We start from the raw sequence: 103,419 nt of genomic DNA, 5'->3' as shown, positions 1-103,419 counted from the left end.
TTGTTTTAACCATGGAGGCAAAACAAAAATAATTTTTTTGTGAACCGCCCAGAGAGCTTCGGTTATTGGGCGGTATAAAAATGTAATAAATAAATCAATAAATCAATAAATAAAAGATAAAGATGTGCGTAGGTAGAGAAACCTCTCTCATGTTTCTTTCTGTCTCCGGTCTTTCTTTTCCTTATCTGTTTTTTAGAGGGGACGTCCAAAGGAAGGCCAAGACGGAGCCTGGGAACACGGCTGCTCTTGCATCTTTTCCACATTCCCCCGGCTTACCCACGGTGGGTGAGTCAGTCACCCCTTCCCGCCCCCCAGCACGCTTGGGCCCTTGCCCAGGGAGACAGTGAGTCTTTTGTGCCCTGTTGGAAATCTCTCTTGTCTCTTCTCCTCTTCTGGCTCCCTTTGGCGAGGAGGAGGAGGAGGAGGAGGAGGAGGAGGAGGAGGAGGAGGAAGAGAGAGAGAGAGAGAGAGAGAGAGAGAGAGAGAGAGAGAGAGAGAGAGAGAGAGAGAGCAGCGCTGGCCCCTCTCGCCTGCGCCCCCGTCGGAGCGATTTGCATCCCAGGCGCGCGCCCCACTCCACCCCAGACGCCTCCTTCTCCTTCTCCTTCTCCTCGACGCGATGCCCTGAGCGCAGCCGGGCCATGAGGTTGACGGGGCCGCCGCCCCCTTCCCAGGGCAGGTGAGTCCGGACCCCGGCGGAGCGTTCCGTGCGCCCTGGGCGCAAGGCTCTCCCAGCGCCCTCGAGCCTAGACGGCGGACCGGGCGAGCTGAGGGCGCCGGGTGCGGGCAGCGGGCGGTGGGGCTTCGGAGCCGCTCTCCGCGCCCCAGGGAGCCCAGGTCGGCCGAGGGTAGAGGCGAGACCTGCTCCCTTGTCCGGCCCCACCGACGGCCGGGAAGCACGTCCGCGGAGCCCTTGGCGAGGTTCGCGCAGCGCCTGGCACCCGGGCGTCGAAGCAGCCCTCGATCGGGGAGGTGGGAAGCGTATCTCTCCCCCCCACCCCACCACCACCCCGCCACCGTGGGGAAAGTGCAGCACCCACGGGTTGGCCCAAAGCAACAGGGAGATGGACGAGACCTTCTTCAACCCATGGGTCCTTCCAGCAGTGGAGGCGGGTGGCTCCGATGCCAGCAGGGCAGTGAATCCGCTCCGGGTTTCAGCCAGAACCACTCAGCGCTCTAAAGGAGGGACTGAAGCACCTTGGAGAGCTCCATTAGAGCTCTGCCTGGTTCTGGCTGAAACCCGGAGCGGATTCACTTCCCCTCTGACTTCGCAGCCACCAGCCTCCCCTGCCTTCCAGCACTGAGTCAACCCAGTCTCTCCCTCAGAGGCGCCAGCCTCTGTGGTGGGTAGGAAGAGCCGAATAAACTAGCCCAGGTGGCTCAGGCAAGTGAGCCAAGCCACACTGGCAGAGGAACCTTCTGGACCTTGGAGGGTTGATTGAGGGGCATGGGTGTGTGTGTGTGTGTGTGACTTACTGCTAAATGGGTGGACAAAGGCAAGGCGGCAGCAGAACTCCCAAGAGGGCAGCTGGCGCCTTGAAAGATTGGCTAATTTGGGTGGGTGGGTTATTATTTAGGAGGAATTCCAGAGCAGCCCTTATCTCTGAGACTGGATTTTCTTGCCCCTCGCTGGCATTGGCTTCATTCCTCCATTAGCGACAATGACAGCTGGGGAGGGGCCGTAGCTCAGTGGTAAGAGTCCCTGCTTAGCGTGCAGAAAGCCCCAGGTTCGAATCCCAGCTCCTCTAGGTAGATCTGGAGAAACCTGGGCATCTATCAGCAGCCAAATACCCACCATCACCACCGCTACCTGCTGCAGCCTCACAAGAACTCCAGTTTGGCTCCACGTTCATTGGACGACCCCGTTTCTCTCGTTCACACAGAGAATGAAAGCTTGTGAGCTGATGATGGGCACGGTGTGCAGGTGCTGGATGAGCTGCGGCTTGCTCCTGGGCGCCCTGGTAAGTTTGCGGGATTTGGGTGGCGTTGAGTAGGCAGGACGGTCCAACAGGATCGGGCCGCTTTCAGGGTATTGGACCGTTCTGCCATTTAAAGCGGCTGTGGGGTTCGTGTTTGGGGGAAGGTGAACGGCAAAAAGGACTCCTCTTCTAGCACCTAAAAAATTCTAGTCCAGGATGGGCAGGATAGTCCAGGATGGCTCTGGGTCCTCTCTCAGTTTCGAGGTGACTTGCAGTGGGCTGGCAAGGATCTCAGATGCCCGATCATTTAACAGCAGCTGCTGCATAATGATACCCGCTTGCCCTGAATTGGATGTTGAAATGAAGGGGCGCTTGGGGTATCCGTGAGGGCGGAAGGATTGTGAGATGCATTCGGTCCTTATCCTTGAAACACATTTCTGGGCTCAGAAGTCTTGGATTCTGAGTTCCGAAAGGAAATAGCCCAAAATCCCTATATTACTATGTACTTTAATTAGAACTACACAAAGGTCACAAGACATCATGCAAGCTTTTGAGTTCTCCAGAATCCTTCATCTGCTAAGAAGTTAAATGAATCACAACAATGAAAAAAGTGGAAGGGGGGGGGGAATCCACATTTGATTACCGTCTTTAGATGAAAAGTGGGAGGAGACAGTCAAATCAGGTTCCGCCAGGTACCAAAATGGTTTCAGGTTGTACCTGCCAGAGGTTACTGGAAGAAGAAACAAATGGGCATTAAAATGGCCAATGGAGTTTAATGTAAGCAAGGGTAAAGTGATGCAAAAAACAGCAACCCCACAGCTTCATGTATACATTGATGGGATCTGAGCTAGTGGTGACTGACCAGAAAAGGATATTCTACAGCTGGAAAAAATGCAGAAAAGGGCAACTGAAATTATCAAAGGACTGGAGCATCTCCCCTATGAGGGAAGGGTACAACAGCTGGGAGTGTTTAGCTTGGGGAAAGGAGGTTGAGGGGAGACATGACAGAGGTGTACAAAATGATGCATTGGGGTGGAGAACAGGGAGATATTTTTCTCCCACTCCCATAATACTAGAATTCAATAGGATCATCCCATGAAGCTGATTAGTGGGAGATGCAGGACAAATATAAGGAAGGACTTCTTCAGGATGATCAGGGGTCTGGAAGCAAAGCCCTATGAAGAGAGACTGAAAGAACTGGGCATGTTTAGCCTGGAGAAGAGAAGATGGAGGGGAGACATGATAGCACTCTTCAAATACTTGAAAAGTTGTCACACAGAGGAGGGCCAGGATCTCTTCTCGATCCTCCCAGAGTGCAGGACATGGAATAACGGGCTCAAGTTACAGGAAGCCAGATTCCAGCTGGACATCAGGAAAGACTTCCTGACTGTTAGAGCAGTACGACAATGGAATCAGTTACCTAGGGAGGTTGTGGGCTCTCCCACACTAGAAGCATTCAAGAGGCAGCCGGACAACCATCTGTCAGGGATGCTTTAGGGTGGATTCCTGCAATGAGCAGGGGGTTGGACTCGATGGCCTTGTAGGCCCCTTCCAGCTCTACTATTCTATGATTCTACATCCCAGGTGTGTGGGAGTTTGGCTATGTGGGCATGGTGAGGGAATGAAAAGGCTCTTTGAATATGCTCAGAGGCACTTCATCCCTGTTATTGAGCATGCCCGGGTGCTAATCTCCTAATTGCCCAATTAGTTTTAAAATACATTTCAGTGTAATGTAGGGTGACCATATGGAAAGGAGGACAGGGCTCCTGTATCTTTAACAGTTGTATTGAAAGTGGAATTTCAGCAGGTGTCATTTGTATGTATGGAGAACCTGGTGAAATTCCCTCTTCATCACAACAGGTAAAGCCACAGGTGCCCTGCCCTCTTTTAAATCTGGTCACTCTAGTATAGCTCCTGCAGCTTTAACTGTTGTGATGAAGAGGGAATTTCACCAGGTTCTCCATATGTACAAATGACACCTGCTGAAATTCCTTTTTCTATGCAACTGTTAAAGATACAGGAGCCCTGTCCTCCTTTTCATATGGTCACCCTAGTGTAATGCAGTGATCAGGCCAACCAGAAGATCACAAATAATAATAATAATAATAATAATAATAATAATAATAATAATAATAATAATAATATGAGGAAGCTTTCGAGATCCACAGAACTCCTCGTCAGACAAGATGTTACAAAAACCAGATTTGGGAGGCATGAATGGGGATTGGAAAAAATGGACAATGACTAAACTCTGGCTTCACCATTAAATCAGGGTTTCTCCCCCCCCCCCATTCCATCCACCCCGTAACCTGCTTTTTGTAATACCCTGCCTCTTGAATAGATCTAGAGATTGCATTTTTTTGGGTGATCTTTCGGTTGGCCTAGTAAAGATATTACACTAATATGGATTATTTGGGGGGTGGGATTTTTCTTTCAATCAACATGGCCACCTTTGAAAGTTTTCTTTGCCCAATCAGGTTTCTAGGTAATATTTCTAGCAATTACTAAGATTGCTAGTTAATGGTTGAGAAAATCCAGGGTGTCCCTGTGAATATATAGCACAGCTTGGAGGGGAGGAGGTTGTGTTTGCATAACTGGCGGAACTGGTGATCTCTCTTGGGAGAGCTATTCTGGAAGGAGGAGGAGGAGGAGGAGAAATAATAATAATAATAATACAGCAATTGATTTTTCTCTGCAGGTTGGTGTTCCCTTGAGAAACTCTTTGGGCTTCACGATACCTGCTGGAAATCATACCACAGCAGGTGAGGGTCTCAGTGTGTGCTTTGCGGTGTTTAAATGTCAGTGTCACTCACCACTGGTTTTTCTGAGATTACAGGCAGCGGAGGCTGGTCGCTGCAATGTCAGTGGGCACTGAATCTGCTCCGGGTTCTAGCCAGAACCAGTCAGCGCCCTAAAGGGGCTATCCTAGCTAGTGATGACGCTTCTTCCTTGGTCCCCATCCATGGTGGCGCACAGGTGGCTCCCAGCTTGGGCTCAACAGTTTGGCTGGAATGGAGGTGGTCAAAGGGGGCAAACGGAATGTCTGGCCTTTGGGCCCATCGTGTGAGAGTCAGACGATGCCTCTTTCTGGCACAAGCATTGAGGCAGGGCAGGGCTGGAACGGGGAAGCCTCCTCAATGAGTAGGGCTAGCTCCAAGTTTGGGGAGGGCGGTTTGGTGGCCCCTCCGGTGGGCAGGCACTGGAATCCGTGTTGGACGGCTGGGCGGCACCTGCCATTTTGATGTCCCACAATGCCCCTCTTTAGCATTGCTCTGGAGCATTGCGGGAAGCGTGTAGGGTGGGTTGCTCCCAGACTCAGCTACTTGGTGCAAGGAGGTGGATGGGGGAGGCATCAGTGGTGGGCCCCCACTGGGACATTGGGCCCCTGGCAGCTGCCTAATCATGCCAGGTGCTGAGTAAGCAGGGTAGGACATTACGAAGCTGGAGTGAAAAAGTGGAAGCTTCTCTTGCCTCCCCTAAGGAGTGCTTAAGAACATCAGAAGAGCCCAGAGGCTGGGTCAGACCCAGGGTCCGTCTAGTCCAATGCTCTGTTCACACAGTGGCCAACCAGTTGTCGACCAGGGACCAACAAAGCAGGACATGGTACAACAGCACCCTCCCATCCATGTTCCCCAGCAACTGCTGCACACAGGTTTCCTGCCTCGGATACTGGAGGGAGCATATAACCATCTCCCAGTCCTCCTCCTCCTCCTCCTCCTCCTCCTCCCCCATGCTCTCTTATAGGATGGGGAATCTGTGGGCCTCCAGATGTTGATGGACTACAAATCCCATTGGCTATGCTGGCTTGGGCTGATGGGAGTTGCTGCAGCCACACCTTGCTTGAAAGATCCAAACACGGAACTTCTTATTTATTTACTTACAACATTTATCTACCGCTCCACACCTAAACAGATTCTGGAATGGTGAACAAGAAAAAAGATAAAAAGAGACAAGGACAAAAGAATAAAACTCCATATTAAAAACTATTATTTAAAAAAAAACCACCCCAGAATACCGATAAAACCTGGGACTGGTTTGTCAAAGAAGGCTTGCTGAAATAAAGCTGTTTCAGGAGGTCTTGGAGTGTTGGCTCCTGCCTGACCCCCAGAGTCAGGGAGCTCTATGGAAAGGGGGCCACCACCCTGAAGGCTCTTCTCCAGGTGGACTCCAATCGGACCATCAGTTCCTGCGGAACCACCTCTTGGCTGAGTAGTGGAACTTGCTGCAACAACGGACCCTTCAGCTCCCCTTCTCTGCTTTTCCCCTCCAGGTTTTGGCTCCATCCCTCTGGTCCTCGAGACGTCGGGAGAGATGTACGAGTACGTGTCCTCGCCTCTGGATTGGTGGCACGCGGATGCATACTGCCGGCAGCGCTTCGCTCAGCTGCCCTCTGAGGCCTGGGACAACGAGCTGGCTGCTCTCAGCAAAAAGCTGCACTCCCACCAAGTCCAGGGTGCCCTATGGGTCAACGGTGAGGAGGTGTTCCTGCAGAAGCCCAAGCCAAGACGTGAGTAGGGGAGCCATGTTACGGGGATGGCTTGGGGCTTGGCAGCAGGATGGGCGTTATTAATTCCGCCATCCTTTGCATTAGAGGATCCTTTGCATCCTTCCAGTGTGTCATATCAGCCTTTTAGCTGTCAAAAAGGGCAAGGAGAATCCATTTACCCTGACCTTTTGTTAATTTCCATGAAGCAGGTACATAATATAAAAGAGCACATATGTCAGGGGATTTTAAAGACTGTTCCAGTACAAAATTTAACAGGGTAATAACCGCCTCCCCAAAAGAAACAACTACTGGGCATTGCCAAAACATAGATTTAAAAGGAGCTTTAGCTGTAGCCAAATTAGACAATCCCTTACTAAAGAGATGTTGCTGTGCCTAATAGACATGAAACCCTTTTATTTATTTTTTGGCTGAATAAGATATTGCCTAAGGTCCACAGACGTGACAGGTAGATGCCAAAGCATCGATCCACTGATTAGGCGATTTGTTGCAATGTTCACAGCAGTTCCTCAAATTCAAAAATGTGCCCATGAGTCCAGAAAGGCCAGGCAGCCCTGGAATAAAGAATTATTTCTTTTAAAGCCTGATTAATATTAGAGTCCATCAGAACTGGATGAGGTTGACCTACAGTTCCTCAAAGGTGCCATCATCATCATCATCATCATCATCATCATCATCACAACCACTACTCCCACCACCATCTCAAGTGGCTCCTCAAGTGAGGAGAGCCCTGCTGGATCAGACCAAGGGTCCATCTAGTCCAGCTTTCTGTTCACACAGTGGCCAGGCAGCTTCCCAGAGAAACCCACAAGAAGAATATGGGTGCATCAGCATCATCCCACCATTGATACCCTTCTCCCCCAGGAATTTGTCCAATCCCTTTTAAAACTGTCAGAGTTGGTGGCTGTTGCCACATCTTGTGATAGCAAATTCCATAGTTTTACTCTGCGCTGTGTGAAGAAGTCCTTCCTTTGATCTGCCCTGAAGCTCCCACCAATCAGCTTGATGGAGTTATAGTATGATGGAAGAGGAAGAAAAATGTCCTTCTCCACCTTCTCCACATGAGGTATGACTTTGTACAGCTCTGTTACTCCCCATTTCTCCAAATGGAACAATCCCAGCTTATCTCCTAGGAGAGGTGTTCCAGCCCCTTGATCTTACTTATGCTTATTATAGAAATGTCCACACCTCTGTGGGCTTCTCTTTCTTCTTCTGTATGTAGTTCTTCTGGTCTTGGACTTAGAATAATAGAATAATAGAGTTGGAAGGGGCCTAAAGGCCATCGAGTCCAACCCCCCGGTCAATGCAGGAATCCACCCTAAAGCATCCCTGACAGATGCTTGTCCAGCTGCCTCTTGAAGGACTCTAGTGTGGGAGACCCCACCACCTCCCTACGTAACTGGTCTCATTGCCATACTGCTCTAACAGTCAGGAAGTTTTTCCTGATGTCCAGCAGGAATCTGACTCCCTGTAACTTGAGCCCGTTATTCTGTGTCCTGCACTCTGGGAGGATCGAGAAGAGATCCTGGCCCTCCTCTGTGTGACAACCTTTCAAGTATTTCAAGAGTGCTCTCATGTCTCCCCTCAATCTTCTCTTCTCTAGGCTAAACATGCCCAGTTCTTTCAGTCTCTCTTCATAGGGCTTTGTTTCCAGACCCCTGATCATCCTGGTTGCCCTCCTCTGAACACGCTCCACCTTGTCTGCGTCCTTCTTGAATTGTGGAGCCCAGAACTGGATGCAATACTCTAGATGAGGCCTAACCAGGGCCGAATAGAGAGGAGCCAGTACCTCACGTGATTTGGAAGCTATACTTCTATTAATGCAGCCCAAAATACCATTTGCCTTTCTTGCAGCCACATCACACTGTTGGCTCCTATTCAGCTTGTGATTTACATCAATTCCAAGATCCTTCTTGTTTGTAGTATTGCTGAGCCACTCTCCACTCTCTCCATCTCCCCTGTACTAGGTCCTCACACAACACTGGTCCTGGTGTTCAAGGACAAAACGGACACCAAGTTTGTGAAGGTGCTGTCCAATTTCCCGGCGATGTCAGCGGTGAGCGCTTGTGCCCATGTCCAGTGGGACCCTGGGGCTTTGGAGATCTCCACTGTCTTCTCCTACGCTGTCCCGGCGTTCATCAACGAGTTCCAGCTACGGGGCTTTGTCGACCAGGACGGCTTCGTTCGCTTTGCCGTCATCCTGCATGGACATCACTCCCCGTACTTGCCGGTGTTCCGGGCTGATGGACGGTGGCACCACTTCTGCGTCACTTGGCAGCAGCACGAAGGGACGTGGGCTATGTACGCCGATGGGAAGGAGAAGGCCTCAGCTGTGGGTCTCTCGGCCTCCCAGGCCGTTGGTGGTCATGGCACCTTCATCATTGGGCAGGACCAAGACTCCTTGGGTGGCGCCTTCAAGGAGAAAGAGTCCTTCAGTGGAAACCTCACTGGACTCCACGTTTGGCAGAGAGTCCTCAGCAGGGAACAGGTGGAGAAAGTGCGTTCCTGCATGCCCATTGCGGAAGGGGTGGTGTTCGCCTGGAACGGCGACATCCTAGAAGTAGAGCCAAGCGTCCAGCAGGCCACAGTGCAGCTCACCTGTCCAGGTAAGGCTCTCTTGGGCTGTGCCTGTGCTAGCTGTCTAGTCTGGTCCATTGTGAGCTTACAGATCTGCCTGCCCCTGTTTTCCGCTGGTGTGGTCTTGATTGCTGGTGTTGGTCCATGGTAGGAATGGTGGAGAAATCCATCCAGAGGGTGAAACTCATTGAGCTTCCGTCAGCCCCTGGGCTTCAGTCTGTTTCCTTGAGAAATGGCCGGACTTCATCCGTATTGAGTACGGCCAGCTCGCAGATCATTCCAGAGTTTTCCTCCCTTGTAAATAGAAATTTGTACAAGTTGCAGTTTGCACACATTAAGCAAACATGGGCAAAATTGGCAGAAATTAGGCAAACTATGGCTGCTGCAATTTACAGAAATTAAGCAAATTACAGCCACAATTTGTGCAAATTTCTATTTACAAAAACAAAAAAACCCACCAAAAATGTTCCTGGATTTTGGGGGGAAACTGCGGTTCACTCACAATGGCAAGCCTAGCCAGGTGGTCAGCTACAATCCATCAGATTAAAAAATAAATAAAAGTTGACCAGATTTGCAAATGACAGACATCCCTAGTCCATGTAGGGGTGAGGAGGGTCCTTCCATCTTGTGCTGGAAGAACTTTGATCTCTCTTTTTCCCCCCCCATAAAATTGTATTGTATTTCGAAATAAAGTTAAGAAAATAAAGGCAAAAAGGAGGCGGACATACAGAATAATAAGACAAGATCACTAAAGAAACAAAGGGATTCGGTATCTATAATTAGTAGTCTATAACCAATATGCTTATAAAACATCTACAGTAAAACAGCCTAAGTAGTAGTATAGCTTACTACCTCAAGAAACTTTGATCTTTTCTTTTGAGTTTGTGATTCTCTGATAGCAGTCCTCAGCTGCCATCTGGTACTGCCTGGGTTCAGGGCCAATGTTCATGGCTGTAAAACAGACCTATTTTTAATACTGGGCCATCTTTCTCCACGGATATTTTTTAAAAGTACGCGGCAAATAGGATGGCATGAACCAGCTGCCCATAGCCACAAAAATGCTGGTGCTCGTGGAGTCACCTGAAGGAGAAGATCTATGGATCTGGTCATGTGCCCGTCAGGAACACCTATGCACACGGCAATTAAGCACAGGGGGGAAACACCAGTGTGGTGTAGTAGCTAAAGGGTTGAACTGGAAGTCAGGAGATCCGGGTTCTAGTCCCCACTCAGCCATGGAAACCCACTGGGTGACTTTGAGCCAGTCAAAGACTCTCACCTCAGCCTACTTCACAGGGTTGTTGTTGTGAGGATAAAATGAAGAGGACGAGGATTATGTATGCCACCTTGGGTTCCTGGAGGAAAAAAGGTGGGATAATAATAATAATAATAATAATAATAATAATAATAATAATAATAATAATGCCTTTTTCCATTGGTTTAGGAGGATCTCAAATTAACTGAAGGATTTATTTTATTTGAGATTATTTGGGTGAGAAATTAATTGGTCGGCCTTGCCTCCCGTGAAATTTAGCTATGTGGCAGACGAATTCCCATGTGGCTTCTGGCTTTCTCTTGTAAGTATCTCCAGAGGATGTACGTTGGTCTCTGTGCTCCCACAGGGCCTGTGGAAGAATGCCGTGTGTTTAAGGCGAACTCTGGAAGCCTCGCTGATGCTGCCTGCCTGCAGGAACTCACCTTTGTGTGCCGCTACAAGAAAGGTACAGCGGTTCAGGCTACATCAATTTCACCTGCGTAAACCATTCCCATCTCCAGATTCAAGCCCTGAAATCCGCCTTCTCCAACCAGACACCCTCCAGATGTGTGGATCCATCTGGTTATTCTGTCTTTGGAAGTCTGGCTTTGATCCCTTTCAAATCTTCTCCCATATCTCTCCGGGCGGTTCTTTAGCTATTGTGGTGATAGCACTATTATTACTGGAAAGGCAAGATACGAACCTAAATCGAGAGGCAGTGGGGTCATAGGCATGAGCAGCACATTTCATTAGGGTGTGCACCCAGGGATTTTTTTTAAGAACATAATAAGTGCCTTGATGCTGGATCAGACCAAGGGTCCATCTAGTCCAGCACTCTGTTCACACAGTGGCCAAGCAGCTGTCAACCAGGGATGAACAAGCAGGACATGGTGCAACAGCACTCTCCCACCCATGTTCCAAAGCAACTGGTGCACACAGGCTTGTTGCCTCGAATAGCATACAACCATCAGGGCCAGTAGCCGTTGATAGCCTTCTCCTCCAGGAATTTATTCAACCCCCTTTTAAAGCCATCCAGATTGGTGGCCATCACTATATGTTGTGGTAGTGAGTTCCATAATTTAACTATGCGCTGTGTGAAGGAGTCCTTCCTTTTATTTGTCCTGGATCTCGCACCAATCAGCTTCATGGGAAGACCCCTGGTTCTGGTATTTTGAGAGAGGAAGAAAAATGTCTCCCTGTCCACATTCTCCATACCATGCATAATTTTGTACACCTCTGTCCTGTCTCCCCTCAGCCTCTTTTTCTCCAAATTAAAAGTCTATTGATGTAACCTTTCCTCATAGGGGAGATGCTCCAGGCCCTTAATCATTTTAGTTGCCCTTTTCTGCACACTAAAGGTGAACACTTATTGAATACTCAATCATAAAGGACATTCATGTATTTATTTATTTATTTAACAGTGTAGACACTGATGCCCTACTCTGCGTTCGGCTTGCCTGACTGTGGGAGGGCCATTGCAGGTGAGGGGAGGACTGAGGAGACATTAGGGTGTGCCTGGGCACACCAGGTACACCCCTTGCACACCCCTTGGGGTGTTGTGGTTGAAGTGTTGGACTAGGATAGGGCAGACCATCCCAGTCACTGATTCTCATCCTAACCTACATCACAGGGTTGTTGTGCAGATCAAATGGAGAGGAGGAGGAGGATCATTTAAGTCATCTTGGACTCATTGGAGGAAAAGGGTGAGATATAAATGTAGGAAATAATCAATCAATCAATCATGGACGGACGGACACTCTCTTCATTCACTGGAGTAGTGTGGTCATGGTCAGAGTGTTGAACTAGAACACTCTGGAAGACCCAAATTTGAATCCCTAGAGGAAATAGACCCCATTGAACTCAGTGGGACTTATTTCTGAGTAGACATAGAATCATAGAATAGCAGCGTTGGAAGGGGCCTACAAGGCCATCGAGTCCAACCCCCTGCTCAATGCAGGAATCCACCCTAAAGCATCCCTGACAGATGCTTGTCCAGCTGCCTCTTGAATGACTCTAGTGTGGGAGAGCCCACCACCTCCCTAGGCAACTAGTTGCATTGTCGTACTGCTCTAACAGTCAGGAAGTTTTTCCTGATGTCCAGCTGGAATCTGGCTTCCTTTAACTTGAGCCCGTTATTCTGTGTCCTGCACTCTGGGAGGATTGAGAAGAGATCCTAGCCCTCCTCTGGGTGACAACCTTTGAAGTATTTGAAGAGTGCTATCATGTCTCCCCTCCATCTCCTCTTCTCCAGGCTAAACATGCCCAGTTCTTTCAGTCTCTCTTCATAGGGCTTTGTTTCCAGACCCCTGATCATCCTGGTTGCCCTCCTCTGAACACGCTCCAGCTTGTCTGCGTCCTTCTTGAATTGTGGAGCCCAGAACTGGACGCAATACTCTAGATGCAGCCTAACCAGGGCCGAATAGAGAGGAACCAGTACCTCACGTGATTTGGAAGCTATACTTCTATTAATGCAGCCCAAAATACCATTTGCCTTTCTTGCAGCCACATCATACCGTTGGCTCCTATTCAGCTTGTGATTTACAACAATTCCCAGATCCTTCTCGTTTGTAGTATTGCTGGGCCAAGTATCCCCCATCTTGTAGCTGTGCATTTGGTTTCTATTTCCTAAATGAGAACTTGGCATTTATCCCTATTAAATTTCATTCTGTGGGAGAGAGTTGTCTGGGAGAGAGGCAGTGTGGTGTAGCAGTTAGAGTGTTCAACTGGGTCTCAGGAGACCCGAGTTCTAATCCCCATTCGCCATGCAATTCACTGGGTGACTTCTCTCTGCCTACCCTACCTCGCAAGGTTGTTGTGAGAATAAAATGAAGAGAGGTGAGGACCATGAACACCAGCCTGAGTTCCTAGGAAGAAAGGCAGGATATAAATGCAATAACAGAAACGTTCATAAATCTGAAAGCTCGGCTTCACTCCCTGCTGTGCGAAAAAGTTTGGGCTCCTGGGATCTTCCTTGCTAAGCGCCAGGGGGCCTAGCAAGCGGCGTACCAATTCTGAGAAAATTCATATTTCTGTGTTCGTTGTTTCCTTCCCAGATCTTTACTTCTGGCTGAAGAAAATGCAGTCAGGATCCGTCCCGCCGCTCATCACTCAGGTTAACGCGCGGGCGAATGCCACGGTGGTGAGTCTAAGGCAAAGGGTGTCGGATCACTTTCGGCCCCAGGGCGGGATTCAGTTTTGGAGGTGCTCAGGGGCGGGAAGGGCACACTCTGATCCCAAACAGTCCTGAACTCCCAGAACATTGTAGCTTTCAATGCTCTTACTGACAGCAATGAAGTCTTAGGAAAGGCTAGGGTGACCACATGGAAAGGAGGACCGGGCTCCTGAATCTTTAACAGTTGTGTAGAAAAGGGAATTCCAGCAAGTGTTATATATATGCAGAACCTGGTGAAACTCCCTCTTCATCACAACAGTTAAAGCTGCAGGAGCCCTGCCCTTTTGACCAGATACATTCCTTGTTAATTCACTACCTTTTGTTTGGCTCTCTGGTGGAGAACAGAGGAAGAGGCACACGCACGCACGCACGCGCGCGCGCACACACACACACACACACACAAATTAGTTCCACCTCTCGAACCTGGGACTCCTTTTTCCTGCTGCAGATCCCTGCAAGCGTCTTCCAGGCAGAGGGCCAAGCCGTGAATGTTTCAGCAGCCGCTGATTTCCTGGGGGTCGTGGAGACGGTCCTCTCGGATGCTGAGATGCCTCCTCTGAATGCGGCCGCCCTCCTGGGTGTCTTCCAGCTGCTGAAAGAGGTCTCGGTCATGGAAGTCGACGAACCAGAGCAACTGGTGGCGCTAGAACAGCTGGGACGGCGCTATGTGGAAGTTGCTGGGATCCTCTTGAAGGAAGAGAACACCCAGGAATGGTCTGAGATCAAACCGGTAAATTGTAGAGTTGGAGGGGTCATCAAGGTCATATAGTCCAACCCCACATTGCCCAGTTCAAAATAGGAACTGGAACATTGCAAAGAGATGGCTGTCTGTAGAGATGGCTACCTAGACCAGTATTGCTGACACTGACTGGCAGCGGCAGCTCTCCAGGTTTTCAGGCAGGAATTTTTCTAGCCCAACCTGGAAATGGTAGAAATCGAACCTGGGACCTTCTGCCTGCAAAGCAGGGGCTCTATTACTGAGCTGTGGCCTTTTCCAGGCCTTCTGCACAATGTGATAAAGCCACCCTCCTCCACATCAGTTTCCCTTGTCGAATTGCTCTTACCATCAAGCAGTTTCTCCTAATGTTCAACCAAAATCTACCCTCTCGTACAATGTACACCCTTAGATCTAGTACTACCCTCTGGATCAGCAGGAGAGAACAGATATTTCCCCTCATCTCTGTGACAGCACTATGGAGATTCGAAGAGGGCTCTGATGTCCCCGGTCCGTCTTGATTTGCCCACGAGAGAGGCAGTGCGGCGTGGGTGCAAAAAGGCAGGCAGGTGAGGTTTTTCCTGGCTGCTGCTGATTCCTCTTCCATCTGTTCATGTGCCCCCCACCCCCCAGATCATCGGTGGACCCATGGCAGTTGTGGAAAATGTGGACAAGATGGCATCCAGCCTCCATCAGCTCCTGAGCACAGATCGGCCAAAAGTCACCATCCAGAGTAAGAATATCGGTGAGTTGAGATGAATCCGGTCCGAATATTCCACCACTTTTTCCGAATCACATAGACTTGCGGACCATTTTTTCTTTTCTTTTTTACTTTTGGGGGGAGATTTGCACAATTTTGGTCATTCGCAAATGCATCTGCAAACAAGCGAAAATTCTCTTACCAAACCCCCCCCCCCCCCCGTTTCCGTCAACGAGCGAACAACAGGACGGAAAAATGCCCACAAAACACGTAAGGAGCAGATTTAACAAAATCTGTACATCCTTACTGCTGATGCAACCCAAAATTTTGACCCAAATTTGAGTGGTTGTGTGTGGGGGGGGAGGCTGGGAAGTGTAGTCCTTGAGACTGGAAGAAATGGGCATGTTTAGCCTGGAGAAGAGAAGATTGAGGGGAGAAATGATAGCACTCTTCAAATACTTGAAAGGTTGTCACACAGAGGAGGGCCAGGATCTCTTCTCGATCCTCCCAGAGTGCAGGACACGGAATAACGGGCTGAAGTTACAGGAAGCCAGATTCCGGCTGGACATCAGGAAAAACTTCCTGACTGTTAGAGCAGTACAACAATGGAACCAGTGACCTAGGGAGGTTGTGGGCTCTCCCACCCTAGAGGCCTTCAAGAGGCAGCTGGACAAGCATCTGTCAGGGATGCTTTAGGGTGGATTCCTGCATTGAGCAGGGGGTTGGACTCGATGGCCTTGTAGGCCCCTTCCAACTCTGCTTTTCTATGATTCTATGATTCCACCGCTAGCCAGCCTTATGCCTCGGGGTCGGGACGGGTGGCCACGTGTCCTTATTGCTTTGATCCGACAAGGTGAGACGTGATTGTCAGGATCTGGGATCGCAGCGTGGCGCAGCGCAGCAGTTGAGTTTGCCTGGTAAGAGCTGGGTGAATCAGAACGGCGCTGCTGTGCTGCAAATATCCTAGCAGAGGCCAGGCAGGGTGACATTTCACACAGCTACCACAAGAGGGCACCATGGGAACGCAGTTCCCAGTGTGAGCCGGCAACTCTGCCATGTTGGTTTTAAAAATTTTCTTTTCTTTTCTTTTTATTTATTTTATTTATTACATTTTTATACCGCCCAATAGCTGAAGCGCTCTGGGCGGTTCACAAAAATTAAAACCATGAGGAACATAATAATAAAACAACCAACTATCTAAAAACCCAAATGCAAAATACAATATAAAAAGCACAACCAGGATAAAACCACACAGCAGAAATTGATAAAGGATTAAAATACAGAATTAAAACAGCAAAATTTAAATTTAAGTTAATTCTTTGTGTCTATTGAAATAACACTGATTGAAGAAATACACAGATTATGCCCAGAGGCACAGGAGAAAGGCAGCACATTGTAGCTGTCAGAGTGTTGGACTGGAATTCGGGAGATCTGGGTCTAGGCCCCGCTCGGCCATGAAGCCTCAACTGGGTGAGTTTGGGCCAGTTGCTGGCTCTCAGCACTACCCTACCTCGCAGGGTTGTTGTGAGGATAAATTGGAGAGGAGGAGTGTCCAAGCCACCTCAGGTTCCTTGCAAGAGGAAAAAAAGTAGATATAGATATAATTAAATAAATAAACATAATATGTGTAGGGCTTGAAAACATTCATTTAAAGCCAAGCTACCCCAAAACATTTATCTATCTATCTATCGTAATCTGAGATCACACTGCTCCTGCTTCTTTGATCCTCAGGCGTCGAAGTGCGGCGTGTGGAACTCGGCACGCTGGCAGCTGGCAGCGCTGCGTACGTGATGGTGAACCAGCAGCGAGACCAACCTGACCAGATTGAGGTTCCAGCAGAGGAAGTGGAGAGGCTGAGAGTGAGAGGTGGGGTGAGGGCAGGGTGCAATGCTGAGCGATGCTGAGCGATGCTGGTGACTGCACGGAGTCTTTCTCCTTCTGCCTGAATCGCATTGCTAAGAAATACCATGATCTCTCGCACAGCCAGGTTTCTCTCGACTCCTTTGGTGAGGTCTGGACAGGGCCGGCCCTTCCATGAGGCAGAGAGAGGCAGCTGCTTCAGGCGGAAGATGTCACGCTGAGCGGCTGGGAGGGGGCAGAGCTGTGTGCGTCCTGCCACCCATCGGCCAGCCTGCTGTGATATTGCAACCATTGAAGTTAAATCCAACGACTAGATTTTGTTAATGCAATAGAGGGAGGCTCAGGCGGCAATGTGTCATGGGGCGGCGCAGGGTCTGGATTGGAAGATGAACCCGAGTCACACTCCTATGTTGCAAGGACAGGGTGTTTGGTGTTGAAACTCTTTTAGCTGGAGGGCCAAATTTGCCATGGGAGGAGCTCTTGGAGGCCACATGGCAGGGGTGGGCGTGGCCAGAGACAAAAGGGTGGAGCCAAAAATACTAAAAATGACAGCATAACATAAGTTTAAAGCTCTTGTTAGCAGCAAGTCATCCTTTGGAGAGGCATTTTAACTTCTTCGGCGGAAGGCGATGTCCATCTGGGGAACTCCGGAGGGCCAGATGGACACCCCAGGTGGGCCACTTTTGGTGCACAGACCTTCGGTTCTGCAGCCCAGTACTAGGGGTTCAGCAGAAGGAACAGCTTGCTGCAGTGGAGGCTGATGGCTCTGATGCCAGTGGGGCAGCGGATCCGCTCCGGGTTTCAGTCAGAACCAGTCAGAGCTCTAAAGGAGGGATTGAAGCACCTTGGAGTGTTCCTTTAGAATTCTGACTGATTTGGACTGGAGCTCCTCTGGTTTGTGGAGGAGGGAGGTGGGGAGGGGCAAAGCATTTGGCCTCCTGCCTCAGCCACAAAGCTTCCACACTGAACTGGCGCCCACGAGGAAACCCCCCCCCCCTGTCTTTTGTCTTTGCCCAGGCCTCCGCCAAATCACCGTCACAAACACCTGGTACAGCCATGGTTCCCTACAGCGCCTTCTTGCGGGCGGCAGTGCCGTGTTCGAGGATGCGGCTGTGTCGGACGGAGGCAGGAGGTGGGTCACTGGGAGCATTGCGGATGACCCAGCAGGGCCTTCTAACATGGCCTTTCCCACCTACCCAGGCTGTTTTTCAGGGGTTGGAGGGGTCTGAGTAAGGTGGGGCTTACAGGAGGCAGCTGTGATCCCACGCAAAGAGCCGGCCATCGAGGTGAGAAAGAATTTGATTGATTGACTGACGGATGGCATTTCTGTTCTGCTTTTCTAGACCAATCCAGGTGATTTACAACAGGTCCAAAACATCTAAACCGCAATCAGATTAAAAATAATAATAGAAAAACAAGAAAAGCAGTATTAAAAACAACAACAGAAGAACAATTCAAAAATCCAAATTAAAAAGATGCATCTTGACCCCCTTCCTGAAGGCAGAGGGAGGAGTAACTAGTTCAACCCCGCAAGGAGAGCGTTCCAGGGTTTGGGGGAGACGCAGAAGAAAGGGGCTTCCCCGTGTGCCCAGCAAGCTGGCCTGGTATTTTCAAAAGGGCCTGTATTCATGACCTTAGTCACTGGGCAGATTCATATTGAGATAGGGGGTCCCTCAAAGAGCCAGGCCCTGGGGCGTTTGGAGCTTTAAAGTTTAAAACCAATGCCTATAATTGAGCCCAGAAAACAATTAGTAACCAGTGCAGGTCTCCAGTCTTAGGGTAATATGATCCCAATGCCATGCTCCGGTTAGCAACCTAGCTGCCACATTTTCCACCAATTCTGGACAGTTCTTTCAGTCTTTCCTATGAGGGGAGACTGAAACAACTGGGCATGTTTAGCCTGGAGAAGAGGAGATTGAGGGGAGACATGATAGCACTCTTCAAATACTTCAAAGGTTGTCACACAGAGGAGGGCCAGGATCTCTTCTCGATCCTCCCAGAGGGCAGGACACGGAATAACGGGCTCAAGTTAAAGGAAGCCAGATTCCGGCTGGCCGTCAGGAAAAACTTCCTGACTGTTAGAGAGGTACGACAATGGAATCAATGAGCCAGGGAGGTTGTGGGCTCTCCCACACTAGAGGCCTTCAAGAGGCAGCTGGACAAGCATCTGTCAGGGATGCTTTAACGTGGATTCCTGCATTGATCAGGGGGTTGGACTCGATGGCCTTAGAGGCCCCTTCCAACTCTGCTATTCTATGATTCTTCAAGGGCAGCCCCACGTAGAGCGCATTGTAGCAGTCTAGCCATGATATAACCAAGGCATGGATAATCGCTGTTAGGTCTTCACGGTGTTTGCTTTGCCCGAGTGGTAGGATTTTGAGCAGGGTCCTTTGGACAGAGCCTAACGGACTTTCTGGAATGGCAGGAGTAAGTTGCTGAGGTGCATGAAATTAGTTTTGTCGTTCGGACACAAGGCGGCGCTGGGACCTTTTACATCGCCGGCGTGTCCAAGAAGCCTAGCCATTTGAGCTGTTCACCCTCTTAATATTTGTACTGCACAGAAGTGTTTCCGTGGCGCCTGGCACCAAAACAGATTGGAAAGGCTAATAAGTCCTAGGAAGGGTGAAGCTGTAGGGCTTTCTTCTGTCTAAACATGGGATTGTGCCCTTGAGTCTTTCTTGAAAGAGCTTGAGCCTTTCTTGAAAAAATGCCACAAGCGAGAAAATAATAATAATAATAATAATAATAATAATAATAATAATAATAATAATAATAATAAGTGAATAACTTTTTTTACCTGGCTGGCTGGCGAATGCTGGGAGCTATAGGACTTTCTTCTGAACATGCATAGGATTGTAGGACTTTCTTCTGGACATGCATAGGATTGTAGGACTTTCTTCTGTATAGGTTTGCAGCTTTAGGCTAGTAGTACAAATTAAAGATAAGGCCGATAAAGGAAAGATTCCTTTTGATCAGGGGGCTTTTGGGACGCCCCCTCTGTCCATTTTGTCAGGTCACGATATTCCCCCCTCCGCTAACACCACCACCTAGGCACCCACTGGTTAAACTCTCCGCTACTGCACGCAGCAGGGAGGCCAAATGCTTGTTCCTTTCTGCCCAGGTACCTGAGCACCCAGGTGGGTTCCTCTATCATCTCCTCCACTCTGGTCAGCGACTATGAGGAAATCAGCACAGCCGTGCGTTACCGTCTCCGGCACCAGGCCCAGGTGAGGCTGAGGCAGCGAGGGGTGGGACAGCCAGCAGTCTGGGGGTCTTTGGGGGTGAACGCAGGGCAGAAAGTGAGAGAGGAACAACAGCCCAGGAAAGATCAGTGTAGCAGAATGTGGAACAGGGGCATGGAACGTTTTTCCTGTAGAGAGTATGTCCACAGTAGGCAAGGCTGAGACCAGGGGTGGGTAAGGCCTGAGCCCAAAATGGGTGGGCCATCTCTCTCTCGCTCTCTCGCTCTCCCCCCTCCCTCCCTCCCTCCCCTTCTGTGGACACACACACACACACACACACACACACCTTTTCTCTCTCCTCTCCCATCCCCCCTCCCTCTCTGCTACCCCTTTTTTCTCTTTCTCCCTCTGTCCATCTTCTCTCTCTCTCTTTGTGCCACCCCCTTTTCCTTTCTCTCTCTTTGTGTCACCCCTTTTCCTTTCTCACCTTTCTCTCTCTCTTCTACCCGCTTTTCTCTTTCTCTCTCTGTGCCACCCCCTTTTCTTTCTCTCTCTCATCTGTCACTCCTTTTATTTCTCTCTCTTTCTGCCATCCTCTTTTTCTTTGTCTCTTTCTGTTATCCTCTCTGCGTGTGTCACCATTTTTCTTTCTTCCTCTCTTTCTGTCACCCCTTTTTGTCTCTCCCTCTCTCTCCCCCCTCTCTCTGTCACCCCTTTTCTCTCTTTCCATATCCACCCCCTCTCTCTGCTACCCCTTCCCTCTGCTCAGAGGGCAGCTAGAGGAGGGACGAAACGCGCTGAGCTGGGAAGAAACAGAGGTCTGAACAAATTGCTCGCAGGACCTATTGAAATTAGCCCAGGGGCCGAATGCAGCTCTGGGGCCGAACGTTGCACAGCCCTGCTACTCTGCTGAGTTTGGTTACGGTGCCCTCTTTTAACGGAGGAAGCCCTTTGATGGATGACAGGGAGTGTTGAGCTGCCTGAGCAGTGTTAGCCAGACACACGCCAGGAACAAGGAGAGGAGACTTCTCCTCGAAGCAGCCCAGCGTGCCCATGGCTGCTTTGGGGCAAAAGTCTTCTGTTTTTACTGAGGTCCATCCTGCTGGGATGTTGGGATCCGTGGCGTTGGGATCCGTGGTGATCGGCACGGGGATTGCCGCAGGTGTCAGATGCCGCACCACCGCAACAGTGGCCGGAGCACTGGAGCAGGCATCTAGGGCGCTCCAAATGTCTTTGGGCCCGGGGAGAATGGGACCATTTCCCAGAATTGTTCTTTGGGAGCAGAACGTTTTGTGCAGGGGGTGTTCAGGTTCCCTTTGGAGGCTCCAGCGCTCTCCCTCACCTCACCCCCCCCCCTTGCAGGCGCTGTCAGACCAGCTCGTGGAACCCGTCTGTGCCTTCTGGAACTTCAGCAGGAGGTAGGCGGTTTCAGGGAGGGGTCCACGCCTCTGCCACGTTTCGAACGGGGTGGGGGGCGACAGGCGAACCTGTTGGGCCTGGGCCCCCAGGCTACGTGTGGGATTGCCCCGGCGGCGTGTGTGTGTGGAGGAGTGATGCTCCATCTTTCCCTCTGGTATATACCTCACTTGTGTCGGACTACAGCTCCCATGATCCCCAGCTAGCATGGCTGAATCAGAGGGCTGAGATCAGAATAGCAGGAGAGTGTGGCCTTTCCCAACCAGACGGCCATTAGATGCATTGTACTACAACCCGCATCATCCTCAGGCAGGGGGGTCATGGGAGCTGTAGTCCTAACACATGCGGACGGCACCCGGTTGGGGCAGCCGGCAAGCCACTCCCTTGCCAGAGACGGAGGGGCCGTGGTGTGTTTGTTCTTACGCCCCGACTTGCAAGGAGGAGGAGGAGGTGACCCCCACTGGGGAGTTTCGTTTCGCAAATGAGTGAACTTCACTGGAGACCCCCACCCCCACTGAATGATGTCTCCTTGCTGGGACAGGGAAGAGCCACTCGGAGAATTACGACCACTGTGGAATGCAGGGTGCTCAGACTGCTGTAAATATCGTCTTGACATGTCTCCTTGAGACGCCTCTCCGGGCACCGGCCAAGCTGTTTTCTAAGCCTGGATCCTTCTGGATCTGGGTGCGAATTCTGCCCTTGTAACAGTTCTTTGGGTCTTTTCACCAAAGAACCGTCTGGAGTGGGCAGCAAAGCTGCCATCAAGGGTAGGCCATGATTGGGCACCTCCAAGGCCCGACACCCTGGCAAGGACCTGATGATAAAATCCCCTCAGAGTCGCACATCCTCTTCCTCCTTGCAACCTGCTTGTTCACCTACCTCTGGTCCAGGCCAGGCATCGGTGGTGGCAAGAAGGAGGACCAGGAGACGCCACAGCCTCCTTGCTCCCTGCCTCTCTGCCTGCCAAGCAAGCAAGAGGGAGCCATGATGAGAAAGAGGCAGAGGAACAAGAACAGCTGGGGACCATGGCAGCGAGAAGGGAGACTCCCTGAGGAAGGGGGTCCGTTGTGGGTGTCTTGTCCTCACAAAACCTGGAACTGGCACTGGCAGGGCGGCAAGGATTCACAACAGCAAACCTGGTTCCAGGGGGATCCAGAGATCTGAGAAGCCGAAACGTTTGTGGCTGCCCCCGGAACCAGACTCGCAAAGCAGCAGAGGCGGGGAGGGGGCCCTTGGTCTTCCTTCTGCTTGTGTGAAACTTTGGCATGGGCCCACCATGCCATCATCCAGCGCTGCAGCTGCCCACTCTTTCAATTTCCCCCAGAAATGCCTCTGGGCCCCTATAGGGCAAAGGCAGGTGAATGGAGGTGCTTCTCTTCGCAGCCCCACAGTTCAGCCACAGGAGGTCCAGGTCCCGGGACTCTGCCCCCCAAAATCCATGCCTCCTGGCACCTCCGACTTCTGTGCTGTGCCCTCCGTCCCCTCCTCTCTTCATCTCCAGCTTCATCCCAACTGGCACAAGCCGAACAGAGGAAAACACGGGGCTCTCAGGCCCCCAGATGTCGCTTTCATTCAGTGTAGCCCCTTGGTTCAGGCAAGGAGAATTTCTTGGTTTGGGAAATGCACGGCCCCGGTGGGACTTCTGGGTGATAATCCTGCGTGGGGTTTTGGACCGTGATCCCATGTTTTCCTCGATTGCAAAACAAGCCTCAGAAATGCTCCCGGCTTCACTCAGCCTCCCTCTGCCTGCGTGCTTCTTATTTTTGCCTTGGCAAAGATGTCTGGACGTATCCGCGAAACCCAGGAACCCAGGAGGCATTGTGACATACCCAGCGGGCGAGGATTTCTTGGTGAGGGCAAGAAATCCCATCCACCCTGGATCTTGATGATCCAAAGAAGCCAGATTCCGGCTGGACATCAGGAAAAACTTCCTGACTGTTAGAGCAGTACGACAATGGAATCAGTGACCTAGGGAGGTCGTGGGCTCTCCCACACTAGAGGCAGCTGGACAACCCTCTGTCAGGGATGCTCTAAGGTGGGTTCCTGCATTGATCAGGGGGTTGGACTTGATGGCCTTAAAAGGCCCCTTCCAACTCTACTATTCTATGATTCTATGATTCTAAGACTTCCTCAAACTGGCACTCTCCTGGTGTGCTGGATTGCAACTCCTATCATCCCCAGCCATGATGGGATTATGGGAGTTGCAGTCCAATACATCCGGAGGGCTTGGGGAAGGCTGGAATTCCAAAGGGTTGGATACACTCGTGTGTGGCAGAGGTTATACATAGTGGAATTCTGGCCCTGTGGTTCTTGTGGTGGCTGCGGAGACAGAGATGGCGCTGGTGGGATCTGATTTGTTGCTGTTTATAAGCAAGTCTTGTGGGCGACTGACATTCCGTAGTCTATCTTGATTTTGATGGCTGTGGAGGCCTTCTCCTGTTCTACTCTGCCCCCCACCCCCAACCTGCTTGATCCAGCTTGCTGGACCCACACCGCAGAACCCCTGGGAGGCCCACAGGGTTTCTCTGACTGTCTCCCAATGCCCTGCTTAGCCCCGAAGGAGGCGGAGCCTGGTCCACGGCAGGCTGCTCGGTCATCGCCTCCCACGTGGACTTGACCGCCTGCTCCTGCAACCACACCACCAACTTCGCAGTGCTGCTACAAGTCTACGAGGTGCAGGTAGGAAATGTGGCCCTGTGGTGGGGGAGGTGGGGTGGGGGACAGGCAGGGACAGGGTTCAGGGGGCTGCAGAGAAGGGTGGGGCAATACTTTTTTCTGTCGGGGGCCGCATACCTCTGGTGGGTCGGGCTGAAGTGAGTAGAGCCAGAGCAAAAGTGGATGTGACCGCCCTTTCTCTCCCTCCCTCCTCCTTCTCTCTGCCACCCTTTCTCTTTCTCCCTTTTTGCAACCCCTTCTCTCTCTCTCTCTGCCACCCCCTTATCTTTCTCCCACTTTCTCTCTCTCTTGCCACCTTGATCTCTCTCTCTGCCACCCCTTCTCTTTCTCTCTCTTTTTGCAACCCCTTCTCTCTCTTTCTGCCACCCCCTTCTCTTTCTCCCTCTTTTTCTCTCTCTCTTGCCACCTTGATCTCTCTTTCTGCCACCCCTTCTCTTTCTCTCTTTTTGTAACCCCTTCTCTCTCTCTCTCTGCCACCCCTTCTCTTTCTCCCTCTTTCTCTCTCTCTTGCCACCTTGAGCTCTCTTTCTGCCACCCTTTCTCTTTCTCCCTTTTTGCAACCCCTTCTCTCTCTCTCTCTCTCTCTCTGCCACCCCCTTATCTTTCTCCCTCTTTCTCTCTCTCTTGCCACCTTGATCTCTCTTTCTGCCACCCCTTCTCTTTCTCTCATTTTGTAACCCCTTCTCTCTCTCTCTCTCTGCCACCCCTTCTCTTTCTCCCTCTTTCTCTCTCTCTTGCCACCTTGATCTCTCTTTCTGCCACCCCTTCTCTTTCTCTCTTTTTGTAACCCCTTCTCTCTCTCTCTCTCTGCCACCCCTTCTCTTTCTCCCTCTTTTTCTCTCTCTCTTGCCACCTTGATCTCTCTTTCTGCCACCCCTTCTCTTTCTCTCTTTTTGTAACCCCTTCTCTCTCTCTCTCTCTGCCACCCCGTTATCTTTCTCCCTCTTTCTCTCTCTCTTTGCCACCCTGTTCTCTCTCTCTCTCTCACACACACACACACCTTCTCTTCCTCTCTCTCTCTTTTCTCTTCCCACCCACCCCCGTCCCCCTCTGCCTCTCTGCCCAGTGAGCTGCTGGGAAAAGGTCTGGTCCCTCTGGCTAGAGGTCTGGACTGATCTCTTCCAGGGTTGTTGTTGTTTTAAATTAGGCTGAGGGTCGCTTGCAGCCCCTATGCCTGTAGGCTTCCCAATCCTGTCTGAGCAGGTTGTTCCTGTATTTGGAGCAGAGGAGCGCAGAGGAGGAGTCGACCTTGAAGACCCTGACCTTCGTGGGCTGCGGTGTTTCGTTCTGTGCCCTGATCGTCACCTTCGTCCTCTTCCTGGCAGTCGGGTAAGGCTGGGATAGGGCAGCGGCATAGAATCAGAGTTGGAAAGGGAGCTCAAAGGCCCTCCGGAGCCAGAGGCGGCGCCAAGGATAGGTGTGGTTGGGCACCTGCCAGGGGTCCCGTGGAGTTGCTCCTCCTCTTCCCGCTTGCACCCTGCTTGACCGCCGGCCCCTCGCTCTGGCCAAGCAAGGCCTGCTTGCTCCCTGGCTCTCTGCCCGCCTGCCAAGCAAGTGGGGGCCATGATGAGAAGAGGAGGAGCAAGAGCAGCTGGTGACCATGGGGGCAAGAAGACAGACTCACTCAAGGAGGGGCCCCCACAGAGGGTGTCCTGCCCAAAGGCCGTGCAAAACCTGGAGCCACCACTGAGCCGAAAGGTTCCTGGCGAGCCAAGGGCTCCGGTTGACTCAAGCCCAGTGGGGGAAGGGAAGCCAGATGCTCGCAGGGCTTGCCAAGCAGTAGACCTGTAGCATAGCCCACGCCCCCAGCCCACGCGTGGATGGACTCCTGTGTTGCTACTGCAGTGACTGCAGCGCCCGGAAATCCCTCCTCTGGGTAATAGCTGGGTGAGAAGGTTACAGTTGAACCTGGAGCTCTTCCTTTTCCCAGGGGGGAGGGTTGATTTTTCTGTGAGCCCCCCCTGAGCCACAGCAGCCTCCCTGCCCCCACTCGGGTCCCTCCTTGGGCCTAAGCAAATGCAGGCACCGTTTGCGCCGGGGCGAGCGCAGAATCGGGGTTTGCAACTCTGACTCTCTTGGCCATCTCTCCCTTTCCAACCCGGCAGCGTCCCCAAGAGCGAGCGGACCACGGTGCACAAGAACCTGATCTTTGCCTTGGCAGCAGCAGAAGCACTGCTCATGTTCAGCGAATTGGCCAAAACCAACCAGGTAGGAAGAGTGTGCGTGTGTGCGCGACAGCGGAATTGTGGGTGGCACAGCAGCGCAGCTACGACTTAACAGTATTATACCAGGGTGGGGAACCTCAAGGCTGGGGCCCCAAATCCGGCCCTTTGAGGTTCTTCTGATGGCCACGTCGCCTTTCCTTAGCCCCACCCCACTGATTGGTGATTTTCCAGCTTTTGTGAAGTTCCCCACCCCAGCCCCCGTTCTTAAGGGGCGAAAGGCATCATTACTGGCAATAAGAGCGTTAAACTACAATTTGTAGTCTCTTGGTGGCCTGACCCATTTTGCCCTTGGCCCCGCCCCTTTTGCCTTGGCCCCGCCCACCACTGGAATGTGGCCTCCCCGAGAGCTTCCCCCATGTTGAATTCAGCCCTCAGACTGACAAAGGCCTCCCACCCCTGTTTTATGGGACCCCCACCAGCACCTTAAGAGGGCCGTGCGTATCTCTTCAAGTGCACAATTCACATGCCTGCCCCCGCAACACCGCCGTTCTCTGCTTTGCAGCTGCTTCTATGCGCCTTATTTGTTAGGACAACGACAATAAAACTGTTTGCCCAATCCTAATATATAAATATAATTACTCTGAGCATGTGTGTTTTCACATTTTAAACGCACTTATTTTGGAGCACCACACGACTACAGGAATGAAATGGAATGTGCTTTTGTGACCTTGATGCTAAACACGTTTAAGAACATAAGAACATCAGAAGAGCCCTGAGGCTGGATCAGACCAAGGTCCACCTAGACCAGCTTCTGTTTGCACAATGGCCAAGCAGCTGTCGACCAGGAACCCACAAGCAGGACATGGGTGCAACAGCACTCTACAGGCCATGTTCCCCAGCAACTGGTGTACATAGGCCTACTGCCTCTGATACTGGAGGTAGCACATAGCCATCAGGACTAGTAGCCATTGAATAATAATAATAATAATAATAATAATAATAATAATAATAATAATAATAATAATTTTTTATTTGTTACCCGCCTCTCCCTCTGGATCGAGGCTGGGTACAACACATATAAAAACACTATAAAATACATACAACTAATTTAAACGTTTAAAACCAGCTCATCATTAAAAACAGCACACCATTAAAAAAGGCATCTTAAAATTCAATTGGGTAGGCCTGCCGGATGGCCTTCTCCTCCACGAATTTGTCCAATCCCTTCTCAAGTCATCCAAAAATGGTGACTATCACTACGTCTTGTGGAAGTGAGTTCCATAGCGTAATCTAGTTTAATTTGTCCAATCCCCCCTTTAAAGCCATCCAAAGCCATCCATTTACTTGGGAATAAGCACCCTGTTTTGTTGAAGAAAAAGGGGGAAATATTTTTAAAGTAAAAAATAATCACCCGCGCAGATGCAACAATGGATGTGCTCAGCTGTCCGACTCCTGGCTATAAAATGTTTGTTTGTTTGAAAAAGAAGAAGAGAGAAATGATTCTGCAATCAGTAGCATCAGCCGTGGTGGACTCATGCACCCCCATGGCCAACCCAAGTGGTGGCGCTGAGCCTGCTTGCTCCTCCCCCTATGGGTGGTAGGGTGCTGTTGCACCACGTCCTGCACCGTGTGGCTTCCTGGCCAATGTGTGAACAGAGTGCTGGACTAGATGGACCCTTGGTCTGATCCAGCAGAGCTTTTCTGATGTTCTTACATTCTTATTTGAGGGCCAACCCCCCTCAAAAAAAAGTTTTCTAAAAACTATGTAATAAGAACATTTTTATACAAAGACTAGAGAGGCAAAATGTCTTGAAATGATGAAGCCATGGGGGAGAAGCTTTTATTTTTTAATCCTCTAAGATTCTCAGCATACTTCTTTCTTCCATTCCTTATTAAAATTATTTTCTAATGTATCTTTTACTGGTAGACATTTAGGGATGCTATAAGGAAGTGAGGCAGGTGGCTACTAGGAGCAGGGGCTTCTCCGCTGTGGCACCCCGGCTGTGGAATGAGCTCCGCCTGGCACCTACACTGTACTCTTTTCATCGCCAGCTGAAGACCTTTTTATTCTCTCAGTATTTTAACACTTAATTTTAACTTAAATTTAAATTTTACTGTTCTAACTCTGCATTTTAATCTTACATCAATTTTGCTGCGTGGTTTTATCTTGGTTGTGCTTTTTATACTGTATTTTGTAATTGTGTTTTTAACCTGTTGGTTGTTTTATTATGGTTTTAATTTTTGTGAACCGCTCAGAGAGCTTCGGCTATTGGGCGGTATAAAAATGTAATAAATAAATAAATTAAATAAATCATGTTCAGTTTCCCAACATATGAGTAGAGCCTCATCATAATATGGAAGAAAATGTGTGTTCTTGACAGTTTAGATTTTATTCTATAGACTTCTGTGTTTCTGGGCTTGTTCTGGGTAGAGGCTGTAGCAGTCAATTAATGTAGTTCTAATCTAAACACACATGTGGAAAAAAAAACAAGCATTTTGTGGTTAAGCAGCATGGTTTAGCGTGTTGTCTGAATGGGGCCTGTAGGTTATCCCAGCACTGTCTCCAGGTGCAATGGAACAACAAATGCATTATTCCAGCCATGTTTCTCTTCTTCTTTTTAATTAACTTTGAGGCTCGGGGCTATAAATTTCACCAGCACGTTTTAATAAATTTCTCAATTAGACCTCACCACTAGGCAACTCAGCTCCAAAACCTTTGTACCTGCTGCCCCTAGAATAAGCCCTCTCTAGCTAAAAGAAACTCAGTAGTTTGGTTCGTATAGTATAGGCGTTGGTTTAACACTATTGCTAAGAGACAACCTTTGAAAATGAACAAAAAGAGAAGATGTTCGTTAAAGGAAATTATTTACAAAAGCGAATAAAATACCACCCTTCAAAAAATAGGTTGAGATTGCTGAAAGGTTCTTCATTCCTAAACTGAGTCTTTCCAGCTAAATAGCTTTTCCTTCAGGCCAGATTTCCCTAAATTCCACCCCACAGACAGGAACAGGTTTAGGAATTTCCTTAAATTTCCTTACAAATAGATTCACTCATCTTCCTCTGCCTCCAGTCCTTCCTGCTTCCTCTGGCTTCAGATATTAAATTGGAACCTAAAATACGTTACGTATTTCTTGATTTGCTCATAAAATTATCATGTTTGGTATATTAAGTTTTAAAGTATCGTTTATTCAGATTCAGATAATTACACATTTGGTAACTGTGAGTTTACGTTGAGAAGTTTTAAAATATAATGCAAATTTTATGCGCAAACCAAGTTATACACAATAATAACTTTAGGAACACAAAAAGTACTAACCTATATTGGTCCTCCTTTGAGCAGAGCCGTTGAAATGAATGGGACATTAGCTAGCCATGACCTGATGTCCTCCAGATGTTTTGGACTACAATGCCCATCATCCCTGATCATTGGCCATGCTGTCCGTGGTTGATGGGAGCTGAAGTCCAAAATACCTGGAGTGCATGAGGTCGAGGAATGCAACAAAGAAACGAAGTGACTTTAGCTCTTTAAAGAGCATGAGTAAAATGTAGTGTCTATTTTTCCATTATTCCCGAAATTCAGTGTCCTGTCCACCCCATGGCTTCAAAATTTCTGGAAATTTTGCATCTCTGTTCCTGCTGGAGGGCCTCTGGCACTGATCCTTCCTTCTCATCTCTCATCCCTTCCCCCCTTCCAGGGAGTGTGTTTTGCCGTCACGGCTTTCCTGCATCTGTTCTTCATGGCTGCCTTTGCCTGGATGCTCGTGGAAGGGCTCCTCTTGTGGAGCAAAGTGGTAGCCGTCAACATGAGTGAGGATCGCCGGATGCGGTTTTACTACGTGACCGGATGGGGTCTGTGTCCCAGGAGCCGGAAAGCGCCTGGCTGGCTTTGTGTTTCGTTTTCTGTTATTTCTATTTTATCTGTGTCCTCACCCTTTTAACAAATCCTGTACAAGCCCTAACACCTATATGGTGAAATGGACCTATGGCTAAGTCCATTTGGGAATTAAGCATCTGTATGTGTGTATGGGAGGATTAGCTAAAGATGGACAGATTCCTCCCCAAGCTGTTAAGGGTCCTTTTGTGCCTTTAATGCTGCAATGCGCTCTACATAGGGCTACCTTTGTGCCTAGTCCAGAAACTTCAGCTAGTTCAAACTATAGCAGCCAGGCTGGTCACCGATACACCTAGGGGGGATCACATTACACCAGTCTTAAAATCTCTTCACTGGCTTCCAATTAGTTTCCAGGCAAAGTATAAAGTGTTGGTTATCATCTTTAAAGCGCTACATGGTTTGGGTCCAGGCTACCTGCAGGATCACCTTCTCCAGTACAATCCACCACACACACTCAGGTCCTCTGGGAAGAACTTCCTTCAGCCATCCAAAACTAGGCTAACAGGAATTACCCAGAGGACCTTTTCTTCTGCCGCTCCCAGATTATGGAATGACCTGCTGGGAGAGATTTGTCAATTTAACAGTCTTCTGAAATTTAAGAAAGCCATAAAGACTGATCTCTTCCGGCAGGCCTACCCTTAAAAGATGCCTTTTAATAATGTGCTGCTTTTAATAATGTATTAGTTTTAAATGTGTTAATTCTCTGTGTTTTATGGTGTTTGTATTTCTGTTGTACCCCGCCTCGATCCAGAGGGAGAAGCGGGTAACTATTATTGTTGTTGTTGTTATTAATCACCACTTTAAGATGGCCATTTATGCAGTTTGGGAATGATGGAAGTAACCGAGCCACCAGTTGGCAACTCAGCTAGGGGATGGGGCAGACCTTCTAGTCTTCCTCTTGCCCCACTGGTGCTGCTGTTTTGCTCCCTTCTTCCCCCCCCCCCCCCAGTTCTGGCTGCTGTAGTGGCCTTGGGGCAGGAGGAGCGAAAGAAGGAAGCCTCAGCAATTTGGGTTGGGAGCAGGCAGCTGCTGGACCCTTGCAGACCATGCTACTGTATTTGGACTGGGTCAGGTAAGTGGTTAAGGACCAGCGAATGCGGTCTAGGGGATTGGGTGCCCAGGATACCATCAGACTATCCCTAGCTAAAGATAAAATTTAGAGCCACCTCCACCTTATCTGAGGATGATGGAGCTGGGCCAGGGTGGGCTAATGAAGTAGGCCTGGCTCTTTGGCCAGGATTGCCTGTACAATCCTCAGGCTGACCTGGAAGCAGTTTATTTGGCTCCTAGCCAGCTGAAACTCTCCATGCCCTCTAAAAAGAACTCTTAAGCCTTTTGAGACTGGCCAACTAGGGAGGGCCTTTGCCCTCCGCTCATGGACTCATGCTTTCGCGTGGATTCCTGCATTGAGCAGGGGGTTGGACTCGATGGCCTACTATTCTATGATTCTGTGATTCTCGAGGCAGATTATATATCAGCCTTCACCAGCCAGAGCCTTCCAGATGTGTTGGACTCTAACTCCCATAATCTCCAGGCAGCACAACCCTTGAACCAGATTATTGGTTCAGAGACTTCGAACCAAATTATACATCTGCCTGCCCCAGCCTGTCCCCACCATCTGTCCCCACCAGATGTTTTGAGGATTATGGGAGTTGTAATGCTGACACACCTGACTACTCCAGGATGGGGAAAGCTGTGGTATGCAGAGCTGTGTAAACTGACTAGGGATTATGGGTTTTGTAGTTCAACCCATCTAGAGGCCTCCAGGTGGGGAAAGGCTGTTACACACAGAGCCCCATATATCCTTCACTGGCCATTTCTGCTGTACTTTCAGGACTGCCCGTCGTCATTGTCGGCGTGACCCTGGCCACGTCGTTCAACAAGTATGTGGCAGACAACCACTGTTGGCTGAATGTGCAAACAGACATCATCTGGGCCTTTGTGGGACCCGTCCTCTTTGTCCTGACGGTAAGAGCTCCTTGACCAGTCATCGGGGGGGGGGGGGTGTCAAAGCCATTGGGCCTGCCAGCCCATCTAGCAGAGTTTTGCCTGCTACAATGACTTTGCAGCGGCTTTCCAAAGTTTGAGACAGGGCTTTTCACCACCCCAATGTGGAGGTGTAAGTATTGAACTGGGGACTTGCAGTATGCAAAGCCAGTGCTCTATCACTGAGCTATGGCCCTTCATCTAAAAATAAAATAAGATTCCAGTCCTCATGGGCCTAAATTAGGGATGTCTATCACTGGGGAATCCAGTTCCTTGATTTGCATTTTGAGTTGAGCTGTGGGCTTTTCCCCAAACTCTAGGAACTATTTTTGTGTATTTTTCAATCAATTCCTGAGCAATTTGCACAAATTCCTGAGCAATTTGCACAAATTCCTGAGTAATTTGCACAAATTCCTGAGCAATTTGCACAAATTCCTGAGCATTTTGCGCAAGTTTGTCCTATTTTGCGCAAATTTGTCCTATTTTGCATGAATTTGTCCTATTTTGTGCAAATTTGGCCGGAATTTGCACTTCAGCCATAATTTGTGCAAAACACTGAGAACTTTGCACAAATCGTGGAACCTGCAGTCTGGAGGGGACACCAAAAAATGCCCAGAAAATCTGTGAACTGGTCCGAATTGCTGCAAAGACCAAGTCAAGCACCACAGAACAAAATTCGGGGTCCGAACCTACGAACATTCTTCAAACTCTACCCCTCCAGACAGATTTCTCTGACATCCCTTGTCTAATCCTCCTTTAAACCCTCCAACTGAGCCACAGACTCTCCTCACTGTGACCTTCGGCATGCCAATCAGGTGCTACACCACTGGGCTATGGTCCTTCAGTTTAAAATAAAGTAAGTTTCTAGTCCTCAGGAGTCTAATTTTTGTGAACCGCCCAGGGAGCTTCGGCTATTGGGTGGTATAAAAATGCAATAAATAAGTAAGTAAAGGGCAGAATTAAATAAGAAGGTGTTTGTCTCGAGTGAGATCATTTGTCCATCTGGTGCAGTACTGTTGCTGCTGACTGGCTTTCCTAGACCATGTGTCTTTGTGGTAGTTCCATCTTCCCTAGAGAGGAGGGTTCTGGATCTTTCCTTTAACACTCCTGGCAGTGCAAGGTGCAATTCTGGGAGCCCTGCGCCTGGAGGAGAGCGTTCCCTGACTGCTGCCCCCAATTCCCCCCAGGTGAACACATTTGTGCTTTTCCGGGTGGTGATGGTGACGGTGTCCAGTGCACGGCGGCGCTCGAGGATGCTGACCCCCAACAGCAGCCTGGAGAAGCAGATTGGCATCCAGATCTGGTGAGTCACGGTGGCCCCTTTGGGCTACCACTCTGCGGGCGGCACCCAGTTGGGCAGAGAAGCAAGAAGGCAGGTCTGTGCGTGCCCTTCTCCGCCACCCCACCCTCCGCCCCATGATAAGCATTGGGTACCACGGTGACATTTTCAAGGGGTGTGGTCTTCCCTCTTCTGCCATGGAAATTAGAACCATATTAATGCTATTGCCTCTTTTCTCGCTCGTGGTGGGTTTTCTAGAGCAGACCGGATGGGCATTGCCAGGCCGTGCTGACTTTTAATGATTCAGGAATTTCCTGACAATTGAGCATGTTTTAAGTATGACTGCTTTCTGGATGTTGGTGTGGAGATGATGATGATGATGATGATGATAATGATGATGATTCTATACTGCCCAATAGCTGAAGCTCTCTGGCTGGTTCACAACAATTGAAACATAGTCTTTAAAAACGTAAAACAATTTAAACAGCTAAACACAATCTCAGTAAACAATTTCGTATTATTCTCATACCGATTTCTGGAGTGACTTTAGCCTGTGTAAACTATTCAGCGGGACAAACTCCATGGCAGTGTGGGACATACGGGGCCGGCCCTACCATGAGGCAGGGTGAGGCAACCGCTTCAGGCGGCAGATACTGGGAGACAGCAGCCCACCCCTAGCCCTGTTCAGTGCTCCTGAGCCCCCTGTCCATTCCCTTCTCTGGGAGGAGAGAACTGTGTGCCACATGGTGTGTCTTGGACTCCCTAAATTAGGCTGCTGCACTTTGGTGTGGCAGAGGACATTGGCCCATCACCAGGGCTGCGCAATTCAACTGCCAGTCCAGTCCACATCTGTACGCTTTATGTCCTTTGTCTCAAGTGTCAAATTGCCAGGGGCCATTTTCACACTTGACAGGGAAAGTTAAAATCACCCGTCCCTCCCCCAGTCCAATTCCAGCAACTGAAGGGTGTAGTGGACAGAAAAGTGGCCATTAACCTGCCACCCGAAGCATTTGCTTTAGGTTGCTTCATGGTATGGCCAGCCAGCCCTGCCTTGCTTGCCTGCCTCCATTTCGGAACCCTTTCCTCTCTTTCAAGCCTCTCTGCCCCGTTCGCGCTCATCATGAGACCTTTTCCAAAACTCTGATAAGGCCGCTGGGCTGAGAATCTCTTGTTGCTGTTTCAACCGGCGCCGTTTTGCAACCGCCAGACACACACTGTTCCTGTGGTTGCATAAATAAATGCGGCTAAATTTGCAGACCTGAAGCCGTAGAGGGCAGGATGACATCTGTGGGGTGGAGGTGGGGGGGTTAGGAGCCATCTTCCGGAGCCTGGTGATGTCACAGACCTCTGGGGCTCAATCCTGTTTGTAAACAGAGGACAGGGATGGCTACTGACAAAGCAGAGAGGCCAGCCTGGCGTGCAATTTTGTAGTTTATTTTCAGAGGGAGCCCGCTTTATTTTGGCGTCTCTCTTGTTGCAGAATCACTGCTTTTAAAAAAACAATAAACAAATCAATTTCGGCATGTAAAACATTCAGCTTCGTGGGCTGCACTGCCCAGATTTCGGGGTGTCCCCGGATACTATTCAAGTCTTGTGCAAAACTTGAATTTGAACGTGATGCGTTCAAATGCAGCATAAAAATGTAGTGAGTAACAAGTGCATCCTTGACCCCATGTGGAATTCTATTTTGTGCAGTAGCGTGCAGATTTTGGGGGTGCAAAGACATACACGCACACACAATTTGGGTTTTGGCTGCACCTGAGCTATAACCGTGTGCTTTCTTTCCGGCTTCCCGGCCACCCCTTCTCCAGGGCAACTGCCAAACCTGTCCTGGTTCTTCTGCCTGTCCTAGGTCTGACTTGGGTGTGTGGCATCCTTGTGCACCTCAACATCACATGGGCCTACATCTTCATTGTGCTGAACTCCCTCCAGGTAGGCTGCATTTGGACAGGATAATTTCCCTAAGATTTAACATGTGTCCCCCCCCCACTCTCTCTCTCTCTCTCTTTCTCTCTCTCTGTCTCTCTCTCTCTCTCTCTCTCTCTCTCTCTCTCTCTCTCTCTCTCTCTCTCACACACACACACACACACACACACACTGGCCCCGTTCAGAAGACACCTTGAACAATAGTTTTAACCATGGTGGTTAAGCCAGAAAGCCAGGCCGTGTTCAGAAGACACCTTCAACCATGGCTTCAACCATGGTGAATAAGCCTTTTTGCCTTAAGTCACCGTGGTTAAAGCCGTGGTTTAAGGTGTCTTCTGAATACAGCCTGGCTTTCTGGCTTAACCACCATGGTTAAAGCCGTGGCGTAAGGTGTTTTCTGAATGGGTTCACTCACACATGGGCTGAACCACAAACTATTTTTCAATTCTGGAGACCTCGCAACCTACAAAGCAACCAGTGGCATAGCGGAGGCAGTAAAGGCTCACAGGGATGGAGCCCTAATAAAAAAAATTATTAGCAGGGACACACCGTCCTCCTCCTCCACCTCCTCTCTCCTTCCCTCTCTCCTCTGAGTTTAGCTGCAATCTTCTCAAGAGCTAGGCATTTTCTCAGCAGCAATAGATAGCTTATTTATCTATTTATTCATTACATTTATATCCCGCTTCTTTCCTTCAAGGAATTCAAAGCAGTGTACATAATTCTCCTCCTCTCCATTTTTATCCTCACAACAACAACCCTGCGAGGTAGGTTGGGCTGAGAGTCACCCAGTGAGCTGCTGTGGCCGAGGGGAGACTAGAACCCGGATCTCCTGACTGCCAGTCCAAAACTCTAACCACTATGCCACACTTGATCTCCAGTTGGGAGCCATCCATGTTGTGATGGGAAGTATTTGGGGGGGCGGCCTGTCTTGAATGGGCAATTATGACCCCATAGATTGGTACAGATGAAAACGGCTAGCGATGGTTTGTGGAATTGGGTCAACACAGCTGCCTGCAATTTTGGCTTCACCTTGGAGATGTGGCCATAAGGAAATGTGTGTCCAGGAAGGAAATGTGTGAAAAGGCTGGGAGTGGGGGCAAATGGAGAGACCTTAAAAGGGCCGGCAAAGGCACATTTGGAACAGAAATGGAAGAACCCCCACAGCTTTATCCGGAGAAGCCCTTTCTCCTGGAAAAGACAAGCCTGTGCCGATATGACCAGAGAAGGCAAATCTTTCCTTCCCTCATATACTTTCTCTGGCCCCTAACAAGGTCATAGAATCATAGAATAGTAGAGCTGGAAGGGGCCTCTAAGGCCATCGAGTCCAACCCCCTGCTCAATGCAGGAATCCACCCTAAAGCATCCCTGACAGATGGTTGTCCAGCTGCCTCTTGAAGGCCTCCAGGGTGGGAGAGCCCACGACCTCCCTAGGAAACTGGTTCCATTGTCGTACTACTCTAACAGTCAGGAAGTTTTTCCTGATGTTCAGCCGGAAACTGGCTTCCTGTCACTTGAGCCCATTATTCTGTGTCCTGCCCTCTGGTCCAGGTGGGCACACACAGGTCTGCACCAAGAGGAGGCCGGGGAGCGTGCTGTTTTGATGACAATCTCCCCCTCCCCCCTGCGATTTGCAGCGAGCATGATGTCGGCGCCCAAGTGCACGGCCCCTTCCCTACGCTTGCGTGGGAGCTGGGCTTGCCTCACGGATGCCAGCAGCTCCGCTTCATGAGAGCAGGGGTGGTGGGTGGGAGAGAAAGCAGGAGGCGAACCTTTGCTGATCAAACCACGCGGAGCGTAAGAGGAGGGGGTTGATTGGGTGCTGTCGCCCCAGCGCTGTGATTTAGTGTTGGGAAGAATCATTAGGAGGGGGGAGAGGGAAGCCCGGGAGGGCGCATGTGAGCACAGCTGCTAGGAAAAACACTTGCAGCTGAGTCTCTATAGCCTCTGCGATGTAGATCGAATCTCTGGCAAGAGGTCCGAGAAATCGGGGGATTTTCCGCCCTCTCTCGGAAGTCTGGCTCACCCATAAGAACATCAGAAGAATCATAGAATCATAGAATAACAGAGTTGGAAGGGGCCTATAAGGCCATCGAGTCCAACCCCCTGCTCAATGCAGGAATCCACCCTAAAGCATCCCTGACAGATGGTTGTCCAGCTGCCTCTTGAAGGCCTCTAGTGTGGGAGAGGCCACCACCTCACCAGGCAACTGATTCCATTGTTGTACTGCTCTAACAGTCAGGAAGTTTTTCCTGATGTCCATCTGGAATCTGGCTTCCTTTAATTTGAGCCCGTTATTCCATGTCCTGCACTCTGGGAGGATCGAGAAGAGATCCTGATGGTGCTATATAAATAAATAAATAATAATAATAATAATAATAATAATAATAATAATAATAATAATAATCCTGGCCCTCCTCTGTGTGACAACCTTTTAAGTATTTGAAGAGTGCTCTCATGTCTCCCCTCAATCTTCTCTTCTCCAGGCTAAACATGCCCAGCTCTTTCAGTCTCTCTTCATAGGGCTTTGTTTCCAGACCCCTGATCACCCTGGTTGCCCTCCTCTGAACATGCTCCAGAAGAGCGCCACTGGATCAGACCGAGGGTCCATCTAGTCTAGCACTCTTTTCACACAGTGGCCGACCAGCTCTCAACCAGGCACATGCAAGCAGGACATGGTGCAACAGCACCCTCCCACCCATGTTCCCCAGCAACCAGTGTATACAGGCTTATTGCCTCTGATCCTGGAGGTAACACATAGCCCTCCGGGCTAGCATCCATTGATAGCCTTCTGCTCCTCCAGGAATTTATCCAACCCCCTTTTTTAAGCCATCCAAATTGGTGGCCATCACCACATCTTGTGGTGGTGAATTGGCCAGTGATGTTGACGCCGTTTCAGCTGAGGGCCAAATTCCTTTTGGGGAAACTCTTAGGGGGGCGCATTTCGGGGGTGGGCAAGGACAAAGAGGGCTGGCCCAAATGCAAAAAATAAAATAAAATGCCAGTAGTGATGTCGCGTAAAGCTTTAGGAGAGGTGTTTTAACCACTAAGAATGAGGGAAATGAAAATTCAACACCGTCCACTTGTGGTGCTCCGTGCCGCAGTGACAACTAGCTTAGGTGACTTGAAAAACACACACCAAAAAACCAGTCCATTAGACAAATTAATGAAGAGGTCTCTAAATATAGAACCTCCAGGCTCAGAGGCAGTTTACCTGTAAAGGCTGGTTGCCAAGATGAAAAGCAGTCAGGGAGGCCTGTTGTCTCCATGTTTTGCTTCTGACCTCCCCACTGTTGGAAACAGGATACTAGATTAGTTGGAGGTTTGTGTTGCAAAGGAGCTATCACATTTAGGGGGAGAGACAACCCAGGAATTTAGGGAGCTACTTTGTATGGAGCCAGCCAGCTGGTCCATCTCGCAAATTATTGATAGTACACTGATTGGTGGCAGCTATCAGGGTTTCGGGCACAATTCTTTCCTAGCCCTGCTTGGAGACACCAGGAACAGTGGAGACTGTTTGAAAAGACAGATACACACAGAGAGAGAGACCGGTAGGCAGGTAGGCAGAAAGACAGGCACACGGAGACAGAGACAGGCAAGCAGGTAGAGATACAGGCAGGCAGAAAAACTGTCACACCTTCAGTAGAAGAATTTTCCGCAGAAGAAGAAGTAGAGCCTCCAGAAACCAGGGAGACACCACGTCTGTCACTGGCACCAGGAGGAGCCTGGGCCTTCAGGAGAGTTGGCTCCAGGTCCTTCCCTGTCAGGGGGAGGGGACTCTGACTCTGGGGCAGGAGCTAAGCAACCCCCAGGAGCATTGTCTCTTCAAGCGAGAAGCCACTGGCCTCCAGTAAGCAGGAGTGCTCGGCTCGCTTGCAAAGATGGTGTCCTCAGGAGAAAGCAAAAGGAGAGAGAGAGACAGGCAGGCAGAGAGAGAGAGAGTCAGGCAGAGAGAGAGAGAGAGAGACAGGGGGAGAGAGACAGGCAGAGAGAGAGACAGGCATAGAAAGAGAGAGAGGCAGGCGGGCAGAGAGGGGAGAGAGAGGGAGGGAGGGAGAGAGAGAGAGACAGGCAGAAAGAGAGTGAGAGAGACAGGCAGACAGAGAGACACACACACAGGGAGAGAGAGACAGGCAGAGAGAGACACACACACACAAGGAGAGAGAGACAGGCAGAGAAAGCGAGAGATATGCAGGCAGAGAGAGAAGGGGGCAGTGTGGTGCTGTGACCTTGGGACATTCCAAAAGCTAATGTGTCCCCTGCAACCTGCAGCTGAATTAACTCCTCACACGCCTTCTTCCTTTGGCCCCGCCCATCCCTGGAAAGCAGCCCTAAGAGCTTCTCAGATAGGAAATTTGTCCTTCAGGCTGAAAGAGGTTCCTCACCTATGTGTTAAAAGGACAAGAGAAATTTTGCCCATTATCCGGTTGGGTGACCCTGAGCAGGCTACACTTGATGAAACAACGATGCTGCCCCCGAGGCCGTTCATGAGTCTGTGATCTATCTTATCTCTTTTCTTACCTCTTTACAGGGTCTCTACATATTCCTGGTCTATGCAATCTACAACAGCGAGGTAAGGTCAGAACCTTCAGCTGGAGCTGGGAGCACCTTCCACATTACCTTTTAATGAGCCCCAAGTTTCTGGTCCTCAAGGCTTTGAAAATAAATTTGGATGACACCTCCAACATCTCAGTCAGAGGGAATCTCCCCCACACCATGGTCCTCTTTCGATCCTAAATAAGAACCAGAATTTGAAATGTGGAACAAGCCTGTAGCGGACAGATTTGGACAAGTAGGACCTCCAATGAAATGCTTTTGCCTCCAACTCAGGCATTGTAGAGTCATAGAATGGTTGAGCTGAAAGGAACTTCAGAGGTCACCTAGAGCCCACCACCTCCCAAGGTAGCCAGTTCCACTGACGAAGGTGTTTCTCCTGACATTTCCACCCATTGATTCTAGTCCCAGGTTCTAGAGTGATAGAGCACAAGCCTGCTCCACCTTCTGTGCGGGAGCCCTTCCACTATCCGAAGACTTGTTTCGTGGGGGCTGCGGAGGGGAGGGTCGCTCTCATGCCTGTGCTCAACTTGTAGGTGAGGAACGCCATCCAACGGATGAAGGAGAAGAAGAAGGCCCTCTCCTTCACGGTAGGTGCGACAGGCCAGCGGTGTTGTCGTCCACGGGCGGATCTTTGGTTCCCCTGCGGAAGGACTCTCTTGCCTCCCATCCCTCAATTCCACTGCCTAGATCAGCCATCCTCAGTCCGGCAAACTCCAGATGTGTTGGTCTACAATTCCCATGTCTTCAGCCCAGCATGGCCGGTGACCAGTTTGTCCGCATTTCTCAGGGAATTCCTCTTCTTGTTCTAATGCAGGGCTGGGACCCTTCTAGCCTTCCAGATGTGTTGGCCTAAATCCCATCAGCCCTCCCCTTTGGATATGCTAAGTAGGGCAGATGGCAGCTGTTGGCCCAAACATCTGGATGGTCAGATGTGTCCTAATGGTTACATTTTTTCCCCCAAGCGAGCGTTGACTTTGGCCTTTTGGGTCCTTTCAGACCTGGCTTGGGATCTCAAGATTTTTCTTTGGGAGTGGATTTGGACAATTCAGAGACTGAGGAGACCAATTGGCCATGTTTGTGAGAATGCTCCAGACCCATCCTGGCCAACTTGCAAGCCCTCTGCCCCTCCTGCATGTCAACATGTGCGAATAAGTCACATACCCTGGACTTCTTCAGCAAAGCAGCTCTGTCCTTGCAGCGCCTTAAAGACGCGAACATAAGCGGCGTCTGATGAAATAAGGGATGTATGAGAAATTGGTTTCCGTTTGGTTTTGATCCGGTTCTACCCACTTCATATTAAACATGGACTCCAACGCAATTTATGGTTAGGGATGTCAGAGAAACTCATTTGGGGGCAGAGTTCAATGAGTTTTCCTAGGCTCACTTCCCTTTCCCCCCAGACTTCATTTCTGTTCCTGCTGCAGCACCTGATTTCATCGACAGGGAGTTGGGCCAATTCACAGATATTCCGGGAATTTTGTGCACTTTGAGGGGCAGGGGGGAATGTTCTGCAATTTGTGCACATTTTTAAGCAATTTGCACAAACTGCTCAGAAGTTTGCACGAATTGCAGGACATTTTCAAAAGAATGTGCAAAAAAATGTTCTCAGAGTTCAGGGAGCCAGCTGCAGCTCAGCTCACAGACACAAAGTGAGTTGTACACACCACATAACAGATTAATCTTGAATGAGAATTCCCCTTTAATTCAAATTCTTCTTTAATATGGATCAGTATACGGAGGTATATGTAACCTGCTTCTTGGAATATGATTGGTTTGTTGAAAGAATTCACAGCCCAAGTTTTCCCTAAAGGGTGGAAGTGACATCACCACATTTCCTCCAGAAAGAGTTAAACCCACCAACTTTGCACATGCTCAGAAATGTCATTCAGCTGCAGACTGCAGAAATTTGCAGTCTATTCCAAAATCAATAATGAATTCTAAGACAGTGAACCAAGCTTGCTACAAAAGTGAGAATTCTGAAGATGCTAATTATGAAATTCAGTGACATCACTAGCTGGGACATGTTAACCTTTTATGGAGCTCTGAGGGGGTTTCCCAGCAGCTAAATTTTAAAATTTTGATTTTATTACTACATTCACATCCCACCATTTTTCCTCTTGCAAAGAAGCCAAGGTGGCTCACATGGTCCCCCTCTCCATGTTATCCTCACAACACTCTTGCGAAGTAGGTTAGGGCTGAGAGTCAGTGACTGGCCCAAAGTCACCCAGTGAGCTTCGTGGCCCAAGTGGGGACTTGAACCCAACTCTCCACAGTCCAAATCCGATGCGCTTGCCCTGACTCCACACTGGTCCTCACCACACCAGCCCTTGTCATTTCAGAACTGTTCCCATCCCATCAATTATCTATCTAGTCCAAGGAACACCTCCTGGGAAATGGGGAAATTCGGCCCTTCCACTCCGGAGACCACGGCGTCACCCTCCGCAGAGAAGGACACGGCAAGCAAGAACGCAAATGGCAAAGGTAAGAACATAAGAAGAGCCCTGCTGGGTCAGAACAAAGGTCCATCTAGTTCAGCACTGTGTTCCCACAGTGGCCAACCAGCTGTTGACCAGGGACCAACAAAGCAGGACATGGTGCAACAGCACCCTCCCACCCATGTTCCCCACCAACTCGTGCACACAGGCTTACTGCCTCGGATACTGGAGGTAGCACACAACCAGAAATAAGCACGCTTTCCTTCCCATTTCATCCATGTCCCAACTAACGCCCGTTTCTTCCCAATGTAGGCAACTTCAGCACCAAAATTCCAATGGGACTTTCTTCAATTATGTCGCCGGAACGGCCGGTGAGTAGCTTAATCCGCACCCTGGCGATGTCAGAAATGGATTCAGTAAGTTGCCTTCAGGAATCAGACCATCGCTAAGTCACACTCGTTTCTCCCTATACCAACCACCCCCAAGTTGATGCTCTCTAGATGTATTAGAGTACAACTCCCAGCAAGGGAAAAAACCAAAGGTGCAAAAGGGTGAGAACATTCAAAACAGACCCACAAATGGAAGAGAAACATCTCAAGATGCTGCAACAAAGATTTTATTGCTAATAATGTAATAATGTCATAAGAACATAAGAAGAGCCCTGATGCTGGATCAGACCAAGGGTCCATCTAGTCCAGCACTCTGTTCACACAGGGGCCAACCAGCTGTTGACCAGGAACTCACAAGCAGGACATGTTGCAATGGCACTCTCCTGCCCATGTTCCCCAGCAACTGGAGTACATAGGAATACTGCCTCTGATCTTGGAGGTAGCACATAGCCATAAAGACTGATCTCTTCCAACAGGCCTACCCATGAGGCCCAGCATTGGGCAAAAGGCGGGATACAAATAAATAATAATAATAATAATAATAATAATAATAATAATAATAATACCCAGTTGAATTTTAAGATGCCATTTTTAATGGTGTGCTGCTTTTAATGACGCACTGGTTTTAAACGTTTGAATTAGTTTTATGTATTTTGTGGTGTTTTTATTTGTGTTGTGCCCCGCCTCGATCTGGAAGGAGAGGCGGGTGACAAATAATAACAACAACAACAACAACAACAACAACAACAACAACAACAACGACTAGTAGCCATCGATAGCCTTCTCCTCCAGGAATTTTTCTAAACTCCTTTTAAAGCCATCCAAGTTGGTGGCCATCACGACATCTTGTTGATAGCAAATTCCTTTGTTTAACTCTGCGCTGTGTGAAGAAGTCCTTCTTTTTCTCTGTCCTGAATCCATGGAATTTCTGCAGACATTTTATAACCCCTTGAAGAAGGCCTTACAATAAAAATAAGCCGAATCACCTTTGGCCTTTTTCTTTTCTTTTCTTCGAATAAAATCCTTGTTCCAGCATCTTGAGATGTTTCTCTTCCATCTGTGGGACTACACTTTCCATCACCCCAGCCGTCATGGCTGGGGATAATGGGAGTTGGGATCCAACACATCTGGAGGACGTCAACATGGAGGCGGCTGATCTCCATGGATTGGCAGCAGTTCTCCGGGGCTTCTTAGGCCTACCTGGAGAAACCGGGGATAGAACTGAGGACTCTTTAGATGAAGAGCCAGGTCTGGACTCACAAGCTATGGCTACTCCCGTTCTCTGGAAGAACCAGCAGGCCCTCAGTTCACCCATTCCCACTGTGGCTTGCGCTCCCACGGGCCGTCTCTCGACGCTGCGTCTTAACCGTTGCCAGATCTATCCTGTGCAGGCTCCCCTGTGGCGTAGCATAGACTCTGAATCCCTTGCCTCCGTTGAGTTTACCCTGAAGCCCATTTCACCTGCAGAGAGAGCGGGACTTTCTCCCTCCTCCCTAAAGATCCCTGCTCTATACCTGCGGCTCACGTCCATTGTCTTCCCAGGCAGAGACCACGTTTTATTCTAGCATCACAACAAAGGCACTGGAGTGTAAGAACAAACCAAGCCCTACCAACGCCCCCATTCTCCCCAACTGAAACAACAAGCCGGTTGGGAACGGCAGAGGTCACGGCTACCGACGCATCCCCAAAGCAAGCAAGCGCCACGTGGAACGGCTGCTGCTCCTTTCTATAGCCACGTTGACTCCATCCGGAGAGGGCGAGCACAGCTCATTCTTCTCGGCGGCAGCCGACTTTGAGCCGGGAGTCTGAACGAGGCGTTCCGGGAAACAAGAAATATATTTTTTCAACAGCAACAACAACAACAAAAGTGATTACATTTCTGCCACAGTTGTCCCTTCCTATTGAAAAAAAGCGATGATGCCCATGTTCCAGCCACTTAACACCCAAGGGCACCGGTTGCCTTGCAGCCAAATAAACAACGTTTTGTTTTGTTTCGTAATCGGGGGAACAGGCCAGGGCAAGGGAGGGGCAAATTTGCATGCAAGGATGCGGGGCTGCCTTCGCAGCCAAACTGGTGGCCCTGATTGGCTGGGCCAGCCAGGTAATGTGAGAACCCAGCAGCGGTCACCTTCTCCCCGGTGAGACCAGGTGTTGGATAAGGAGAGCCGCGTCATTGCTAAGCTACTGGGCACCCAATCTCGTAGCCACCGGCTAAAGAGATTAAGTTCTCTGGGGCGGTCGACACAAGCACCGAGTTTTGAATGCCAAGGCCGTTTCGCTTGCCTTTCCCGCTCTTGGACTTAAGAGGCAGCGATAGAATTAGCAGCACTCTCCTTCTGGAGAGGTTCCCCTCTGCTTAAGAAAATAAGAAGAGCTGTTCTGGATCTGACCCAGGGTCCATCTAGTCTAGCATTCTGATCCCACCGTGACACCCAGCTGTGGATGGGAGAGCCACAAGCAGGACATGAGTGCAACAACACACCCACCCGCCCATGTTCCCCAGCAATTGGTGTTCATAGGCATACTGCTTCTGATACTGTAGGTAGCATGAAGCCATGAGGACTAGAAGCCTTAGTAGCCTCCTCCAGGAATTTGCCCAATCTCCTTTTAAAGCTGTCCGAATTGGTGGCCGTTGCTACAACTTGCGGGAGTGAATTCCACAGTCTGACTATGCTCTGCGTGAAGAAGTCAAAAGAGGACCAGTTTGGGCTGTATGTAGAATCTGTGCAAAAGAATTCGTTCACCTGTTCGCATTTATGTAAATCCAGTGGATTTGCTCCTTTCCCGGTTTTTGTATACTTTTTCAAAGCATAGAGAAGAGCATGGAGGTAGGCTGAGCGGGGGAGCTAAGCTCCCTGGCTACCAGGGCAGGGGAACGCCCTCCGGGTCCCAGGCCCCGCTCACATACTTTCAAGCCTTGTTCTTAAAGACTAGGAAATTGTCTTTAAAAACAAGAAAGAAAGTTGGCATTTTCCAGATGCTGTGTTTGAACCAACTTATGAACTGTGGAGCTACAGGCCTGCAGAATACACATACAGCGCCCTGAATTAAAAGGGGGGGGGGAATCTCAAGTGAGGACAATCTCTTACACACACACACATCTTGATGAGTTCGTGCATGAGCACAGAAGAAATACTGAACTTCTGAACTTCTTCAGAGATACTGAACTAAGTCAGAAATACTGAACTTCTGAATTTCTTCAGAGATATCTCTTTATAGAAGTCCAAAACCAAGAACTTCCACTTGAAACTGACACCTGATTCCACCTCTCGAGCTTGTTTCAGAGAAGGACCCAAGAGACCATCGCTCAGTAGCACGGCGCATACATTGTGTACAGAAGGCCTCGGGTTCAAATCCCTGACGGGATTCTCCACATACAATGTTCAGGTGATGGAGAAAGATGTCTCTCTGCATAGAACTCTGGAAGGTCAAGGCCAATCAAAACACAATAGCGGGCTAAAAAAACAACCCACGGTCTGATGTGGTACAACACAGCTTCTGATGTTGTATTCAACCTGAAAATGGGTACCTGTTTTCTGTTGAATGCTTAGAACAGCCTTTCCCAACCAGGCACTGCCCGGATGGCTTGGATTACAATTCTTATCATCCTGTATGATGGGAGTTGTAGTACAACCTCATAAGGGAGCTACAGAGGAAGGCTAGCTTAGAACTAGAGAGGCTGAACTTGACTCTTCTTCCTCCCCAACCCTGGGGAGAGCACAGCAACCTTTCTTGTGGTTGTTGCCACAGTTCAAAGCTCTTAGAATCATAGAATTGTAGAGTTGGAAGGGGGCCATAAGGCCATCGAGTCCAACCCCCTGCTCAGTGCAGGAATCCACCATAAAGCATCCCTGACAGATGGCTGTCCAGTTGCCTCTTGAAGGCCCCTAGTGTGGGAGAGCCCACAACCTCCCTAGGTCACTGGTTCCATTGTCATACTGCTCTAACAGTCAGGAAGTTTTTCCTGATGTCCAGCTGGAATCTGGCTTCCTTTAACTTGAGCCCGTTATTCCATGTCCTGCACTCTGGGAGGATCAAGAAGAGATCCTGGCCCTCCTCTGTGTGACAACCTTTTAAATATTTGAAGAGTGCTATCATGTCTTCCCTCAATCTTGTCTTCTCCAGGCTAAACATGCCCAGTTCTTTCAGTCTCTCCCCATAGGGCTTTGTTTCCAGACCCCTGATAATCCTGGTCCCATGGGTATATACACCGTTGGGCCAAACTGGACAGGATGCCTAGGAAGAAACATAAATGGAATTGATGCTCACGTTGACCTCTTAGCAGCATGGATCAAGAAACTCAAGTGCAAGAGGGACAAGTCCTCAGTTTGGGCCAGAGGGTTGGCTAAAATGCTGGAAGCAAGCCTTGGAATCAGTCAGGATTCTTCCTTGGATTGGATTAAAAGCATTCTATTTTCGACAATCAGGTGATGTTTTACCTGGCTACCCCATCTCTGCAGACTTTTCAGAAGAACGTCAGAAGAGCCCTGCAAGGTCAGAACTAAGTCCTATCAGTCCAGGGTTCTTGTTCCCACAGCGGCCAACCAACAGGGACAGTGTCAAGGGTAGGCATGATTGGGACCACCAAGGCCCGATACCCTGGCATGGACCCAATGAGACGAGTCCCCTGGAGTTGCTGCTCTGCTTCCCCATTGCAACCTGCCCAGACAGCCCTGGTCCAGACAACAGCGTTGGTGAGAGGGAGGAACAGGAGAGGTTGTGGCCTCCTTGCTCCCTGGCTCTCTGCCTGCCAAGCAAGCAAGAGGGAGCCATGATGAGGAAGAGGAGGAGGAGGAGGAAGAAACCACTGGTGACCATGGCAGCGAGGAAGGTTGCCATGGAGGGTTGCTTGCCCAATGGCCCTGCCAAACCTGGAGCTGGCACTTCCTGCTCGGGTTCCTCAGCAACTGGTATCCAGAAACCTCTGATCCTGGAGATCATCTGTAGCCCTCTGGACTAGTGGCCGTTTCATTCCTTAGGCACCAAATTGGCTCAAGCACTTAGGTTACAGGCAGTAAAGGCTGGTAGCTCATATTTCAGTGGGGCTGTGAACACGCCCTGGGTTTCATAGAGTCATAGAATAGTCGAGTTGGAAGTGGCCTACAAAGTCATCGAGTCCAACCCCCTGCTCAATGCAGGAATCTACCTTAAAGTATCCCTGACCGATGGTTGTCCAGCTGCCTCTTGAAGGCCTCCAGGGTGGGAGAGCCAACGACCTCCCTGGCTCATTGGTTCCATTGTCGTACTACTCTAACAGTCAGGAAGTTTTTTCCTGATGCCCAGCTGGAATCTGACTTCCTGTAACTTGAGCCCGTTATTCCGTGTCCTACACTCTGGGAGGATCGAGAAGAAATCCTGGCCCTCCTCTGTGTGACAACCCTTCAAGTATTTGGAGAGTGCTCTCATGTCTCTCCTCAACCTTCTCTTCTCCAGGCTAAATATGCCCAGTTCTTTCAGTCTCTCCTCATAGGGCTTTGTTTCCAGACCCCTGATCATCCTGGTTGCCCTCCTCTGAACATGCTCCAGCTTCTCTGTGTCCTTCTTGAAGTGTGGTGCCCAGAACTGGACGCAATACTAAAGATACTAAACTTCCTGTTAGAGCAGTACGACAATGGAACCAGTTACCTAAGGAGGTTGTGGGCTCTCCCACACTGGAGGCCTTCAAGAGGCAGCTGGACAACCATCTGTCAGGGATGCTTTAGGGTGGATTCCTACACTGAGCAGGGGGTTGGACTCGATGACCTTATAGGCCCCTTCCAACTCTGCTATTCTATGATTCTATGAGGCGTAACCAGAGCTGAATACAGGAGAACCATTACTTCGCACGATTTGGAAGCTGTACTTCTATTAATGCAGCCCAAAACAGCATTTGCTTTTTTGGCAGCCACATCACACTGTTGATGTGTGTCTCTCTGAGGTGCTGAAAACATTTTGGGGGTATAGGGGTTTGGCACTTTGGATAGCTCCTTTAGAGTGCAGACCAGAACTGATTCTCTGCCCCCACCAAAATAGGAGCCAACAGGCTCCACCAGATACAGGCCACGTTACCCAAAACACCTTGGGGCTTGAAGGGGGTGGGGGGTGGGGAACCGCAGCATTGGTTTGGGAACATCCAAACCCAGTCACGAGGCCCGCCTGTATCTCTGTCCCTGCTTGCAGACTCACAGGCAGGGGATGAGATGAGAGGGGAATCAAGTCATATTTTTGAGAGCTGAGCTGGAAATGTTTGCTGAGATTCTGAGGCTGCCTGGCTCTTGAGAGTGACGTCACTGGTGGTGGGTTGCAGAAGAAATCGGGGGGGGGGGGCTAGGGCAGCTTCCCCTAACCTGGCACCCTCCAGATGTGTTGGGCTAGTCTAAAACATCTGGAAGGCACCAGGTTAGGGAAAGCTGCTTGAGGAGTTTGTTAAACTTTTTCCTGGTGTGTTTAGAGGACATTCTTTTTCTCTTCTTTCAGGCTGTGCAACTGACCGCATTCAAATCTTCAGGTAAGGTTTTCCCCCTCTGTTTCCCATGTGCTCCATGCCACCGGTTTCCTGCTCTTTCATGGCAAGGGGCATCGGGGTTGCGGAACTTTTCATAGAATCGTAGAATAGCAGCGTTGGAAGGGGCCTACAAGGCCATCGAGTCCAACCCTCTGCTCAATGCAGGAATCCACCCTAAAAAGAACTTTTTTTTTTTTAAAAAAAAAGAATAAACGTGGGTGGGATTTTTAAGAACTTTGGTGCTTAGAATTCCTTCCGGTTTTAAACCTTTTCACTCACAAGTGAATTGAAATGGGAGCAGTTTTCAGTTTTGTGTTTGCTTTAAAAGCCATGTTGCACGGGGCGGGGGGGGGGGGGCTTTTTCAGCCATGCGCCGAATTTGATTCAAGAGTTTTTCTTTTTCACAATTTATTTTTTGTTCTGTTTTGTTAATATTTACAATAAAAAGGGGGGAAGAGAGAAGCTCGGGGGGGGGATTAAATTGGTGTGGGGCCAAAGATCCCAGCATACTATTATTATCAGCATCACCATCACCGGCATCATCATCGCTCTTTTTCTGTGTGGACACGATGGGCTTTGCCAAGTCAATGCTGTCTTTTACTGATTCAGGAATTTGCTGACAATTGAGCATGTTTTAAGTATGACAGCTTTCTGGATGTTGGTGTGGATGTATTTTGGTAGGCCCATTTTCTGAAGGTTTTCTGTATAGTTTTTTAATGTAATGCCAGTGACTGATGTGACTAACGGAATAATTGTGACCTTTTTCCTGTTGCCATAATTCTTTGACTTCCATGGCCAGTGGAGTATATTTTTCTTTCTTTTCCTCTTGTTTTTCTACAACATTTTTGTCATTGGGTATTGCTATGTCAATGAGGTACGTGTATTTTTCTATTTTGTCTATAACCATTATGTCTGGTCGGTTGCAAGGTATTGTCTTGTCCGTATGAATTGTTCTATCCTAGTATATTATATGATTTGCATTTTCCAAGATCGTTTCGGGTGAGTATGTACAGTATGTTTGAATTTCAAGGCCAGTTGTTGGTGAATTATTTTTGCAGCTGTATTGTGTCTGTATAGTCCATTCCTGCCAGAATTTTGCATCCTCCTGATACATGGGCTATTGTTTCTTGGAAATGATTATGATTATCTCTCTTTTCTAGCTTGTGGCTGTTTTTCTAGACTGACATGATGGGCTTCGCCAGGCCATGCTGTCTTTTACTGATTCAGGAATTTCCTGACAATTGAGCCTGTTTTAAGTATGGCTGCTTTCTGGATGTTGGTGTGGATGTATTTTGGTAGGCCCGGTTTCTGAAGGTTTTCTGTAAAAATGTTGACATGATGCCAGTGCCTGATGTGGCTGACACAGAAATTGTAACCTTTCCCTGTTGCCATAGTTCTTTACCTTCCATAGCCAGTGGTATATATTCTCTCTTTTCTTCTTCACATTGTTGCTATTGTTTACATTTCTATACCGCGCCATAGCCAAAGCTTTCTGGGTGGTTTACAAAAGATTAAAACCTTAAAAATGGTGTTGTGAGCGGAGACCTGATGGAAGGTTTCTCCTTTAGCCTCAAGAGCCCAGAACAAAGGAGTTTGTTTGCAGGTACGTTCTGCATACGCCCAGAGGCACTGTCATCTTTCTTAGCTTTTCGATTACCCAAGCTGTTGTCCTGGCCCCTACGTGGTAAATTCCACTTCGTGGAAAGGCTTTTAAAAAGGCATTTCGGGGCCAGAGGGACTCAATTGCTATCTTAACACGCATGGTTCAGCCCGTGGGGCATGTGGATTTAACCCCCCTTCTCAGCTCCCTTGGGGATTTTTTGCACAGCCCCATCCTGAGTCCCCTTTCAACACCTTTTTTCCTTTTGTGCCCAGATTTGAGGGGGAGAGGGAAAGAGAAAGAGAGGGGGGGGGAAACTCTGCAGGAAAGCGAAAACAGAGTCACAGGTGCTGTGTGTACTCAGGGTCCCTGACCTGCCATTTCTCCCATACAACAAAGCCCCGTCCTCCCACAGATTGTTTTATGCTTACTAAATAGGGATTTTGTTCTTCCTTTGGTTGGGGCCTGAATTAATCCTAGGGATTTTGGGATGAGAAACCTCGTCCTATTCTTTGGCGCGTGCATGTGTGGGTTTGCTGTCGGGTGTGCAGCCCTGTGCGCGTTTGCACGTTCTCTCATGAAACTCACCCTTCTTTCACAAGCTCATTCTACCTCCATCTGCCTCTCTCATCTCCATCCAGGGTGCAGGTTTAAAATACACGTCGAAAACTCTAGGAAACCAGTAGATTACATTCCCTAGTAATATGAATATATTTCGGATTGGGTCATTGTTTACAATTCCCGTTTCATTCGCCCCTCGTCTATGCCCATGCATGTTTGCAAGTTATATCAGGCGTAGGCATAGATAGGCGTAGGCATGCTCTAGGTGGGCATAGATTGCACATTGAAAGAAGCATATCATTAATTTAGACAGATCAGCCGTATCCATCAAGATACCTGATCAGGTAGAATTTGTTATCTGGGTGATACTATTCTCTGATTCAATGTACCTTTCCGACATGCAAAGGATATGCTTAGTTTTTCTACGGTATTGTGATTGCAAACTCAAGGTGCAATTTGAATGCGTTGTTCGTAGGCAGAGACTGGGCTGCATTTTGCCACGGCTGTGTTGATAACGCGTTTGCAAGATTCTTTTATTCGCTGCCTTCCCAATCCATGGCCAAAGGTGGCGTCCAAGAACTGGCAGAACAATATGCCTTCAAAACAATCCCTTTATTTATTTATTTATTTAAAATGTAACTTCAGGGATAGGACCACAACAAGTCACTGAGAACTACAAGAGTCCTACAGGCCTGATGGAGATCAAGCTGATTCGTAAACCCTTTCCTCTTATGATTTGCAATCCCTAACTTAATTTTAAATAATATTTATAATCCACGAGCCATCACGCCTATTCTGTTCCTGAATATCTGCTATAGCGATGTAAGGAGAGACTTATTATTAAGCCGAGATGAGCATAATACAAGGTGTTCTCTGTTTGTATAGGGAAGGCACTTTTCCACACACACACACACACACACACACCCTTTGAAAGCGCCTGGACCGCATTCTTTTTAGAAGAGGGCACATGTCCTCCTTACCCATCCACTCCCCACCCCACCCCCAAACACACACATACACTTCCTAATGAGTTTCTGGCTGGCTTTTATGGAGACATGATCCTCTGTCAATATTCATTATACCCCATTATGCGGCTAGGCGAGGCCCCGGGAAAGTGAGGAGCAGCGGCAATGTTGTCACATATTTGCACAGACAATAAGGAGCGTCTTTTTTCATCTTGGCGAAGAAGGCGATCCGCCTCAGCCCCCGTCTCCTCGAGTGTCGCTCCATTGTTTCCCCCGTGATAATTTCATTATCCACTTTGAATACATCTTGTATGTTGCTAAGCTGCGCATAGCAACATAGGCCTCCTCGTCTCTGCAGCTGGGCACCCAACGGGATTGGTAGGAAGGTTTTCTGACGAGCCGCCGTGGCGAACGCCAAAGCCCCCCCTGGTAAAATGAAAACCGGCCTGCCCCTCGGTGCTTCTTCGTTTATTTATTTATTTATTATTTATTTATTTATTACATTTTTATACCGCCCAATAGCCGAAGCTCTCTGGGCGGTTCACAAAAATTAAAACCATCATAAAACAACCAACAAGTTAAAAATACAAATACAAAATACAATATAAAAAGCACAACCGGGATAAAACCACGCAGCAAAAATGATATAAGGTTAAAATACAGAGTTAAAACAGAAAAATTTAAGTTAAAAATTAAGTGTTAAAATACTGAGTGAATAAAAAGGTCTTCAGCTGGCGACGAAAGGAGAACAGTGTAGGCGCCAGGCGGACCTCTCTGGGGAGCTCATTCCACAACCGGGGTGCCACAGCGGAGAAAGCCCTCCTCCTAGTAGCCACCTGCCTCACTTCCTTTGGCAGGGGCTCACGGAGAAGGGCCCCTGTAGATGATCTTAAGGTCCGGGTAGGTACATATGGGAGGAGGCGTTCCTTCAAATAACCTGGCCCCAAACCGTTTAGGGCTTTAAATGTCAATACCAGCACTTTGAATCGGGCCCGGACCTGGACTGGCAGCCAATGAAGTTGTAAAAGGACTGGCGTAATGTGATCTCGCCAGCCAGTCCCTGTTAGTAAACGGGCTGCCCTGTTTTGTACCAGCTGAAGCTTCCGGACCGTTTTCAAAGGCAGCCCCACGTATAACGCATTGCAGTAATCCAAACGAGAGGTTATCAGAGCATGGATCACTGTAGCTAGGCTATCTCTGTCCAGATAAGGGCGTAGTTGGTATATCAACCTAAGCTGATAAAAGGTGCTCTTTGCCACTGAGTTCACCTGTGCCTCAAGTGACAGTTCTGGATCGAAGAGCACCCCCAAACTACGGACCCGATCCTTTAGGGAGAGTGCAACCCCATCCAGGACAGGGCAAACATCACCTCGCCGGACAAATGAACCACCCGCTAACAGTACCTCCGTCTTGTCTGGATTGAGTCTCAGTTTGTTAGCCCTCATCCAGTCCATTACCGTGCCCAGGCACTGGTTCAGAACAGCCACTGCCTCACCTGGGTTTGATGAACATTCTTCGTTGTGAATGTTCGCCTACTACTAACACTACTAACGCCCGCTCAATTCCCCATCATTTATGCTATGGGCTCCTACCGAGTTCTATTCTATCCACCACCACCCCGTGCTATTTCATTTCTTCTAGAATTCTTTGAGTGTGTCAACAAACATGTAGGCAGGGGTGATTCATTGGACATCATTTACTTCGACTTCCAAAAGGCTTTTGATAAAGTCCCCCACCAAAGACTCCTGATCAAATGTAGCAGTCCTGGAATAAGAGGAGAGGTCATCTTATGGATAAGTAAGTGGTTAAAGAACAGAAAGCAGAGCGTAGGAATAAATGGTCAATTCTCCCGATGGAGGGAAGTAAATCGTGGGGTCCTGCAGGGATCCGTATTGGGACCAATTCTTTTCAACTTGTTCATAAATGATCTGGAATTAGGAGTGAGCAGTGAAGTGGCCAAGTTTGCCAATGACACCAAAAAGGAATTGAGAATAAAACGGTCAGTATCATCCTGCCCTTATGCAAATCTATGGTGCGACCACACTTAGAATACAGTGTACAGTTCTGGTCACCACACCTACAAAAGGATATTATAGAGCTGGAAAAAGTGCATAGTTAAATTATGGAATTTGCTACCGCAAGATGTAGTGATGGCCACCAATTTGGATGGCTTCAAAAGGGGGTTGGATAAATTCCTGGAGGCGAAGGCTATCAATGGCTACTAGCCCTGATGGTTGTGTGCTATCTCCAGTATTTGAGGCAGTAAGCCTGTGTGCACTCTTGCTGAGGAACATGGGTGGGAGGGTGCTGTTGCACAGTGTCCTGCCTTGTTGGTCCCTGGCCGATGGCTGATCGGCCACTGTGTGAACAGAGTGCTGGACTAGATGGACCCTTGGTCTGATCCATCATGGCACTTCTTATATTCTTACGTTCCTATTTAAGGTTGATAAAATACAAAGGAATTGTGAAGAACTCCAAAGGGATCTCTCCAAGCTGGGAGAGTGGGCATCCAAATGGCAGATGCAGTTCAATGTCAGCAAGTGTAAGGTGATGCACGTTGGGGCAAAAGAAACCAAGTTCAAGTAAAACCTGATGGGAACTGAGCCGGCAGTGACTGACCAAGAAAGAGACCTTGGGGTTGTGGTGGACAGCACGATGGAAATGTCCACACAATGTGCGGCCGCTGTAAAGAAGGCAAACTGCAGGTTAGGCATTATAAGAAAAGAAACTGAGAATAAAACTGCTAGTATCATATTGCGTTGATACAAATCTATGGCGCGATCGTCCTTAGAATACTGTGTACAGTTCTGGTCACCACACCTGAAAAAGGACTTCATAGAGCTGAAAAAAAGTGCAGGAAAGGGGTAACTAAAATGATGAAGGGGCTGGAGCATCTCCCCTATGAGGGAAGGCTGCAACAGCTGGGATTGTTTAGCTTGGAAAAAAGGAGGCTGAGGAGAGACAGGATAGAGGTGTACAAAACGATGCCTGGTGCGGAGAATGTGGAGAGGGAGACATTTTTCTCCCTCTCTCAAAATACTAGAACCCAACGTGTTCAAGACGGCATACAGTCTCTATCATCAGTGCCCATCTCACACCTAAGCCCATCAAACCAAGCTACTGGGAGATTTTTAAGTACTCCAAGAGAATTGGTGGAACCAGAGAAGAGTAAATTTTATTGTGGCAGGGCGTTCCTTATGCCCTGAACTGTAAACCTTTCCAGAAACAAAATAATCTAAGCACCTCCTTTAAGGATAAAGTGTGATTGAGGGAAGCATTTATCTCCCTAGCCTACTAGCCTCCTTCCAACTTTATGGTTCTGTAATAAATATTTCTGGGCCGAAACAAAAACTTTTTACTTTTTTCCTTGCAGAAAATGCAAAATCTAAATTAAAAATGTCCAGATTTTGCAATTTCATGTTTCTCTAGTAAAAAGCAATTCACACTGGAGGAATTCTAAAAATAGCCCATCACCCACATTCATACTGCTGAATGTTGAAGTATCGCCTTGACAAATGAATTACTTTGACACCCGCTTGTCTTCAAAACACACGCACGAAAAACCCTAAACCCCTCAGCATCAAGACTTCTGACTGTTGTGAAAACAAATCAAGTTTAAAATCTTGCACGTGCGTTTGACTTTGCAGGGAAACAAAACTAATCCAAGATCTAACTCAGTGTATCGCTCCAGTGTATCGCCTTTGGGAAAGGCTCTCAGAAAGTGACTCGCTTCATAGAATCATAGAATAGCAGAGTTGGAAGGGGCCTACAAGGCCATCGAGTCCAACCCCCTGCTCAATGCAGGAATCCACCCTAAAGCATCCCTGACAGATGGCTGTCCAGCTGCCTCTTGAAGGCCTCTAGTGTGGGAGAGCCCACCACCTCCCTAGGTAACTGATTCCATTGTCTTACTGCTTTAACAGTCACGAAGTTTTTCCTGATGTCCAGCTGGAATCTGGCTTCCTTTATCTTGAGCCTGTTATTCCGTGTCCTGCACTCTGGGGGGATCGAGAAGAGATCCTGGCCCTCCTCTGTGTGGAAAGGAAAGGAAAGGAACCTCTCGTGCAAGCACTGAGTCATTGCTGACTCTTGGAGGGACACCAGCTTTCGCTGACGTTTTCTTGGCAGGCCTTATAGCGGGGTGGTTTGCCGTTGCCTTCCTCGGCTGTTATTACCTTTCCCCCAGCTAACTGGGTACTTATTTTACCGACTTCTGGAGGATGGAAGGCTGAGTCGAGCCGAGCCGGCTGCCTGAAACCAGCTTCCGCTGGGATCGAACTCAGGCCGTGGGGAGAGTTTCAGCTGCAGAAACTGCTGCTTTACTGCTCTGCGCCACACGAGGCTCTCCTCTGTGTGACAACCTTTTAAATATTTGAAGAGTGCGCTCATGTCTCCCCTCAATCTTCTCTTCTCCAGGCTAAACATGCCCAGTTCTTTCAGTCTCTCTTCATAGGGCTTTGTTTCCAGACCCCAGATCATCCGGGTTGCCCTCCTCTGAACACGCTCCAGCTTGTCTGCATCCTTCTTGAATTGTGGAGCCCAGAACTGGACGCAATACTCTAGATGAGGCCTAACCAGGGCCGAATAGAGAGGAACCAGTACCTCACGCGATTTGGAAGCTATACTTCTATTAATGCAGCCCAAAATAGCATTGGCCTTTCTTGCAGCCATATCGCACTGTTGGCTCATATTCAGCTCTCAGAAAGTGACTCGCTTCAAGCGAGGCTGAGATTTGAACCCAGATCCTCCATGTATAAATAGCCACACACTGTCCCTGCACCACAGCTGCCTGATGCTAATGAACTTTAAAACACTCTTCTTTCTTTTTTGGCTGGTGCAGGCACAAATACCGTAAGTGTGGCTGTATACAGCAGGAATGGGCAGAAAAGAGATCTCCAGATGTTTTGGAGTTCAACTTCCAGTAACTCCTCTCTATTGGCCATGCCGGCTGTTGCTTCTGTATTGTGAAATCTGAAGCGTCTGGAGAGCTACCTTCTCCTAACCCCTGGTGCAGAGGACAATAGGGAGAAGACGTAGCATTTACCTATCATCAGCTGCTCTGAGTTTCCTCAATGCAGTCACAGCTAGGGCAGCCCTGCAAAGTTGCCCAGTATTTATGCCTATTTTCCAGATGGGAGTGTTAATCCCAGGATGACCCAGCTTCTAGTTATTTCGGGGTGTGACCCTATGCACGTTTAGACAGAAATAAGTCTGCCCGAGGGATGCCAGGAGTTTTAGGACGTATTTCTGTCTAAAGACGCAGGCTTCAATTGCAAACTCCAAAGTGTGACGCATTTGTTTGCAACGATCAGGAGGAAGAGTTTAAATCGCTCTGCATATCTCATATTCTCGCCTCGTGGCTGGGGATGATGGAGCTGGAGTTCAAGCCCTACGGACTGCGCCGGTTTAGGGAAAGCTGGTTTCGATGCTGCAGCTGGCAGCGGGGCTGTGCTGATGTGCATTCTCTTCTCCTTCAGGTTTATGAAAAGAGCAGATCTCCACCTCGTGAGGATTCAAGGATCGAAGCACAAGAAGACGGCAGAAGCAGAAGGGTCACCACCAGCAGTCTTTTTCCTTTCTTTTATTTTTTCTTGAGCCTCCTCAAGATCTGGAATTGATCAGGCAAGGTGGTTTGCTTGCAGTGGATCAAGCCAGTAGCTTTCACCGGACTTCACAATTCCCGCGCCACCTATGTGGTGTTCCACACTTCCACTACCACGGACCGTTGACCAGCTTTTCTTTGGGCGAGGGAGGCATCGCCACATTTGCACACTGATGAAGAACACGCCTGGAGGAACGCTCCCTAAACTCCCTTCGCTGACCAATTCGCTTCTTAAGTACGGAGAAAGACGAAGAGGCCGGCCCATTCTTTACCTGGGCAAGGAAACGTGCGCCCTGCCCATGTGCAACTTGGACAAGGGCCCCCAGGTTCTCCCTCCTTTCAATGCAGGCAATGCAACTGCACCGGGTGTGGTCCGCTAGGATGTTTGCCTGCACAACCCTGGGGGAGCCGAATTCGAGATGCGCAAGAGGGGGGTGGGAATTCGTTCAGGGGGAAAAGCTGGTGGCTTTTGTGTGTTGTCTCTCACAGGTGTGTTCCTGTTCCACATTTCCAAAGGCGCCTGTAAGAATTTCTTTGCTAGTCAGTTCCTCCTCCACTCCTTTTCGTTTCTTGCTCTGACAGCCTGGATGGGCATACCTTTCTCTGGAACCTTCCGTCTGTCAGCAGACGTGTCTGTCTGTCTCTCGATCCAACCCCACCTGTTTGTCTGCCATCCAAAGCTCACTTTCCCCTTTTCGGGCTGTGGACCACACCGACAGTACCTATTAAAACCTATTTGTAATGCCACATCTCTGTGGACTTGATGTCTCTTTATTGTTTTTCCCCCCTGCAAAGTGATCTGTTTGTTTTTTTGAATTCCTGGATGCCCCTAGAATGGCCAAAATCTGACATTAGACACCTTTAGACAGGAAGTTTAAAAAACAACTGACAGCCATTCTTTAACAAAATTATTTAGACCAGTTTTACGAGTTCTCCTGTATCCTGTTCTGGTTTATAAGGTTTCTGAGGATGGCGTATTGTATTACTGTGTATTAAGGGTGCAATCCTATGCATGTCTAGATAAAAAAAAGTCCTACCACTCTGGGAGTGGTCGGACTTTTTTTCTACTAGACATGCATAGGATTGCACCCTAAATTGTTTTAATGAATATATTTTATGGATTAGTACTGGGTTGGAAAACCTGAGGCCCTCCAGATGTTTTGGCCTACATTTTCCATCAGCCAGCATAGCTGAAGATGGATGATGGGAGTTGTAGTGTGCAAATTTCCTGCCCTTGGATTATTACATAGTTGGCTGCTTTGGGCTTCCATTGAAAAACAAGAGGTTTATTAAACTTTTAAAAAGACCACAGTATTTTTGCTTGTTATTTTTAAAAAAACTTGATTGGGATTTTATTTATTTATTGCATTTATATTCCACCTTTTTTCCTCCAAGGAATCCAAGGTGGCATACATAATCCTCCTCTCCATTTTATCCTCGCAACAACATCCCTGTGAGGTAGGTTGTGCTGTGACTGGCCCAAAGTCACCCAGTGGGTTTCCAAGGCCAAGCGGGGACTAGAAGCCGGATCTCCCGACTCCCAGTCCTACACTCTAACCACTACACCACACTGGCATCTTTTTTGCACATGTCGAAATTTGGCAAAACTTTCTACCTTGAGATATCTTTATGCTGAGGAATTTTTACAATGAAAAGGGGGGGAAAACCTCACCGTTCTGCAACGCCATGCACTTTTAAAGAAGATGTTCAACCCTGTCCAATTTCATGCCTTCTGTAATTTTAAAAACATGGTGGGAAAACCATAAAAGAAGGCACTCTTGTGGAATGCCCTGCAAGCAAACCTTTTGCAGGACAGCCTGCTTAAGCTCTCTCTGGTCAACCTTTGGTGGGGGCAGGAATAATATTTCAGCTCTCTGTCCAATGCTAAAGCTGTTACTCCCCACAAAGGCAGGGGAGCAGCAACTGTTGAAAAGTCCTTTTGAACCATAGTATCCGAATTGCTGGTCTCTTGCTCTGCCTTGAAAGAGCTCAACAGACGTCTCTGTTTAGCCACAGAACAAGCCATGTGCACTGCTTCGGATTATTATTATTTCATAGAATCATAGAATTGTGGAGTTAGAAGGGACCACAAGGATCATCCAGTCCAACCCTCTGCAATGATAAACCATCCATGACAGGTGGCTGTCCAGAGATGGAGAACCCACCACCTCCACAGATACACTCCCCCACTGTTGTACAGATCTTACCGCCATGATTTTTGTTGTTGTTGTTCTATTTAATCAAAATCTAGGTAGCTATAGCTTAATCCCATTATTTTGGGTCCTAATTTCTATTATTATTATTATTATTATTATTATTATTATTATTATTATTAATCTCTCTTTTCTTGCTCATGGTGGCTTTTCTAAACAGACGTAATGGGCTTTGCCAGGCCACGTTGCCTTTTACTGATTCAGGAATTTCCTGACAATTGAGCATGTTTTAAGTGTGACTGCTTTCTAGATGTTGGTGTGAATGTATGTTGGTAGGCCCAGTTTCTGTAGGTTTTCTGTATAGTTTTTTGATGTGATGCCAGTGACTAATGGGATAATTGTGACCTTTTCCTATTGCCATAGTTCTTTAACTTTGATAGCCAGTGGTGTATATTTTCCCCTCTTCCTTTTCTACATTTTTGTCATTAGGTATTGCTATGTCAATGAGGTAAGTGTGATTTCTTTTTTGTCTATAACTGTTACGTCTGGTAAATTGCATGGTATTTTTTTGTCCATATGAATTGTTCTGTCCCCAGTATATTTTATGATCTGCATTTTCCAAGATTGTTTCAGGTGAGTATGGTTTAGGTTGTTTGATGAGGTTGAATTTGATGGCCAGTTGTTGGTGAATTATTTTTGCAGCTGTATTGTGTCTGTCTGTATAGGCCATTCCTGCCAGAATTTTGCATCCTCCTGTTACGTGGTCTATTGTTTCTTGGAACTGATGACATTTCCTACATAAATCTGTTGTTACACTGTTATCTTTTATGATATATTTTTGTTAGTTCTTGGTTGCTGATGTATTTTGGTAGTTCGTGGATAATGATGATGATGATGATGATGATAAAATTATAGAATAGTAGAGTTGGAAGGAGCCTCTAAGGCCATCGTCCAACCCTCCACTCAGTGCAGGAATCCACCCTAAAGCATCCCTGACAGATGGTTGTTCAGCTGCCTTTTGAAGGCCTCTAGTGTGGAAGAGCCCACAATGTCCCTAAGTAACTGGTTCCATTGTGGTACTGTTCTAACAGTAAGAAAGTTTTTCCTGATGTCCAGCCAGAATCTGGCTTCCTGTAACTTGAGCCCGTTATTCCGTGTCCTGCACTCTGGGAGGATCGAGAAGAGATCCTGGCCCTCCTCTGTGTGACAACCTTTCAAGGATGATGATGATTCCACCGTTTTTCCTCCAAGGAACTCAAGGCGGCGTACATAATCTTCCTCCTGTCCACCATATCTTCACAACAACAACCCTTTGAGGTAGGTCAGACTGAGAGTCTGCGACTGGCCCAAAGTTGCCCTGTAAGCTTCCATGGCTGAATGGGGACTAGAACCCGGATCTTCCGACTCCCAGTCCAACACTTTAGCCGCTACACCATACTGCCTCTCTTTATTTCACTTCTATACCTCCCCAAAGCCAAAGGCAGCGCAAGGAGACACCGAAGATGCCCTTTGACAGTTAGCAGCCCCTGGACTGCAGAACACTCTTCCCCAACCTGGACTACAAACCCCATCATTGGCCAATCTTCTCCACTACAGGGAGGTGCATGGTGCGCTTCAGTTTCAAACGTGAACTCGTTCTTTCCAAATATGCATGTAGTTATAAACATGCATGGACACATCTTTGTTTTTTTGCAAACTTGTCCTTGTTTTCTTTGGGAGGTGCAGGTGCAACCGTGTAAACCATTACCCTGGCTTTGCAGGCAGCTAAGGCAGAACAGAAGTAGCCACCTGGCCTCTTTCTGTGGCCTTTCCTTGGTTCTCAGATACCTTGGGTTGGCTCTCTAAGCCGATTCTTTTTTTCACACCAACTTCACAACACAGATTTTTGTCCCAGGCCTTTCCACGGCAAGGAATGTGCCGCCACCCCCACGCCAGCCCGCAGCTGGACTCCGGCCTGGTGTCTTATCACAGCGAGCTCTTGGCCCCCGGATACTTTGCCGCAGGGAGTCTGTTGTTTGCTCATGTTGATCTAGGGACTCTCTGGCCACAGCTTGCAAGAAAAAGGAGTGGGGTGACGGTGAGTTATGCTAGGAAACCTTAAAAGACAGGGTGGGTACATAGGCGCGTCAAAAGTGCAACGGCCAGAGAACCACCATTGAAAAGGGCTGGAGTTTGTGGGGACTTCTATGCCGCGACATTCTAAACGATGGTGAATTCGGGCCACGCCAAATGCGTTGGGTGCAAGAGACAAAAGCGCCCTTACCTGGCCCTGAGGTGGTTTTATTTGCGTGCCAAGAAGCCGGCTGGCTAGTTGCAACTGTGTACTAATTGACTCAAGTGTTTGGTGACCGACTGACCTCTTTTTTCCAGAGAGTTTTGCTCTATTCTGACTAGCTTGTGAGGTGGCAGTTCAAGGCACTGCGCCGCTTCCGCCCACTTAAATAATCCGGCCCGCTTGACGCTAGATGTTCTTCCGAGAGAGATCTGAACACAGAGACGGGAGCGTGGGCCCGGGCATCCAGCAAGGAACGCCTCCCAGCGTGCGTCTCTCCTGGGGCTCAGCCCTGACCCTGTGACGAGAGTCATAAAGGAGACAGGGCCTCTGCACGTGTGCAAATGCCTTCCCTCACACATCCCCCTGAGCAGCCCCAGCCACCTTCACCTGAATTTAAGGCAGGGGTGACCTTCCAGGTGCTGTTGGCACTCCAACTCCCATCAGCCTCAGCCGGCATGACCAATGGTCAGGGTTGGCAGGAATTGTAGTCCAACAGCATCCAATTTAAGGATAGAACATCCAAGGCAGGGGCGCACAACTGAGCAAGGTGTCCTCCAGTTGTTTTGAACTACAACCCCCATCACCCCTGACCATGTTTGGAGTCCCAAAGATATGGAGGGTGCTGGGTTGCCTCATCCTTAACTAGTGTTCTAAGGACTTGTTTGTGCAAAGAAAATCCCCCGTCCAATGCACATTGGATCGGGGGACAGACTGAAATCCTGGAGAAATGCTGTTGACAGGGAGAGACACCGCCCTCCCTCACAGTCCCAGGTCCAGGGGATGGGCTGAACCTACTCAACACTTGGATCAAATGCACTTGGTACATGCTCAGAGGCAATGATTTCACCCGCTAGGGGCTGCCTTTTCGACACTCCGCAGCGATTCAAAAAGCAGCTGGAACGAAGGCACTTTCTAAGGCCGAAGCCATTAATTGAGCCTCGAACAGCTGAGGGCGGGTCGCTGGGTTTCTTTTTTGCGGACGGCCATTGTCTGCCGGGCAACGGATATCATCTGGGCATCAGGTGCTGAGGCGACGCCAGGTAAATTGCAAGACAAGCAGCGGGACCGAATTGCCAGCTGGTGGTTGGCTGGCAGCAGTTAATGAAGAGGCCGTGTGGCAAAGCTGGCGCGTCCTTCCTCAAAGGCCGTTACACGGACCCGATCGAACCGAGGGCAGGCTGCCACAGCATTCTTAACCTCAGCCGCAGTTAGGAACATAAAAAAAGGCCCTGCTGGATGGGACTAAAAGGCTACCTAGTCCGGCATTCCGTTCCCGTGGCCAGCGTGATGCGCCAATGCAAAGCCCACAAGCAGGACTTGAGCGCTAAAGGACCCTCCCCCACTGGACTGCCATTGATCCTGGAAGTCCCGGATAGCCATCAGGGCTAGTAGCCATCGACCGGCTTCTTCTCCCACGGATTTGTCCAAATCTCCTTTATAAAGCCATCCAGAGCCAGTGTGGTGTAGTAGTTAGTGTGTTGGACTGGGAGTTGGGAGATCCAGGTTCTAGTCCCCATTCGGCCATGGAAACCCACTGGGAGACTTCGGGCCAGTCACAGGATCTCAGCCCAACCTACCTCGCAGGGTTGTTGTTGGGTAAAATGGAGAGGGGGATTATGTACTCCGCCTTGGGTTCATTGGAGGGGGAAAGGGGCGGGATATAAATCCAGTAATAAACAAATGAATCCAATTTGGCAGCTGTCACTCCAACTTTTGTGGGAACCAATTCCCTCATTTAACCATGCACGGAGAAAAGAACCCTTTTTGGGGTCCGGTTGAAAGCCTCGTACTATTGAGCATGGTTCCTATGTGGTTAATAGTGGTTAAGGGTGCAACCCTATGCATGTTTGGAGAAGGGGGAGAAATCCCAGCATGCCCCAGCCAGCACGCTGTAGAATTGTAGGACTTTTTTCAGTCTAAACGTGCGCCTTAAGAACATTGACTACCAGGGGGCAGGAGGAGAGAACCACGCATTTTGGACTATAACTCCTAATGGCAAGGCATTGTGGGAATTGTAGTCCAAAACACCTGGTGGGTACCGAATTGCCTCTTCTCTGCTCAGCTGCTGTTACTTTGCAAGCGCAGAGTTTTGCCCTTTGACGCGTGGATGAATGCAGCAGTTTCCCGTCCAATTTATTTATTTTGTTTAAAGTATTTCCAGCGGTGATCCACCCATCGCCAGGCTGTTGTCGCTTCGTTATGAGCTCATTTGCAGGGTCATTGTGGAGTTCTACCGGAAAGAAAAGGCTACACCACGCTGGCACGCAGCAATCAGAGATAAGGACTTGTTCACAAATGGAAAAAGAAAGGCACACTCGACTATAAGTGAACTGCAAAAATTTATTGGAATGTCTTCATTTGGCACGATAGTTCATCGTAACCCCCCTTGTGAGAAAGACGGGATGGGAGCCGGGGTAAGAGAAAGACACTTAAGGACACTTTTCATTTTCAGAAGGGGGGGGGAGAAAAAGGACACACACACGCAAAACGCACGCGCACACAGGGCTTTGTCACTTCCAAACTAGATTATCCAACTCTTTCAAACCATGACACACGCCACGCGCACACATAAAAAGGAGCCCAAATGTCACATCCGGAGCGGAAAACGCGCAAAAGGTCATCAAAACACAGAAACAAGCGATCACTGCAGCATCTTCAAAGCGTCCAAAGCCTTCGCAAAAGCCTTCGGGGTGGCCGGCCCGGGGGGGTCGGGGCAGGGGAGACACGCCCTGGTCCGGATCTGGGAGGTTGTCCCACGGAGCTGGCTCAAACACAGCCCCTCCAAGGCCCTGCGCCCCCGTTCCCCATCCGAATCAGGGCGGCACCAGGGGACGCCCCGCACGTAGTGGCAGGGAGTGGGTTGGCAGTAGGCGGGGGGCAGCCGGGGGGGGGGAGGAAGGCCACTGATGCCAGGGAGGAACTCCGCCTCCATGCAGGTGCGCTCTCCGAAAAACAAAAACCCGGCTCGTTTCCCCAGCGATGGGCAGGCCCAATCACCAATTTCATTCCTGCTTCAGCCTTGGAGATTTAGCACAGCCTTTCCCAAACGGCGGCCCTTCCAGATGTGTTGGACTGCAACTCCCATCATGCTGGTTGAGAATGATGGGAGTTGCAGCCAAGCCATCTGGAGGGCACCTGGTTGGGGAAGGCTGATTTAGCTTAACTAAATCACAACTAGGTCTCCTTTTGGGACCTCGAAGGCTATGCCCGGTCAGAGCGCCGGGCCTTCTTCCTTACTTTCTGGAGCACCCTACCTAAGAGAGGGCGCTGTTCTACTCTCACACTCACCTGGCGTGTTTTGGACACTGTCCTGTCCCAACGGGAGGCCCGTCCGCGCTTGCTCCGTTAACGCCGGCGGGCATCTAAGGCAGCCAGGACTTCCAGTGTCTACGGCAAAGAGTCCCCAAGTGAGCAAGGCAGCGGCCTCCTCAAGAGCAAAGCAGCACAGTAACCCCATCCCGGGGGACCATTTCGGAACAGGGAATACAGTCGGCCTGGGTTTTTAAAGGCCCACTTCAACTGGAGCACATCGGCTTTCGGGGCGCGGGCCAGGGGCACCCAAGCAGAGGGAATGCCGCACCGAAAACCTATTTAGAAGGCCTATCGAGGGGAGCAAGGCCTCGGAAAAGCCAACTACTTAAAAAAAAATACCTTCATATATACACACACACACCTTTCAGTACAAGGATTAATGTGGAACAGATATTAGAAGGCGGTTTGTGCTAAGAAAGGTTCGTAATAGTGAACATGCCGCTTCTCTCAGCCTCCTCTAATCAGGCACAATTCCCATGTTCCCCAGCCACCGGAAAACCCACCTCATGCGCAGACGGCAGCCTGTTGACCGATCCTGAGCCCCGCAAGCACGTTGCTGCCCGCTCCACAGGAGGGACAGCTCAACGGTTGCAGAGATGGGGCAGGCTGGGGGGCGTCTGCATCAAACTACCCCTCCGGCCCTAAGAATTCACCAGGTTAAGGACACAGCCGGGAGCGTTTTCAGACCGGCTCGCCAGCCAGGAGCTATCGAGGGAGTTGTAGCCAGAGAGCTCAAAGAGGCTTCTGGGATGGCGCAACCTCTGGGCAGAGTTTTCGTTCCCTCCAGGCCGGATCCGAGCACCATGCTAAGGACACAAACAAGATACACTGAAGATACAATCGTAAGCTGTTACGGAGCGGTGTCCCGAGGCAGGCCGAAGGTTTCGGGGAGAGCCGTGTGCTTAACAGAAGAAAAATAAAGAATCTCGCCCATTGAAAACGAAAAAGGAGAAATCGTACTGGCTCAGCTCCCAAACGCGCTCGAACTGCTAAAGGCCGTACGATTGAAGCAGCCAGGGAAAAGCCCCATATGGTACACCGTTATCACTGTGAACTCCACCGCTTCGGTCGGCTGCAGAGGGACGTAAGGGGCCGTTTCCGCCAGGCGGTTGCGCCTTCGCTCTTGCAAACCTTTCCCCCGGCGGAAGCAAAGTCTACAGCCTTGCCTGGGGGGCAGGAGGGGTGGGGCGGGGTGTGTTAGGCTGCCCTCTCTGTTAGGAAGCCCCCACCCCACCTTGCCCAAACCCGCTTCACCCACATTAGCCTCTCCGCCCTGCCTTCAAGGGGATCCCCGTGGCGTCACACCGCACTGCTGCAGACGTCACACCAACCAGCCCCGAACTCTCCCACCGCCTTGGCAGGAGGGCAGAAAAGAGAAGCAACCCTAAAACCGGGAGCGACACTTCCTGGAACTCTTTTCGCCTGCGGCTAACGGATGCGGAAACGGCGCAGTCCGGGGCATCACCAAGGGCACCAATGAAGGAACAGAGCTATTGAGGGAGATCGCCTGTAAGGAGGGGGTAACACGACACTCGGCCTGGCCTCTGCCCCGCATTGCCCCCCTCCCCGGCCTGCCACCGCCCCAGCATCTGCAGCGTCTCTCTCTCTCTCTCTCTCTCTCTCCCCGCCCCCAGGAAGAGAGGGGACTTCTGGGTGCCCTCAAGTCCGCTTGGCGTGAAGCATTTCAATCAGGAGGTTGTTGCAGGGCACTTCCCCACTCAGGTGTTTGTGGTAGAGATACTCCTCGGCCTGCATGCTGAGAGACCGGATGTCGGCCAGCCGGAGCAGCAGCTGCCGGAATTTGTCCGTGGCGTGGGGGTAGTGGCAGGCGGTGTACTCCAGCAAGGCCGCGTTGGCTTTCTCCTGGGCGTCTTTCACGAGACTCGAATTCTCCACGTACTTCACGTCTGCGGCAAAACAAGAAACACAGGGACCATGTCAGCCCGGAGGAGCCCGCTCTCGAGGTGACACAGCTAAGAGCAGAGGCGTTCCACGGACGTGGAAATGGAAGCTCTCCGCTGGCTCGAAGAGGGGGCACAAGGACTCTCACTTGCAAAGCTGACGCCACAGCATGTTCATAAACATTCGCACCTCCGACTGCTCGGAAGAGTAGAAGAAAGAGTCAGCACAGAACGGCAGCAAACAAGAGCAAAAAATAAGCCAGACAAGGGCAAAATTCCACACAGGGTCTCAGTGCACGTTTTCCAAGAGCCAGTGTGGCGTAGTGGCGAAGGTGTTGGACTGGGAGCCGGGAGATCCGGGTTCTAGTCCCCACTCGGTCATGGAAACCCACTGGGAGACTTTGGGCCAGTCACAGACTCTCAGCCCAACCCTCCTCACAGGGTTGTTGTTGTGAGGATAACATGGAGAGGAGGAGGGTTATGTATGCCACCTTGGGTTCCTTGGAGGGGAAAAAGGCGGGATATAAATGTAATAAATAAATAAAATGTTGCTAAAGCTCAAAATAGGCAACGAGGCAAAAATGGTGTCTTTTCCATTTGGACCCTTCTGCCTGCAAAATGCGCGCCCCTGCTTTTGTGTGTCCTGAACATGGCTTTAGGTCAAAGGGTCCGCCTTTCGTGAGGATCCTGCATCTTAGAGCCATCCCATCAAAATTGCAGGGCAGCTCCCGCTCCATCCACGGCAGCTCCAGGGATCAGACGCCCGTCTCTCACCTCCCTGCCAAACAAACCTTTAGACCGCCGGATCCTGTTCCTCTCTAAACACTGGATGGAGAGATAAGCTTAATCTTCCCGGCTCAGCCGGCATGGAAACCGTGATCCCCGCAGCCTGGAGCCGCTTCCCCAGAGCGCGTGTGTTGTGGGCCGGGGGCTTTACGGACACAAAGCAAACGGGCCGTTCCACACGCAGGGAAGCGGGAGAAGCCGGTCGGCAGGTGTGATCGCCTGAGCCCCTTTAAGCCGCCTCGCCTGACCGAGGTGGCGGCCGTAGGATCCCCACTCCGCTTGGAAGCCGGGCGGGCGGAAGGAGCAGACGCAGACACGGCCGCCTGCAACGGAGAGAGCCCCTTTGGGGGGTCAAGGAGGAGCAAGATATGGCAGGATGGGGTGGGGGAGTGGCTGACCTTCCACCAAACGTGGTACGCAGCCCCCTGTCCCTTGAGGAGAGGAGGCAGGAGGGGCGCGGTGGCAGGGCCTTATGGGGAACGTGCAAACACTCGCGTGTTGCACCGCTGCGTACGCCGTGGTCGCCCTCTTGATTCTTTCCCCCCTATGTCGAATGTCAAAGGCGTTGAATGTTTTCAGCCAGAGGGCCGGATTTGATTTCAGGGCAGAATTCCCCCAGCCTTCCAAAAACAACGAAACCCAAATGCCTGTGTATTTTAGCTCAAAGTTCTTCCTGCAAGGAACGAAATCTTTGAGAGGCACTCCATGGGGGGGGGGGGGGGCAGGGAAAGCCACACGAAACCGTCAAAGATCAGTGGTCAAAGAAAAGGGGCAAACAGATGCAACTCAACACACCCCGATGTAAATAAATCAATACATAAAAATAGCCAGGTCACTGCCAAGTTCCAGATGCAAGTCTTCCCGAAGGCCAAAGAACCGTAGACAGACAGAAGCCTGGACAAGGAAGCCCCAAACGGACTCCGGATGTGCAAAGCCGTCCAGGGTTTGCGGCCCACACCTGAAGCCTTGAGAAGATGCTGTTGCCTCAGGCCAAGGTGGAGGGTGGGCGGCACCGTTTCTAATAATCAGCCATGTCGTTACGGAATCTTTTTATCCCTGTAATATTATTGCGCTTCCAAGATTTAGAAGGGAACGCATTTGTGTGTGCGCGCGTCTGCGCGCGTGCGCGTTTTTAAAACGCCTCGAAGTTGCGTCGCTAAATGTCAAACCTCTCTCTCGCCCACCCCCACCCTGAGCTGGCTGCACAATGGCGGGTTCATCTCGATGAACTCACCTGGTTTGGAGAAGAAACCCTATTCACGGTTTAATTGAATATTTGAATAATCTTTTCATTCCTGCAAGGCATAAAAGAATGTTGTCCAAATAACAGCGTGTTCGGCTCGCTTCATTGAGAGACCCGGCGACGGCTGCAAACTCCGTCCTGACGACAATGCAGCCCCGCGCGCAGGGAGAGCTGCCGGGGACGCTTTTCTATGCCCTCAAGTGTTCTTTGCATTCAGAGCTGCTTTTGTTTGCCGGAGGCTTCTGATAAATTGCAACCGCTTAAGGGAATGCAGGCGCATAAAAGCCGCTCTTGGTCCCCTCCCCTGGAGTGGCTGCGCGGAGAATGGAAGTCATGCGGGCGCATGGGAGGTCAATCCATTAAGCTACTATTAAGCCCTTCTAGAGAACAAAGCTAACCTGTGCCGTTCTCATAAATATTGCTGTTCGGAGAAGCTCTAATTTTAATTAAACTTCTTTACCTGCTCAGGAGAGAAAATCTATTTAGGCTCAAAGGATGGCCCCCTCTAGTGCTCGCCGGCGGGGGGCGTGCGCGCGGGCGCGGGCAAGGATGCGCAAGGATTGTGCCACGGCCAAAGGGTGGGGGAAAGGAGAATTATTTTTTTAAAAAAGCAACGACAGGAAAATTCTCTTGTTAAGAGCAATTATGGCCTATTCATAATAAGGGAGATGGATTCCGTACAGCTGAGCCTGTGAAGGGGAAAACGCTCTCAGCGCGCAACCGGAGGCGCCAGGAGAGAAAAGTTGGCCATGGGGCACCAGCAAGGCGCGGACGGCAGTAACCTTTTGTTCCTGTTTTTTCTCCGGGAAGCTTCAGCAGAGAAAGAACTACCGGGCGGAAGTTTTTAACGCAATGCACCAAAAAAACAAAGGTTCAGAGGCATTGATGATTGTTCGCCGCTGAAGTGAGGCAGAAACGTATCACTTTATTATGGAGCAGCTGGCAAAAGGCAGGGCACAGGAGCGGCCTGGCGGAATTTCCTTCTTCCAGAACCCCCTCTCTGAAGGGCTTAAAACAGGGTCAAGAGTGCCATCGAGCATGCACAGAGGGTCTTTTAGAGCCAAAGTCAGCAGGGCAGAAAAGATGGAGCGTTTGGCTTCGTCAGAATCCCGGCTTTCGGGTTTGAAAAAGACGCAGAGGGGAATTTCTAACCGCTGTGGCTTGGAAGTCCTGCTGTTATCTCAGGAAGAGATGAAGATTTCCAGAAAGTTTGGGCCGGGGGAGAGATGGGGAGGGAGGGAGGGAGGGAGGCAGAGAGAGAGAGAGAGAGAGAGAGAGGTGGGGAGTGCAGCTTCAGTGCCCTGCAAGGCCTCTTGCAACCCGTAAAAAACAAAAAACGGAACAATTGATGTAAAATGAGACCGGGGGGGATTGCAGAATAAATGCCTTCATTTGCCAACAGGTTGCAAAATCCAGCTTGAAGAATCAGGGCTGCTCACTGCACTGCCATCCTTTCTCCCCTGCCCCACCCCTGCAAGGAGCCCAAGCCTCAGCCAGGCAAGATCCTACTTCTGCCACCATTTTCCTTTGGGGGACTAAAATGGTGGCCATTTCCAGAGAACAGCGGGAGCAGCAGCTGCCCCAAGATCACTGTTCGACCTTCACCCAGGGATCGCACCAAGGCCGGGGGCGACGTCTGGAAGGGGAGGCTGGCAGGGGCCGCTCCGGTGGCCCAAATCCCCAGCTGCGGGCAGGAAGAGACGGAGGATTTTAAAACGCTGAAGCGGGGGCTGAGCATTAAGTGTGCACCAGCTTCTGATGCAAGCCCAGCCTGTGTTACACTTTCCCTCGACCATATTATGTCTAGGTGAGAAGTGAAGGCGTGAACATCTCTGTGTCCCAGGCAGGGTGGTAATCTCATATAATCTGCTACCGCCACCCACTACCAAAGCGGCCCCAAATTCCTCTGACGCAAATCCACCCCTCTGTCCCCATGGAAAGAGACTGTCAACAACAGAGCATGTTTTGCAAAGGCCCTATCGAGTCGTTTTGGGCAGCAGCGGGCAAAAAAAACGAGAAAAAGGGGCCCAGGCTGATCAAGCCAGGCTGGTCCAATGGCTGCAAATAAAAGCATTCACACACACCGAAGTCACAGAGCTGAAGAGCAATGCTGAAGAGACGTAAAAATCTGTAAGTCGAACGGTCAAGAAATGGAACAAGACAACCGTCGGAGCAAGATGGGGAAGATGGACACATTTCGGGGAGTTTTCCCCAAACTTGCGTCCATCAGATGTTTTCAGTGATAACTCCCAGGATTCCTGCCCAGTGGCCACGTCAGCTGGGGCAGGTGGGAGTTGAAGTCCCCAATGGCGTGGAGAATGTGGCTAGGGAGACATTTTTCTCCCTCTCCTGAAATACTAGAAGCCGATGGGGTCATATCCCATGAAGCTGATGGGTGGGAGATTCAGGACAGAGAAAAGGAAGGACTGCTTCACACAGTGCAGAGTTGAACTATGGAACTCGCTGCCACAAGATGTGGCGATGGCCACCCATTTGGATGGCTTTCAAAGGGGGTTGGATAAATTCCTGGAGGAGAAGGCTATCAATAGCTACTAGCCCTGATGGTTATGTGCTACCTCCTGCATCCAAGGCAATAAGCCTGTGTGCACCAGTTGCTGGGGAACATGGGTGGGAGGGTGCTGTTGCACCATGTCCTGCTTGTTCATCCCTGGCCGATGGCTGGTTGGCCACTGTGTGAACAGAGTGCTGGACTAGATGGACCCTTGGTCTGATCCAGCCTCAGGGCTCTTCTGATGTTTTTAATAGTGGGGGGACCAGTTTGGGCACGGCTGATTTAGGGCAAACCCTGTGCAAATTCCGACAGAATAAAAGTCCTGCAACTGCTAGCATGCCCGAGTTGTAGGCCATTTATTTATTTATTTATTTATTTATTTATTTATTTATTTATTTATTACATTTTTATACCGCCCAATAGCCTAAGCTCTCTTTTATTCTGTCGAAACTTGCACAGGGGTGCGCCTTTCGGGGACGCAGTGCTTGGAGGACAGAACTAGGGCAGGGACAAGAGGAGAAGGTGAAAAACCGTGGGATGGAAGTTGACACCTGCTTCCTCCAGCGCAGAGGGGAATGGAAGCGGCCTTGTGAAGCAGGCTTCGCAGGGGTGGAGGACACGATCCGCAGCCAGCCCACACCCTGTCCCGGGGTGGGGTGGGGGTGTACTTTAAGAGAGTCTTGCTGGTAAAATGAACAGGCGTGGGAAGAACCGTGCTCCGCTGGAACAGAACCGAAGCAGGGGTATCTTTTCCCCCCTGTTCTTTGAAAACACAATGGCGGTAAGAGAACAACATGTGCTGCCAGCCCAGCCTATGCAGATCAACAGATGAGCCCAGTTGGGGGCCACCACAGAGTGGTCCCCACAGAGCACCCCTTTTTCCAGATGCCCTAAAGCTTCCTGGTGCAGCCTCCATTGGGGCTCCTTCCCTTGCTAATCGGGGTCACTGGCCCATGTCGTCCCCCCACTCCTCCCCCCCAACTTACCAAGGCTGAAGAGAATTAGGAATTTCAAGCAGACGAACTCCTGCTTGTCCACCTGGAGGGAATGCATGTGGAGCACCAATTCTTGCGCCCTCAGCACCAAGTTGTTCAGGATGGATCCTGCCTGCGTGGCAATTGTCGACATGTCCACCTAAGAGAAGGCGAGACAGGCAAGGATCAGGGCCTTGTCAGGGGGAGATGGTGACCAGAGAGTTCAGGGGCTCCATCTTTAGGTCTCCATCCTATTCACGACTGCCCAGGGAACCCCAAAATTGAGGCAGACACCCCACACACACACACACACACAAACACACTTTAAAAAAAATTATTTTATTTTTTTTGCACACAAAATGGAACCAGAGCTGCTACAGAATGCCAAAAGGGTCAAGGGGGGTGTTCGGGGGGGGGGAGCAAAAATGCCCCCCCACAAAGTTTCCTGCCTCTGCTCTAAGCACGACACCGCACTGACAGATTGTAAGCTCTGGTACTTTGTACACCAAAGGTGGGGGGACGGACCAGTTGATACTGGACTCCAACTCCCATCAGCCCCAACAAGCATGGCCCATGGACAGGGATGATGGGAAGAGATGTGCAGCAACGTCTGGAGCGCCACCCGTGTCATACATGTATAGCGTTATGCACATTCATGCTGCAAATGAATGAGAATACCAAAAAAGGCAATTCCTTAACATATTATTAAAAAATCATATTTTTAAAAAACCCAACCATCATTCATAGAATCACAGGATCAGAGAATAGCAGAGTTGGAAGGGGCCTGTAAGGTCATCTAGCCCAACCCCCTGCACAATGCAGGAATCCACCCTAAAGCATCCCTGACAGGTGGTTGTCCAGCTGCCTCTTGAAGGCCTCTAGCGTGGGAGAGCCCACAACCTCCCCAGGTAACTGGTTCCATTGTGGTACTGCTCTAACAGCCAGGAAGTTTTTCCTGATGTCCAGCCGGAATCTGGCTTCCTGTAACTTGAGCCTATTATTCCATGTCCTGTACTCTCTCTCTCAATCTCTCTCTCTCTCTCTCACACACACATGCACACACCGGTCCCCGCGTACCTCCTGGCCTGTCACCAGCACCATGCTGTGCTCCTTCCCATACTGGACCTGGCGGAAAATGTGGTCAAAGACCAGTAACTCGCTCCAGCAATTCTGCAGCAGCTTCATCTGGTCCCCGACCTGGAAGGAGGAAGAAAAGAAAGAAAGAAAGAAAGAAAGAAAGAAAAAAAGAAAAGTCTGAGAAGCATCCAGGACTGGGCTGGATTAACACTTCCGCTGAGCGAGCTCAAGAGGACGTCCCAATTCCTGAACGAAAACAGCTTAGACCTCCACAGAGCAGCCACGGAGTTTGAGAACATGAAAACAATCCCTTCTAGGAAAATGGGAGACAAGCAGGGAGCAAGTTTTATATATCCAATGGATCTTTTCTGGTGAGTTAGGAGAAAGGGGGGGTGTCTTTGTGGTCCCAACACCTACAGCAGCCTTCTTCAACTTGGTGCCCTCCAGCTGTGCATCATGACACACATCTGGAGGTTACAGAGTTGAGGGAAGCTGAGCTAAAGGATCAAGCAGAGCTTGGAAGCGAGATGGAATCTTCCTCTGCTATAGAATGAGATCTACAAAGTGGGAAGCAAAGGGGACTCCGGGGCCCAGCTGCCACCCCCTTGGGGCCCACACCCAAGCACCCACACAGCCATGCAGTTGCCTACAAACGAGAGTCCAAGAAGGGTCCTGAAGAATCAGGCGGCTGCCTTCTGCTGAGTCAGACCCTGGGCCCATCTAGCCCAGTATTGACGACACGGACCGGCAGCAGCACTCCACAAGTTCAGGCAGGAATTTCTCCCAGCCCTCCCTGGAGATGCTGCGGATCGAACCTGGAATCTTCTACATCAAACGGTGATTCTTCCCCACTGAGCCACAGTCCTTTGCTTTAAAATAAACCAAGCTTCTATCTAGTCCATAGGCTTCTAAATAAAGGGCCGAATTAAACGGGAACAGCAGAAGCTGCCTGATACAAGTCCATCGAGTCCAGTATTGCCAATACTGACTGGCAGCAGCGGCTCTCCCCAGGTTTCAGGCAGGCGTTTTTCCAGTCCTACCCAAAAAATGTCAGGATTCGAACCTGAGACTTTCTGCATGCAAAGCAGGCACTGACACAGGCCCCTCCCTAAAGGCCTGTCTAGTGCAGCATTCACACAGGGGCCAACCAGGTGTCTGTGGGAAGGCCACAAGTAGGACATGAATACCGACGCACCCGCCTGGGCGCAAGGGGTCCGCTAAGCGGAGGCTGCATCAAGGGGTCATCCCCACCCCCAAATAGTCAGTCGCCTCTCCTTCCGTCGTGCCGACTTCCGGCCAAAGTTCCCAGCCTGTTCCACACAAGTGTCGAAACACACATTCCACATGGAGAGACCACCCACAGCGGGTTTTCTGTTCTCCCCCTCATTCATAGATGCATTTATTTTCAGAACGCTGCAGTTCTTGGACAGACTTTCACCAGCCTTCCCATGGGGGGGCGGGGGGGGCAGGCTTTTCACTTCTGCAAATATGGACCTGGGAGAATGTTTCAGATCTCCAAAAACTGGCATCAGCACCAAGCCGCCGCCCCCCCCACACACACACCGTTATTTTTTTTCCAGTGGAAGCTGGCGACTCCGATGTCAGCGGGGCAATGAATCCGCTCCGGGTTTCAGTCAGAACTCTAAAGAAACTGTCCAAGGTGCTTCTTACCTTTAGAGTTTTGCCTGGTTCTGGCTGAAACCCAGAGCGGATTCACTGCCCCACTGACATCGGAGCTGCTGGCCTCCACTGATTTTTCTCTGAGCAGCGCCGGGCAGCGGGATCCACGTGTCATTTTCCCACAATGCCCCTGACCTAGCATCACTCCAGAGTATTGTGGGAAATTAAAAGGACGGCCACTCCCAGATATCTAGCCCAGCTCAGAGCCCAGCCATGGCAGCCAAATGAAGCCCACCCATAGCCCACTGGAAGAGGAGGGGCTACCAGAGCTCCACCCCTCCCCCCTCCCCAAAAAAACCTGGAGTGAATAGCTTTGGGAGAAAACATAGATTTCCACCCAAAGCTCAGTCCTGGATTAATAAAGGAGAGCGTGCCTCTGAGCACATGCAGAACGACCCGTGTCTCATCCTTATTCAGAGAGAAGGAGAGTGTGGGGCAGTGTTTAGAAGAACCAGAGGGAGATGAGCATCGAATAACAGGTCACAAAGGAGAGGTGCACGTTCTCAGGATGCAAAATAGATCTGCAGGCAAGAAACCGAACGCGTTTCGGCCCGTCTTTTATTTTGAGGCCTTCTTTGCGGGGTAGAAAGAACTGTCTGCAAAAAAACCTTCCCAGCAAAAAGGGGTGGAGTCCAAAGACCAAACATAGCCATGTATTTTAGCTGAATGCTTTTACTGCCAGCAATACTAAGGGCGCAATCCTATGCATTGTTTAGACAAGGAAAAAGGCCTACAACTCCCAGCATGTCCCAGCCAGCCTGAGGACAGGCATTCCGATATTTTAGGATGGAGAAAACCTGCACAAAAGCAAGGAACTCACCAAATGATTCGGGAAGGGAAGGGAAGGGGTCTTACATTGTATTTAATGTTGTTCCCTGCCTCGATTCACAGGGAAAGGCAGGTAAGAAATTATTATTATTAATTATCATTATTATGATTATTCTGGGGAAACTATAGAGGGCCATAACGGATTTCCCCGCCCACCCCAGCTCTGAGGCTCTGCAGATCTTGTGCGAAGTGTAGGATTAAGACTGGAGAGACCCGGGTTCAAATCCTCCCACAGTCATGAAGTCCACAGGGCAACCGTGAGCCAGACTATCTCTCAGTCTAACCTACCGCACAGGGTTGTTGTGAGGATAAAACAGGGACAGACACACACACACACACACTCTCCATGAAAGCTGCCTGTGAACCGCCCAGAGAGCTTCAGCGATTGGGTGGTATAGAAATTAAATGAAATAAACAAATTAACTTCCTCGGTGAGACCTGAAGGCGCAATTCAGATTTGCAGACTTTCCGAGTGTTCTTCTGCAACCGTGAGAATGTGCAATGCGTCTCCTTCAACCTGCGACACGCGTGTGCGCGCACCTGAGCGAGGGGGCTGCTGTGCAGAGGTGCCAGCTGCCACGCCGGCCGTAGGGACCCTCGGCTCCCCGGCCCTTGCCACAAAACAAACGCCCTTCCTTGCACGCAAGGAGGATTCAAGAAGGACGCAGACAAGCTGGAGCGTGTTCAGAGGAGGGCAACCAGGATGATCAGGGGTCTGGAAACAAAGCCCTGTGAAGAGAGACTGAAAGAACTGGGCATGTTTAGCCTGGAGAAGAGAAGATTGAGGGGAGACATGAGAGCGCTCTTCAAATACTTCAAAGGTTGTCACACAGAGGAGGGCCAGGATCTCTTCTCGATCCTCCCAGAGTGCAGGACATGGAATAACGGGCTCAAGTTAAAGGAAGCCAGATTCTGGCTGGACATCAGGAAAAACTTCCTGACTGTTAGAGCAGGACGACAATGGAATCAGTTACCTAGGGAAGTGGTGGGCTCTCCCACATTAGAGGCCTTCAAGAGGCAGCTGGACAACCACCTGTCAGGGATGCTTTAGGGTGGATTCCTGCATTGAGCAGGGGGTTGGACTCGATGGCCTTGTAGGCCCCTTCCAACTCTGCTTTTCTATGATTCTATGAAGAGGCAGCAGCAGCCGGGCACGGCACAAGCACACAGCGGGTAAAGCCGCCTTGTCTCAGCTGCACACTTATCCGCGGTGGGTCGCCTCCCCGGGCTGAAAATCCCAACAGATCCTTAACAGAGTATCTGTAGGGCACGTCCCCCGTCCGGCAGCATGAGGGGAGGGAGAAGGGCCCCTTGTTTGCTGGACAAAAGAGCCAGTGTCTCCCAGGTTGGATACATTGAGACGTTTGGACTGTCCGTTCCTCCAGCCGGCAGGAATGCGGAGCAGAGAAAGAGGCCGGCCCCCGTTAACTCCGCCGTGCCGGGACTCACCGGCTATTCATGAGAGGGGCAAGGACAGGTTTGAGGCCCCCGGCCACGCTTTGGAAGGCAGCATCACGGAATTATAGATGCTTGGGGGAGCGGCGTGGCCAGGACGGGGTGCCTGGAGAGAACCAGTTCTCACCACCACCAATGCACCCTCGCTCTCTTAATCTCTCTCACGCACACACACAGCCCCGTAACAGCAATAACGTCCTACCTTACTGAGCTGTTGTAAGAATTGCTGAGATTACATTTAAGCAAACGCAAGTGACGCCCGTACATTAATGCAATGTGTCTTTGTGGTGTTATGGGCGGGCCCAGCAAACCCCCAGTTTCCTGGCCACTAGTGCTGGGTACCTCCAGCTCAAGGGGACTGCCAACACGGAGAGACCAGGCGCCCGGGTTCACCGACAGGAACGCTCGTGCCGGCAGCCGCAGAGGGCATCAGCGGGGGTGTGCGTGGATGTGGGCTGCAAGCAATTATTGGCCCCAGACCACCTTGCTTCCTTAGGCAAAGACAAGATGGCATCCTCCCCTTAAGAACATAAGAAGAGCCATGCTGGATCAACACAAGAGGTACTGGTTCCTCTCTATTCGGCCCTGGTTAGGCCTCCTCTAGAGTATTGCGTCCAGTTCTGGGCTCCACAATTCAAGAAGGACGCAGACAAGCTGGAGCGTGTTCAGAGGAGGGCAACGAGGATGATCAGAGGTCTGGAAACAAAGCCCTTTGAAGAGAGACTGAAAGAACTGGGCATGTTTAGCTTGGAGAAGAGAAGATGGAGGGGAGACATGATAGTACTCTTCAAATATTTAAAAGGTTGTCACACAGAGGAGGGCCAGGATCTCTTCTCGATCCTCCCAGAGTGCAGGACATGGAATAACGGGCTCAAGTTAAAGGAAGCCAGATTCCAAATGGACATCAGGAAAAACTTCCTGACTGTTAGAGCAGTACGACAATGGAATCAGCTACCTAGGGAGGTTGTGGGCTCTCCCACACTAGAGGCATTCAAGAGGCAGCTGGACAAGCATCTGTCGGGGATGCTTTAGGGTGGATTCCTGCATTGAGCAGGGGGTTGGACTCGATGGCCTTGTAGGCCCCTTCCAACTCTGCTTTTCTATGATTCTATGACTCTAAGACCTGCCTGGTCCAGTGTTCTGTTCAACTAGATGCCCCAGTGGGAGGCCCACAAGTAGAACATGAGTGCAGTCACGCAATAACACACCTGTACAAAAGCAATATCGCAATAGCACCTCCCACCAGTGCAGCAACACTGGTACAATAGCTATAGTACAATAGCACCTCCCAATTGTGCAGCAGCGCTCCTACAGTGGAATAGCCCCTCCTGCCGCGCAACAGCAATGGTGCAACAGCAAACGAGAGGCCTGCCGCCTTTGATTCCAGAGGTAACATGCAGCCAGCGTGACTAGCAGCCATTAATAGCCTTTGCCTTCTCAATGAATCCCCTTTTCAAGCTGTCCAAGATGGCGGCCATGACTACATCTTGTGGTAGTGAATAGTACAGATTCCAACTGGACGCGCGGTTGAATCTTCCTTCGCCAGTTGTGATGGGATTGTATCGGTCATCACGCCTGAGTGCAGCAGGCCAACTTAGGGCCGCAGCCCGCAACACAGACAGCTCTGTCTGTTCTCCGTCCCTGAGCATATGCTGCTCAGGACAACTGCCACACTCGCCCAGTGACAAGGCCGGCCGTGTGACGGGGCTGCAAACTATAACCGGTTTAACTGGTAGATCAGTCGACAAAAGCTTTTGTAGTGTAAATATCGTGTGGGAGGAGGAAAGCCACGTTAAAAGGAGCAGGGCCAGGAGTCAAAGGTGATTTGGCCACTTGGTCATCACAGGGAGTGGAGAATTAGATTCATGAACCTGGTGGCACCTTAAATACTAGGAAATGTATTATGGCATAAGCTTTCTTGGACTAGAATCCATTTCATCAGATGCATGTTGGCAGATTTATAGGCACCTGCTGAGAAGGGGAGCTGGGATAGATTGTAAACAGTGAGGTGGAAGGGAGCTGAAATGCAAAAACTATAGACAGCGATAATTACTTTGCAGCGGCCACTTTCCCAAATCACCACTTTACAGGCTCCGAAGTCGAGGCCTGGGACTTAGAGCAGGTTCCAGGTCTAAAACATCTCTGGGTTCTGCCCCAGTGCCCACTTTGGGGGCGGGTCAATTGATCTATCAGGCAAGATGGCCCCTGGCTCAGTTGCATAAACGAGCCATGTTTTAGCCTTCCTTGGACAAGGTCCAGGACTGTTTTAGCTTAGGAAAAAAAGGCAAACAAGGGGAGACGTGATAAGAGGTGGGCAAAATTATCTCTGTTGTGGACAAAGTAGAGTTTTTCTCCCTCTCCCATAATACTAGAACCCAACGGGGTCATATCCCATGAAGCTGAATGGTGGGAGATTCAGGACAGATCAAAGGAAGGACTTCTTCGCACAGTGCAGGGTTGGAACTGTTGAATTGGCTACCACCAGATGTCGCGATGGCCACCAACTCGGACAGCATTAAAAAGGGATTGGGAAAATTCATGGAGGATAGATGGCTATGTTACTATCAGAGGCTTCATGCCTATGTTCACCAGCTGCTGGGGAACATGGGTGGGAGGGTGCCGTTGAGCTCAGGTCCTGCTTGTGGCTCTCCCACAGGTGGCTGGCCACTGCGTGAACAGAATGCTGGACTAGATGGACCCTTGGTCCGATCTAGTACGGCTCATGGGTTCAAACGACGTGTCGGAGACCCATTTTGTAGCTCTAAAGATGCTCCTCACCCAAAGGCACATCCCATTACAGCAGCATCATTTTCTATGGAATTGAGAGCTATCCCCCCCATCCCCCACAAAAACCCACTGGAGGAATCGCTCCACCTGAATCCACCAGGCAGCGTTGCCATCTGTGCGCCCTGCGTCTCCGAGCGAAAGCGGACACCTCGGCCGAGCCACAAAGGGAGCCAAGCGCATTACGGATAATGTGAGCACGCATCACCCGTTAAGCACCTACACACCCACACACATGCGCGCACCCCCCCTTCCCTCCAGAGAGCACAGGCCTCCGCTGCCATTGTGCGAGGCACTTCGAGGAGAAAGAAGACAGATGTGACGTTGGAGAGGTACGGAACGGAATGGTTCCCCTGGCAAAGAGCAGCAATAAAGCCGGGCTTACAACCACGAGGAACAGAAGCAGGGAGGGGGAAAGCTTTTATGGGGTTTATACACACACAGAGAGAGAGAGAGAGAACACAGGAGGGGGAGGCGTTCCGAGAGACCTGCAACCTTTGGGTTACTGCCTCCGACAGTGAATAAACCAGGGAACAATCTCAGCTAAAGCAGCTGCTGCTGACTTCTTATTTGCAAAGACTTCACCGGGTCTCCCAAGGAACAAACCACCCTGGAGGTCAGCTGCTGCCAGCCCATTTTACAGAATAAGCAACTGAGGCCGAGTGTTAACGGTCTCCGCCCACAACGAAGGTGGGAGGGAGGGAGGCCGCTACTGCGGCCGTTTCATTACATTTTGGGATTTTATTCTATTTAGCGGGACGGGAGTATCACAAAGGAAATAAATGCATAAAAATAACATTGACAGATTAAGCCACGGAGGCGGAGTTGAGGGAGACCGTCGCCCGGCCGTGGGGCAGAGGCGGGGCGTGCGTTCACGTTTCCTGTGGACTCCCGTGTGCCTCAGCTCAGTGTCCTAGCCAATCCATTGCCACACAGCATCCTGCAAAGCAGGCCTCCGTTGCTCCCAATTTACAGGCTGGAAACCGAGGCTGGGAGGGTAACTGCTAGGGTGACCATATGGAAAGGAGGACAGGGCTCCTGTATCTTTAACAGTTGTATTGAAAAGGGAAATGCTGCAGGTGTCATTTGTCATTTGTATGCAGGTGGCTACTAGGAGCAGGGCCTTCTCCGCTGTGGCACCCCGGTTGTGGAATGAGCTCCCCAGAGAGGTCCGCCTGGCGCCTACACTGTACTCTTTTCGTCGCCAGCTGAAGACCTTTTTATTCACTCAGTATTTTAACACTTAATTTTAACTTAAATTTAAATTTTACTGTTCTAACTCTGTATTTTAATCTTACATCAATTTTTCTGTGTGGTTTTATCCTGGTTGTGCTTTTCATACTGTATTTTGTATTTGTGTTTTTAACCTGTTGGTTGTTTTATTATGGTTTTAATTTTTGTGAACCGCCCAGAGAGCTTTGGCTATTGGGCGGTATAAAAATGTAATAAATAAATAAATGTAAATAAATAAATAAATAAATAAATAAATGCAGCACCTGGTGAAATTCCCTCTTCATCACAACAGTTAAAGCTGCAGGAGCCCTGCCCTCTTTAGCTAGAGTGACCAGATACAAAAGGCAGAGCTCCTGCAGCTTTAACTGTTCTGATGAAGAAGGCATTTCACCAGGTGCTGAATGCATACAGATGTCACCTGCTGAAAATCCCTATTCTATACAACTGTTAAAGATGCAGGAGCTCAGTCCTCCTTTCCGTATAGTCACCCTAGTAACTGCCTGCCCACTACCAGCCAGTGAGTAAAAGTACAGCTAAGCTGGAAGGGCGCTCAGCATCGCCAGGTCTAATTTATACCTTTAACCATCCGCGTCTGGCACAAACTCTCTCTGGGGCAGCTTTAAGGGCACGGCTGAGTCACACAGCCGGGGAAGAAGGCAGCCGGGTGCCCTACAGGTGTTTTTTGCATTACAGCTCCCATCAGCCCCAGCGAGCATGGCCGAAGCTCAAGGATCATGGGACTTGGAGTCCAGATAATCGGCCAAGCTCTGCCGAATGGGATAGGTTTGAAGCACTCATCCTTCTCTCCTTTCCATCTCTCGTGGAGGATGTGCCCCATGCCAGGCTGAGCATTACTTTATTCACCCCCCCTCTCCCAAAAACGTAGAATTCACTTGCCCAAGGTTGGTCATTTGCTGGTGCTGATGTGGGACTGCACAGCAGGGTTAGAGCAAACAAAACTTTAGGGTGGATTCCTGCACTGAGCAGGGGGTTGGACTCGATGGCCTTGTAGGCCCCTTCCAACTCTGCGATTCTATGATTCTATGATTCTATGAAAGCACCCACCTCCTCCAAGCAACAGGATGCGAAGAAAACCGCTGCCTGTTTCCAGACTGCAAACGGACCGCCAGCAACCATGGTGTGAAGCAACCAAGGAATATAGGAGCTGTGCTGGACCAGACCCAACGCCTCTCTAGTCCAGCGTTCTGGCCCCACAGCAGGCAACCAGACGCTCCCAATGGGAAGGCCACAAGCAGGACACAGGCGCAACCAGGGGCACGTGAGAATTTAATTTCCACTCGCAAACCATGCCAGCGTGCCCTGTTTGCCTCCCGAATGCAAGCGCGAGAGGAAGAACGCGTTCACCGAAAACATTTGCAAATTCTCGGGAGATGCGAAAAATACGCCCGTCGCGATGAGACAAAGTTCACAACTGCGGGACTTCACATTTTCGTCGATAGGGGGAAATTGCGCAGCTTTAAGGTTATTATTATTATTATTATTATTATTATTATTATTATTATTCTGCAGAATTTTCATGTTCAATCCTGTCCATTGTGCGCGAATTTCCAGTTCGCACAAACCGAATCAGAGAATCTGGATGAACACGAACAACATCACTTGCACATTAGCACCCTCTGGGTCATGTTCCCCAGCAACTGGTATAAGGAGGCAAACTGCCTTTGATATTGGAGGCGATACATAACCACCCTTTTCCTCCACAATATTGCGTAATCCCCATTAAAACCTGTCCAGTGTCTACCAGTTCACCCCTGTTCATATCCTTGTTGACACTTCGAAAGAACTCTGAAAGGTTAGCGAGACAGGACTTACCTTTGCAGAAGCCATGCTGATTCTCCTTCAGCAAGATTTGTCCTTCTAAACCAGCCTTCCTCAACCTGGGGCGCTCCAGATGTGTTGGACAGCATCTCCCAGAATGCCCCAGCCAGCTGGCTGGGGCATTCTGGGAGTTGTAGTCCAACACATCTGGAGCGCCCCAGGTTGAGGAAGGCTGTTAAACGCTCGATAACTGTATGTCTCATAACCCTTTCCACCAGTTTACCTGGAACAGACATTAAGGGCGCAATCCTATGCATATTTAGACAGAAAAGCATCCTATAACTCCCAGCATGGCCCAGCTAGGCCTGCCAGCTGGACATGCTGGGAGTTGTATTTTTATTTTATTTATTCATTGCATTTTTATACCGCCCAACAGCCAAAGCTTGTAGGACTTTTTTCTGTCTATACATGCATAAGACTGCCCCCTAAACTAACCAGTCTCTAATTTCCAGGATCCCTGCAGCCAGAAGAGGTACCAATCCAGGACGTCTTTCAAGAGAGGTTTTTTTTTAATCGAAAAGGATGGGGCCGTAGCTTTTATTCCTTTCACAAACCAGGTAAAAGTGAGAAGCGAGATCATCACGTGGCAATAACTCCTATACCTGAAGCAGTCAATTAACTCCTTGACAATTAGTGTCTTCCTGACACTAGAAAAGTGTCTTTCTGGCATTAACCGTGAGCTTTCGGGGGGGACACGAACCCCGCGCCTCTGACCCCTGACCTTTGGAACAGAAAGCACAAAAGCTATTTCCACACAGGCCGGCCAGCCAGAGTCACTACTTAGAGGTGCAAATTGTTTTGAAGCTTGGCTGATGGGGGCACGTCGGGCTGGGGGGTTCCTGGCTTCTCCGACGGGGCACCGCAGGGCAAAAGAGAAACCCCGAACTGCATGTACAGGGGATCGGGAACAAGACGGGATTTTACGAATGAATGAATCCGAATTCATTACGCCCTAGTCAGCCAGGCTTCGGCATAAGGGATTTTAGAGGCTTGAGAAGAATTCTCGCCGGCAAGTCACCGGGAGGGTTTTGTGGACATCGACGTTGCCGCCGGATCGCAGAGGGAAAGCACCCCCCGTCTCCACTTTGAAAGCGATGGGAGCAACTGGGCTTGGATAAGGGAACAATATGCCCAACGGTTTAGACCAACCCGGCTCTTGCGCCATTCACAGCAGCCAGGAAAGCGCTGATCCAGAGGCCAAGGCGCTGGCCATCGCCTCCTCGATCTCCAACCCTCACGGAAGGCCCACCTGCAAAGCGCGGCTGTGCCCAGCCGTCGTCGGCGCCGTGCCGCACTGTCACTCAAGACCAATTTTGCCCACGAGCCCCTCTGGGCAGCGGCTACGAATGCAACAATTGCTGGCGGACAATTATTTGGTGAGGATCAGAGGTGTCACCTTGGCAATTGAGAAGGGACCGAGGAAAAGGTAGCAATCAAAATCTCGCACAAGGTGAAGGTGTTAATAAGAGGCTAACCGCCTTCGGATGCAACGGTGAAGCGCTTCGCCTCCCCCCACCGCTTCCCGAAACCTAAGAGAAGACCATCAGGAAAAGGAGATACGGCTTAATTGTCTGCAATATCGGCCGTTCAGCACAGCAACTTGCAACTCTCTGAGTCTCTGGGCGTGTGAAGTGAAGGAGAGGGCACGGAACCCTGTACAAAAACCATTACTATTATTGTTAAATTTATGCATCACTTCCCACCCAAAAAAGCAGACCTAAACACACATTACAGAAATCCATGATTAATATAACCATGTCAACATGCACAGCAATGCAAACAAAAGCAAATACCATAAAAACGCCATCTAAAAACAACACAAGATGGAAAGGGCATTCACAAATACACAAAATCTATTTTCCCCCTTCCCGCTGGTCACAGCCGAGAAGGAGCACCAAGAAAACAGACCGCAACCATCGGGCCGTAACTCACATCCAAACCCTTGGGGAAAGAAGCCCATCTTTGCTTGATGTCGAAAAGACGGCAATGTGGGTGCCACGCAGGCCTTCTTGGGGAGAGTATCGCAGAAAATCGTTTGCAGCTTAAATTCACTTTGCTCCCCTTATAGAATCAAAGAAACGTAGAGTTGGAAGGGGCCTACAAGGCCATCGAGTCCAACCCCCTGCTCAATGCAGGAATCCACCCTACAGCATCCCTGACAGATGGTTGTCCAGCTGCCTCTTGAAGGCCTCTAGTGTGGGAGAGCCCACAACCTCACCAGGCAACTGATTCCATTGTCGTACTGCTCTAACAGTCAGGAAGTTTTTCCTGATGTCCAGCTGGCATCTGGCTTCCTGTAACTTGAGCCCGTTATTCCGTGTCCTGCACTCTGGGAGGATCGAAAAGAGATCCTGGCCCTCCTCTGTGACAGCCTTTTAAGTATTTGAAGAGTGCTCTCATGTCTCCCCTCAATCTTCTCTTCTCCAGGCTAAACATGCCCAGTTCTTTCAGTCTCTCTTCATAGGGCTTGGTTTCCAGACCCCTGATCATCCTGGTCGCCCTCCTCTGAACACGCTCCAGCTTGTCTGCGTCCTTCTTGAATTGTGGAGCCCAGAACTGGACGCAATACTCTAGATGAGGCCTAACCAGGGCCGAATAGAGAGGAACCAGTACCTCACCTTCTCCCAGCCTCCCACAACCTGCCACCTTCCAGATGTGTTGGGAATACAGCTGGCTGGGGGGAGGGGGTTCTGGGAGTTGTAGTCCCAACACAATTGGAAAACTGCCTCATGCATCCAAGGCTTGCCTGGCAGCATCAAATCCCAGTTGCTTGTTCCCACTCGGTAAGAATGTAGGATCAGGCCACGGTGGATGTATCCAGCCCAGCTACATCTCCCCCCACCCCCAGCGGGCAACCAGGTGTTTCCAGGATGCCCACAAACAGGGCCCATAGCCCACTGCTGCTATTGCCCTCCAACAACCGGTACCCAGGGTACATGGAGGTGTGTTTAAGCCACTGTGGCACACAACTACAGATAGAATGTCCCTAAGCATGGAGGTGCATTAAAGCCACTGTGGCATGGATCTACAGAGAGACCTCTCTTCCTTCATCCCTTCACAAAACCAATGGCAGCGAAATAACAGTGTCAATTTGACTAATAATAATAATAATAATAATATATTTATTAACCGCCTCTCCCTCTGGATCGAGGCGGGGAACAACACCAAATAAAATATAATAGATAAAATTCGTTAAAAGAGCATATAAAACCAATACAGTATTAAAATAACCATCACAGCATCTTAAAATTCTTAGGTTTAAAATCCATCTGGGTAGGCCTGCCGGAAGAGACTCGTCTTTACGGCTGTCTTAAACTCAGAGAGAGCATTAAGCTGACGAATCTCCTCCGGCAGGCCATTCCAGAGTCTGCGGGCGGCAGAAGGAAAGGTCCTCTGGGTAACAGTGGTAGCCGACTGGAGTAATAATAATATATTTATTTATTAAGCAGGATCCTTCTCCATTTAGGGTTGCTGCCTGGTCTCTTGAGGCTCATACCCCAAGACAAAAATTTGAGAGCTGTATCCCTTATGGAATACACCTGGCACCTACACTGTCATCTTTCTGGCACCGATCAAAGACCTTTCTCTTCTCCCAGGCATTTTACAGACCTTGTCCCAAGTTATTACAGCAGTTTTATCAATTCCTGTGCTGTTTATTGTTTGAATTATTTATTTATTTATTTATAATAAATTAGTTGTTATGCTGTATTTCATTCTTTGAAATGCTTGCGCTGCCTTCTATATATTTTTCACTGTGTTTTAAAATGGTATTTTGGCTTTTTAACTGGTTGTCATTCGCCCAGAGAACATTACTGATTGGGCGGATCAGAAACGTATTAAATAAATAAAATAAAATATGCCGCTTTGCTTCGAACCTCCACTGAAGGAAAAGAATAGACGGCACGCAGCGACCACCCGCTCTCTTGCACCCGGTGTGGATCTTGCATTGACAGCTCCATGCTGGATGGGGTAGATGGGAACTGTAGTCCCACATTTGGGGGAAGCTACATTGGGGAAGGCTGGAGGGCGTGATTTTCCGAAGGCCTGGGAATGGCACCTGGAAAACCTGGGACAGAAAAAGTCCACAGCCCGGGACAGACCCACGAGCGAGGGGGGAAAGGCAGCAGGCCAAACGACGTTTACGAGAAACCATTTCCCCTGAATCTCTGACACAGCGGCAGTGAGCGTGTTCCCAGCCGCCAAAAATGTTCTGGCGCCAAGTCAGGAAACAGGGGGTCACGGCGACCCAGCTCAAAACCTGGCTGCAGGCTGGAGGAGCGGGGTGACGTCAAGAGCTGCAAGGGAACGCGAGATCCCAGACGTGAGCAGCCCAGGCCGGCTCACAGGGCATGCTGGGTAATCAGGAACGGGGGGCAGTTTGCCTGTGGAGCAAACTTGGGGGCATGAACTCTGCGTGCAGCTGTGCAGGGGTGGGCACCGCCACCTCGACACGGTGCCCAGACACGGTGCAAACACCAACGCTGCAATGACCCACACCCGCCTGCAGGTGGTGCACTTCATGAGGACTAGCCTCTGTATCTATGACCAAACCACTTCCTGGCCTTCTGGTCACCTCTGCAACCTGTTCTTTCCACTAGACAAGCAGAACAGGCAACCTGGTACCAGTCCTCCAGATGGTTTGGACGACAGTTCCCCAAATCCCTGGCCACTGGCCATGCTGGTTGAGACTGATGGGAGTTGTAGTCCAAAACATCTGGAAGGCACCAGGTAGCTGAGCCTCTTTCTAGCCATTTTGTCCTGCTCCAGTTATCTTGGAGTATCTCAGCTAAGCGTTTCTTCTGCAGTCCTCGCCATGCATATCCCACACGCTCCGACACCAACTTGATCCTGGGGCATCCTGCATGCAAAGCAAGGACTCTACCATCTTAGCTACAGCCCTCTGCCCATTTTTTTTTAATAACAATTATGGCCACTTTTTAGCTCTACCTTTGCCCCCAACAGATGTCATGACAGCCACCAATTTGGATGGCTTTAAAAGGGGGCTGGGCAATTTCCTGGAGGAGAAGGCTACTTGTCCTGACGGTTGTGTGCTACCTCCAGTATCCCAAGCAGTAAGCCTGTGTGCACCAGTTGCTGGGGAACATGGGTGGGAGGGTGCTGTTGCCCTGTGACCCGCTTGTGCAACAACAACTGATCGGCTACTGTGTGAACAGAATGCTGGACTACCGTATTCCTTCGATTCTAAGACGCACTTTTTCCCCATATAAACATCTCTAAAAACGGGGTGCGTCTTAGAATCGCGGGTGCGATCATTATTCTTAGAATCAAAGCTTTTTTTCCTGTTGGTGGTATTGAAATTAGTGTGCGTCTTACAATCGATGGTGTCTTACAATCGAAGAAATACGGTAGATGGACCCTTGGTCTGATCCAGCCTCAGGGCTCTTCTTCTGTTCGTCTGTCCTTGCCCGCATCCTCGCTTTAAATCTCTCGTTACTCGCCGCCGCCGTCCCAGCATTTTGGGAGGTGGGAAGCCTTAATTAAGACAAGCGACGGGCCTTTTACCTGAATTATTGAGTTGCCTTTCCTGGCATTTGAAAGGGCAGGATGTGGGCGCGAATACTCAATTTACACACACACACACACACACACACACACACACACGGCCAAAGATTCCCTTCACCCAGGGCCAAACCCCTCATCACTCAAGAGCGATCTGTTTTGACACCGTTTCTTAAATTATATATTAAATGTTGCAGCTGAAAGGACAAAGTGGCCCAAAGCCCAGCCAACGCGAGCCACAATCTATTCCGCCTGGCCGTCCCCGCAAATCTTCTCCTTGAGCCTTGACACGTCTCATCTCGGCTCACTTAGAGCGGGTATTTATGGGCGTCAGCGCTGACCTCTCCCCCCCCCCCGCCCCCTCGACTTGCCCGCCCGCGCCACACACCTCCCTCCATAAACAAGCGGGCCCCCAAATCCACCTCTGCCCTGGCGGCGTTATTAGTCTCGCCTCCGAAGGACAGCGGAGCCTGTAATTCTCCGGCGGCTGACACCGCAGGAACGGCGGTGCATCACTCTTGCTGGCAGATTGGCAGGCGGGGCTCTCGTTTGTCAGCCCCGGACTGACAGAATTACTAGCCCTTAAATGAAACGATATATCTGGGAAGGTAAATCGGTTTCCAATCCAGCTGGCCCCAGAGAGGTGGGGGATGAGGTGGCCAGAATATTGCCTGTGAAGCCATGTCGAGCGGGCAATTAGCCCGGTGGCCCAGCAGCCCTCCCCATGTCCTTCAGAATATGGGTAGAAGGAACACTGGAAGCTGCTTTATACTAAGTCAGATGTCTTGTCCATCCAGACCAGTATTGTCGACACTGACTGGCAGCAACGGGGGACCTTCCTGCATGCAAAGCAGAGTCTACCATACACATGGGGCAATTGGAGCCGTTGCAAAAGGTGCTTTGGCTTCACGTGCCTAGGATTAGCCCGGAGGGTAGACGGCCAACTGCTCTACCTCCTTCTCACACAGGGAGACAACCACACACCCTGGCTCACAAATCGTCATCAGGGGAATGAAATATTGTTAGAGGATTGGTTTGTCGCTTTGAAACATCTCCTGCGCTGCTGCTTCTCTCTCTAGGCCCTGTGTTTTCTACACACACACCCCTCCCTTCTTTTCTCAGTTCTTCCCCTTCCTCCATCCTCTCTTTTCGAGGGACGTCCCCCCCACCCCACGCCAGACACCAGTCCTTGCTTTTCTCTTACAACAACCCATGATAAACCAAACTGGAGACACGGCGGCCGCCCCGTTTCATCAACTTTCTAGCCCTTGCATGTTCGCTCCGAGCAGTGAAAACCACCCATGAACTTTCCGTGACATCACCCCTAGCATAGCCAATGGCAAACCAGGGGGGCGGGGGCTTGCCTGGATGCAAATCTTTCCTGATACTTAGGACGAGGTGCTCTTACATCGGCTACTTAGGAATTCTAAGTCTCTTTTGTCTCTCTGCTGGCAGGAAGCCGGCTCCTCTTCCAAACCAGCAAGGAATGGCCAAGCGTAACAAGAACCCAGCTCATCTGCGCTGCGGGGATCCATGGGACATGGGCCAAAACCTCAGCCCAATTCATTCAAAAGGATTTCACATATTGTGGATTATTGCTTTTCTTTGTATTTTCAGCAAACGTTAACACGGAGAAATTCATAGGAGTGAATTTTAATTTCCAAGTTGACTCCCTGCTTTGGGGAAAGTGAGGCGTCCTTCCACATACCTCCTCAAACCCCCAAACTTGGGGGGAGGGGGGATTCTTTTTAGTGAAGGGAAGCATGACAGGCATGTATCTAGTGCGTATCTAGTGTTTATCTAGGGTGACCATTTGGAAAGGAGGACAGGGCTCCTGCATCTTTAACCGTTGTTCTGAAAAGGGAATTTCACCAGGTGTCCTTTGTTATACAGAAAGCATCTGGTGAAATTCAATCTTCATCACAGCCGTTAAAGCTGCCGGAGCCCTGCCCTCTTTTGTATCTGGTCACTCTAGCAGGGCTCCTGCAGCTTTAACGGTTGTGATGAAGAGGGAATTTCACCAGGTGCTGCATGCAGACAAAGGACACCTGCTGAAATGCCCTTTTCTATGCAACTGCTAAAGATACAGGAGACGTCCTCCTTTCCCTAAATCAGTATCTAGTGTGTACTTAGCACACCCTTCTCCAACTTGGTGCCTCCAGATGTGTGGCCAATGGCCAGGGATGGTGGGAGTTGTAATCCCAAAACATCTGCAGTATACCAGGCTGCCTAGAGTATATGCAACATTAGCAAAGCCCCCCAAAAAGGCACCGGCAAGCAGTCAGAAATGTAACCAGTAGTACCTCAGCCAAAGACTGAATATCCAGTTTCACAAGCTCCAGCCAGCCCTGCGCCCTGGCCTTGAAAACAGGTGCTGGATCTGAACTCGCTGCCCCTCCCACAGCGGCCGCTCTGAGCTATTTCCTTTGCTCAAGCAGCACGTGGCAACGGAGGTGATCAAGGAAGGATCTTCCATTGAGGCATGGCCCTGTGGTTACTAGAAGAAACTGAGTCTGAGAAGGAGGCCCCTTCAGCTTGGCATGTGCCTGGGCCAAGAAGCAGGAGACGCAGGGGCTAACAGCCTTGCAGAGAGACACGCAACAGCTTCTCACCGCCCTGGTGCTGCTTTTCGCTGGAGGAATCTGCCGGCAGCCCGTATCCCAGCTGAGCCCACTCGGCCTGGCCTCGAATGAGTTACGCCCATCGATTGCCTGCCAAGGTGGCGGTTTTATACTCTGAGTGGGACCCCATAAAAGATACACACCGGCAAGAGTTCATTTAACCCATTTAACGTGCAGGACCGTCATTGCCTTTTACGGCGCAGGGAAGGATGGATGGGGAACTGAAGGGATTGGAGGGGGGAGGGGGGCACCCCGCTCTTCTGCTAGGCTAGCCAAAGGCAGCTGCTCGCTAAGAGAAACTGCACACACACACACACACACCCCTGCCAGGGCCACCCAGCCTTCGCCATGTCAAAAGGTGGCCGAGCATCTGTGACTGACGGAATTTGCTGCTTCTAGATGTAGGAACCGGGTTCAAGATGGCTTTAAGGGGTGGGGGGAAACACCCGGGGCACCCAGGTCTGTTCTTCTGCAGACTTCCTTTTGAACAGTGGAGGGCAACTTACGGCCCTCCAGGTGTGGTGGGCTGGGACTTGTGTTGACACACCTGGAGGGTACTGGGGTTGGGGACACCTGGGCTATGCTGATGGGGCATTGAAGCCAAATCACCTGGAAGGGCCCCCCTTCACTGCTTCGGGTAGCACTCTGCACATGCCTAGAAGACCCTTTGCTTCAACCAACTCCCCCTGGGCTGCCATAGGTTCGCCCCGCGCAAGAAGGCGCGTCCGTTCCTTGGGCACGCGTGTTGGCGACTCGCGTGTGCGCCGGTCGTGGGAAAGGGGCATGGGGTCGGTGGGTGGGTGGGGGTAGGTGGAAGAGGGCTCACCTCCAGCTCCTTGAAGAAGATGCAGCTGCGCGCCCACTCCACGATGGCGAAGAGCGTCTGGTCGGCCATCTTGCACATGAGGCCGAAGGTGCTGAGCTTGTCGTGGCGGCTCTTGCCCTGCTCCTGCTGCAGGCACGTCAGGATGCGGCCCTTGACCTGCGCCTCGTCGGGCTCCAGCTGCAGCAGCTTCAGGATCACGTCGGGGAGGTCGGGCGCCGGAGCCGGGGAGGAGGAGCCGCCGCCGCCGCCGCCGGGGTACGCCTCCGGGTAGGGGTACGCCGGAGCCGCCTCGTGGGGATGCGCCGCGTAGGGCTCCGGGAACTCGGACTTGATGGCGCGGCTGGCGAAGGGCGGGTAGTGGTAGCCCGAGAGCGCGCCGTGGCCCACGGGCAGGGCCAGCGCCGGCGTGCCGTAGGGGCCGCGCTCGTAGTCGACGGGCGTCATGGCGGCGGCGCTGGGCGGCGGCAGCCCCTTGGCCGCGCCGGGGTGGTGCGCCAGGCCGTGCAGCGAGGCCGGCAGCCCGCCGTAGTCCGCCGCCGCCTGCACGGGCGACACGATGGGCGGCACGGGCACGGGCACGGGCGGCGCCGGCATCAGGGGCGGCAGGGGCGGCGCCGTCTCCAGCTTGAAGCCGTTGGCGCGGATCAGCGCCTTCTTCTGCTGCTTCAAGGCGCGGTCGCGCTTGTACATGGGGCCGAACTTGTTGCGCCCGCCTCGCATGCGGTCGGCGCGCACGGCTGGACGGGAGACAGGAGACAAGAAGGAGGAGGAGGCGCGGGTCAGAGGCCGGCTGCGTTCGCACGGCGCCGGATTCAGCCGGGCGGGGGGCCGGCTCCGGGGCTCGAGCCGAACCGGCCACCGTTCTCTGGCTGGCTCGGACCGAGCCCTGGAATGGATTCACAGCTCCCCCGAAAGCGGAGCCACCTGCCCCACGGACCGGATTGTCTCCTCCTCCCCCCCCCACCCGCTTCGTTTCACCCCCTTGGCCTCCCCTCCCTTTAGCTCCGGCCAAACCCCTTCAGACGACAGGGCTGGGGATCCCGCATGGCTTCTTTCCCCACGTGGCGACGTCGGGCGGGCAGTTACAGAGATGGGGGGGGCCGCGTCCAAAGAGGGTGACTGCACCGGGGGGGGGGTGTTACTGCAAGCCCCGGAGGGGGGTCTTCAGCGCAACCATCTCTCTGCCTAGCTGGCTCCCTCCCACGAACCTTGCCCTGGGAGATCCAGGACACATCAAAGGAAGGACTTCTCCGCACAGCGCAGAGTTAAACTATGGAACTCACTTCCTCATGATATAGCGATGGCCACCCATTTTCGAGGGGGGCTGGGCAAATTGTAACAATGGCTACCAGTCCTCATGATTCTGTGCTACCTCCAGTTGCTGGGGAGCATGGACGGCAGAGTGCTGTTTCACTTGGGTCCTGCTTGTGGGTTTTCCGTGGGCGGCTGTTTGGCCGCTGTGTGAACAGAATCCCAGACTAAACGGGCCCTTGGCCTGATCCAGCTTGGCTCTTACGCTCTTAACCGGGAGCAGAGCTCAAGAATGTGTCAGGGCGCTTGGACGCCCCAGGTGCGTCTCTGCAACCCTTCTGCAAATCTTCGCCTCCGGACTTCCTCTGCTCCCACACATCTGTTCCCAAGAGCTTCGCTGCCTTGGAAGCGCCTCAAACAGGCCGGGGGGGGGGGCTTCTCTCCTGCCCACCTCCAACCAAGGCCCGCCATGGCTTTGGACAGAAGGGAAGGGAACGTGGGTGCCCCCGCCACGTCACCAAGTGGCCTGGCCTCTTCTAGGCCCACCTTTCCCTCCCACCCACCCACCTGTACCCCGTTCCCCTTGAGCAGCAAAGTCAAGCCCAGTCCCTCGGCAGAAGACGGGAAGGCCAGCAGGAAGCGGTTCCAGCCACTGGAGAGGGAGAAGGAGAGACTCCCACGCCAAGGAAGAAAAGCCAGCCCAGCCACGGCCTATTTAAAGGCCTCAGCTCTGCCTCCCACGTTTCCCTGGAGTGAGGCAGGGAAGGAAGAGCCCTGGCCGGGTGAAGTCTGGCTTCCCGGATTCAGCAACGCACCTTTTTTCTCCCTCCTAACACTAGAACCATACGGGGTCATCCCCGGAAGCTGATTGATGGGAGATGCAGGACAGATCAAGGGGAGGATTCCTTGACACAACGCAGAGTTAAAACTCTCCGAGATGTCGTGATGGCCACCAACTCGGACTGGTTTTAAAAAGAGATTGGACAAAGTAATGCAGGAGAGGGCCATCAATGGCTTCTAGTCCTCATGGGCCTGTGCTACCTGCAGTATGAGAAGCCTATGTATGCTAATAGCTGGGGCACATGGGTAGGTAGGGGCTGTTGCATTCCTGTCCTGCCTGTGGGAAACCCACAGGCATCTGGTTGGGCCACTGTGTGAACAGAAGACTAGATGGAGTTTGATCTGATCCAGCACGGCTCTTCTGATGTCCTTATGGCTGTGAAAAGGAGGGTCCCAAATCCCAGCCTCCTCACATGCCCTGTTGCTTCTGAATAAAAAGCTCTCCTCCTTTTGTTCCCAAGTCAGGGTGACTGAGTGGGCAGGATGTCACGGTTCCCTCTGTGGAGACTTGGGTTCAAATCCTGCCTTAGCTATGGCTGCCTAGGGTTGTCTTGAGCAAGTCGCCCTCTCCTGTCTGTTTGGAATGGAGCCATGATGAAGACACACTACCTCGAAGGGCTGTTGTGAATATGGATGGGGTAAAAGCCCTTTGGCTCAGCACTCCAAGGGAGGGGTTAATCCAGGCCTCCTTCCACATATGCACACGGGTCTTCTGGGGGGGGGGCTCTCTAGTCTACAAACTCTATGGTGGGAGGTCCTCCACCCACCACTGAGTTTCTGGGCCAGAGAGATGCGCGTCTTGGAGGCAACTTGCACCCTTTTTCCTGCTGCTGCTGACGTGGTTGGGCTGGAAGGCTCCCTCGGGCCCCTCTGCCTTTGCCACAGGAGGATGCCCGAGGCTCCACCGAAGCAGGCAAACTCCGCCTCGGGCTGGGTGAACCCAGCCACGACGTGAGCCAGAAGCTCCATGCGGTGGAGGCAGCACATTATGCGCACTGCAAGCCGTGCCACCATTGTTCGCAGAGGAAAGTGCCCACTCCAAGGGCTGTGAGAGACGCTTCCTCCCCCAAGGGCACCGCTGCTCCTGTTTGCGCGCACACCTTCCCCTGGTCCGGGCGGCTGTTCTAGCACCCTGTTAAAAGCCCTCTCTCCCTTTCTCATCTTGTTCTTCCAAATCAGTAATTTCAGGCTGGCTTTTACCCGCTGTTGAAGGATCTCTTTAGAAGTGCGTTAGATCAAGGTTTTGTTCATTGTTTTTCTTTTCCCTACCCAGTAAAGCCTGATCACGAGGGGGGGGGGGAGAGCAACAAGCAAAACATGGCAGCCAGCAAGCAAGCGGGGGCATCGTTCTCTGTGCCCACCTCCCACCCCACCCCCATTGTTCCCTGGTGGCTAAACCAGCATGATGGAGCGCAGTCAAGGCCAAACGTAACCCCAGTGTCAACAGGAAAGGCTTCTAACCCTACCATCCTTCTGCCTCTTTTTTATTTCAATGGGGGGGCTGATCACTGCACACACCCCAAAGGCCCTGTAAAAAGCCAAGGGAGCCATAAGAAAAATCCCCAAATCCACATTCATGTAGCATTTTCATTAGGCCAACTCAAAAGGACATACACACAAATGTGCAAGCATTCGAGATCTCATCATCAAGGTTGGGGGGACTGGGGGAACCAGCTAGGTTTTAAGTTTTCAACAATAGATTGGTCATTTATTTCTTGGTCTCAGCTCCAGGTAAAACTAGAACCCATCACATCATCTGGTAGAGCCCAGTTTGAAGGTTGGCAAACCCACCTCCTCTGTTTCCATCTTAAGATGCTTCCATCATGACTTCAACATCAAGCTAGCTTCCCTCCCAACCCCCGCTCTCCTCCCATGACCCGATGCACTTTTGCAAACATCCCTGCTTTTTGTAGCATCTGATGAAGAGCTCTGGGGGTCTCGGAAGTTTGCACATTTTGGGGGCACCTTTGAGTTGGATTGAGGAAGGTATTATTAATATGGATTGCAAAGGCACTGTATTAGATGCATTTATTGGAAGAAAGGAATTTGTTGGTTTTTTTGCCAGAACATAGGAATTACTTATTTACTAGAATGTATTTATTTGTTTAGTGGAACCTTGGCAATGTTTTGGACTACAAGTCCCACAAACGGTGGCCTTTGGGCAAACTGACTAGGGGCTGATGGGAGTTGTAGTCAAAAAGTTGCCCTGCCAACCAGTAGCTTTCCAGGGATTTAGGTGGGGAAGAGTTTTTTCTCCAAACATTTGGGAACGGAACTACTCTTGAAAAGAAGGACCAGCAAGAAACCAAAGCTCCAGCCTGGGCTCCATCCAGCCGGGTGCTGAGCAATCAGCACACCAAGGGACTCCGAGCAAGCCGGGCACATTCCGAGGGGTCACTTGGCTCCAAGCCGGAAAACTCAGCGCCTGGCAGGATAGAGGGACGGCCCGTTTTGTTACAGTGGTGGGGATCTAATGAAAGTGGACACGGTTGGAGGGCATCACTTTGGGCTTCTGTCCTCCAGCACGTGTGGACCGAGTGTTTCTGAACATAAGCAGAGTACCCCACCAGAGAAGGGGAGAGAAAAGGTTCTGGGTTTGAAAGCATGACTGGAGACATACGAGTTTCAAAAAATAAAATCTAAGGCTGCCTGCCCCAAAGACACCCCCCTCCCCAAATCCATGGATGGCCGGTGATCAGCAATAGACAGGACTCCCCACCCCCTCTGCATGCTGCTGTCCCCCCCATACACACACATCGTCTTTCCGTAAAGGAATTTGCTTTCACTTTCTATTCTCAGCCCATGCCGCCTCCGGGTCGCCATTCTGCACATCAGCTAGAAAGGTCCCCTGAGCAGACAGAGACAACCTCCCCGCCCCCCAAAAAATGAGACTGGGGGGGTCAAAGGGGGTGTTTCAATCTTTCTTGGAGGTTGCTCTCCCTACCTTGCAAATTATCCCTGTTGAGAAATGTAGTAAACTGGGCTTAAGTAGCAGGGAGGAAAAGGCGCTTTGCACATGCTCAGGAATGCTGTAATTATTATCGAGCTATTCCGAGGTTGAACGCTGGCTGTCGGCAGGCCCAGCTCAAATAGAAGCCTGATTTTTAAATTAATTCTAATAATAATAATGGGTATTATTACTAGCTTGGATATTGTGGCAATGCAGCCCGCTAGCTTAGCCAACCAGCGCAAAGTTTCTCCTTTTTCCAAGGGGCCTGCTTTAATGGCGCCTAAGCAGGTTTACTCGGAAGTAAGTGCCGCTGAATTTAACGGTGTTTCCTCCCGGCAGAAAAGGCGGCCGCCTGTAAGCTGCCACGCTGCTCAAGCGGGAGAGAAAGAGGGCAGCGCGCTTCTCCCAAACCCGCCCTCTAGCCCGAGAGAGGTTTTGCATTCACACGATATGTGCAGAAAAAGGCAAACGCGCATCCTGAGGTTTACGGGTTTTCCCCCACTTCCCGGGCCGCGGGCAGAAAATAGGTCGAGGGGCGGGGAAGGGTTACGTAGCAGGCAGCCCCGGAGCTGTTTGCGGCAGAACAAAAACACGCGTGGTGGCGGAGAGGTGGAGAGTGCGTTTCACGCGGTTGTGAGAAGCCTTAAAAGCGCCAGAGAGGGGAACCTCAAGGCAGCAGGCCAGGCGTTGCTTGGATGCTAGCAAGCCCTCCGCCCCAGGAAAGGGGTCCGGAGCCAGTTCCGCGGCACCTGCTTCCCTTTCCGACGTGCAACCGGGAAGGAACGCGCGACTTGGAGGCGGGGGCGGCTACTCACCTTCCAGCCTCATGCCGACCGCCAGGCACTTCTGAAAGCGGCAATAGGGGCACCGCTTGCGCTGCGTCTTGTCGATCTTGCAGTTCTGGCTTTCGGTACACGTGTAGTGCTTGTTATTTTGCACGGTCCTCTTGAAGAAGCCCTGGAGAGGCGAGACAGTGAGGGGAAGAAGGAAGCTGAGAGCGAAGGGGGAGGCCTTCGGGTGCCGAGCCTGGACTGCAGATGTCTCCCCGCCACCCCGTCCTCCCTCCTTGCCGGGGCTCAGCCTGTTTCTTGCGAAAATACAAAGATGCACTCTGCGTATGCTCAGTACCGCTCTTGCCTGAATTATTCTGCCAGGAGTTCCAGAACAGGGCACTGGTGCAGTCAGTTCATCTTAGGCCACTATCCTACTCACGTTTACATTAAAAAAAGAAAAGGAACTCTGCATATGCTCAGTAGTGCTCTTGCCTGAACTATTCCGGCAGGCACTCGGGAAGTGCAATCCTATGCATGTTGAGACAAAATAAAGTGCAATCCTATGCCTGTTGAGACAGAAGAAAGTCCTACAACTCCCAGCCAGCCATGAGATGTGATCCAGCATGGCACTACTTATGTTCTCATGCGTTATTATTGCGTCAGTAATTTCGAAACACGACAAGCCATCCCTGCTATGTTCGGGGGGCCCTGCTGAACGGACCTGCCTGGGCGCCTGCCCCTGAAGACCCACTCTGACAGCGCCACTGCACAGAGAGGACAGCGCCGGGCATAGATTAATTAAGCCCGAGGCCCGAGCAAGGACAAGCAAATCTGTTTCAAGGGGGGTAGCTCAGCATTGCCCAACCTGGCACCCTTCAAATGGATTGGACTCCAACTCCCATCATCCCCACCCAGCACAGTCAATGCTGGCTGGGAATGGTGGGTGTTGTAGTCCAACACTTGGAGGAGCGCCAGGTTGGATTAGACTGGGGTAATTTGCTGGCTGTGGTTCTGTGTTCAAATCCTGTACTGCTTAAGGAGTGGGGCTGAGGCCTCAATTCCTAATCATCCTCTTCCTCCCAAGTGGAAATCCCACCCTTTGATCCTGGATATAGCAGGCTGCAGTATGAATAAATAAATATAGATAAATATTTATAATAAATAAGACACAACCATAGCACATGGGCATGTAACGAAGTTCCTTCAGAATATCTTGATTTGAACCCAGGACCAGGCACCGTAGAAGCCATTATTTATTATATTGATTTATTCAATTCCCCCACCCTTATTTAATCCTCACAACAACCCCGCAAGAGAAGGATTGGTCCAAGAAGGCCACCCTGGAAGAGCGTCATGGCTGAGTCAGGATTTGAATCCGCGATTCCCTGGTCCTGAACACTCAACCACAAGGGGAAGGCATCCTCTCTGCCTCTGTCCCTATCTGGAAAATAAGGGTAATAACTACCGTGCAGGAATTACTGGGAGCTTTCTCCAAACCTGGGCTCTCTGGATGTGTTTGACTACAAACCCCATGTTCCTCAGCCAACAGCATCCAGCGGTAATAGCACCATCCATATCCATATATAGACTTTTAATATTTTCAGAGGTTGTTACCCCATCTATGAAAATGTTTAAACCTCTGATAATATTGAAACTAGATTTTTGTCATCATAGTTTAACTTGTCATTTTCGTACAACACCCTGAGAATGTAATTGGAAGACTGAATACTTCCGTGGGGGGGGGGGGTCCCTAGCCCTGTCCTTGTGAATTTCCATGATGCTGATGCTAACTCAGCCTGCTTTTAAACATCTGGGATGAATCCTAGAATATGGGACCTCAGGATGAAGAAATGGGGCCTCTGAGTATACACAGAGCGTGTCTTTTCTTCTCTGCACTCCCCCACCCCACAGGGGTGACAAAAATACTACAGGCTTCTCTGAGCATGTACAGAAGTCACCCTCTTGCTCCCAGCACCAAAGCTCTGAAATCCGCCACCACCCCCGCCCCCCACACTTGGGAATTAGGGTCTACGACACGGGTGGGTAATTTGTGGCCTTCCCGGGGCCGTTGGGACTCTAGCATCCATCAGCCCCATCTGAAGGAGGGGAGACTGGGACACTGGGACCCCTCTAAGCAGCTCAGTGGGCCTCGGCCTTACTGGGGATGGGGGAGAAAGACACCAGGACCCTCCCTTTTTCTTTTTCTCACCCTTTTAGCTGATGGATCGAGAGAGGCTTCCTTTCTCTCCCTCTCTCTCCCCCCCCCACCCCCCAGAACCCGCGATCTCAAAGCAAGGGTCGCTTGGGTGGGCCGGCTGCTGTTTTGGAGCCTGGCTCGGGGCAGAAACGAGACAACGGAGGGACATCCCCTGAAATGATTATTGGGGGGGGGGGGCTTCGACGTTGAAAATTCCCTCCCCCCTATCCGCACCTCCCCCAGGTCCCGGCTCTTCCTCCCCCCCTCCCCGGTTGGAAAGCCCCCTCCCTCCCCTCTCCGAGGGACCCCCTTTGAGGACATCTCTGGCCCCGACGGGGCACCCCAGCCCTGCCCTGGGGGACCCTGCTTGCCACCAGGGCAAGGCGAGCAGCGTTGCCGGAGATCACCTCCTCCCGAGTAAACCCATAGCGGTGGGACGGACACGCCAGGCAATGACCCCCGCGGAGGGGTCCTCCGCCTCCGCCCGGGTTACTTTGGCTGTATTTCTCGGAGCGCGCCTGGTTCTGGGGCGCCGCTTTCTTTCCCGCGGATGTGAAATACGCCCGGCGCTTTCTTTGGGAAAATAAAATATGTATTTTTTTAAAAAAATAACTCCAAAATAACAACACCCCCACGCTTTCTATTAAATCCAACTCATCATTTTCTAGAGGAGAAAACCCCCGAATATATTCCTTGCAAGAATTTCGTTCCCTGAAAAACTATTTCCTCCAGTGAATTGTCATTCAAGAACGGGGTTGATTTATTCCTGGCGTCCCTTCTGCGTGGATTAATTTCTAAATCAGTTGGTTTTTGTTTATTCTTAAAGCGTCTGATTAATAATAATAATAATAATAATAATAATAATAATAATAATAATAATAATAATAATATGTTTAATAATTAATATTGTTAATAATGGAGAAATAGTAGTAGTAGTATTTTCAGATTTCCTGTTGCGCATTTGCGAAGCGGCTTTAAGGTGCCCAAGGGCTTTGGGAGAGAGGCAGGCTGAAAACCGGAGTGACTTCGAATCGGGGTCAACTGCGATTTCCCCTCGTTCGAATGCGTCCCGCTCTAAAATGTGCCAATTTTAAAATCAGAGGAGTAATTCGTATTCTCACGTTCTCTCTCTCTCTCTCAAGCGTCTTTTTTTCTTTTTTAAAAAAAGAACGAAAACAAATTGATCTGACTCCGGATTGCAGATTCAGGCTAACAAACTAGAAATTGATCCTCCAGGTTCACACGACCCCCTGGGTCCCTAGCTTGCGGCCTCGAAGGAGCGGAATTGCGAATTCTAGAGGAGAAAGTCGACGCGGATCTGAAGCGAAGGCGTCTCCACGGAGACCCGCGATCGATTACGTTATTATTAGCTCTGTTAATACGAATTAACATTACATCATTATTTGCTCTGTTAATGCGAATATTAATACCAGAATAGAGCAAGAACCATCATAATCCTGATAGTGTCTACTCAAAATAATAATGAAAACACTCAACAACTATTATTATTAATTATTATTATTATTGATTGTGGTTATTATTAATTCGTTGAGTGTCTGCACTAGGATTGTCCCCGTTTCGATTTTTCTCCTCCCTGTTGTGATCTTGCGATCTTTTCAAACCTCGGGTCCTTACTGGACGGGACCTTTCTCTTAAAGCCGCGCGGAGAGGCGAACGTTTCTTAGGATAACGGGGCCGCGGGCCTGATTCAAGGCAGCGAGGGGAGATCCCAGCGAGGGGATCCCTTCCCGTCCCTCGCAGCTGCCTTCCCATCGCTTTTGGGGTGCGCGTGTGTGGATGGGGATACTTAAAGGGAAGCTTTGGGGGGGTCGCTGCTTCCCTCGAAGCCGCCCCCCCCAACCCCCGGGCCATTCTCCGGGAAACCCAAGTCCCATCCGCCCGTGATCGCGGAGGATGGGAGCTGTAGTCCGATGCCCCTGCTGGGGAAAGGCTGTTTTAGGGGCAGGTCACAATCAGGCGGTAAGATTGGAGGGGGGGGGTGCGTGTGTTCCCCTTCTTCTCTCGTCGGGGAAACCCTCCTCGGCCTCCCCGGAGAAGCGGGGATCTCCCCATGCCTGTCCGTGGGGGGTTTCCCGGGTCCGAGCGCGGCGCTTACCTTGCAACTTTCGCAGGTGAGCAGCCCGTAATGGTAGCCGGAGACTTTGTCCCCGCAGACGGGGCACAATTCGTCCAAGTCTTCGTCGTACGAATAATCCATCCCCTCCTCCGCCGGGCCTGCGGGAAGGAACAGAGCCGGGCAGCGTGTGAGCCCTCGCCGGGCGGGGGTTGAGGCGGCGGGAGAGAGGGAGGGGAGGAGGGAGGGAGGGAGGGGAGGGGCAGGGGGTCCGAGGGGGCGGCCGGCGCGGAGCCCAAGGACGGGCTGGCAGCCCCACGGGCTCGGAGGCAGGCAGGCAGGCAGGCGGGCGGGCGAGGGGGGCGTCTTTCCAGCGCGCCGCCGCTGTTGCTGGGGGGCGCGGGGGAGGGCAGAGGAAGAAAGCAGCCCGCCCGGGGAGGAGGGCGCTGGAGAGCCAGGGAGCGCTCCCCTTCTTGTCCCTGGGGTGGGGCCGCGCCCCTTCGA

The 103,419-nt window shown here is 50.5% G+C and overlaps 2 protein-coding genes across 2 annotated transcripts; one reads left to right on the top strand and one right to left on the bottom strand.

Annotated features, from left to right (window-relative positions):
* The first annotated feature begins 228 nt into the window (after window positions 1–228).
* On the top strand, window positions 229–57,766 carry ADGRD2 (adhesion G protein-coupled receptor D2). The gene is made up of 26 exons (XM_063144467.1): window positions 229–281; window positions 1,884–1,961; window positions 4,618–4,681; window positions 6,190–6,426; window positions 8,391–9,029; window positions 10,620–10,718; window positions 13,306–13,391; window positions 13,873–14,154; window positions 14,773–14,884; window positions 16,571–16,705; window positions 17,717–17,831; window positions 19,821–19,926; window positions 21,244–21,299; window positions 23,850–23,976; window positions 25,199–25,302; window positions 26,079–26,181; window positions 29,834–29,987; window positions 31,865–31,998; window positions 33,204–33,319; window positions 35,107–35,227; window positions 39,750–39,791; window positions 40,309–40,362; window positions 42,115–42,256; window positions 42,523–42,581; window positions 49,056–49,086; window positions 57,687–57,766. Exons 2-26 carry the CDS (start codon window positions 1,887–1,889, stop codon window positions 57,692–57,694), a joined length of 3,201 nt encoding a protein of 1,066 aa, XP_063000537.1. The 5' UTR covers window positions 229–281; window positions 1,884–1,886; the 3' UTR covers window positions 57,695–57,766.
* A 9,428-nt stretch (window positions 57,767–67,194) lies between these two features.
* Window positions 67,195–103,059, bottom strand: NR5A1 (nuclear receptor subfamily 5 group A member 1). Its single transcript, XM_063144594.1, has 6 exons — window positions 102,958–103,059; window positions 98,687–98,828; window positions 92,831–93,567; window positions 74,045–74,164; window positions 72,980–73,127; window positions 67,195–67,458 (listed from the first exon to the last, which is right to left on the bottom strand). Exons 1-6 carry the CDS (start codon window positions 103,057–103,059, stop codon window positions 67,211–67,213), a joined length of 1,497 nt encoding a protein of 498 aa, XP_063000664.1. The 3' UTR covers window positions 67,195–67,210.
* Between the last annotated feature and the right edge of the window lie 360 nt (window positions 103,060–103,419).

The sequence above is a fragment of the Elgaria multicarinata genome, chromosome 19 (assembly GCF_023053635.1).
Source record: "Elgaria multicarinata webbii isolate HBS135686 ecotype San Diego chromosome 19, rElgMul1.1.pri, whole genome shotgun sequence".
Lineage (NCBI taxonomy): Eukaryota > Metazoa > Chordata > Lepidosauria > Squamata > Anguidae > Elgaria > Elgaria multicarinata.
This window is presented reverse-complemented; position numbering and strand designations above follow the sequence as displayed.

Excerpts from the sequence above, each read along its gene's own strand:
- ADGRD2 (XM_063144467.1), top strand. The coding sequence starts at position 1,887 with ATGAAAGCTTGTGAGCTGATGATGGGCACGGTGTGCAGGTGCTGGATG. Across the intron at positions 9,030-10,619 it reads AGTGCAGCTCACCTGTCCAG|GGCCTGTGGAAGAATGCCGT; the intron begins GTAAGGCTCTCT and ends GTGCTCCCACAG. Across the intron at positions 17,832-19,820 it reads GTGTCGGACGGAGGCAGGAG|GTACCTGAGCACCCAGGTGG; the intron begins GTGGGTCACTGG and ends CTTTCTGCCCAG.
- NR5A1 (XM_063144594.1), bottom strand. The coding sequence starts at position 103,059 with ATGGATTATTCGTACGACGAAGACTTGGACGAATTGTGCCCCGTCTGC. Across the intron at positions 73,128-74,044 it reads TGCTGGTGACAGGCCAGGAG|GTGGACATGTCGACAATTGC; the intron begins GTACGCGGGGAC and ends GCCTTCTCTTAG. Across the intron at positions 67,459-72,979 it reads CCTAATTCTCTTCAGCCTTG|ACGTGAAGTACGTGGAGAAT; the intron begins GTAAGTTGGGGG and ends GTTTTGCCGCAG.